This window comes from Theobroma cacao, chromosome 4 (genome assembly GCF_053813885.1).
Source record: "Theobroma cacao isolate CCN51 chromosome 4, ASM5381388v1, whole genome shotgun sequence".
NCBI lineage: Eukaryota > Viridiplantae > Streptophyta > Magnoliopsida > Malvales > Malvaceae > Theobroma > Theobroma cacao.
This window is the reverse complement of record NC_142642.1, coordinates 34,615,561-34,728,699: the sequence shown is the minus strand read 5'-3', so window position 1 is coordinate 34,728,699 and position 113,139 is coordinate 34,615,561. Positions and strand designations below refer to the sequence as shown.

Below are 113,139 nucleotides of genomic sequence, written 5' to 3'. Positions count from 1 at the left end.
ATCTGTATACGTGTTTAAGATTCTGATATGATTAATTAATTATATTATATTTGTATTTACATATATAACTATTAATACCTTAGATACAAAAACACAAATTATGGGATCTAACTGGCAGAAAAGAGATGCCCATGTTTGTACCAAATTGAAGCTCAACAAATTGATGGAAATTCCAAATTTGCAGTTAACAAGAAAGTTTGCTCGAAAATCGAAATTGTTAGCAAACTCAAGATTCTGTTAAATATACACATCGACTTCGTTTAATCAATTTGAATGGTGCACCTCACCTGGCACGGTAAAAATTATAAATGTAATTCAGCATTAAAGGAAATAATTTTTGAAAGAATTTATATAACAAAAATAGAAGTATTGAAAGCAAAACAAAAGAAATGAATGTGAGTTGGCTCCACCTGCCACAAGGAGCAATGGACAATAACTGAGATCACGTTTGGTTGGGGGAATAGTTAAGCCATTCCTTCTCTAATCCTTACAAAATTTTATTCCCTTACTTGGTTTGCATGTGGGGAAGTAATAGCCATTTCAAAAGGAATGGTTATTCTTTAAAATTGGATAAAAGCTTGGAATAGTTAATATCATCTTGCTCCATGGTGTTAGCTATTCCACAACCATGAGAATAAAATTCAAATATTTTGGACTAAAATGTCTTTATTTGTTTTTAAAATTAAAAACTTAAACTTATAAAATTAATATTTTAATTAAAATTAAAAAAATATTAATTTTTTATATTTTAATAATAATATATTTAAATTATAAATAAAAATTAATATTTTAAAATATTATTTTTTAAATTATTAAGTGAAATTGAAATCAAAAAATGAAAAATGCAAATAGAGAAAAATAAATCTTATTACAATAAAAGGTTAATTTATTAATTATATATTATAAAATATTTTAAATTTAAAAATTAATTAAAAATATTAATATTTTAATCATGATAATATTTAAATTATAAATTAAATTACCAATTATTAATATTTTAAATCAATTATAAATTATTAATATTTAAAAAATAAAATAAAAAATAGTCATAATAACATTTAAATTATAGATAAAATAGTAGTATTTTATAATATTAATGATTAAATTATAAATAAAATATTAATACTTAAAATAATCAATTATTAATAAATAAAAATATAAATTATTAATATTTAAAAGATAAAATTAAATAAAAATAAATAATCATAATAAAATTTAAATTATAAATAAAATATTAATATTTAAATGATAAATTATTAATATTATAAATAAAATATAAATTATTAATATTTAAAAAATAAATTAAAATTAAAATAAATAATCATAATAACATTTAATATTAATGATTAAAGTATAAATAAAATATTAATATTTAAACTATCAATTTTTAATATTTTAAAATAAATTATACATTATTAATGTTTAAAAATAAATAATCATAATAATATTTAAATTATGAATAAAATATTAATATTTTTTAATATTAATGATTAGATTATAAATAAAATATTATATATTTTTATCTTTTATTTTCTATTCATTTCTTATTGCAAAGTTATTGTTACTAACCAAATACTGCAATAAATCATAATAATTATTTCTGTCCTATTCCATTTATTATACCAAATTGTGTAATACTTATTTTGTTATATTTCCACGTAATAACTATTCTATTTCATTCTTATTTATTCAGTGAACCAAACGTGCTATTAGTCCCTCAATCATGCCTTTGTTAGGTTTTATTTAGACCCAATTATTATCTAGGCTATAAAAGTAATATAGACCTACCCATAGTACTGAGCATGTAACGCCTGTTTGGTTTAATTTATTCTTTTAAAAAAGAGTTGAAAATATAAATTAATTTGTAGTAATGTTATAATATTTTCAAGATATATTTACATATAAATTTAAAATACTATTTGAAATTGTGTTAAAAAACCAGGAAAAATAAGCCAAGCTCGTGAGATTTAGTTGGATGATTGTGTATGGCAACAAAAATACATTTAAATTTAAATTAGTTAATATTATTTTTTTAAAATGAAAGAAAAGTCATAAGTAAGAATTAGATTATTTTAATACTTTTTGAGTCTACAAGGAGTAATGGACAACAACTTAATCCCTCGATCAGGCCTTTGTTGGGTTTTAATTAGGCCCAATTGTTATTTAGGCCATAAAAGTAATATAGACCTACCCATAGTACTTAACATGTGATGTATTGCCTGTTTGGTTTAATTTATTCTAAAAAAAAGAGAGTTTAAAATATAAATTAATTTGTAGTAATGTTATAATATTTGCAATATATATTTACATATAAATTTAAAATTCTTTTTGAAATTGTGTTAAAAAATCAGGAAAAATAAGCCAAGCTCGTGAGATTTGGTTGGATGATTGTGTATGGCAACAACAACACTTTAAAATTTAAATTAATTAGTATTGTTTTTTTAAAATGAAAGAAAAGTCATAAGTAAGAATTCGATTTTTTTTAATACTTTTTGAGTCACATGCTTAAATATAATATAAAATAAATATGAGTAATAAACAGGTGAATGGTTATCCATTCAGTACTATTCGTTATTTTAAGTTTTACTTGGGGCTAGTTAGCTAGGCGTGCAATTCTCAGGATCCTGCTTCTTTGAAACTAAGGAATGCTTGACTTGGATGGTGAAGTCACTTGTGATTCACTCTATGATTGATGCAATTATGCCAATTAGTTAGTCCCATCGAAGCTGATCATTAAGAAAATATCTGGAAGGGAGGGGAATGAATTAGCGACGTGATCATTAATGGTGGCTTGGAATACAAGAGAGGACAGCAAGAAGCGAGCCCACCTTTTTAGAGAGAGTTTCAGATGGTTAGTAGGCTCAATTTAATCAGCAAAAAATTAGGTTGAGCTGCACAGTTTAACCAACTAACAAACCCCATACCCACTCCATCACAGACTCTGGATGCCTCACCATTTTAATCCTGATGAGTGGATCTTCCCATTTTCCACACCAAAATCATTCTAGCTTCTTCGTAAAGCCAAAAAGCAACCATGATCGATATAACTCACCCCATTCCGATTTCCTTTGTTTTCCATCTTTGTCACAACTCACACCCAACTTTTTGATTAGAATCGAATACACATCCTTATGAAGGAATGAAAGAGCGAATGGAAAGGCTTGTAGGTCTTCCTTTCTCCACCGGCTGTTCTTCTCAGGAGAGCGTTACCGTTGGTAAAAGTCCCCCCAGGAAACCAAAATCAGAATCAAGTCAATATGTAACAAGTATGATCTCTCTCTCTCTCTCTGAGTTTTATCTTAGGTGTCAAATGTCTGATTAGATTGTGTCTGACACCGTCTCTTAAGGTAAACAAGTAGGAAAAGAATGTTCATCCAAGGGAAGAACAAAGAACTCATTTGGTTGGTTGCCTCTGCCAAAGCCCAACATATCCGATGGGATACACAGATTGATAAGGAGTACAGTGAAAAGCTTCTCTCAGTTATTTGGTAAGTTCCTTAATTAATCACGTTTTCCCTCCCAATTATTTGCTTGTGCATGTATTATATACAGGAGCAAATTTTTTTTTCTTTTCATGCATGTTTAAACTTAATTTTCTAACAGTATGAAAATAATTCATCCTATTATTTATCAAATATATGAAGCTTTTCATATTATACATACATATCATTTAAGCTCATGAAGTTACCATATATACTCTCCAAAAGAATCCTAAATTAACTTTGATTTAGTTTGTCCAAAACATTTCGATTGAAAAGTTCATTCGGATCAATTTTTTTCAAGCGTTTTCATAATTCATACGACCTTGAATTCAATTTACTAAGTAGCAGCCCTTTGATATTTCAGCTTACAAAGACATAGAGGAAATAGCAGCAGCAGAGATGGAAATTGGATTTCCAACAGATGTGAAGCATGTTACACACATAGGATTGGATGGTGCAACCACGACCAACCATGTCATGGGTTGGGAAAACTTCAACCCTCCTGATATTATTGCTTTCCCATCAATTTCTTTAAGACAATTCGAACTGGCCATGGCTGCCCAGACTCAAAACGCACCACTCATTGTTTGATCCCTTTGATGCCATGATTTTATCATTAATTTGTATCCTCCTCAAAGAGAGAATTAATTGAGGCAGAATTCATGCTAATCATGAAAACAATGTGTGCGCCTTTTTGTGTATATGTAGAGCGTAAGAGGACAGAGGTGGATGTATGAGTTGAGCGAGTGTGAATTTGAATATTTAATTCACACTCATATCATTGCAATTGAAACAATTGTCTTGAAAATTCAGAACATAATTTTTCATAAAAACTGATCGAAATATATAAAAAAAAATCCTAACATGATGAAAATCAAATAACAATTCGGTCAATTAATTATTGGTTTTCCTCAAAATTGAATTTGTGATTAAATAATTAGATGACTCTTTTAATTGATCTGAAATGCTTTAATTGCTTTAAGTTCACCGACCACGACTTATCTGTACCATCATAGAGGCATAATATTATTGCTGCACTTTGCAATTTTTAAATCATACCTTATATATTGCTATAATCTAAGAATTAAGAAAGAGAAAGTCCAATTAACAAACATGATTGCGTTTTTGTAACCATTTTTGTTACGGAAAACATGTAAGCTACATAATTATTGTTTGTAATATATCAAGCAGAATATAAGTTATGCACACGTTGATTTTATTTTTCCTTTTTTTTAATTAATTTGATAAAATATTACTGATTAATTACTTATATTTTAAGAAAAATATAATGTAACATTTTAATAACTGAATGTTTGCGCACTAATAATTTTCTTTCATTTTTAAAATGGGACATTTCATTGGTAATAACTACTGTCTTTATAAGACGCAGATGCTAGAAATAGGAAATTTGTAATGTTTGATTTTACTGAAATTTTTGAAAAATTAAATAAAACAGTTCGCCTAAATAAAAAAGTCAGATTGATGGCCTGTTGGGTTGAACCGTTTCGTTTGATGGCCCAATTAACGAATACTGGATTTAGCCACTTAGGTTAATGGTCCAATGGATATTGGGTTAAGAAATTAAATTTTAAAAACATAATACTTTAACAAAATTTTAAATTATTCAAAAAAATTCAAAAAAGTTCTTATTTTTTTATTCAGTTCAATTAAATTTTTATATTTTTATTTTAAATTAAATAAGTCTTTATGACTAATGATTGATTAATTCTCATTAGTCAAAATGTTACTTATCATTTTATATCTATATGACACTGATATGACGTTGATAGAAAGGATAAAAAATATTACATAATTATATTATCATATCAAATTGACATATTACATCATCATCAATAGTGATATTTTAGTAATTATCATCATCAATTATCATATATTAACATACCACATCAGCGTCACGCGATATAAAATAACAAATAGTATTTTACTTAAATCAATTATTAGTCATAACGACTTATTTACCTCAAAATAAAAAATAAAAGTGTTTATTTTAGTTGAAATAAAAATGTAAGGATTTGATTGAACACAATAAAAGTATAAAAACTTATTTGAATTTTTTTAAATAATTTAGAAACATTTTTAAGTATTATACTAATTTTAAAATATAAATAATGAATAAAAATAATATTTTAAAATATATTTTTTAACTTCGATTATTTGAACAATTTAATTATTTTAAAATAATAAATAAAAATTAATATAAAAAACTAAATAAATTAAAACACTAAAAAAAGTTATCATAACTAAATAATCAAATCGTTAGAAATTGTATGAATCAATTTAATTGATTTGTCCATTCGAATCCAACTTAGCGGCTGTGTTATGTTAATTCCAGGTTAAGTTAACTAATTAGTCATAAATCGTAAATGACTTGCTCTAAAAGATTACTTTGCTCATTTTGTATAAAATTTTATCCAATGGCTGCTGTACACGTGGATAAATACGTCAGCTATTCCGTTTTGAGAATGAATCGGCTTATGTCGTACGATATAAACCAAACCCCTCCGCCTCTTCTCTGTGTCTTTTCTTGTTAAACAATAGAACAATGGCAGAGTTCTCATCTGCATGGAAACGCAAAAAAGGCTGGAGTTTCTCAGTGATGGAGATGGACGTGGCTCGGCAGCTGCTGCAGCTCTGCAAAGTACGCAATAACATTGGCAACAACAAAGGGACAGAAAGGAAAAAAGAGGAAGAAGAAGAAGAAGAAGAAGGAGAAAGTGAAAGCAATCGGAGCGAAATCACATCTTCAACCGTGACCATAGATCAATATCCATTGGAGGAGGAAGAAGATGAGCATCTCCAGCCAAGGAAAAGGCGGTATAAGTCGATCGATTCTCTTTACAGGTCGACCAAGCCTTTGAGTATTCAGAATGCTAAGAAGATGAAGGTGTAATTAAGTTAAAGTTGTTTATTCTCTTGATGCTTGAAGCTGGTTTGTCAGGCACTCAAGCCATTTTCGCCTCTTGGGCGAAAGGGAATGTTTAGGCTCTTTCCAGGTGCCAGGATTTTTTTTTTTTTTTGAAATTTCATATGTATTGATAGCAAGGGGAACTTTAGTTCACTACTCACAGAAGTTTTGCAAAGCTATGCCCCGATAACAGGGGTATTCCATTACAAAATACTCACATTTTTGGAATCTCCGAACACCCACAGCAATCAATCAACCCCACGACATAACCAACTATCCCTTGCTTAAGCAGAACCTCAATAAACAAGCAACACACAGAGACGTCCAACTCACCTTGAGTTGTCATAAACCTCACTAATCAAAAGTGCAGACCAGCTCAAGCCCACTTTTCATTCTCAGTAATTGCCATACCTCTTATTACTCTTGACTGTTAGGACCATCCACCCAAGTGTTGATCAGATCGATCTCCCTACCTATCCCAGATTTTGCAAGGTTGTCAGCATGGTGGTTAGCTTCCCTTCTTACATGCTTGATTGCCTAGTTTGTTACCCTTCTCTTTAGTGCTTCAATATGGAGCACCCATTTCCTTAACCTCCATGGAGCTGACTTTGGCTCCTGCACCCACTCCACAGAGTTCAGCGAGTCACTTCCACTAACAACATGTGAGAATCACCCCGCTGAGATGCTATAAACATCACAAAAGCTTCCCTGATAGTGAGAACCTCTGCTAGACTAGAGTCCCCCACCCCTATAGACTTTGAGAATATCATTCTAATTTCACCCCTAGAATTTCTTAGTACTCCTCCGATTCCGGCTTCCCCCATACTTCCGTTTGCGGCACCATCCACATTAAACTTCATAGTTCCTTCCATAGGCTTTTCCCACTCAATCTCCGGTCTAGCCTTCTTAGCTTTTTTTAGGACAGCTCCAACGCTTGGTTCTGCAAATGTATTAAGAATTGTCCCATACTCCCTTGGCCACTTAGCTTTAGCCCATGTAGCCACACGGAGTTTAATCAGGTCATACAACTGGTCATGGTCCCAAGGTTTGCCCTTAAATACAACTTCATTTCAAGCGAGCCACATTGACCATACCATAGTGAAAAATGCCATTTTTCCAGATTTGGATTTCTCCTTTCTTAATGACCACCTCATTCCAAGCACTAAACAACGTAGCCATGTCCGTTCGGTAGTACCCAAACACTATTCCATTCTCTACACCATCTAGTCCAAATACACCATGACACAAAGCAATTAATAAAGAGATGATTAATTGTTTCGGGTACTTGATGGCAAAGAGGGCAGAAAGTTGCATTGTTTCTTAACAGTCCCCGTCTCACTAGTTCTTCCTTGACGGCCACTTTCCTTTGGAGAAGTTGCCACACAAACACTTCAATTTTGAATGGAGCACCTAGAGTTCGTGTATTATCTCTAAATTAAATGAGATGTATATCACAATTGTATATATTAACTTTATTATGGGTTTTAATATAAGAAATTTGTAAGATAATTTAGTTTAGATTAAGAAGATTCCATTTGATTGTTGTATGAATATAATTTTTCTTGGAAATAATTGTTAAATTAGTATTCACATTTTTTTCTTATATTTTTATCGAAAGGAAAAATTGACAGAATAATTTTATTTTTTGGAGGCATGGTATAGGATGTTTTTTATTTTTATTTTTGTTTTTTGACAAAGGGAGGAAAAACTATTTGTGATTTAAACACCATTGAAGAGATGCTTTCCTATCTTGTTTGGAAAATCTAAAAGTGTGAAACATGATAAGAAAATAGATTTGACAATTTTATATACGATTTATAACATGAGTTAAAAGAATTTAAGTTTAGAATAATCATGTTTCGTGTTTTAATTATATTGATATGGTTTAGACATAAAAATTTTGTATCTTAAACATATAAATTTGCTTAACTTGTTTAAAATTCATTTAATACTAATTGAGTTAATAGTGTTATCATATATCTATATAATCCATGATCAATTTATTATTCGTTTAAATACTCTTTTAAATGTTGACATGTTTATGACTTGTTTAAACTTTCTATAACTATTTTCTTTTTTTAGGGCTGATGGTGATAGTGGTGGCTTTTATTATACTTTTTTCTATAAGTGGATTGGATTATACTTAAATGATATTATTGTTTTATTATAATTGTTTTTATGATTATTAATTTTAAACTTGAATAATGAAGTTATATTTCATTTTTAATTGTATGTATTTTAATTTAATCATGTCTATAGGGTTTAAAATTTTAATCGTGTTAATCATTTAAAGATATTATAAATTTTTTATCATATAAAATTTAACCTGACTCATTTAATAAACGTGTTAAGTATGTCATGTTGTCTTGTGTTATATGTTTAATAAATGTATTCGTATTCATATTTAAAATTTTAACACATTTAATTAATCGTGTTGTTTACGTGTTTATCGGTATAATTTTTATATGTACATAATACGGTAAGACACGTAAACACAAAATGTTAGTCTTACGAGATGGTGCAATATTATTGGATGGGAGCATTTTTGAAGTGGTGGGAGTGATTTACCTAATTATTTTTTCCAATTCTTCTTTCTACCCCTTCTCATTAAAAAAATCATGATTTTTAAAAAAAAAACCATTTCACCTAAATCAGAAAGTCAGATTGATGGGTATTAGCTTGGACCGTTTCGTTTAATGGCCCAATTAACAGGGATTGGGTTTAGCCAATTAGGTTAAAGGCCAGATTGATATTGGATTAAGAAATTAAATTTTGAAATAGAAATAATGAATAAAATTATTATATTTTAACATCGATTATATGATCGATCGACATGAAAATTTTAATAATAAAAATCAATCATAAAAACTAAATAAATGAAAAACACTAAAAAGATGTTCCTATAGTCAAATCGTTAGAAATGGTATGAATCGATTCAAACGATTTATCCATTCGAATCCAACTTACTCGACTTTTTAAGTTAATTCAAGATTATTAACTAATTAGTTGTAAATCAATAAATGACTTGCTCTAAAAGATTATTTTGCTCATTTTGTATAAAATTTCATCCAATGGCTGATGTACACGTGGAAAAATATGTCAACTACGTCGGCTATTCCGTTTGCAGAATGGAGTCGGCTTATGTTCTATATAAACCAAACCCCCCTGCCTATTCATTGTGTCTTTTCTTGTTAAACAATAGAACAATGGCAAAATTCTCATCTGCATGGAAACGCAAGAAAAGCTGGAGTTTCTCAGAGATGGAGATGGACGTGGCTCGCCAGCTGATGCAGCTCTGCAAAGTACGCAATAACACTGGCAACAACAAAGGGACAGAAAGGAAAAATGAAGAAAAAGAAGAAAATGAAAGCAATCGGAGCGAAATCACATCTTCAACCGTGACGATAGATCAACATCCATTCGAAGAGGAGGAAGATGAGCATCTCCAGCCAAGGAAAAGGCGGTATAAGTCGATCGCTTTTCTTTACAGGTCGACCAAGCCTTTGATTATTCAGAATGCTAAGAAGAAGAAGAAGAAGGTGTAAGTAAGTTAAAACTTCATTTTTTCTTTTTAACCCTTTTTACATAAGATCGAAAGTTGTTTAATCTCTTGAGGCTTGAAGCTGGTTTGTCAAGCACTCAGGCTATTTTCGCCTCTTGTACGAATGGGAATATTAGGCTCTTTCTAGGTGCCAGGATTTGGCTTTGGTTGTGCACCCGCACCCGGAGTTCGTGTATTGCAATTGTACATATTAACTTTATTATGGATTTTAATTTAAGTAATTTGTGAGATACTTAATTTAGTGTAGATTATGAAGATTCCATCTGATTGTTGTATGAATCTATTTTCTTTTGAAATAATTGTTAAATTAGTATTCACATTTATCTAGTTTTTTTTTCATATTTTTATCGGAAGGAAAAGTTAACAGAATAACTTTATTTATTGGGGGCAAGATGAAGCATGGAGGTTTTTTTTTTTAATTTGGTTGTGTTATTTGACAAAAGGAGAAAAAACTATTTGTGATTTTGTGCATATTTGGTCTAGTTTCTTTTTAACTTATCTATTTTTTTTAAAAAAAAAGCCAGGCCAAAGATGTTTTTAAAAAAAAAACAGTTTTTTTTTTAAAAATAAAATTTTAAAAAAAAGAGCTTAAAAAAAAGCTCAAAAGAAGAGCTTTTTCTTCTTTTCTTTTAAAAACACATTAATTTTCAGAAAATACCATTCGCTCAATTAATCTCCATCTCCTCTCATTCTCTCTACAAATTACCATTCTTCAACGTAAATCACGATTTTCCTTTCTCTACCTCTTTCTACAAAAACTAATAAAAAAACAAAAGACCCAACAACAAAATATCAAAATCTAGAATTTTTTTGTTTTTTCAAAGATTAAGAGAAAAAAAAATCTAAAATCCAAAATTACATTTAAATACTATTTAAAGATTTTCTCTCTTTTTCACCAAAAAGGCTTTTAATATTAAATACATCGTTTCTTCTTTTCTCTTTTTTTTTTTTCAAAAATTGAAGCATCATGATCCGATTGCTTGTTAGATCAACAAAAATCTAATACTATTGCTACTATACAAGTATGAAAATTATTTTTTTATTGATTTCTTTGATTTTAACGTATGAAATTATATATAAACTTGAAGCATTATATTATAACTTGTTAAGTAATTGAAGATAGTATGAATACCCTTTATGGTAATTTTAATCGAAATTAGAGCTTTTATAGTATTCATTACAAAATATATCAAAAGTTGAAATGAGAGGAAACATGAAAAATAATAGCAACAAATTATTTAGCAAAAGCAACCGTTTATAGACTTGAGAATTTTATATACCATATATATAACAAGATATGAATATAATACGAATTAAATGAATTCGAGTTTAAGATTATCGAGTTTTGTATTTAATTGTGTTGACATGGTTTAGATAAAAAATTTCATATCTTATACATATAAATTTGCTTAACTTATTTAAAATCTGTTTAAAACTTGTTTAATTAATCGCATTATCTTGTACCTGTGTAATCCATGACCAATTTATTACTCGTTTAATTAATCATGTAAATGTTGACATGTTTATGACTCATTTAAATTTTATATAATTACTTTTTTTTAGGGTTGATGGTGATAGTGGTGGATTTTATTATACTTTATGGATATTATTGTTTTATTATAACTGTTTTTATGATTACTAGTTTTAAATTTGAATAATGAAGTTATATTTTGTTTGTAATTTATATGTATTTTAATTTAATCATGTTTAAATTTTAATTGTGTTAATCGTTTAAACATATTATAATTTTTTTCATGTTATATAAAATTTAACTAAAGCTGTTTAATAAACGTATATGTTAAGTGTGTCATGGTGTTATATGGTCTATAAACATATCCATATTTGTATTTAGGATCTCAATATATTTAATTGATTGTGTTGTTTTCGTGTTTACATGTATAATTATTAATGCTATATATTTATATAACACGGTTAAGACATAAATAAAAATGATTAATTCTCTGAGATAGTGAAATATTATCATATGGGATCATTGTTGAAGTGGTGGGAGTAATCTACCTAATAATTTTTCTAATTTTTCTTAATTTCTACCTCTTTTGATAAAAAAGAAAATCATGATCTTTAAAATTTGTGATAGGCTCACTGTCTCTATGGAACCCCATCATAGAGCGCTTCCACTCTAAGTTGTCAACTTGGAAGGGGCATCATCATTCCAAGGACGGTAGACTTACTCTCAGCAGGTTAGTTCTTGAGAGCTTTCCACTCTTCTATTTATCCATTCTTCAAAATGCCAATAAGTGTCAAAAACAAACTTGAAAAAATTTAAAGAGATTTCCTGTGGTCGAGATGTGATGATAAAAAGAAAACTCATTATGTTCTATGGCCTTTGATGACAAGACTTAAATGTTGTGGGGGTCTTGGTATTACTGATTTGGGTCTGAAAAATCGAGTTTTACTTAATAAATGGCTATAACATTATGCCAACGAGCCCCACAACCTCCAGAGAAATGTCATTTCTACAAAATGTGAACTTGACCCTAGAGTTCTCTTCCCCATTGCTCCATCTTGCAAGGCATCTACCCTTTGGAGAAATATTTCTCTCTCTCTTACGGTTGATGATGCTTTTCATGAGTCGGTGACTGTTAATCTTGGATATCTCATTGGTAATGGACAACCTATTCGTTTTTGGACTGACTCTTGGCTAGGTGATCAATCTCTTTAACTCATGTTCCCAAGGATTTTTGCCTTTACTTCTAACAAAACAAGAGTGGTTGCTGACTATGGTTCATGGGAAGGAAATCTTTGGAAGTGGTCCATTCTCTTTAGGTGTAATTCGTTTAGTTGGGAGCTTGGGCAATGGTCTAATTTCATAGACCTCATCACACCAATCCAACCTCACCATTCTGACCTTGATAAAGCCATATGGAAGAAGTCCACCAGTGGTGATTACATGTTTTCATCTTTTATCAGCCTTTATCAAACGGACAGATGGTTTCCTTAAAATCATTGAAAGTAACTTTGGAAAGGTCTTGCAACCCCAAAAGTTAGAGTTTTTCACTTGGCAAATAATCCTTGGGAGAATTGAAGTGAAGCATGAACTACTCAAAAGGGGTATGATCGATGCTAATGCTGCCCTATGTACAATGTGCAACAAAGAACTTGAGTCCTTTTTCCACCTTTTCTTCACATGTTCGATCGCTCGGAATATTTGGATGCATAATTGTAGCCTTTTAGGACTAAATTGGGTCCACCCGTGTGAAGCTACCTCTTTCTTTGACATGTGGCAAAAAAGCAAGCCTTTAATAGGATTTGCTGAGATTTAGTACATGCTCTTTTTCTATACTTTATGGTCTACATGGCTTTGTAGGAATGAAATTCTTTTTCAAGGTAAACAACTTGACATGAGTCAACTCCAAGACATCATCTTAGTTAGGTTGGCTTACTGGTATACCAGCAAGTGGCCTCTTAATCACATACTTGCTTCTCATTTCCCTTATGAACCTAGCAAAATCAGTTTTAAGAATAGGAAATGCAAAGCCAAACTTGTCACTAAGTGGACGAGGCCACCTTTTGGCTCTTTTAAACTCAATGTGGATGGATCTGCATTTCGTAAACTTGGCCCTGCTGGAATTGATGGTGCTATCAGAGACCATGACGACTTCATCAAAGGAGTTTTCTCCTTTACCATCGGAATTGAAGATTCCAATTTTGTTGAATTCTTTGCTATTAAAGAAAGTCTTTCCTTCTTTCTTTCTTCACCTTGAGCCACTTTGCACCTTTCTAGTTAAAACCAATTCTAAAAACACCATCTCTTGGGCACTTAACCACACCACTGTTCCTTGGCATATGAAGAATCTTTCTAACTACATCAAAGCTTGTAAGTCAACCGACTAAGAAGTTAACTTTTAAACACATAAACATAGAGGCCAATAGCTTAGTCAATAGACTTGCCAAAGTTGGGATTATTAGGTTTGATTGTTTCTCAACTTTGTTCTGTTGACGTGGCGTGCACTCCTTTGTTGAAAATTAAGATTGCTGTGATTATGGTTCTTTGTTATCTCTTCTTCACTTTGGGTACGTTAAATGCTCTTTTTAGCTTTGTAGTTTATTTCTGTTGGTTGAATTTACTGTGTTGGTCGTGCTAGCATGTTATTTCTTTCTTTTGTGGTTAGAATTTTTTTTTGGTTTTCTGTAAGCTTTTCTTCATGGGATTGCCTCTCTCAGTTCTCTCTTGTAATTGCCTTCTACGACTTTGATTTAATATCATTCTTGTCATTCAAAAAAAATATATTATGATAGGATCAATTTTGCAAACTAAAAAAAAGAGAAAGTTTTATTATCTTTGTGATTACAAAATTATTTTATAACTTGAAAATGCAAAATCATATATATATTCTCTACTCATCTAGTTAAAAGATTTACATTTTGAATGCATTAATAAAAAACTAAATCTACTTAGATTCAAAGACCTATTATATAAACTAGGTGATGTAACCAATTTTATTGTTTAATATTTAAAACCCTCGTCTAAATCCTTCTCACACACATGTATATAATTACTAATTTTCACATTTGATGCGTTGCCAAAAAAAAAAATCTCGCATCTGATGAAACATGAAGAACGCAAAGGTTATTGCAGTCATTTCACTAACTTACACCTCGTGAAAGCCAAAAAAAAGCCACCCTGGCCTCATCCAGATGACCGTTGGAGGTTCAAATTTCAAAAGACTATCAGCCTATCTCCTCCTCCAACACTGTTAAAAAAAATTTTCCAGAGTGGGAGAGAAAAAAACAAAAAAAAAAAAAAGGTAAACCAGAGACAAGAAGCCATGAAGCCCCAGCTGAGCGAGTCATCTTCAGTCAAATCGACCACCACCATGGAAGATGACCGTTGCGAAACCAGAGACAGCTGCTACTACCCTGGATGCAGAAAAGATGCCAATTGCAACTGTGAAATTTGTTTGGCCAGCATCAACGCCACTCTTGATCTCATGCCTGTTAGCATCCAGAAGAGTTCCTTCACTAAACTCTCAGCTTCGAAGCCTAAGGTAGAACGCACTCCAATCTCTTTCGACGCTTCGGCTATATCAACACCCAGATCGAGTTCTTGCCGCCTGGTGGAGTCTCCAGCTCTGAAATCAACTGCCAGATTAAGCTTGAAAGAGAAGAAGGGGAAGAAGAAGGAAGAGAAGCGTAGTTTCGACGGTGTATTTTGGAAGTTTTTATTGGGTTTGAGCTTGGTTTTCGGAATGGAGATTGCGTTTTCTTGGGTTTTTTATGGGGTCTTCAGTCCCGCTTTGACAAGGGATATCGTGAGAAGTATTGGGGAGAGATCTATGGTTGTGCAAAATTTGAATGGAAAATTGAGGTTCTTGCAAAATGAGTTGAACGGATTTACTAGTGGGAAGGTTTCAAATTGCAGCAATACGGATTCTATGTGGGAAATTGATCAGGTTCTAAAAATTCTTTGTTTTTACTAATAACTTGTTCTGACAATATAATTTATCTGTGTTGACGTTACTAACACGTGATGAGTTAATTTATGCGCGGATTACAGGGTAGTTTGCTCCTACATTCGCATTGTGTATTGTACAAATCGGCAATGGAAGAGGTCAGGATTTGGGGATGGCCTTTGCAAACAGCAGGATTACTTACAACTGCATTTTCTTCCAGATCATTCACCATCTTATCTGGGAGAGTCACAGAGGTAAATGCTAAGTTATATATCTTAATTATTTTCATAGATTCAAAAAACTTATTTAATCTTTGCTGCTTGCCTTTAATTGCTAAAATAGTATTTGAGTCTTTCGCTTCTGGGAATAAAAAAGCAAAAATTAAGGTTGGATACAAAAGCAAATAACAATCTTGAATCGTTGAAAGTTGAAATTTTAATTTTTGTGAACAGAAAAATGCATGATTTCTTAACTTTCATAGAAAATAATTTTGTTCAAATGTGTGCAATATTTTAGTTAAATAAGAATTTGCTTTTTACTTACCTTTACCTTTTAACAATTTTTGAAGAAACAAAAAGTAAGTAGTAGCAGAAACAACAAACAGATTGAAGCTTAAAAAAGCTATAATAATGGATTCTTGATCATTTTTTGTCTTTCATCTTTTGGGTTTGGCAGTGGTCCAACGGAAAGGTTGGGTTTCTAGCAAGAAAAGCAAATGCTTCATGGGTGCAAAGGAAATGGGGTGCCTCTGTCATACAATTGGATCCTAATACATGGATTATTGAGTACCGACGGAGCTCAGTACTGGAAAATCCAAGATTATTTTCAGCAACATTGGAGCTGTTGAAATATAGGTTGACAAGAATGATAAGGAAGATGAGTGAAGAGTTCTGGCTGTCCTCTGCTTTTGAAAACCAAAACAGTGAATTTGCAGGAAGGGAACAACTTAGGATCCCAACTTGAAGAGGATCTCTGTATATCACTTATTAGTTTCAACATACCTTGTTCTAGCAGATGTCCTATATCCAGTTCTCATTTCTTATGAGAGAGTTTTCTATTGTTTTTGGTTCTTTCCCTTATTGAATTTGATTCTGTCAAGACTTACAAATGATCATTATTTGCTTTATCACATATAATTGAAGAAATTGAAATGAACAAATATGCAAGACTTGCTATCCATTGTTCTGATTTTGTAGAATTGAACTATAAAATGTAAACCAATAATACCATAACTTTCTTTTGCTTTTTTTTTTTTTTAATATTCACCAGTTTATCTTTTTTATTTTGGCAATACTTTTATTTAAGGAAATTTGTTATTTTTTTCCGTCCCTATTTAGAAGAAAAAGATTCGAATTTGACTTTTGTGTAAACAGATTTATGTATTTAGTATTGACGTAAATATAAATGCTCAGGTAATTTTCTTCTTGGTATTGTTAGTGATGTTATCAATTCTTATATAGATAGATATTACGCAATGCTAGCATTGAGGAATTTTATACTAATTGCTCTTAACATATATTTTAGAAATATAGTGGAGCAGCACTTGAAAAATTGGAAATAATTCACCTGAATTTTTTTATTACAATTCTGTAATTACGCAATCATAATGAAAAATTGTGTAAGATCCACCACTTATAAGTGTGGATTTTACATAATATTTTACTAAACCTTGCATAATGCAATAGTTGTAGGTGATATATTATGTTAAAAGCAATGAAGGTGATATTATAAAAGGAAATTTATCGTGCCTATCCTCGTTGAATTCAATTTTCATTCTTTTTTGAATTTGAAAAATATTAAGAGAAGAAGAATATTTGGATTCAAAAAATATTGGCACTAGAGATCAAGATAAATAATTGTTTTTAAAATTTGATCAAACAATTTCATACACAAAAGTTTCGGTCCCTTTGGAATATATTGCTCTTCCTTTTTGGTACGGAAATTGGGAATTAATTATGGAGCAAGAAAATTATGTATTTGTCTCTTAGCAAATCAAATGACAAGCACATTGGTGCCCCATAGCCAAGACGTGTATGACTTGTGGACCCTTTCTGACCATAGCCAATGGGAAATCAGAAGATTTATGACCAGGCTGAGTATTAGCAAGAAATATAATAATCTAAAGTTCCCAAAGAAGAAATCCAACTATAATAAGAATAAACCAAAATCCAAGTAGCTTCGTCGTGTATGTCATTGACAAAAATGCCTTAATCTTGTAAGCTTGGTATAGTATTAAATACGAGATGATGTAATAATCCAATGAACCTACGCGTCTTTGAGCTTTTCCTTCCCACAACCACGCAGTTTCTCTCTCATTACACGCTTCATCTGTGTATTATTATAAAAAAGAAACCTTCTTCGTCTCTCTCTTCTTGTTCATCACACCATGGCGAACCCCTCATCTGCATGCCAATATGCAGGAACGTGGGGTTTTTCAGAATCAGAGATAGACGTGGCTCGCCAGCTCATTAAACTTTGCAGCGACAATGATAGCATTGACGACAGTCGTCTAACGGGGAAGCGAAGGAAGGTTCAGGATGAAGGATTTGGTAAAGCTTCTGCCATGATCGTTGAAGATATATTTGAAGATAATGAAGAGGAGCATTTGAATCGGAGAAAGAGAAAGTCTCGGTCTATTCATTATATCTACAGCTCTACTAAGCCTCTGGTTGTTTTTGATGCTAAGAAGATTTGCTGTAGTTGATTTTATATTTACCATACAATTTCTTGCCCAACTAACTTGAATTGGTATACAAGTGTTCATTGAAGTTATGCTTTCTTTCATCCTTATTTCATTATATAGTTATTACCTTCTTATTTTTCTTGACAAAGGTTTGGTTTTTTTCTTTTTTTTATGTTGAAATGAACATCAAGAAAATAAAAAAATTTTATGTGAAAATTATTTTTATTAATTGGATAATGCTGTTAAATCATATCTTATGTTGGTTGATTGACAATAAAAAAAATCTTGAATTTTTTGTGTTAAATGTGGGTCCTGATCTCGTTTGCTTGGAACAACATGACCAACAATGGGGCCTTGCCAACACAAAGCACAAAGGGCCAATGGGCATAGCCCATTCATGGCCATTGGGCTACCTTGGCACAACCCAACTCTTTTAAATCAATTTTTTTTCTTAATTTTCTCTAAAAAGTATATACACCATTTTTTCAAAATAATTCTCTAAAAAAAAGTTAGTTTATGAAAGTAATTGAATTAAGAGAAAAAAGATCCTCAGTAATACTTTTAAAGGAAAAATATAAAAGATAAAAAAAGAATATGGTTGTTACTCCTTAATGTATATGTAATATTTGTTAATTATATATTAATAGATAAACGAATGATAATGAAATAAACATTTGAAATGTAATTTATATTAAAATAATAATAAACGATTTAATGAAAATTTGGGCCTTCTCTTATTAAAAGAGACTGCTTGAGCCAGCCCATAAAAAGTACGGTCTGTTTCCCGCCAAACTCACACACACTTTCCCGCCTACATATGCTTAGCATCTCACTTTTCGCGCCAAGCCTCCCTTCCATCTCCTGTATTTCTCTCTCACAGTTCGTCACTTAGGGTTTACCAATGGCGGAGTCGAAGGAAATCTCTAAGAAGCGTAAACGATCATCCCTTCCGACAACACATTCCTTAATGGGAATCTTAACTCGCAGCAAATCCCAAATATATCTTCACCGTAACCGATCAGGCCAATCCCGACCGGACTCAACCCGCGGCAGAAACCACCAGGATCTGCAACCCGTCGCCAGAAAACGGAAAAATGGCTCTCCAGATGAAGATTCATCCGTGGGCTGTGATTTATCTTCCGTTTCCATCAAAGATCTCCGCTTAAGACGTGTCTTCTCTCCCTCTTCCACTGACGGGGTAATTCGTAACTGTTTGGATGATGCTGAGAATCTGCGAAAGAGTGAGGTTGCTGGGAATTGTTTGGGTGGAAGTAAAGAAGCGCGTGAAAATGGGGATTTTCAAAAGTTGGATTTGTCGAATGAGGATTTTGTGCAGTCAACCCCACCAGATGCTGAGATCTTTGGTGGTAATCAAGGGGTTGAAAGAAATGGAAGTTACTTTTCAGGTCAAGTCTTAGAGAAGGAGCCAAGTGAAAGCCTGCAGAAACATGATGGATGCACGAGAAAGTGCGTTCACGAGGAGAGAAATGGCATAAATGATTCAATCAAATCAGTAAGATTTTAATGTTGGAACTTTTTTCATTTAATGCCCGTCACCTAATGTAACTTTTGGTTGATACTTTTGCTATTGCTTTTTCATTTCTCCTTTTGGACTTGCCTTCTCAAATGTTATGTTTTTGATACAGACATTTTGAAAAAAAATAATTCCCTTTAGCTACATAAGTAAAAAATGTTTTCTTAGAGAGAAACAATGTATGATTTTAAATTTGTACAGAACAATTATGTTATAATTGATGTTACATTGTAGTCATTTGTTAATTTTCATTAATTTTTTTTGAAATTATGTTCAAGTTGCTGCACAATTTGGATAAAGTAGTTTTATGTTTCACCGTGATGTTTTGTTATTCTATGCAATGCCTATACATTTATTGGTGATTGTTTAGTAATGTCGGTTGCCTGTGTATGTTGGAGTAGGTTTTGAAACCATGTTCTCGTGTCAAGCTTTTCAAAACGCCAGGCTCATTCAGCTACAGAAGATTGCTTCCTTATTTGATGGATATGGGAAAAGATTATTCTCGTAATTCCTCTCTCATTTTCTCTATGCTTTTCTTCTCGTTTTAGACTTTGTTTGCACAACGTGACAAGATGGCAACTGTAATTAAAGCTATGATATTAAATGTTTTTGTATTATGATCTTGACAGGTTCCCCAACAACGGGGCGTTGTCAAAAAACTGAGAAGGGTTTGGAAGAGAAGCAATTCTTGGCTTCAAACTGTCAAGAAACATTGGCAGATAAATCTCAGACAAATGGCTGCACCATGGAGGATCATAACAGTGGTTCTAGTAAGGAGTTGAACACGAAATTAGTTGAGTCCCTCACCTCACTGGACAATGAGTGTTCCTCAACACCATTTGATAATGGGGAGATTCAGAAACTTGAGTTACAAGTTTCTTTTGAAGACCAGAATTTGAATTGCTCAAAACATGATTCAACTTCAACTATAGATGATTCTCCTTTGAACAAGGAAAAGTTAATTGGTGTGGTTTCTAGTGATAAAATGATGGTGGATGACGGTGAGGTTACAAAAACTAATGTTGAATCTCCTTGTGATGCTCAAAGTCTAGATGCTTTGGATCAGACATTGTCTACAGTTAGCAATAAGTGTGAATCTTATGATTATGATGAAGTTAGACAAAATTCTAATGATGACACAAAGCAGTTTGAGGTTGAAGGGATGTCAAAAGCTACCATTTGTCATTCTTTTGAAGCTCAGCACCTGAATTCTGTGAATCCTTTGTCTGAAGTGGGAGGAAACAGAAATTGCAGTTTACAGCAGAGAGTTGACAATGACGGTGAAGTCCTGGAACAAGTTGAAGACTTGAATGGAGAATGTATGTTGATGACACCACCAGATTCTGACATGTCTTTTAAACATGAAACTGATGATAGCAGATGGAACAGATTGGATTGTGTTTCACAAGGCATGAATCATGTTATTGAAAAGTCAGCAAATGAAACCTTACACAGAAATAGCAGTCAAGGTAGGGATAAAAGCCTAGACTCAAGTCCTAAGAACAAGATGGTAAGATGCTATCAACCTTTTAATATTTTCAGTTATGGTAGCTCTTAGTTTGCTGAATTGATAGGTGTATGTGCAAGTTACACTAAATTAATGATGAAAGACATTTCATGCTTATGTAGTTGGGCTTGTGATGTTGAACAGGTTCCAAACCCACGCTTGCATCTGAAGTTATCTAAAATTCCTGGCTCATTCAGTTATAGAAGATTGCTTCCATTTTTGATCGACATGAGAAATGATTTCTCATGTGAGTCCAGCTTTATTTCATAGGCTATCTCCTCCATTCCCCAATCCCACCTGCTTCTTGTTGTCAGAATAATTCTATTGTTTTTGAATTAATTTGGAGCCTTAATATTTGTAACCTTTTTCTTGGATGCTTTACCAGGTGCTTCTGGAAATGATCAGTCACTGAAAGTTGAGAAGAGTTCCAAAGAAAAGGCACATTCACCATTATTTACTTCTGGCAAAGAGATATGCATGGAAACTTTCAATGGCAAAAGTTGTTCTGAAGAGCATTATGCTGGTGATGATAGTATGCTGCTAGTGGCTGCAGCAACTACTCCGAGATGTTCATCTAACCAGAAACTGACACAATCACCTCCTAAACAAGTAGCTGATTCCTCAATGATAACGGATACACAACAGGAACATGGATTACTTGTTAATCATGCTGCATTGGATACAAATCAGAAGTTAGAAACTAGCCCTCAAAATGTGGTTGAGCCACTGAGCTGTCTCAACAATTTTGGATTATTTCCAAGAGACGAAGGTGCTAAATCAGTGTCTCATCAGTTACCTCTTGAAACTGAAGAGGACTGTGTAAAGTCTACTGTGAAATGTGCAACCAATAAAATGCAAAGTGAAGCTATTGTTGAAGCCTCTATTCCTCCTGTAATTCCTGCTGCTGGTTTCAGAAAGGGAATCCTTAAAAGAAATCCACATGGATGCAGAGGTCTTTGTACCTGTCTGAACTGTTCTTCTTTTCGGCTACATGCAGAGAGGTCATATGAATTTTCAAGAAATCAGATGCAAGATGCTGAAGAAGTGGCCTTAGATTTGATTAAAGAATTATCGAACCTACGGAATATGTTGGAAAAATCTGCTAAAGATCAGACAAGTATTTGCATCAATCAGGTGATATTAAATGAATTTTTATCCTTCATACTTTGCTTTGCTTTCAAATATAGTGAGCTGACATAAGAATTTGATCTCCGTTTATGAAATGCTTTATGGTTGGGAGTTTATAGGTTTGCTTGACCCTACTGCATGCTATCTCAATAAAGGCTACTCATTTTATAGGTTCAGTCAACATTTTGTATGCATGGTGAAAGGGAGAACAGAGAAAATGCAAATCTATAGGAATCAAACAAGTTCCGATTTCAACACCTTTTTTTTTTTCTGTTTGTCTCGCATGACTTGGCTAGAATTGTATAGAATCTGGTGGAACTTTTCGTAACTTGGTTCTTCCTTTGACAACTTATTATTAGCTTAGAACTTTCGGATACTTTATTTTATTAACAGGCTTTAAGTCATACTTTGTATGACAAAGAAAGTTTTGTTTATTAATGATTTAGAACCAGTTAAATAAAATCATAGCATCAATGAGTGATCATTCTAGCCTGATAATACTGAATGCTTCCTGTATTTGTAGTTCCACTAGATTAAAAGTACTTTTAACTCAGAAGCCTATTTTTTATGCTGCATGTCAAGGCTTAGTGCTAGACTCGACATGCTTGAAGCTTATGGGGAAGGGTCCTTGCACTCATTCAGAATGGTCATTCTGTAGCAGAATTTTTAGAAGAAAATCAGCAAAGAGTTTCTGATGATAATCATGAATGTCACATACTTATATTTGACTTGATTTATGATGCCTGGTTTCTACAAAACAATCAAAATCGTGTGTCCACCTTAAAAAACCAAAATGGCCTATGATTTGAGATATTCAGTTATGTTGCACTTGCTATTGCATTAATAATATGATTGACTTTATGATATTAGCTTAGACAGTGCTGGTCCAAATGTTGAATCCTGCTTTCAAACATGATGTTTAACGTTCTTACGATTCTGTTTCCATTTCACTACTATCTATGTACTCTATTGACATTACTATAGGAATTAGGCTAAATCTGTAATATGCTCAATTTAGGTTAAAGAAGCTTGCAAGGAAGCCTCTGAAGCTGAAGAACTTGCCAGAACTCGTCTCTGCGAAATGAACAATGATCTAAACATTCACTGCAGAATCCCAGTAAGTATGGTTTGCACTTTGCACTCTGTTACAAGGGCATATCTGAACCATCTGCCATTCCCGCCCCCACCAAAAAAAAAAAAAAACCTCCTGCCAAAATGCCTACAGATTCTCATTTATACTGAACCGGTCTCAGAGAAATGAACTATGATCTAAACATTCACTGCAAAATCCCAGTAAGTGTAGTTTGCACTTTGCACTCCACACAAGAGCATCTCTGAACTATTGACCAAACCCCCCACCACCACCTAAAAAAAAACGAATGAAAACTCATGCGGAAATGCCTACAGATTCTCATTTATACTTTTAAGCATTTTGATTCATGCTTGTCCAGCAATCTTAGTTCATCTTGTTCATGTAGTGTGGGCACCGGCCAAGCGTGAGATTTGCCAATTTTGTTGAAGAACAAGTCATTCCAATAGCCGGCTCATCAAAGAAATAGTTGCGAAGTAAAAGAGGAAAATACTGCAACAGCAGCTGCAGTGCTTTTGTTGTCATTGTTGCTTTGTAGTTAGCTTTGATGACATCCCGTTCCATACTAAGTAGCTGCTGATATCAATATTGGAATCATTGTACACAAACAGCATTAGAACTTGTCCACATTTTGTCCACGTAAGAGAAAATCAAGCATCCTATTTTAATGAGATTGAGAAGCAGGCGAAGAACAATGTTTCAATATCTGTATTTGGGGAAATATAGCTATCACAAAAACTTCTACATTCGCAGGTATTATTGTTAAGGGTTTGCTTCTTTTTCTTTTCTTAAAGCTTGTATAGTTATGTAGCACCGGGTTAGCTTGAGTAAAAGAATGTTCCTTTGTGGCACATCCAATTGTCTAATGGTCATACTGATTAAACTGCAAAATGTAAATGCTGGAAGTTCTGTATAATCATGTTTCTCATATGGGATTACAAGTAGCAAACTAAAAATCAACAATCGTAGACAATTGATTTGATTTGTAGCAAACCAGAAACACAATTTACTGACAGGAATCGATAGCCAATTGAAAACATGTTTCATGAAGAAAGTGGTAAGAGAGCTCAGGGGGGGTGAATGACAGGTCCTTCCCTTGTCCTTTTTAAATTTTCATGGAGTGGTAGGGTTGGCGGCCGAGGTGTGGGAAACGAGGAGAAGATCATGAAGGGGCGAATAATGGGCTTATTTTTGGAGGAATCGAAATGGTCAGTATAGAAATTCGTTGGGAATGATAATAAAAGTAGTGTAGCAAGATATACATACGTGGATCAAGTTCAATTGCCAAGATGATGAGTCGTACTCATACCACACCAGATCTTCACGTGCCCTGATGGTTTTTCCAAGATGAAGTTTGGAGTTTTGCTGCAGCTAACACAGTTTGGCAATGTAAAGTCGCTGAATGCTGATGCGTCCTCTCAGGAAAGCCTTATCCTTATTTCTCTTCTGTAGGCCTAATAAAGTTTATAGTCCGTAATAATGTATTCTTTGGCAGCAGTTCTTCAGTTCCATAAGGTTGCCCATAACTGTACGGCCGACCTGGCTAGGACACTCGGCGTGGCCTCTGAGCTCTGTTTTGTTTCTTCCAATGAGCCAAAACTCGTTTAATTTAATCGTCCAGCACTGGTCACGGGAGATTAACTTGTCCTAGGGGAATTACTTTTGAACCATAGTCAAATATGCTTTAGGTTGAAAAGCTGTTAAATCTTTTCAATTTCGTGAATCTACAAATACTTCTTTGGATACTCCTGCTTTTAATAACGTCCATGGAAAACAAAGCAAGGTAATCTTTGCAGAGCCACGTTAATTTACAAAACTCAACTGGTAATTTTATTAACTGAAACAGAATTTACAACCATCTTCAACCTCACAAGATGATCAAAACCAACAAAACAAGAAACAGAAACAACGAATATAACTTATTTAACCCCTAAGCACCAAGTTGAGTGAAGCTTGAATACATAAGAGGAAGTACTAAAAGAATATGCAACCATTAACTATATTACAAAACCCCCCTCAGACTTGACCACCACAACTTCTCTTTCCAACTCTGTTTCAGAACCTTGGGCGTTTACACTCGGGAGGAACACCTTGAGGGAAACGCTTTAAATCGGTGCAATAGTTGTATATCATGAAATATTTTTGAACCCATCTCAGTCTTCTTCTGCCAGGGGCATCGAGCTCATTGGTCTCCCATACACCATCCGAGACTGAGCTTGTAGAGGCACAGGATGAAGCACCTCCAGACCAAGTACAAGCTTTGGCATTGAAGTTCCTGTAATATGCTGTGAAGGGTGCCTTTGTCCAATCTGTTTTCACCAATCCACCCCTTGTGGCCCAGTCATCAGCATTCCAAAGGCTAGAGTAAATCCTCATGGGTTGGCTCTTGGGGAAGGGCACGCCAACTGATTCAGCATTCTTGAATACTCTAATGGGAATGTTATCCACCAAGAAACTGACAACAGAACCCATAAAATATCTATGTTAGAAGGGGGCCAACGGAAGAAATGTACTAATATTGACAAAATATTGTACAAAGACAACAGACGAGTTAAAAGACATTGTGCCTTGCTCTTACATAATGTGCTGGGGCTTCCAGATGATGGAATAGGTGTGGAAGTTTCTTGTGGGGTCAAACCAGAGAAAAAATTGTTGCTCTCTGTTCCCCTTGCCTTGAGTGTAGACATTGGTGTGCAAAATGTAGGGGTCACCACTAAGATTCCCCAAGAACTCGAAGTCGATCTCATCATGAGTTGGCCCTTGAGAAGACAGCTGCAAAAACAGAGCACAAAAATAGTTAATTACTTGTACGCGCAAGAGCAAAGATTTTGAGGTCGTCATGAAGAATCACTTTTTACATGCATGTGACACAAGTTTTAGCACAAACTACTATTGATTTTCACAATTAAGGAAATTAAATATTGAAAGTCTTCTACAAAGCAAAAAATGGCTTTATATTTTGAAACTTTCAACAGGCAGGACTTGTGTTTCTTTACCCCACATGGTAATCGGCATTTTAGGAGAAATGAAAAGCTGACGGTCGACCATGAAAGTGATACAAGAGAAGGGAATTAAAGCACCGGAAAAAATAAAACATGGAAAACATTAAAAGTTGAGCAGGGTATCCACCCTAAAGTCTATTGCCCCATTAGAAAAGGTCCAAAGATAGGGATGGTTCAAAGCAACATAGTATGACCATGCCACATTTTTGTGACTTTTTTAATGTGGCAGACAATAATAAGTTCAATCTTGTGAAGGAACAGTTTTTATTTTTTTCACTCTTTCCCGTATAAAAATTCCACGCTCTGGAAAGTTGATTAGTACCCTTCAACTTTCATTTCCTTCTCACCGCTAAAGATGTTTCAAGTAGGCCACCACTAGCATTCTTCTAGGCCTAGCCTATCAAAGCTAAAGGCATTTTATTACGAAGTTAAAGAAATAAGAAAAAGTAGTGTTTCTTAACATACATAATACGCAGTTACTGTGCCAGCAGAGTTGCCAGCGACAAGCTTGAGCTGCATATCAATTCTCCCAAACAGATACTCTTTCTTGGACTGAAAACCTGACCCTGAAACCCTGTCCAAAGACAAGGACAGAAGCTTCCCACCATTGAAAATCTTAGCCCTGTGGTCACCCCAAGTTAAGTCGAAATCCTGGTAGAAGTCACCGGCATAGGCTACAACTACCAAAGAGTTTACTACCAAACCAACCAGCACAAGCATGGAAACCCCATTGCAAGAAGAACCCATTTCTTCTTACCTACAGACGCTAAAGACAAAGGGAGAAAGAGAGAAAACGAGAAGTGTTGTTCGTAAGTACTTTGAGTGGGATTAGAGTTTTCCAAAGAGGGCTTTATATATAGCCAAGAAATGCTATTCACAAAGAGATTGGGAAAGAAAGAGGGGAGGGTATGCGGGTGGGGTAACGCGTGAGGCAATAACTGAAGGAGAGCCAAATGGAAAGCTGGTGCCAGCTTAGCATACCATCAAAGCTGGAAGCTTTTGTTTTAGCCTTTGAGGGAGTGATTTTGAACTTTTCTTGGTTTCTAGCAGAAGAAAATAAAAATAAAAACAAAATGGTTTTGGTTTGGTTTTTTGTGAGAGAAACTATGTACAATGATTCTGTCCCCATGGGAATATGGTAGAGGTCCTTCACTATGATTGCTTAAAAACAGGTGGTGGATGACAACTTGATCTGGTATGGGCGAATAAAGGCACAAGTGTTTTAGAAAAGGGACCACCAAATTAGATGTGATTTTAGCCATTCAACCTTTGCCATGTGTCTAAAAAAGGGATACCTCAGTCATAATCTAACTTGGCAATCCTTCTTCAATACATTTGCTTGATTCAGACAACTTGTTATAATTGGTTTTAATGGGTTTCTTTCAAAATGGGGAATAACCTTTGAATAATGAGAGTCACGAGAACGCCAAGGTTTTGTAGTTCATAGGTAATTTACCACACTGTCTTTGACCGTTGCCTATGGTTTTTGTCTTCTAATGTGTAGCATTTCAAACTCTTAAATAAGTTGTGTCATTTCTCTTTCTTTTACCCTCAAAAGCAATTACATTACCAATACCAGCTGAGAGTTAGGAGAAAAAATAATCTTTCATCATTAAGACAATTATTGACTTAAAAAGAGTATGAAGAAATTTGTCAAGTGTTGTAATTAAGTTTCAACAGGGTATAGATTATAATTTTATTGTTCTTACTTGATATGATTGAACGTGATTTTTAGTGGATACATGATTTGATTAATTGGTAGAAAATAACTAATCAAACAATAAGGACAAAATTGGGTTTTGAAATTAACACAAGAGCAAAATAAAATATCTAAGGGCTAGGCAATATTTCTTGAATTCAGTTTTCCTATAACCATGGAGGATATTTTATCTATCTCTAGGCAAGGAACATCTTCAATTTCGGTGCATGGCAGGCTTTGCATGACTTCCACTTGCATATGCACAAAAAGTATAGAGAATTCTAATTAATTTTGGCTACCTGTTTTTCAAATTCTAGTGATTTCTTTTTCACATAGAAAGGGAGATGATCATGCGAAGGGATGTCTTGAATTAAATTTGGAAGTTATGTACATGAAACTAGTAAATGGATCATTACAAGAATTCAAAAGTAGAACACTATGTTGTATGTGGACAAAATTAAATGGCCACCTCTATAAAGCTAATGGGTGTTTTTTTTTTTCTTTTTTATTATTCAAGAAATGATATGTACGAATAGAATTTGTAATTAAAATTAAATAATTGTAAAAATATATGATATATTTATTACCCGGTATTGAACAAATCAATTGAATATATAAATCAATAAATGAACATAAAATTATCTGATCGGATTGAATTCGTATATCTGTACATAAAAAAACTTAAAAATTAATTATGTATCATGAAAACGAGATAGTATATTATTTATTTATTTATCTTAAACAATCAAAAATAATGGGCCAACCTAGGGTACACAAAATAAGATATAGGGCTTTCACATTACTAAACTTAGAAACTTTAACCGCATGATAATGGAATCAATATAGCTGAGGTGTGTGGGTTCGATTTCTCCACAGTTGTAACATAATCTTTGTGAGGTAATGCAGCTATCTGGGAAAGGCTGATTGTCATAAAAAGAGAGAGTAAAGAAACAGTTATTGGTGACCCATTTTCAAAAGTGAGAAAAATTGTTACTATCATTGGAAAGCTGTAGGAGGAAACCCACCTTTCTATCATTACATTGCTTTCATAGCTAAGCAGCGGTGGTCGGCTGCTCATCAGCTCCTATTATTTCTAAACCAAAGCAAAATTCAGCATTTGTAAGTGGAACTACAAATTAACCTTTAAATTTTGAATTCCTCCCCACCGTGAGAACTTATTATTTCTCTAACATATCTTTCTTTTACCATAAAAATTATTCTTTTTGATCTTTCAAATATTAAAACATTTGATAATTAGACTGTCTGATTACTTATAAAAGATAAAAGTCGATAAATGTTCAATTTTAATCGTAATCAGATAATTAGAGCTGCAACCAGAGTATTAAAATGTGATACAAAATATGATTACGTGATGACATGATAGTAAAATTTTCCTTCAAACAAGGAAAACATATGTAGCAATGATGCAGCATAAATGACGAGACCAAAAATTATATAAAGGAAGATGCTGATGAGAGCGGACATGGTGTAGTGCTGGAAGGCAATTAGTGTTGCATAATTACACTCACATTAGCTCCGAAAGATGTATTATTATACCCTTCTAAATCTAATTATTCTTGTGCACAAATAATTAATGACTCTAAAGTAAACTTGTTAGAACGTAAAAAAAGGTGCCTTTTAATTTCTTAAACTCCATTATATTAGTCTCTCTCTCTCTCTCTCTCTCACTTTGTTTCTCCCCCCTTAGATGCCCCGTGCACTAGAATATAAAACAATATATATATAAGAAATGAGGGGTAGTGGAATATTTAACAAGAGCAACCACCACCACCAACAATCTATGCATGCATTTAGAGTAAAAGCTGGAGATCGATTCCCTTTCTCAACGCCATTGTTTTGCACCAAATTATTGGTAAATAAAATAAAAGCATGAGCTAGCTTTTGAGGCATTGATAAAGATGTAGTGTGGTATGCAATTCTTCAAAGTTTAACTATTTTATAATATGGTTAAATCTTAAAGAAGCTACTATCAATCATTATGTGGGCAGGTCATCTCTCATTCTTTAAATAAATTTAGTGTGCCAATTAAAAAAAGAAAAATGTGAAAAATTTGTAGTTCTAGCTAGATTTCACGAGTATTAAATTTTGTGGATAAGGTTAATTAAGAAAGTTAATCTCTCCTTGTGTGTAATACTAATAAATAATTAATAATCAATGGATCAAATGAACTAGTAAATATTCATGATGACAGAATATAGGTAGTTGGGTAATCGCAGTCCATGTACCTTCATGCACGAAGAATGAAGGAAATGTAGAGTGATGCTTCTCTACTTGTATGCACGCAGTTACAGATGAACAAAAAGTTAACTACATTAATTGATTTTTATTTTTTATAGATATATACATGTGAAGCTGGAATATCTAATTCCTTTCAATCAAGGATGAGTTTACACTTATTCTCCGTCAGGATGGTAATTAAATTGAAAAGGGATCAAAACGACTTACTGAATTGAAGACTAGGTAGATCGGTGTATGTTCCAATCTGAATTTCTTTCTTAGTTTATGTAAGAAACTCTATCTAAGTCTTGACTAGTGTGTGAATATACAAATATCCTTTGGAGAATTGGTCGCTTGTATGAATCAATAATTCATAAAGGTATACAGAGCTGGCTCTTGTCTGCTAGTAAAGAGATAAATGCATTAGATTTGATCACTGAATACGCCCACCTTACTGGCATGAATGGTATTGATTGAATTGAAGGTGTACCCCAATTTCAATTTAAGTCAACCAAAACCAAAAGTTTGAACACCTCATCCTTCGGCTCCTACACTTGTCTCTTTATTTCTACGTACCCTCTTTCAACTGGAGGTTTTGGGACCATCCTTTTTCTCATATATATGTATAAATAGGGATTTTAAAAAAATATTATTATTTTTTTTCCAAATTACATGCATGTACACCACTATTTAATATATTTGAAAATTTGCACAAAATCATAACTAATGATTGCATTGGAACTAAAAAACATTTTCAAATTAAAAATATCTCCAAATCCTTTTCTTTTCTTTTTTTTTTTTTTTGAATAAGAATTTGAACTATATAATGAAAAGTAATATATATTTTCATATCTCAAAAATGATACAAAACTTTTAAGAAAAAATATTAATATTTTAACAGTTGAAAGTAGAATCATTCAGATCATACTCAGACAACGGATCGCACCGGGTTCCAAAGGGAAGATGGTGGTATATTTAGTGGTTGGAGGGAAATGCATGGGAGAAGTGTGTTGATGCATGCATATGAAGTGAGTACATGGAGTTCATCACCAACCCAACAAGCAAGCGCGGCGGTGAGACTGTGTGGGGGGCCATTTTATGATTGCTTTCTCATAAAGATTCCAATTGTAAATGAACTGTCACATTAGACACGCGTGATTCCTGTGCTTTTGAATATGAAATGGCAACAATAGCTACGATAGAAACATCATCATCATCATCATTATTATGCCCTTGTTTTTAGGGGAATGACACATACCATATTCTTGGAATTGGAGTTTCTTCATCAACACACGCCACTCTTTGTAGCTAGGGTATCCATATCTCGATCCAATGTTACCACCTACTGTTGGTTTGCCGAGTTATTATTGTCAAAAAACATGGGACCTTCAGTCTCCACAATGTAAAAGTTCCTATTTATTCAATGGCTTTTAAAGAGGGGAAATAACGTGTTGCTTGCTGTTGGCTTATTCGTGGAACCTAGGTCTTAATAAGGCTCCCCACTTTTACGTCCAGACCTGAATCATTAGGTCAAAAAGCCAGTTCAATATAGACTTCGAGGTTTGAGAGGTGTGCACATGATTTTCACAGAGTAAATTTACATGAACTGATTGTGTGTTCCTATCAATACAGTAACAAGTTTGATAAAGATAACAACCCTTTGGGCGAATGGCTTTATTTAGGTTTGTAATTAAAGGCAAAAGCTTTTAGTTTTCCTTTTCTCTCTCTTTCATTTGTATGTCGCAGTCCCAATTTCAGACTTCTTCAAGCAAGTAGTTTGAAACCATCCATGTCTATTGTAGCCAAAGCATTCTCACAACTCTGGCCCCGATACATGGTCCCCTACAATCAAATTGGCTGAGATTATCTATTTATAGTTTATGAAAGGAACTTTCCACTAATGTCATATTCAAAAAAAGCACTGCACTTCAGAGTTGATTAAAGCCTTGCTACTACTCATTTGATAGCAATGGCTGCTAAATGCTGATAAAATAAAACTGATATCAGTGTCAAATGTCCATGATTTTACTATCTTAAATGGTATAATAAATTTGTACTGCCTAACCTTCTGCTTCAAGATCATCAGTAAACGACATTGTTTAAGCCCAAAATGAAGAGTCTAGTCACACAAACCAGTACAATAAAAAAGTTAATTAAAGCAGATGACTGGCAGAGGAGAGGTCCCTCCAAAGACATAAAGTGGTCACACTTTAGTCCAATAGCAGCCGAATTACAAAATGTCTCAAAAGTGACAGCAGCCTTCCCCTACAATTTTGTAGTACTAGTTAAAACTTTGTTTCCTTCACAAATGACCATAAATAAAGCTGTCCAGCTCCAATGATGGGATAGCTGTTTGGAGGAATATATACACATATGCATCTTCCTTTGAACGAGTTGGGTGGTTGGGGATAGATATCTAAAAGAAAAAGGTGGCTTACCTTACCAGCTTGCTGCAATGAGCATAAAAAGATAATCTTAACATTGAATTATTGAGCTTGCAGCAAAGCGTCGGTAAATGTCTTGTAGGGTTCATGCATGGTTTTTTTCCCCCCAAAGAATATGCTTATGCAACCAACCTAACACTTTGGGTATCGGCCGTCGCCACTATCTGCCATTTTAAATAGCTTCAAAGATTTATAAATCGATCAATTTGGGTTGAATTCATTCATTTTATACTTAATTTGATTGAATAAATGAATAAAAGGTTAGGGACCTGATTGATTGAAGAAATAAAAGTAAAATGGCTGATTCAAACTTCAAAGGCTAAATTGAAGATAAAATGAACTTTGTCCTTCTATTTCATTTTGTGTCATAGATACTTCTGCCATGGACAGGAGTCCACTAGAAAGCTGGCAATCCATCATTGGATGTACCTAGGCCAATTCCCCGTTTTCCTCCAAGAAGCTCATAATTTGAACATCCATGTGACAGAAATCTTGTTATGTGAGCCCATTCCACTAATTGTCCCCACTCCAAAAACAGATTTAGCATAAACCAAGTAGAACTGGGGCATGAAAATTCAAAGAGGAAGTGTACACAAATTGTGTAAACTTTGAGGTAGATGTTTTCAATTTGCTGTTTTCTAGCTTTTTATCGTTTCCTAATTGGATGTTTTACTCAAAACACAATATACCCTACAATCTAAGGCCACATTGGCAATTAGGCGTCTCTACGCGTGTTCACTTTTTCTTTCCTAAGCATCTTGAACTTTCAGCAGATTCAAACCTACAATCTACAAGACTGAGCCGTAGCACAAATTTTAAATTTTACTTCTCTGAAACAAGATCAGAAATGAATTAATCAGGGAAAAAGCACTGAACATCCAGGTTTGTCCTCACAGCTGAAGAAGGCCAGCATAGTCACTACTCCTGACAGACCATCTGCATAGTCGTCGTATAAATGAAAATCAAATCTCCAAAGAAACAAGGTGCAAGCATAGAAAGTTAGTCTGGCCTAATATGTCTCACCCACTCATGCAGTTGCCTATTGTTGTTGAGTGGGATCAGTTGGGACTTCAAAACCGGGAGGAATGAAAACAACATCATCCCACATTGACGTTGAACCATCCTGCAAATTTTCATTGTTTTTTCAGCCTTACAGTTAAAAACAATCAACCTTTCTTCTCCCTAAAGCTCCATTTTTCTACTCTATCAAACAAAATGTCAAAGAGAAATTATTAAAAGAAGCCACTTACTTTCATCCCCTTTATTATTTCCTCAAAAACAGCAACCTGTGAATTTTGTAGTACACAGTGTAAAGAAAGTTAAATCTTCAAGAGAATTAGATCAAGTGTACCTAAGTGTACATATACATACATGTGAGTAATGAGATCATTTTTATTAAACAAATGGACAACATACAGTCCTAAGCATTGTTTTCGAGAAAACGGCAGTATACCTGAATGTCCCCCGGTCTAAAAGCAGGCTTCAATTGATTCTGTGGGCAGGAAGCTCTCAGAAGGGATTGCTCTAAATCCTCCTAAAACAACTTCAAAGTGTAAGAAGATCAGAAATAACAGCATGAAGACTAAGCATAAATACTGTAGGTATAGGAAGGCTGTCTATTTACCCACCTTTCTAAAGAAAACTGGTCGATAGCTCTTATTCTGACTTCTTAATATCAAGCACCTAGACTGACAGCCAAATATTTCAACAATTCCAAATGTTAGCCTAGAAATTCATACAAGTATCAAGTCAAGGTGATGCTCAGGTGCAAATGTAACAAATCAAACTGCAGGAGGACAGCCATTCTCTCCTATGTTATGATGTTTACAGCAGATGCAGCTAAATCGTAACACATCTCCAGGCTCTATGGCCCAGTAAAGCAAAGGATCAAATTCCAAAACAATTGACCCAGACAGAAAATGGATACAATTGTTAAGGCCACCTCAGATTAATTTTAAAGCACATGAAATTCCACAACATATGGCAACAAAAATGTTATTTTAATTAATTATGCAGAAACCCAGAGCTTTCAATCGATGATTTAACAAGATTATGATGGAAGAGTAGGAAGGACCAGAAAAGTGTTGAGCAACAGATATTGCAGGCACAAATGCATAAAGAATTTATAAATGCATGTTCTCTAGGCAATGCTAATGCTAATGCTCTATCTCACTAAACACAACAACCACATGAATTCACGTGCACCAAGATTAATTCAGTTCCGTTTTTAACTAGAGAATGATCGTAACTACTATAAGCTACCACATAATTTCGTATATTATTTGATGTTTTCTGTTTCCAAATAACTAAAGCACACAAGCAAATACACATGCTGCATATGATTAAACACAGCCAGACCTCGAAAACTGGGATGCCAGGGAAGCCATCATCAGAGAAACCAGCCCTTTCCCTTTCCTATTAAAGGAAAAAATAATAAAAATCATTTTCTTGTATCAGTAAGCAAATTGGTAAAACATAAACACTATCAATCTCAACAAGCGCATGCAGAGAACATGGATTATTTTGAGACTGAAACGTACCATAATATCTTGCCATGTCAGATAAAGGAGTGTTAAGTTAGCAGAAAATGCTATTTGGTTAGCAAGCTTTTTACCCTTCTAGAGTTTGGCCAAAATGAGCCAGCCATTGTTCCTGTCGACACAGATTATGACTATACAGAATTCTATATGTGCAATCTAATGAAATCAGGAAATCTTTGAAAGCACACAGTTAAACTAGCCGAGGCCAAACTTGACCGCAAACATCCTTCTTGTTGTATCTCCGGTCCCAAGACCATGGAACGTCTTCAGAGGAGTATGGCTGCTTGTGCACAGACACGCACACATCAAAAAGAAGAAAACTAAATTGAATGAAGAACTATAACATTATTTAGCCTTTGTTGCTGAGAGAAGAAGAGAGTGACATCATAAATGTTATGACCATAGCTGGTACTGCAGCAACTGTGCAAAATCTCCCAAAAAAACACATTATTGTGAGGTCTTTCAACATACTTCTGAACCAAAAGTCGAGTTCTCCGATATGCTAAGTTCTTTACTTCATATTTATAGGTTCATAGAGATCCTCCAAATCTCTAGGAACTTAAAATGTTCTCTAAAATTATATACGTAAAGGATTTTATTTTTAAGTAATGCACCAGCTCTTTTAGAGCACAATTGTTAATCAAAAACAGAAACTACTGACACTTTGGCTACTTATAAGGGCTTCATTCAGTTTGCACTAGAAACCCACCAATTAGAGTTAAGAAAAATTGCAGATATAAATTAAGTGAAGCCCAATGAAGAAGTAATTGTCATTGAGCTCTGCTATTTTAACAGAGATATCCCAGCCAACAATTACAAAGGTTCTACAGGAGAACAAGGATCTTGAAAGTGATAATTTTACATGCAGACACTGAAGAAGATTAAGCTCCAAAAGATAATTCTCTTCCCAGAAAAATGCGAGCATGTAAATTTGTTTTACACTAAAAAATATTCATAAGATAGTCTCTTTTGCATATACCAGTCAAACCTCTGGTCAGGTGGTAAAAGGCTTAAGATTATTGGTAGCTCAAGTCCTCATTTCGGGCATTTGCCTTAGTGTGGGTTATAGGATTAAAACATATCACGTGTTACGTGAAACAAAGAAGACAGAATATAGCATTCATCTATTTACAGATCAAAATAATGCCGAGCTTTAACACAACACGCATATTCAGTTGAATTGATCTAATGGCCACCATGCAGTGCAGACAGTCCCATTAATCTTGAAACTTAGAAAAACCCAAAAAAGAAAGCATAAAACTCACTTTATCCACATACTACAAGAAGAAAAATAGTTGAGAAATTTGCTCATTCTATAAGCAACCACTCACTCTAAGTGCATTTTTTATCTGAGCCGACTCTGGTATCAACCTTAATGCCACGCCGTCAACCTTCATCTGGAAAACCTGCAAAACCCGGATTCATGTTTGACTCCTCCAAGGATTATTAAAAGCAACAATGAAACAGAGCATTAGCTTCTTAATGGACTCCGTACACCTTTCTAAATTTTCTATACAAATTCAATCAATTAAAAGCATTTAAAAAAGAAAAAATAGACAAAAAAGAAAGAAAGAAAGAAAATGACCTTGTTGAGAGCAACTGCAACCACTTTAGAACCTCTTCTCATGCGAGGATCCATACTCTTCATCTGTTCCAAAAGAGCCTCAGCATCCTCCTTCTTGAAACAAAACAACCCGAGTGACGTTTTAGTCGAAACACCCGAAACCAACACGAATTTCTCCTCCGAATTATTCAAAGCATAAACCGGAACCCCAGCCATACTCTCTTCTATTGCCTCAGCCGACATGGCAACCCCTGATTTTTCACTCAAAACAATCTTAGTCTTACTAGAATCAGCAATTCGAGTAAAAACTGGGCCTTTTGGAGAAAGGGAAGGTGGATTAAAGTGAGAAAAAGTGCAGTCAAAAGCGCCCTTCAAGTGATGATGAGTTTGTTGGACGAGAGAAGAGCAGTGGGTTTGGAGGTCAGAGAACGCTTGCTGGAGGTTTAGGAGAGGAGGGGGTTGTTTGAATGGTGAGAAAATTTTTGGGGTTTTGGAGTCAGTAGCGGAGTTCATTTTCTCGGGAAAATTTTGTGGAAGGAGAGGAGTAACCAGTATAGAGTGAGGTTTTGGGCTTTGATTGAACAAGATACGACACACACGTAGAGAGGGAAACAGAAAGTGCGTTTTCTGGTAGGGGAGGGTTTTTGTTGGGTGGTTCCGATAGCACTGGAACTAGATTTTTCCGCCAAATGGAAAATGTATAGCATGTTTGGTTGGGGGAATGACTTTATTCCCAAGGAATTTTTGTTCCTTTATTTGGTTGAAAAATGATCCAAGAAATAGCTATTCAATAGGAATGATTATTCTTCAAAATCTTTCAAAACCAAGGAATAGCTAATACCACCCTCCCCCATAGTATTAACTATTCCATGGTTGAGGAATAAATTTAAAAATTTATAAAGACAAAAATACCCTTTATAAGTTTGAAAATTTACAACTTTATTAATATAAAATATTATTTTCTCTCTCTCCTCTTTCTCTCACTTGATTCCAACTTTTAATAAAATATTAATATTAAATTATAAATAAAATATTAATATTTAAGTTATCAATTATTAATAAAATAAATTATAAATTATTCCTATTTAAAAACAAAATAAATTAAAAATAAATAAATATAATATCATTTAAATTAGATAAACAATATTAATAATTAAATCATCAATTATTAATATTTAAATAAATTACCAATTATTAATATTTAAAAAATAAAATAAAAAATTAATCATAATAAAATTTAAATTAAATTAAATATTAATATTTAAATTATCTATTATTAATATTTTAAATAAATAATCAATTATTAATTTTCAAAAATAAAATAAAATAAAATAATTGATCATCATAATATTTAAATTAAATAAAATATTAATATTTTAAAATATAAATAAATATTACTATTGAAATTATCAATTATTAATATTTTAAATAAATTATCAATTATTAATATTTTTAAAATAAAATAAAATAAAAATTAATCATAATAATATTTAAATTAAATAAATGTTAATATTTAAATGATTAATTATTAATATTTTAATTAAATTCTAGATTATTAATATTTAAAAAATCTAATAAAAATAAAATGTCATATAAATAATAAATGGTGTTTTTGTCTTTTTATTTTCTATTCTTTTCTTATTCTAAAATTATTGTTACCAACCAAACACTACAATAAGTCATAATAATTATTCCTGTCATATTCCCTTTGTCATACCAAACTAAGTAATAACTATTCTATTCTATTCCCACCTCATTCTATTCTCACATAATAACTATTCTATTCCATTCCTATCTATTCCGCCAACCAAACGTACCAGTAGAGTTTTCTCTATGAAATATAGAATTTTGAAACAAACTAGTAAAGTACTTTTGGGAATTTTGGAGTTTATTTTTGCAAAATATTTTTTTTATTGTTACAGGTGTCAAAGTCTGTTATGTTTAGTTGATATAATTAGAAGTAATCATTTCTCATTTAAAGTTGAAAAGTTTTTTGAATAATTAAAATAAAAAACTTTCATAAATATAAAATATTTTATGAATTAATGAACAAAATTAAATTAATTAGCGTAAAATATTAATTCAAAAAGAGCGTAAAACATTTTTTATCTATCTTCTCATCTATCTGAAGTAGATAATATTATCTTTTTAATTTTTTGTGATACTGATCTCATAAAACTTTTTAAGAAATTTCTTTTAATTTGTTGGATTACATAAGATAAGCAAAGTGTACTCCATTTTTCTAGTTTGGTTTAATTGAATATTAGTTTTAAACTTAGTTAGCTTATAATTAACTTTTATTGAGAATTACTTGCTATCAATTTTTTGTAAAAACATGCAAATAGTGAGATAATTATTGAAAACAGTTTACGGAATATTGCCCTACTTTTTGAAGTAAAGCACACACCCTAGTCTCCTTTGGGAAATCGATTGAGCTCATATTCTCACCTGTGCTCGAGGGAGAGGGGTCTGTACCATTAACAGGACCACCATCAATCTGTGCTTCATTCACATGAATGGTCTTACTCATGGGTTAGTGTGTAACCCACGCCAAGTCGGTGTGTTGATCATTCTAAATTAATGTTAATTAATCATCGTAATTATATTTAGAAATTATAATTAATATAATATAATTTTTAAAATTTTGTTGTTGTCCTTATCTACGATCCTTGCCATTTATTGACATCAAAATCATTTTGGCTGTCACCAAACACAAAAAAAAAAAAAAAAAAAGTAAAAAAATATGACAGTTACCTTTGTCATTCAATTAGATTCTGAATTACTCTAATAATTTAGAGGAGATTAAAAACCCATTATGTCTTAATCATTATATATGGTTTTTCAACAGAGAAAAGGCCTACAGTGGGATCGGATAGCATAGAAATTAATTACAAGCGTGAGACACATGAATATTTCCTATTTCCTATGAGAGAAAAGGGCGTATTTGGCTTTTAGGGGTGTGCTCACAGCACAAGGTAGCATTATACACTAAGCAGCACATCTCTGTCGCATTGGTTAGGTCAAAGTGGGTGTCGTTTGTAGTATAACGGTAACTTCCTCCACAAAACAAACAAGGCGTAAAGAGGAGCGAAGATTGCGACGTTTGTGGGAAACGTATCTGTGTAACAGCGGCTACTGATTGGGCAAAGTTGTTACAATTGGACTCTGTCTGGTGGCTGGGGTTTATTTACGTTACATTTGATTTAGCTGTTTAGTCAAGATTACGTTGCCGTTGTCCGTTGGAAATAAATGTCTCACAGACATGTGAGTAGAGTTTCCCAAGAATTGAAAGATCTTTCTCCCTTCTTTTAATATACTGAATTAAAATTGGCCAAAAGTACAAAACAAATTAAAGAAATTTGAACTCTGACTAGGTAAAATTTAATGTCAAATATTAAGTACATATATTTATTTCTTTCCCATTTTTCTCTATAAAAATGATTGGCTGATTGGGTTTTAACATAGTAGGTTTAACTCTAATTTCTTAACTCAATTCATTGTAGTACATCATAAGATTTGAATACTAAACATTACAAAGAAAATTGATTAGTTTATGGAATGAGTAACATTAACTCTTTTTCTCATTCTGTTTTGCACCAATTGCATGCCTATACATGGAACTCTAAACTTCTTTGGACAATTATCACCAAATAATATGGCCATCGATACTTCCTTTTAAAGGGAGAAACAAACATTTCCATAAATTCATCGAGTACAGAATTCGCTTAGGTACAACCCTTCACTATCAACCTCTTAAAACTCTCATTCATGTATATATGTATCTTCTTTTGAACGAGTTGGGTGGTGGGGAATAAATATCTAAAAGAAAAAGGTTCTTGTAGCAATGAGCATAAAATGGTAATCTTAGCATTGCACTATTGAGCTTGCAGCAAAGCGTAGATAAATATCTTGTAGGGTTCATGAATGGTTTTTTTCCCCCTAAGAATATGCTTATGCAGCCAACCTAACTCAAGGGGTATCGGCCGTCGCCACTATCTGCCATTTTTAATAGCTTCAAAGATTCATAAATCGATCAATTTGGGTTGAATTCATTCATTTTATACTTAATTTGATTGAATAAATGAATAAAAGTTTAGGGACTCGATTGATTGAAGAAATAAAAGTAAAATGGCAGATTTAGCATCAACCAAAGTAGAACTGGCGCATGAAAATTCCAAGAGGAAGTGTACACAAATTATGCAAACTTTGGGATGGATGTTTTAAATTTGCTGTTTTCTAACTTTTTATCATTTCCTAATTGGGTGTATTACTCAAAACCCAATATACCATGCGATCTAAGGCCACATTGGCAATTAGTCGTCTCTATGCGTGTTCACTTTTTCTTTCCCAAGCATCTTGAACGTTAAACAGATTCAAACCTACAAATCTACAAAGCCTGAGCTGCAGCACAATTTACTTCTCTGAAACAAGATCAGAAATGAACTAATCAGGGAAAGAGCACTGAGCACCCAGGCTTGTCTCCACAGCTGAAGAAGGCCAGCATAGTCACTACTCCTGGCAGACCATCTGCATAGTCGTCGTATAAATGAAAATCAAATCTCTATAGAAACAGGGTGCAAGCATAGAAAGTTAGTCGCCCTAATATGTCTTACCCAGTCATGCAGTTACCTATTGTTGTTGAGTGGGATCAGTTGAAACATCAAAACCGGGAGGGATGAAAACAACATCATCCCACTTTGACGTTGAACCATCCTGCAAATTTTCATTGTTTTTTCAGCTTTACAGTTAAAAACAATCAACCTTTCTTCTCCCTAAAGCTCCATTTTTCTACACTATCAAACAAAATGTCAAAGAGAAATTATTAAAAGAAGCCACTTACTTTCATCCCCTTAATTATTTCCTCAAAAACAGCAACCTGTGAATTTTGTAATATACAGTGTAAAGAAAGTTAAATCTTCAAGAGAAATTAGATCAAGTATACCTAAGTGTATACATACATACATGCGAGTAATGAAATCATTTTTATTAAACAAATGGACAACACACAGTCCCAAGCATTCTTATCGAGAAATTGGCAACATACCTGAATGTCCCCCGGTCTAAAAGCAGGATTCAATTGATTCTGCTGGCGGGAAGCTCTCAGAAGGGATTGCTCTAAATCCTCCTAAAACAGCTTCAAAGTGTAAGAAGATCTGAAATTACAGCATGAAGACTAAGCATGAATACTGTACGTATAAGAAGGCTATCTATTTACCCACCTTTCTAAAGAAAACTGGTCGATAGCTCTTATTCTGACTTCTTAATAACAAGCTCCTAGACTGACAGCCAAATATTTCAACAATTCCAAATGTTAGCCTAGAAATTCATACAAGTATCAAGTCAAGGTGATGCTCAGGTGCAAATGTAACTAATCAAACTGCAGGAGGACAGCCATTCTCTCCTAAGTTACAATGTTTACAGCAGATGCAGCTAAATAGTAACACATCTCCAGGCTCTATGGCCCAGCAAAGCAAAGGATCAAATTCCAAAACAATTGACCAAGACAGAAAATGGATACAATTGTAAAGGCCACCTAAGATTAATTTTAAAGTGCATGAAATTCCACAACATGTGGCAACAAAAATGTTATTTTAATTAATTATGCAGAAACCCAGAGCTTTCAATCGATTATTTAACAAGATTATGATGGAAGGGCAGGAAGGACAAGAAAAGCATTGAGCAGCAGACGTTGAAGGCACAAATGCACAAAGAATTTACAAATTCATGTTCTCTAGGCATTGCTAATGCTAATGCTCCCTCTCACTAATAAAACACAACAACCACATGAACTCATGTGCACCAAGATTAATTCAGTTCCTTTTTTAACTAGAGAATGATCATAACTACTATAAGCTACCACATAATTTCGTATGTTATTTGATGTTTTCTGTTCCCAAATAACTAAAGTGCACAAGCAAATACACATGCTGCATATGATTAAACCCTGCCAGACCTGGAAAACTGGAACGCCAGGGAAGCCATCATCAGAGAAACCAGCCCTTTCCCTTTCCTATTAAAGGAAAAAATAACAAAATAATATTGCACAGTTGAGAAATTTGTATAAAACTTAGCATACTACAAGAAGAAAAATAGTTGAGAAATTTGCTCATTCTATAAGTAACCACTCACTCTAAGTGCATTTTTTAACTGAGCCGACTCTGGTATCAACCTTAATGCCACGCCGTCAACCTTCAGCTGGAAAACCTGCAAAACCCGGATCCATGTTTGACTTCTCCAAGGATTATCAAAAGCAACAATGAAACAGAGCATTAGCTTCTTAGTGGACTCCATACGCCTTTCTAAATTTTCTATTCAAATTCAATCAATTAAAAAGCATTTAAAAAGAAAGAAAGAAAATGACCTTGTTGAGAGCTACAGCAACCACTTTAGAACCACCTTTTCTCATGCCGGGATCCATACTCTTCATCTGTTCCAAAAGAGCCTCAGCATCCTCCTTCTTGAAACACAACAACCCGAGTGACTTTTTAGTCGAAACACCCGAAACCAACACGAATTCCTCCTCCGAATTACTCAAAGCATAAACCGGAACCCCAGCCAATCTCTCTTCTATTGCCTCAGCCGACATGGCAACCCCTGATTTTTTACTCAAATCAATCTGGGTCTTGCTAGAATCAACAATTCGAGCAAAAACTGGGCCTTTTGGAGAAAAAGAAGGTGGATTAAAGTGAGCAAAAGTGGAGTCAAAAGCGCCCTTCAAGTGATGATGAGTTTGTTGGAAGAGAGAAGAGCAGTGGGTTTGGAGGTTAGAGAACGCTTGCTGGAGGTTTAGGAGATGAGAGGGTTGCTTGAATGGTGAGAAAAATTTTGGGGTTATGGAGTCGGTAGCCGAGTTCATTTTCTCGGGAAAATTTTATGGAAGGAGAGGAGTAAACAGTATAGAGTGAGGTTTTGGGCTTTGAGAGAACAAAAAATGACAAAGACGTAGAGACTAGAGGGGGAAATAGAAAGTGTGTTTTCTGGTAGGGGAGGGTTTTGTTGGGTGGTTCCGATAGCACTGGCACTAGATTATTCGGCCAAATGGAAAATGTAGATTTTTTTCTATGAAATATAGAATTTTGAAACACAACCAGTAAAGTACTTTTGGGATTTTTGGAGTTTATGTTTGCAAAATATATTTTTAAAATGTTTTAGGTGTCAAAGTCTGTTATGTTTAGTCTATATAATTAGAAGTGATCATTTCTCATTTCAAGTTTCGTAAAGTTTAAATGTTTTTTTGATAATCAAAATAATGAAAGCTTTCATAAAAATAAAATATTTTACAAAGATATGAAAAAAAATTAGATTGATTAGCGTAAAATATTAATTCAAGAAGGACATAAAACTTTTTTCATCTATCTTCCCTTGGATCTCAAGCAAATAATATCATCTTCTCATTTTTTGTGATGTTGATCTCACATCCATTTTTTTGTCTCTTTTTTATTATTATTTTTCTTAATAACACATCAATAACTATTTGTATTCAATTATTTCATAGCGATTATATCATTATAATTATTTTTACTAAGATATTATAATTTTTAACATAATTCAAATAATTAAAATTAATTTAAAAAAATTATATAATAGAGAAAATAAAATTTTCACACATGAAAATCTATCATTTCTTTTAATTGCTAATTTCTAATTGATTCATTTAATAAACTAAACAGTATAATAATATAATGAGAAATAAATAAATAAATAAAAAGAGTTGAATATTATTTATATATATAATATTTTTGATATTGAAAAAATATTTTAAAAGATAAATGTTGATATTTTTATGATGTTATGGTAAAAATTATTGAAAATGTAATTTTTCAATTATGAAACGGAGTCTAAGAAATTCTTTTTTTTTTTTAAATTCAAACCAAAGCTCTTCAAGATAAATTTTAAGAAATTGCTTTTAACTTTTTGGATTACATAAGATAAGCAAATTGTACTCTATTTTGCTGGTTTGGTTTAATTGAATATTAGTTTTAAAATAAGTTAGCTAATAATTAACTTTTATTGAGAATTAGTTGTTATCAATTTTTTGTAAAAACATGCAAATAGTGGGATAATTATTGAAAACCCAACTTTTTGAGGTAAAGCACACACCCTACTCCACTTTGGGAAATCGACTGAGCTCAAAGTAGAGGGTCTGTACCATTGACAGGATCACCATCAATCACATGAATGGTCTTGTTCATGGGCCAGTGGGTGACCCACGGCATGTCGTAATGTTAATCGATCATAGTAATTATATTTGTTAATTGAATGATAACTCAAAAAGAATCGTTTTTAAATCTATGAATGCATATTTGCAGTTAATCAAGCCACAATTAATTTCATATATCACTATTGAACTTTCATATATAATAAATAATAAAATATCCATCTAAAACATCATATTATTAATCATTTTGAACTTTAATATTAAAAAAATTATAAGATTACCCATGAATTACTATAAAACTTAACTACAGGTCCTTAATTGTAGTTTCCAAAACCAAATGAGAAGAATTTGTTGCTAACTAAAGCAGTGGAATACAATTTAAACGTAAGTTAACAACAGGCGACAGTGCGGAAATATTCTATTCCTTTCTTCTTTCTTTCTTTCTCCGCTCTGGAGTTATCCAGATTCTTCCTTCTTCTTTTCTAGCCTTTTTTTTCCATAGATGGATCTTAAGGCCATCCAAGCTAGGTTGGGTACACTAGAAGGTCTTCAAGATGGTTTGGGGCAGTAGGGTGACGATGGGTGGTGATGGACCTCATGATGGTGGTAAGATGATGATTCAATTTTTATTTACTTAATAATATAAATATATATAATTTGAAATATTTTATATAATTATTTGTAATCACTTTTTATGTAAAATTTTAAAATGATTACTAATGTTGAATATTTAAAGACGATAATTGGTATAACATTTTTTTTTCAGATTTTGTTGTTGTCCCTGTCCTCAATCCTTGCCGTTTATTGACATCAAAATCATTTTGGTCTTCACCAAACACAAAAAATAATAATAAAAGAATAAGTAAAAAAAAATGTGACAGTTACCTTTGTCATTCAATTAGATTCTGAATTACTCTAATAATTTAGAGGAGATTAAAAAACCCATTATGTCTCAATCATTATATATACTTTTTCAACGGTAAAAAAGACCTATAGTGGGAAGGGATAGCATAAGGTGTAATGGAAATTAATTACAAGCATGAGACACATGAATATTTGCTATTCCCTATGAGATAAAAAGCCGTATTTGGCTTTTAGGTGTCTGCTCAGGGTACAACGTAGCATTACACACTAAGCAGCACATTCCCTGTCGCATTGGTTAGTTCAAAGTGGGTGTAGTTTGTAGTATAACGGCAACTTCCTCTACAAAACGAAAAAGGCGTAAAGGGGAGCGAAGATTGCGTCGTTTGTGGGAAAGGCATCTGTGTAACAGCGGCACCTGATTGGGCAAAGTTGTTACAATTGGCTGGGGTTTATTTACATTACATTTGATTTAGCTGTTCAGTCAAGATTACGTTTCCGTTGTCTGTTGGAGATAAATGTCTCACAGCTCTGTAGGTTTATAGTTTCCCAAGGATTGAAGGATCTGATTTTGGCAGAGCGGTGCACGTTAGTCATGGGTGCCTCCATGTGCAACCAAGGTGTCAATCACCTGCAACTGGCTGTAGTTTATTTATATATGTTTTTGATTTAAACATGAACTCTAACTAGGTTAATATTTAATGTCAAATACTAAGTACATATATTTATTTCATTTTTCTGTATAAAAATGATTGGCTGATTGGGCTATAACATAATAGCTTCAACTCTCTAATTTATTAACTCAGTTCATTGTAGTACATCATAATATTTGGATACTAAACATTACAAAGATAATTGATTAGTTTATGGAATGAGTAGCATTAACTCTTTTTCTCATTCTGTTTTACACCAATTGCACGCCTATACATGGAACTCTAAACTTCTTTAGACAATAATCACCAGATAATATGGCCATCGATACTTCCTTTGAAAGGGAGAAACAAACATTTCAATAAATTCATCGAGGACAGAATTCGCTTAGGTACAACCCTTCACTATCAACCTCTTAAGACTCTCATTCATGGAGTGGTTAGAACTAGCAGATAATAATTTAAAAAAAGGGCAGAGGCAGTTGATAACATGCTCACATGGGGTACAGGATAAGCCGTTATCACCAAAGAGACCTATCACTGTTCCGTACACTCCCATTTTAGGAGTTAAGAGCCCACCTGCACAAAAGAAAAAGAAAAAGAAAAAGAAAAAGGCTTTTTCTTTTTCTGGCCTTTTCACTATTATTACTTTCTATTCACTCGCTTCACAAAAGTCAGTCTTCCTTTATTGGTTTTGATTTTCTTTGTGGAAAAATCCTTCCTTTGGTTTGGGTTTAGTCTCTTCTCCTTCCTTTCTCTCCAGTTTCTTATCTCGAAACGCTCTCTAAAACTCAAAACTTTGTTTCTTCTTGTTCTTAATCGTTTTAGTCATGGACAGCCAAGATCAGGGGAAAAATCATTCCTCAGGTTTTTCTTTTTCCTCTCTTTTTTGTGCATGATTTGGTTTTATTTCCATGGCTTTATCATCATTTTGGGTACTAGAAGTTGTTTGCCTTTTCCTCTTTTTATTGGTTACGTATTTGCTAGTATGAAAAACTATTACTGGGTTTTCTTGTTTCTTGAAAAAACTGCAACTTTGCTCTTCCTTCTGCCATTAATTTTGTTTTCCTTTTTTTTCTCAAGAACTATTTTTTTTATATGGGTTTCTTCTTGTTTCTAAAAGTAACCATTGTTCTTTTCATTGTTTTCTGATTTTCTCTTGTGGTTCTAATTTTACGCTTTCTAAATTTTGCTTATTTCTTCATATATTTATATATATGTCCTGGTTTACTGTTTTTCTTCATTTTCATATTTAAAACTGGTTAATTTGATTTCCTTGATTTTGCAGGGCATGAGAGCCATGGAGTTCATTTGTGTCACAAATGTGGGTGGCCTTTTCCAAACCAACATCCTAGTGCAAGACACAGGCGTGCTCACAAGAAGATCTGTGGAAACATTGAAGGTTACAAGCTAGTTGACTCAGGGGATATTACCTTTTCAACTGCTTCTGATGATGAAGCACTTTCTGATGAGGATCACCAATCCCCAAGTAAGTACACATGTCTCATTTCCTAATTCTATGCGTTTCCGCTTTTATCATAATTATGGTCTCTTTCTATGTAGGTGGAGAAGGTAAATTTTGTATTTGATATAAATAAATGGGCTAGTTGGATCGTTCAAGAAAAAAAAAATGGGCTAGTTGGGTTAATTTGTTGAATTTTAAAGGGATTGGGGGGAAGCATGAGAGTATTAGTTGAACTAATTATCTAATGTGTTAATTTTGGTGAATCTAGTTGCTCAAGTTCCAAAAGTTCTGGAAAGCGACAGTCTGAAGAAAAGTATCAGTGGAATTGGAGCAATGTCGAATAGATCTGAAGATGAAGTCTTTTCAGATGCTGCAATGGAATTTCATGACGGTGGTAAGGGAAGGCAGGACAGTTTGGATAATGCTAGCAAAGCAGACAAGATAGCTGAGAAGGATCTTACTGCCACCATTTCTTTTAAAGACTGTGAAGATACTGGTAAGTTTTAGATGAGACTTGATAATAAATTGATGTCGGCAATTTGGGGTGTGGACATGTGTTGCGTGTTAGGTGACCAAATAAATGGTTTCTCTGAGAAATTTAATTATGTCAGTTGCTTGTGGATTTAATGGCATATCTAATTTGCATATATGCAAGGCTCTGTGGTAGTTTGTCTCCATTCCTGTAGTTTCTGGCTATTATATCAAAGAATAGACTTGATTTTACAAATAGATGTGACATTAAATAAAGAGAAACTTATGTTATTTTATTACTAGCCTGCTGCATACTCATACACGTGAGCGTATGAGAATAAAGTATTCAAAATAGGATTAGAAGAGCGAAAGGAGGGGGGAACCAGAAAAGAGTAACTTGAATTTGTATGTTTTATTGTTGTTTTGTTTAAAGAGAGAGCAGTAGTAGGTGAGTATGATAAAATTCAATTGGACTATATGACTAATCTGCCCAAACTTGATGTAATTTTTTACTTGTTTGATTGGTTGTTTTGTAAATTCAAAACTGAGTTGGCCTCTACCAATTTGAAGATTAATTGGACTATCCCTGTATATAAATGATGGAGGTAATTGCCATTTTGGTGATTATGACTTCAGGATGACTGACTGAAATTTTTCAAAAATGATAGTACTGGTTTTGAAGTTCCATTTTTCTGGAAACGACACTATGTCTTATGTTATAGATAGCAAGTCATGGGGTTTAGTGCTTGTTTCAAAGTTTGTGGCAGATGCTTGCACCGTAAGTTAGCTTCTTCTGTTGATTTACTAACTGCTAGAATTTGAAACATGACACACGTGACACCAATCACATGGTTGCATTATGCTCCTGAATTCACTGTGTTGCTACAAAATATTCATAAATTTTAAAATTTAAGGTATAAAATACTTAATATGTATCATGTTACGAACTGTGCTTCAGTTTTATTCTGCTTTTTGAAGCTCCTGAACCAACCTAAAGGGGAATTTTTATCTATCCATTTATTTAGTTATTATTATTGATTTGAACCTGATCCAATCCTATGCTACAGAGACCCAAACAACACCTTAGGATGTAACACAAGACTAAGACTAAAGTTTTGTATTGGATTAGAGATTTACTGCTTTGAGTGCTTCAAGGATATTATATCAATTTCCAGCCTGTATCTGACATCTAGTGTGTATAATAGGCTAAGTTTGCCAAACCGTAGCACATAAGGTTACATGCAAATCACCATTCTTGTCATTTAGGTTCAGAATAAAAGAAATGAAACTCTCACTAAATTCACAGTGCTTTATGGGTGGACAACATCGATTGAGGTGTCAATTGGTATATGTTCTAGCATAAGTGTTGATCTAACTTTAAAAATTTGGTTTCATTTACCCATGCAGATATTCTTCAACCACCACAGAATCCAGCTGACACAAGCCAAAATCTGAATGCTGTTCTGGAAAATATTCCTATTATGCCGAGTGGCACACCGGAGCACCAAGACATTGGCTTGAGCTATAGTAAAGATTCTGATGATAGGAATGGTTCTGCATGTGATGTGGTCCTCACAAAACCAGAAACAATAACAGGTGTCTCAGAAGAGAGCAGGAAAGTCAGTGCTGTGGATAGAGTGGCAGAATGCTCTATTGAGCGAGAGACTGATGCAATTGAAAATGAAAAGGGCAAGTTAAACAAAAACCTAGCGGGTGGCTCTGTTCTGCCTAGTCAACATTGTGGCGAATTATCTGAATCAGTATCTGTGTCTGAAAGGAGACTGGAGGGAACTTCAGATACAGTTCTGACTGATGATATTGTTCAATCAAAGGAAGAGTTTAGCGACAGGTTGGCTTCTAAGATCGTAATGAGTGAAAATGGCGAGGAAGAGACTGATGGAAAGGGACACCCAAGAAAGAGAAACCTAATGGATGTTGTGGCATCAAACTGTGAATATGCCACTATAACATCTGAAAAGAGAGAGGATATAACTTCAGAGAGTGGGCTGGCTGACAAAATTGTTGAATTAGAGGAGAATACTGATAAATTGGCTCTCAACAAGGTCATAGATAATCTTTCTCTTAAAGATGAACCTACTAAGCTAATGGATGTGTCTGCAGATACCTTTCAAATGAAGACTGATCCAGCACAAGCTACAGACTCTGCCACATCTGTCAATTCAAATGAGGTCTATGAAAAAGAGGAAAAGGAAAATGAAAGTGTTTATGTGCTTTCAGTCCCTGATGATATTCCTATTGTCGACAATGCTGAAATCAAGCTTGAGGGTTTTAAAGATCATAAGGGAGTCAAATTACCCCTATTGGAGGCCTTGGCTTCTGAAGAAATAATCATTGATACGGAAGATGAAGTCAGAGACCATGTTTCGCAGGAGATATCAGATACTTTCCGGTCAAATCAGTTGGATGAAAACATTAAGGTAGATAGTTCACAAATGCATGATGTTGAAGTTAGCCATAAACTTGGTGGGGATAATGAGGCTATGGTTAAAGAAGTGCTTGTTGAGGGGAAAGCTGATGTGCTTCAGATCAATAAAGGGTCTGATGCATTAGGGTCTCCTGTTGATGCTGATACAAGTGAGAATGAGAAGGACCACAAAGTCTGTTCTCTTGAAGAACAGCAGCCTGTTTATGTTTCTGATGATTTACATCAGACAGGTTTCTCAGGAAGCATGATAAATGTTTTACCTGATGTGAATCCTATGGTTGCTCCTGCAGATTCTGAGGCCAGAAAGTTAAGTAATGTAGTTGGCAGTGATGATATGGGTATTCCTGAAAGCACTAGAATTGGGGCAATTGATGTAGCAGGGAGCAACGAGGACAGAAGAATTGATGATGGGAATTATGTGGAAAACACTGAAACATTATGTGAATCTACTAATAATTCTTCTCTCCCCCAAACTAATCCAGCATCCAACTTACTTGAAGTTGACAATTCTGATGATATTGGGACAAGAAAAGCAGAAAAATATGATATTGATGTAGTTGAAAGTGGGGAAGGATTGGAAGAGGGATACATTTCAATGAAGACCAACTCTGCATTTGAATCCAGTAGCGCTCATCATCAATCCCCAGTTGTCACAGAAGAAGTGAATAATGAATATGTGAGAACCTTATCTGAGACTGAAGGCCCGCAGTTGGATAGAGTTTCAAACAGTCAAGTTGACATAAAGGAATGCGAAATAAATAGGGATAACAAGGTACAAGGAGATTGTGCTGGTAAAGATCTTATGGCATCTGCATTAGATCACAGTGGAGGAAATGAATTTGGGAGAACTTCAGAGGACCAACTAAAGAAAGAGTTGAATCATTTGCCTTCAGATGCCGAGCCAACCAGTCAAAGTTCTGGTGCTGTTGATGATAGCCATACCAGAGGGTCTAGAGTGGATGCTTCTGGGATTAGCACTGTAACTTTGCCAGGAGAGGCTGATAACGGCCATGTTAAACATCAACTTGATACAACTGTAGTTGATGTTTCAGTTGAATCAAGTAGTCAAACTGATAGTTTGGAAGGCCACTGGGGATCTGTTTCAGGTACATCATCATCTTCTTTCTCAATAAATATGTGGTGAGAACTTTTGTGGTATAAACTTATCCTAGAATGATGAAGAATATCTAATCTAACTTATACTAACCATTTATAAACTTATATGAAGTTTAGAACCAGTTTGATCTGAAGTAGGCTACTTTAGGTTGTAGGATTCTCAATCATGAATTATGTATGTAGTAAAGTGTATGGTTGTGTGTTTGTGTGTGCATATTTCTAGGAATAGTCTTGACTTAGATGGCTGAGATTTAAGTCCGTTTGTTGTTTTTCTGCATGGAACAGTTCTTTCAACTCAATCAGATTACCCAGCTGTCATCGACACTGAAACTTTACCATCAACTGGTTCACATGCATTGGTGGAAGCAGAGGAAGACAACATAAAGAAGTCAAAAGTTGCATCCGAAGGACAACATTTTGATAAATCAGATGAATTTGAGCCACCATCTTTCATGACATTGGTTGAGCCTAGAGGCGGTGACCAAAAAGATGCTGCTTCTGAAGTCCAGACAGCACAAAACGAACAACACCCCAGAGCCGCACCTCTGCAAGCTGGCTGGTTTCCTTCTCTTGCTCATGTGGCAAATGAGTCTCAAGGAAGAAAGAAGAATGAAGAGATCATAGCGAAGGTAACTAACTGGAATGCAAAGCAGCACACGCCTCTGAAGAACCTACTGGGTGAAGCCCATAGTGAAACCAAACCGAAGTCGCCTAACGCAAAAGAAAACCCAGCTGTTGTACTTCCAAGAGAGGAAAAAGTAGGTAAAGATAATGGAGTATTGGGTACCAAAGTCAGCTCAGTTCTGGGCCCTGAAGCACCTGTAGCTGAGCCAACCAATATGGAAGCAGGGAAAGAATGGAACTCTCCTGCAAGGTATCCAGCTGATATTAGGCGAGAGAAAAGGAAAGTGAAGGGTAGGCCCCTATGGGTACAGTTTGTATGCTGCTCATCTGTAAATTAGTATTAAGAAGTTCTCCAGGACTGAATTAAGAGACGTTACTGAGTGGGTGTGCCTTGTCACTGCAGCATTACTTATAGCCAAGCCTTGAATTTTGTTCAGTGTTGAAAATTACCACCCGCATCCAGTGTGTGTTGTAATTTTGTGCCTGCCCATAAGTGAACTATTAGGTTGAGGGATTGAACAAATTTTAGTAATACTAAGCATATCTCGTGTTCTTTGTATGTCTCTTGTCAAACCTGCTCGTCTTGTTTGTATTTGTAAGGTATTCCATATCCCCTTTCCACTTGAATGCACTACGAATAAATAAACTTATTTTTTTTTAAACAGTCCTCGACTACATGGTTTGAAATTAAATTTATATAATTTTTTCAATTGCAATGGACATTTAGATTGACGATAGAATATCTATGATCTTTGCCCAACTAATAGCCAATATTTCTTCTATATAACAACTGAAATAGTTAAAAGGGTATTTGTATTTATAAAATAGAATTTATAAATTAAAATAACAATATTTCTTCTAAAATTTTGATCAGTTGCTTTCTCGTAACCAGATGAGGATTGTTCATCATCGAAATTAATCAAAGCAAGAAAATTCAACATGATCTGAAAGACTGGATCTGCTTTTAATGATTACCCACTCTGGCCTCCATCTGTAATCTAACCAATATCTGCTACAACTATCCAATTTGGACAATTAATTAAAATTTTGTTTATGTGATGATATAATGATCTAGCACAGAGCTGTTACTATAAGCCAAAAGAAGTCTCGAGCAAATGGCTTAGAGACTTCGGGTGTCATAAAGATCCGAGTGCTAGTAAACTCGCTTTTTTTTGTTTTTTAAAATGTCTATATTGTAGATCCAATTGGATCAATACTGAATGAGTTCATTGCACCTGCTATACTGGTTTTGTTGATATGTCTTTCATTATTGTGGTTCGCTTTTTTCCTTGTGATTGCAATTCCTCTACGACGCCACCCGAGGAAGGATTTTTCCAAATATGGGAAAGTTATAAATTTTAATATGTTTCTTGCTTTAGCAGAGGTCAAGAATCCTAAAAAATCTGGCTGCTTCTTTTTGAATCCACGTCCGAGTGCAAGACGCAGGCAGGTACATGACAAAAAACCAACTATATCTGGCAGATGAAAGAACAGCTGCGAATTCAACTTCTGTTCCTGGGGCTGTAGAATGAAAGAACATGATTGGAGCTGGAGATCATGGAGTAGGAAATAGTGCAGAAGGTGACGAAATACCTGGACGTCGTAGCATTGAAAGAGCCATAGAGGAGCGCCTGGCCATGAATATAAAAGGAAATACTGTAGCTGAGAGCAGGGCTTTTGAATTTAAAGTTGTTGCAAGGCATGGGTTGGATGATTCTATCAGGAAGTTGGAACATGGTAAAACGACACAACTAAAAGAATTATTAAATTCGAATAACGTTGGATTAGATTCAATGGCGACAGAAGGAGAATTGAAAGTAGCAAATGAGCAGCGGAAGGATCCTCAGGGAGGAGAAGAAGAGCTTGAAATCAATATTCACGAGGGATATCATGTAGATTGCGTTGGTGAAACCGGTGAAGGTGCTGATTCAGTGGCTGGAAACAGGGTTCAAATATTACAGAAGAGTCCAGAATATCGGACACCGAGAGACCTGAAGGTTTTACAAAATTATGATGCTTATGAAACTTCCGTTCAAAGTGCCACCGCTGTTGATAACAATCATGTGAGGAACTTCTGTTTGGATGGAACTGCCCACCGGCCTTCAACGGAAGAAGGTATTCGTTCATAAATTTTTTGTTTACAAGCAATTGGTATCTGTTTCGCGTGCATTAGCTTTAAACTGAGATTACTAAATGCAGATCTTTTATTCATCCCAAGGAATCATAAACAAAAAAGGTGGATTCCGTGTTACATACCCTTTAACCGCTAAAGAAGCGGCCATTAGTGCCTGTTCATTTCCATTGGCTTACAGCATCAATCAATTCCCCTTTCAAATACCATTATCATGATTATGGCCAGTAAAAGTTGAAATATGAAAAATTTTCAATGTTACTTAATTAAAAAACATGGAACTAGCTTTCTCAAAGATAATAGAAATCAGAGGATATATTACGTGTTAATTATGAAGGACTTGCCTCCGCACCGGAAATCCTTGCAACTGCAAGGTTTCTTTTATATAAACTCTTCGGTTATCTGTCAAAATCCCCGCTGGGTGGTTGCAACTCCTGCAGTTAATTGCTTGAGGATAAGTTTTTGAATATTACAAGAGATTGTAACATTGAGAATGTAGTTTGTTGGATTGTTCTGTTGAAGCATATGATTATTCTCCTGTAAGTTGTTATAATTTGACGGTTTGAATATTTGACATTCTAGCAACTACACTAGCAGCAGAGAAACTGAATTTGGAGAAGCAGGACACTGAACTGGAGGCTTACATTTTAGACAAATTGAGCGCGCTTCAGCCATCTTTCAGGACATTGCTTGAACCAAGTGTTGTAGGGACCAGTTCCACCGTTGGCTCTTCACAAAATTATAAGACAGGACAGGAAGCTGGAAAGTCAAAATGGAAAAAGAAAATTGAGGACATTGTTGCCAAAGTAAAAAAAAATTCGGGTTCCAAGAAACATCTGCAATCTCCTCTGGAAAACGTTCTGTACGAGGCAGATGTCAAAGGCATACTGAAAGTGAGATGGGAAGAAGAGAGGAGAAAGAGTCAAGTGAAGCAGAGAACAAGATGGCCAAGAGCATGCATTTGCTGCCTGCAAAGGAACAGCACTGGAAGAAACATGGAGGAATGGAAATTTCAGCTGGAGGAGTACAGCTCCGATTGGTAAGAAAAAAACTAACCCACCAATTTCATTACGTTGTCTTGCAAGTATTGTCTTATGAAGGAGATGATTCTTGTTTCAATATGCTAGTTAGAGGGTTTTATTTCTTTTTTTGAAAGTTGGTATTTTGTAGATGAGTAAAGCTAGAATGCCATGTAGATTCTTAAACTTTAATGGTAAAAAACTCCTTTTGGCATAGAAGCTAGCTTTGAAAACTGCCTGAACTGCACATTTGCAAAAGAAAACAAGCTGCTCAAAAAGCTATTGGCAGCATCCTCAGAAAGAAACAGCCCCTAAACAAAAATTTAGTTTTGGCTATACCGTATCAAAGTGTAAAGAGAAGATAAAAAAACAAACAGCAACAGGAACAAGATGATCTTCCTTAGCGGAACTGAAGAGATTAACCACTCCAGCCTATGCGATTTGCAGAAGCCTCAAAAGCCAGAAGAGAAGACTAAATAGAATCTCTTGCTGAAGCCTCCTTATATCAGTCATCACTCTTGAAGCTAATCAAACGCAATCACCCAAAAACACAACTATTGTTTCAAAAGCTGCAACAAACCATTGTTACCCAGCACAAGTAGCCCATCATCCATTGTGTTTCAAAAACTTCAACCTTAACAAACATCCCTCTGCATCTCCCCTCTGCTACATCCATCCCTTCACCACACCATAGCCCAAAAAGTTTATCAACCGCATCAAAGGACCAGCATTGTCAACAGCCAATCCTTTCACCAGAAAGCAAGCATAGAACGCAAAGCCACATCCACCAAAGCCCAAGGGATTGGTGGAAGACTAAACAACACTAAATTGAAGAACCAGGATAAAAATGAATTAATATATTTATTGGTATTGTATTTTTTTTTTCCGTTAGAGGTTGATATAATTGAAGGAAAAAAGGGAGGAATAATAAAATTCTTTACTTTGAACATTTTAGAAAAGTTCAGATCGATGAATAAGAAAGTAATAAAATTATTTCTTCTTCAAAAGTTTTAGAGGACGAACAAAGCATATATAAAAGAAAATGATAATATATATAGAGGCTATTAGACGAAAATGATTTTAAAATTTCATCTCTAGTTTCAGATAACTGTTCTATGTCAAGATATTTATATATATATATATTAAACGGATGCATGACGATATAAATGCCCTCTTTTAATCACAAAATCATCTTTTCTTCTCTGTTTCTCTCCCATTCCTTCCTTAACAAATAGGACAAAATATTTCTATGTTGGATTTATTTGAAAGGTTTGACAGTTGTTTGATGACTTTGGTTGCTGTTTCTGGATATTCATCTAGATGCTCCTTTTGAACAAAAATGCAAAATGAGAAACCTATCTATTTGCTTAGAAAAGATATCAAAACTTTGTTTTGATCGAAAAATGGTAGGGGTTAGTTCGCCCAGCTTTATCAAGAGGTTTAAGTCAAAATCAAACCTTCTTATGCAAGAGACGACTAAGTCATGCCTTAGCTGATATGCTTTTTCGATAAACAGACATTTTCAGGAAGAGTTGAAGTCAATAAAGTCATGATATGGAAATATTATTGTACCGGATTCAGCAGAAATTGCCTGAAAGAATTAGCACATGATTAATTATTATATGTTAAATTATATTCCCTCAAACAGTAAGTAGAAAGTCATATCCAGGATTTTCTGATTAAGACTTTTGTCAAGTCTATCTTCAAGCTGTATTTTTCCCAGCTATTCATACGCGGCCTTTGCCTGAATATGTCATCTTTTTATCTACCTATGTTTTTACTCTTTATTATTCATTTACCTATTTATGCTTTTGTCTTTTCTATGAAATTGAACACCATTCCTTCGGCCTCAAATCCAAATTTATACAACTATAAATGTATGAAATATCAATTAGATAATTTTTTTTATATTATTTTTTTTGAAAAGTAATTTTATTAACCTCAACGATTCATATATCATTTCAAGTCTTTTGCTTATTGTAATACACTTTTTACGACACATTGACATGATCTGGATATTGGATACCTGTACACTTACAAAAGAGACCACACAAAAAGCCATTGACGCTGAATATCATGAATCCTAAACTCCTAACCTAAATCACAAGAAGAGTTTTAGAGCTGCTTGCCCTAAGCAAAAAGACGAGCATAGCAGCGTTACAAAAAGAATGACTTGATCAAAAAATAAGGCACATCCCTGATCGGAATGAGAACACAGATCCTACTGATGAAACAACATAATAACCAAGAACCGTATATTTTATTCTACTTATATAAATGCAAGTAAAGCTTAGAGGATTTGTAGTATTTTGTTTTTTTCTCAAAAGGTTGTTATTAATTATTAGAGGTATAATATGATGTTAGACATAATAATTTGATTTAATGGTACCCTAAACAAAAGAATTTCACTAGGTACGTAATTATTTGATAACTATTTTGTGAAAGTATAGATTATAAATATTTAAAAAAAGAGTTTAGTCTGCCAAGATATTACATTTTAAATGCAATGATGAACTCATATTTTAAGAGCCAAACATGCAATCTATTTATAACACTATATCTATACTGTTGATGTTTATTACGTCGATGAAACCAGGATTTTTGCACTTGGTTCCAAAATTAAGTACAAATTATGAATAATGATATAAATGATTCGTAAACTTAGTTTTAATAGCACTAACAATGAGAACAAATGGATATATAGATTAATTTGATTAGGAGGTGTGAGTGTAAAATACATTATTTAATTTAATTGATGCCCAAGTACGTATGGTGACATTTGTTAACGGACTTCACATTTATATTAACTGAAAACAATGAATGATGAGTTTTGTTCATTCAAAAAAATCATAATAAAATATCATTATACTTATCTAATATTTTATTTTATTTTTTTATAGAAGTAAGAGTTCAACTTTAACAAATACTAGTTAATTTTTGTTTCCCTCAATAATGTCCAGGTTGGACCTCCGCACCGCCAATAATTGTTGTATTTGGCAAATAGTAAAATTAAAGGAAATCTGCACCAAAGCCAGAGCTTTGACCTTGCAAAAAGCAATCTAGAAATGATTGAAAATGGTTTTCAAAGCAAGCATTCCCCTCTATCGTCTACGCAATACGACTTTCGTATCAACAAAGCATTTTCACTTTTCAACCTTCTTTGCTTTTTGTTTTTTGATTTTCACTGTTCCCTTCTCATTTTTATGGCAGACTTTGGCTCGGTCTTACGAAAAAGTTCTCCTTCGACTTATCCAATAAAGACATTACTCCATTACCTTCTCTTAATTTGTTTCCGGGAATCATCATCCATCTAAAGTAATTTAGAGATTGTGGCATGAAGTAAAAATATTATTTTAAGGTGGAAAAAGCTTTGGGTGAGTTCCCATGGAGGTTTTACGCCTTCCATGCCATTTGGAATCCCATAGAGGCCAAATTGTTATCTTGGAATAAGTTGGCTTTTGAGGATATGGCAAAGGCCAGTAGAAATGTTGTACAATGGCTTGAAATATTGGCTAGTTCCCTGCAAGATATGGCGTGCTTAACGCGTTTGCACAAGGCAAGCTAGCGATCTGTTGGGGTTACATGAACAGCTGGACTAAGGATATTGTCATTTCCATCTACCCACCCACTGTTTTCTAACGAAGCCCTTAACAAATATGTTTAACGTGCAAAGATTTGTTACTTTTCATCTGCAATTCATTTGTCAATTAAATTATTTCTTTATGACGGATGAGATGAGTCACTTAACTCGATTCTATTCACATGCCTTCTCCGAAAACAACCATTGGATCTCTAGTAGTCGATGACACCGGTCTAGAAAAACTAGAAGAAAGTCATGAGTTAGAGATTTTCACATGCCACTAAGTCTGGTAATTTTATTTTGATTGCGTCAAACCCAATGGCATCATTGCTTTCCTAGGGAAATGAATGACGTAGACCAACAAGTTTTATTGACTACAACGGCTTTTCGAGGCTTACACGCGCTAGAAGAAACTTCAAATTTGAATGCGTGCATTTGGCGGCTCAAAGCATTGCTGTAAGGTACATCTATAAATAGGACAACTCTTGATCAACTCTGCACAAAATTATCAGTTTCACAAATAAACTCGTGTCGAAAATCAGTTTCACAAATGAAGTCTCTTCTCTTTTCAATGTCTCCATTTCAAGCAGCAATTTATTGTTCAAGAAAATATGGTCTCCAAATTAGAATTTGTAGTGATGGTCATGATTTTGAAGGTCTTTCTTATATCTCTGAACTTTCGTATATCATAGTTGATTTGGTTAACTTTCGATCAATTGATGTTGATGTCGAAAATAAAGTGGCATGGGTTCAATCAGGTGCAATTACTGGAGAATTGCATTACAGAATTGCTGAAAAGAGCAAAAGTCTTGCCTTTCCAGGTGCTCTCGGCCACACTCTGTTAATTGGATGATATTGTAGCGGAGGAGGTTACGGCTTATTGTTTCGAAAATACGGTCTTGCAGCAGATAATATAATTGATGCACAATTTGTTGATGCTAATGGGAGAGTTCTTGACAGAAAATCGATGGGAGAAGATTTGTTTTGGGCCATTCGAGGAGGTGGAGGGGGTAGCTTCGGTATAGTCCTTGCATGGAAAGTAAAGTTGGTTCCTGTTCCAACAACTGTGACTGTATTCTCAATCAGCAAGACCTAGGAACAAAATGCGACCCAGCTTCTTTATCGTTGGCAATATGTTGCACCCAAGCTTCCGTATGATATATACTCTGTCGTTACAGAAGTGAGGGTGAATTCTAGTCAAGAAGGGAAGCAGACGATTCTAGCTTCCTTTAATTCCTTGTTTCTTGGTGGTGTAAATGAGCTCATCCCATTGATGCAAGAGAGATTTCCTGAGCTTGGACTTGTTGAAGAAGACTGCACCGAAATGAGTTGGATTGAGTCTCTTCTCTATCTTGGCCAACTTCCAAATGAAACCATAGATATTTTAGTTGACAGGAGTTACAGGAGTCCTCTTCTTAGTACTTCCTTCAAATCTAAATCTGATTATGTGAAAAAAACCTATTCCTGAAATTGCTTTCAAGGGGATATGGTCCCAACTTTTCGAGGAAGAAGCACAAGATGCTGGTTTAAGTTTTATTGCTTATGGAGGCAAAATGGATGAATTTCCAGAGACTGCGACACCATTCCCGCATAGAGCTGGCAACTTGTACAAAATCGTATATAACGTTGGCTGGCAAGAAGAAGACAACATAAATTCTCAAAGGTATGTAAGCTGGATAAGGAAACTTTACAGGTACATGAGCTCCTTTGTTTCGAAATCTCCACGAGAAGCGTATGTTAATTATAGAGATCTTGACATCGGAATGAATAATAAAAGTAACACAAGTTATGCACAAGCAAGAGTTTGGGGCCGTAAATATTTCAAAAATAACTTTGACAAGTTAGTATCTGTTAAGACAATGATTGATCCAGTGAACTTCTTCAGACATGAACAAAGCATCCCTCCGTTTTTTTGATTGCAGAAGATCACGTCATGAGTGGAACATGTAGCCTAATAAATTATGTACCATCAATTCACTTTGCTTTATAATTATAAGTGTTATCTGGAATAAAATTTTAGCCTTTGTTCCTCCAAATTTCTATTCAATAAAAGGAGACCTTTTATATTATTTTGCTATATAATATCTTCTCATTCGGAATTAATTACCTTTTAAGACCTTAACCTCAACAGCTGTTTGACCACACCGATTAGGTTGAAAGACCAAATTCCATAAAGGAACCTTAAAGGGTTTTCCTCTCTGTTTTTTTTTTTTTTTGAAAAATTGATGTATTATTCACAAATAAAACGGGGAAGACACAATCCCATATCGTAAAAACCATCACAATACAGACACGATCCCAACACACCAAGGAGGGGAAAAAACGCAAACAAGACAACCAAAAACTCAAACACAACTCCAGCTCTCTGCTTTTAATTGGCTAAGTGATTTTAAGTGAATCTTGAAATCTTTTCTTGATAATAAGGAAAGCAACCTGCCCACAGCCGAACCAAGCTTCCTTATTATGATTGGAAACGACATGTATTGGCCTCGCTAGCTAGTAAGTGAATTCAAATCCCGTATATCTCATCTCTTTCTTTATTTACTCGTGCAATCGCTTTTTTATCCTCCTTTTGTCAGATTTCTTTTTTAAGTGCAAAGCGCTACTTCAGTTTCCTTTTACATTAATCCATTACGAATATATGGCTAGTAACATCCCTAGGCAAAATTCCTGGTAATCTCAACTGTCTCATTAACTTTCTCTGTTTTTGTTTGTTTTTTGCGTCTTCTTTTTTTCTTTGCATATGATTCATTGTATTATTTAACAAAAAAAAAAAAAAGAATCATTGTCTTGTCTTTTTCTTTATTGGTACAAATGAAAGGGTGAGCAAATTGTGACAAAAAGTTGATCTGATAAGTTCATTTAAAAAATAATCTTTAATATAAAGTTAATTGTTTTTATCAAACTTTTATCATAACTTAATAAAAATATTCTTAAAACTATTTTAGACAAATTAAATGTTTTCAATTTTTATCTCCCACCATTCATCTGTTGCACTCTCTATTTTTTCTTTCACTATTTAGCTCTCTAATTTTACCATTATCACCTTCTTTCTCTGACTATTTTTTGTCATCTCGTCATATTGTTGTCGATTTACATACCAAAGAATATGAGATGGTAGGTAACAACATGTTATTAAGTTTATTGGTTTAGATTCACAAAACCCTCTCTCTATGTATCTCTCGTCATCTCGCCATCATTGATCTACAAACCAAGAAGCATGACATGGTGAGCAACAACATGTTCTTGGGTTTATTGATATTGAGTTTTTAGTTATTCAAGTTTTGTAGAGCATGCCTTGATGTGTAACAAAGTGATTTATATTTTGGCATATAACATTAAGCTTTAACATGTAATATCTAGTGTTGAAACTTTGGCCTTGACATGTAACATTTGGTATTGAAGTTTTAGCCTTAACGTGTAACATTTGCTGTTGAAGTTTTAGTGTGTAACATTTTCTGTTGAAGTGTGTGATATCTGCTTAGGCTTGTAATGTCCTTTTGTTTTTCTTTTCTATTATTTTTAACTATTATAAATACATCTACAAATTAGCAGTTTTTGATATTTTGTAGTTATATATATCTAAAAAAATTTGAATAAATGTGAGAGAAAGTTTTTTCCTCCAAAGTTGTTAATCTCTTACTCTGTTCATCTTCTTCTTTTTCTAGAAAGTTTTCAAAATTCTTTTTTTTTGTAAATTTTTTTTGAAAAATTAACAATGGGTTTACATTCACAAAATCCAAAAGTTGATAGTTGAACTTATAAGTGACTTAGTAAATTAGAACATTGTCCAGAGTTGTTAGACGAATATAACATGGCATGTAACAACATGCTTTTATACATGTAACAACATTATTTTTAAAATAGCATAAAACAAAGTTTTTTTGAACATAACATGTAACAATAACATTTTTAAACATGACGTGTGACTTGCTCCTTTGTATTTCACTACAACATATACTCTTGGAATTAAAGCCTGTAGAAACTTTATTTTTTTCAATTGTAACAATATTTTTTTAACATGACTTGTAATAATAATATTTTTTAATAACTTGATCTCTATTTTTGTATTTCACTAGTGTTTTTTTAACATGGCATGTAACTCTAAACTCTTGGACTTAAACACTATAAAAATTAAGTTTAAAATTAAAAATAAATTTGACATAGAAAGAAAGATATATTGAAAAATTATTCAACGTCAATGTTACTATTGCGATGAAATGATTGGGATAAAATGGATTTGAAGAAAAAATATATTAACTGTCTTATAATCATAAAAAAAATGGCATGTAAAACATTTTTTTCAACAGGTGCATTTGAATATAAAGATTGAGGGTAATTTTATCCAAAAATCTTTTCTCTTGATTAAAAACAGTTGAAATTAAAAAAAAATTTTAAAAACACTTTATCATTGAGAGCTTAAAAATTGTCCTTGAAAAGGTTCGATAGAAATTTGAACCTTTGCTCTTGTTTTTAGGAAGAGCAACATAGCCTTGACTGTTTCAATGAACATTTAATTGGATTTTAGTAATCATCAATTAAATTTGTTTGTTTGGTTGAAAATCTAGCAGTTACGCAAATTTTCTTACACTAAGTCAATTATAGATTTTATTTTTTTTTCTAAAAAAAGAAAGAACAGCAAAATTTACTCTTAAGAGTAAGAGACCTTGTCCAATAAACAGAAAAACACTAAGACAAAATCAAAATACATCAAAACAATAATAACCTTTCCAAAACATCCGAATATTTAGTTCATTAATTGGTGCATAATCTCTCTTTCAAAAAAAGTAAAATTTGAATTTCCTTTTCCATATATATATATATAACCTTATCAAATATTTAACACTAGGCAGAAAGCAATTCTAATCAATCCACTCCCAATCTTTAGAGTAATCATTCTTATCCAATGCATCTGCTTTATCTACTTCCCAAACTCCTTAAAAGATAACCAACAATCAAAAACTTGAACAAAAAAAAAAAACAGATCTTCTTAAGCTTCTTTAACACAAATTCTAGAAAAAAAAAAGGCCGTCATTCAGCAAAAAAAACAAAAAATCTGTCAACCCTATTTTTCTTTGAACCACTGTGCCATACCAGACAAAGGAGGATCTACGTACTCACACTATCAAATGAAATTTTTAAACTCCGAAACACCCATACCATCCGATAAAAACCAGTTTAGGATTGCTCCTAATGGAGATTAATCAAAGCAAGAAATTTAACATGATCTAAAACTGGATATACTTTTTAATAAATATCAGTTGTGGCCTCAATCTATTCAAGGATTTGTAAGCTGCCCATTATCCGTTACAACATTCCCATTTGGACTATTAACTGAAATTTTGTATATATGATAATGTAATGTAGTTATGGTAGATCCAGTTGGATCAATACTGAATGAGTTCATTGTACCTGCTATACTGGTTTTGTTGATGGGTCTTTTATTTTTGTGATCGGCGTTTCTCCTTCTGATTGCAATTCCTCTACAATGTTTATGCTAGGAAGGATTTTTCCAAATATACGGAAAGTTTTAAATTTTAATATTTTTCTTGCTTTAGCAGAAGTCAAGAATCCCTTTTTGAATCGACAACTGAGTGTAAGATGCAGGCAATTACATAAAAAAAAGAAACCAACTTTATAAGGCAGATGAAAGACCAGATGTGAATTCAAGTTCGGTTCTTGTGGCTATAGAATGAATGAACATGACTGGAGCTGCTGATCATGGAGTAGAGAATATTGCAAAAGGTGATAAAATACCTGGACGCCGAGCAATGAAAGAGTTATAGAGGAGCGCCTGGCAATGAAAATGAAAGGAATTACTTTAGCTAAATGCAGGCTTCTGAATTTAAAGCTGTTACAGGGGATGGAATGGACGATTCTATGAGGAAGTCGGAACACGGTTAAACAACATAGCTAAAAGTATTACTAAATTCAACTAAAGTAGGATTAAATTCAATGGCGACAGGAGGAGATTTCAAAGTAGAAAATGACCAGCAGAACGATCCCCAAGGAAGCCAGGAAGAGCTTGAAATCAATACTCACAAGGGACATCATGTAGATTGCGTTGGTGAAACCAATAAAGGCGCGGATTCAGTTGCTGAAAAATGAAGAATGTTCCTTCTTAGTTCACTTTATCGGCCAAAATGCTTGCCTAGGTCATTGTACAATTCTTTATATATATATACACACACACAGCCACATATATATATTAAAAATAAAATAATTTATTATATCATGTTAGGCCAAACAACTCTTATAACATCAGCTAATAAATATGTAAAGAAAGGTAATTGTAGACATGGCATTTTATCACTTCTCTTTCTTTTTATTGCATTTGTTTTAATTATTTTATTTTTTTCTACCTAAATAATTTCATTCTTTTAAGCGAGTTATTTAAGGCCTGTTTTGTCTCTTATTTGGGCCCAAGTTAGATTAACTCTGGTTTTCAAATTGGGTTTTGGATCCAATTCAATTTTCTTTTCTTTGAATTTTTATTTTATTTTGTTAAAATTTTAAAGTAAAAAAAATTATAAAATTATATAAAAAAAAGGGAGAGGAGAAACAGGGGATGTGGGTGCCTTGGGCAGCCGCCTACAAGTGGCTCCTACAGCCAACGGTACCTGCATTTAGCAATTTTTTTTTTTGAAAGGTGGATTTTATTAGTCATGCAACTAATATGTCATTCCCAAGCTATAGCCGCAATTATCTGAACTTCATTCACGATTTTTGATCAAATTCTTAGTCCGACAAATTTATGGTAACGAAGCAAAAGAAATCGTGATGCAATTAAAATATCTTTCATGGATTTATTATACCACCATATCTAGAGAAAACAAAGAAGAAACGATCACATATATTGTACTATCAAATTGCAATGCTTTAGTATGTTTTTTCCAACTAAAATAATGGTTTTCTTTGTTTCCCTTTTGGGTGTTAATCTGAAAACAGTTTTTAGACATGTGATATTTGCAACTATATATAATGTAGGCCAAACTGTTTTCGTGGAATAAGTTGGTTTCTCAGGGCGGCAGCACTGTTGGTCAATACAGTCGGTCTTTGAAAAATGAGGGAGAGCTCTGGCAAGCCTACCTAATTTCACACTTTGGCGTCCGCAACAGATCCAAGATTATTCAACCTACACTTCTCATCATCGACAGATTTTAATTCTTCACCTGGAATTGCTGAAGACATTCCACACTTCAAAATGAACACACAAAATGGATGGAGGGGAAAGAAAATGATATTAATCCTATTATGTTGTCATTATAAGTTTTAAAAATATATAAATATTGATGAGATGAGACCTTATCTCTGTAGTAAAAAGAAGGTTCTGAATCCCTTAAGTATCATACTCATGTCCTAGTACTACTGCATGTGAGTCTGATCAAACTTCATGTTAATTTCCGTACGCTGTTTTGCTTGCCCCTTTCACCATCCCACTTTTGTTTTAGCAAACCCAAGTATTATGATTAATGATCTCAACAGTCAAGCATACAAGGACTGAAAAATCGAGATACGTATTTAAGATGTTCAAAGATTTGTTATTTTCCATCTATATATACATTGTCAATTATAACAGCTGAGAATAAAGAGTTTTCTTCTTTGAAAGCTCGAGAGGAAATCATTAATAATTTTATTAATTTTTATAATATGATGGAATGAAAGGACTAATGCTAATTAGTTAAAGATAAAAACCCATTCACGTGATGACACCGCAGCGGTCAAGAGGAACTAACAAAGCTAGAGACTAGTTGAATTTAAAAGAAGTTAGCAATTAGAGATGTTCTTAGGAAATTTTGGAGTGAAATATATGACGCACTGCAACATATAATATATATTAACTACAACACCTAGCGTTTAGAATCAAACTTATACCGCGCAAAGAAGAATTCAATATTATTCACCTGGCGGCTTAAAGCATTACGTACCCTCCGTGATATATTCCTTTAAATAAGGGGAACTCTGATAAACTTAGCACAAAATCATAATTTTCAAACATAAGCAAACTCATAGCACAAAATCAGTTTCTAAAATGAAGTCTCTTCAGTACTCAATGTTTACATTACTTTTTGTTGTTCTCTTCTCATTGTCATGGGCAACTTCAGCTCAAACCCATGAGAATTTTCTTCATTGCCTTTCTTCACTTCGTTCTCAAGACTCATCTTCCATTTCTAAAGTTATCTACACACAAAGCAATTCATCATATTCCTCTATTTTGGAGTCCACAATTCATAATCTTAGATTCTCAACGCCAACTACACCTAAACCTTTGGTTATTGTAACACCTTTGCATGCTTCTCATATTCAAGCAGTAATTTATTGTTCAAGAAAATACGAGTTCCAAATTAGAACTTGATGGGGTGGTCATGATTTTGAAGGTCTTTCTTATGTTTATGAAGTTCCGTATGTCATCATTGATTAATTTGGTTAACTTTCGGTCAATTGATGTTGATGAAGAAAATAAAGTGGCATGGGTTCAATCAGGTGCAATTATTGGAGAATTGTATTATAGAATTGCTGAAAAGAGCAAAAGTCTTGCCTTTCTAGGTGCTCTTTGTCACACTATGGGGATTGGGGGATACTTTAGCGGAGGAGGTTATGGCTTATTGTTTCGAAAATACGGTCTTGCAGCTGATAATATGATTGATGCACAACTTATTGATGTTAATGGGAGAGTTCTGGACAGAAAATCCATGGGAGAAGATTTATTTTGGGCCATTCGAGGAGGTGGAGGGGGTAGCTTCGGTATTGTCCTTGCGTGGAAAGTAAAGTTGGTTCCCGTTCCAACCACTGTGACTGTATTCTCAATCAGCAGGACCTTGGAACAAAATGCCACCCAACTTCTTCATCGTTGGCAATCCATTGCACACAAGCTTCCATACAATATATATTCTGTCGTTTCAGTGACAAGGGTGAATTCTAGTCAAGAGGGGAAGATGACTATTCAAGCTTCCTTTAGTTCCTTGTTTCTTGGTGGTGTAAATGAGCTCATTTCATTAATGTAAGAGAGATTCCCTGCGCTTGGACTTGTTAAGGAAGACTGCACTGAAATGAGCTGGATTGAATCTATTCTTTATCTCGGCCAACTTCCAAATGAAACTTTAGATATTTTACTTGACAGGAGTTACAGGAGTCCTCTTCTTAGTCCTTCCTTCAAATCAAAATCTGATTATGTGAAGAAACCTATTCCTGAATATGTATTCGAGGGGATATGGTCCCAACTTCTCGAGGAAGAAGCACAATTTGCAAGTTTAAATTTTATTGCTTACGGAGGCAAAATGGACGAAATTCCGGAGACTGCAACACCATTCCCACATAGAGTTGGCAATTTGTACAAAATCGTATATAGAGTCGGCTGGCAAGAAGAGGACAATATAAATTCTCAAAGGTATATAAGTTGGATGAGGAAACTTTACAGGTACACGAGCTCCTTTGTTTCGAAATCTCCACGAGAAGCGTATATTAATTATAGAGATTTTGATATCGGAATGAATAATAAAGATAACACAAGTTATGCACAAGCTAGAGTTTGGGGTTGTAAATATTTTAAGAATAATTTTGATACGTTGGTATATGTTAAGACGAAAATTGATCCAGAAAATTTCTTTAAGCATGAACAAAGTATTCCTCTTTTATTTTCCTAATCCTGAAGATCATATCATAAATTGAATATGTATTCTAATAAATTATGTACCATGAATTCGTTTTGGTTTATAATTATAGGTTTTGTCTAAAATAAAATTTTAGCATTTATCTGCCAAATTTTTACTCAATATTGTGATGTGCAATGAATAGGATATTCTTTTCTTTATATTTAAGGAGATCTTTAGATTTTTTATTGTTATATAATGCAACTGATCTTAATGCTCTTTATAATTTGATCATATAAATCTCACCTTTTTATAAAAGTCTTAATTTTTGTCCGATCATGTGTTTAAGGGAGATTTGAAATATATAATATGTACTCTCTTAAGTTCTTATTTTATGTTTTTGAAATGAACCCAAAAGGATTTGTTCAGATTAAATACCAACAAGCTGCGCCAAAGATGTGAATAAAGTATCTACTAAATTATGTGACAAGCTGGATATATAAAAAAGATTAAATTATACAATTAATTTCTATCCTTTATAAAAAAAATGTGAATTCAATCTCTATACAATAATTTGTATAAATTAAATTTTTATATTTTTCTAATTTATTAATTTTTTAAGAATTAATTGTATAATTGAACTAAAAAAATTATATAAATTACAATTATCTCTAAATAAATACACCTTTTATAAATAGTCTAGAGAAATTATTCTTTTTATTGTTTTGTAAAGAAACACATCTACATAAACATACTTCCTTACATACACACACACACTATATACATATATATCTATATAATACTGTTTTTTTAAGTCATTGTTAAATATACGAACAATCAAATATAAACCTAATTGAAACAAAATCAAAATTCAATCTCAAACAAGATATCCACACGGCTGTAATAGCAACTAGCAAGGTTAATCATGTCTTACCGCCACCTGTTTTGGCTAAACTTTGGATCCTCTCGGGACAAAAGATTCATTGATGCCCACCCGTCTTTTCTTTTTGGGTCCTCAAAGATTTGATAGAATCTAATGGGGTAATAATATCATTGCTTACAATACCTATTGCATTAACTTTTTCTGATGAATTATTTAGAGCAACAAGTTTCTCAAAAGTATTCCTGTTTTGGCGGTGAAGTAAAGAAAAAAAAAAAAACAAAGAAGAAATTAATTTATTTGGGTGAACAAGTTATATACTCTATAACAGTTGTCATATTTTATTTGAAAGTCAAATAAAATCTTATAGGTGAATCAGTAAATCATTAATTAGAATTATCGACAATCAACATTTATTAAATGAGTTTACCCAAAAACACGTTTCCTTATTTTCATACAACACGATAAATATATTTGGAATATTTGAAATCAAAATGTTTGTTTATTATTATATTTACGGCCACTTTCTCTTGTCTTGTCCGCTAGAATTGTCCATTTTGGTTCAATTAACCGATAAAAAACACGTTTCAAATTTGGAGATTGAAATTTGCTGGATCTAGATGCTCGAGCTAAAGCTAGATATATACTTTTTTAAATATTAAATGCGTCACTCGATTTAGATGATACGGTCAAAATCTCATGGATATGACTCATCTAGATTTTGAGGCTTCGCTTATGGTCTTATCCAAAGTCCAAGTCGGCCAAAATTTTCGAGGAAAATTAATGGGCTTCCTTAATATGCTTTGCCTAATAGTCTTCAGACTTTTCAAAGCACCCTGGAGCCAAGAGGTTCACATCCTCAAAGCCGTGTGCAAGCATTGCTCTCTCTACTATAAATAAGGGAAATCCTGATAAACAGATATGCATAAAATCAAGTTCAGAAAACAAACCTTCTCACTTTTCAATGTCTCCATTTCTTTTGCTTGTTCTCGTCTCATTGTCATGGGCAATTTCAGCGAATGCGCATGAGAATGATTTTCTTCATTGCCTTTCTTCTTTTCATTCCAAGGACACATCTCCCATCTCTAAAGTCATCTACACGCCAAATAATTCTTCATATTCATCTGTTTTGGAGTCTTCTATTCAAAATCTTAGGTTCTCTGAACCAACTACCCCTAAACCTTTGATCATTATAACACCAAAGCATACTTCCCATATTCAAGCATCAATTCATTGCTCAAGAAAATATGGGTTTCAAATTAGAATTCGAAGTGGTGGCCATGATTTTGAAGGTCTTTCTTATGTCTCTCATGTTCCATTTATCATCGTTGATTTGGTCAACTTTCGATCAGTTGACATTGATGACAAGAATAAAGTTGCATGGATTCAATCTGGTGCAATTCTTGGTGAATTTTACTATGGAATTGCCCAAAAAAGTAGAACTCTTGCCTTTCCAGCTGGTGTTTGTCATACTGTGGGTATTGGTGGGTACTTCAGCGGAGGAGGTTATGGTTTATTATTTCGAAAATATGGTCTTGCCGTGGATAATATAATCGATGCTCTATTTATCGATGTTAATGGAAGAATTCTTGACAGAGAATCCATGGGGGAAGATCTGTTTTGGGCTATTCGAGGAGGTGGAGGGGGTAGCTTCGGAATTGTCCTCGCATGGAAAGTAAAGTTGGTTTCTGTTCCGGCGACTGTGACGGTATTCAGGATTAGCAGGACCTTGGAACAAAATGCAACTAAACTTGTTCACCGTTGGCAATACGTTGCGCACAAACTTCCTGATGATATGTTCTCTGCTGTTACAATGAGAAGGGTAAATTCTAGTCAAGATGGCAAAAGAACAATTCTGGCTTCCTTTAGCTCCTTTTTTCTTGGTGGCATTGATGAGCTCATTCCATTGATGCAAGAGAGATTTCCTGAGCTTGGGTTAGTGAAGGAAGATTGCACTGAAATGAGTTGGATCGAATCTATTCTCTACTTTGGCCAAATTCAAAATAAATCGTTGGATATTTTACTCGACAGGAGTTACAAGACTACTCTTAATGGTCCATCTTTCAAAACAAAATCTGATTATGTGAAAAAACCTATTCCTGAGACTGCACTCGAAGAGATATGGTCAAAACTTTATGAAGAAGATGCAGAATCTGCTGTTATAGGTTTTATTGCTTATGGGGGAAAAATGGATGAGATTACAGAGTCTGCAACTCCATTTCCACACAGAGCTGGCAACTTATACAAAATTGTATACACTGTGGGCTGGCAACAAGAAGACAACATAAAATCTAGAAGGTACATAACTTGGATCAGAAAACTTTACAGTTTCATGAACTCTTTTGTCTCTAAATCTCCACGACAGGCATACATTAATTACAGAGACAATGACATCGGAGTTAACAACAAAGGCAACACAAGTTATGTTCAAGCACGTATTTGGGGCCGTAAATATTTTAAGAATAATTTTGATAAATTAGTACAAGTTAAAACAATAATTGATCCTGAAAATTTCTTTAAACATGAACAAAGCATTCCTCCTCTTTTATCTTGATAAAAGAAAAGAGGTCATTATTGTAACCCTTGGCGTCGAGAATAAATAATAAAAAAGATCTTGATTTGAGTGTCTTGATCAAAATTTTTTATCTTGTGAGTTGGATGCCTAGTTGTCAATTTTACATTTTACTCATTACCTTTACTTTTGTAATCACATTTATTATTATTATTATTATTATTTGTACATCTTACTATTGTGTGACATGGAAGGTATGGTCTTTCCTTAAAAAGAAAGAAATAGGGTGAGAGGTGGTCTTCTCTTGGAAAAAAAGGGCAGACTTCGTTTTTTTTTTAAATGCTGTTTGTTGGCCAAAGTGCCATTCCAAGTCTCTTTCATTTAAAAAAAACTTTGCATAGCATTCAGACTTGATTTGGGTAAAAGAGAACTATACAATTGTCAAAAGAGTTAATCGCACACAACCTATAGGCGGTAGGGGTCATAAACCCCTTAAATCTATCATAGTATATACAATCACCTCATTTCCTCGAAACAGTAAAAAGAGGCATAGAATCAGGTCCACAAGGCTAGACGGACACAACACTACAAGAATGAAAACTGCATAATGAATCATTCATCCTAAAGCACAAACCACCCCCTATTTCTCAAAAACAACCAACAAGGGCTTTGAAGAAAGCCTACCGGCTTCCTAACAGCATGATCACAGGAAGCCATCCCGAAGCAGAGTCCCTGCATCCCACGGAACAGATGGGGGGACACAGATCCCTGTGAACTGGAAACCAAGTCAACAGCACCACTCAGCCGTAACCCAAAGCAGCAAGCAGCGCACACAACCAGAAAAAGAAGTCATCACAAAGAAAAAGTCACTGCATCCAAAGGGCATGCAAGAAACGCAGGGTACATAACACAGGAAAAGAACCACACGAACATGACCCAAAGAAGATCACCATCACAGAGGTCCAATCAATCCACTACAACCACAGAGCACAGAACCCAGAAAGCAAAATCACACACCGAAAGCTCCACGGAAAACCAACCCATAAAAGAACACCATCAAACAGCTCCAAAAAACCAGCAGCCATCACACAGCACCATTAATGGATCAGAAAATTCCCTTAGCCTTTCAAAACCTGAAGCAGATTTCGTTTTTTTATTCTGAAATTAATTGACGTTAGAAGTTGGTGGGTTGAGTAATGATGGAAACAGGAGGCCAAAAGAAAAGTTAGCCTAGGGTAAATATTGTATTTATAGTTATAATAAAATCTTTGGATTACTACAATTTAAATGTGAAGTATCCATATTTGTCAGTTTCTTTTGTTTCATGTAATTTGATCTAAAAAAGTATAAATTAGAATTTTAGAGAATGAAAAGATTTAGATGGAGAATGCAGTGACCCTAAATATACACTGGAAAATTACACTGAGATGGCAATCCCTCAACAAGAAAACAAGAAGATTTTCGCCAGAACCTAAGTCCAAAAGCAACCTGGCCTTTTCTTGTTGCTCGCTGTCGTTATTGATGTCTTTATTAAAGCTTGAATTTTTTTCCCTAAATTTGGCAGTTAGTTTTCAAGGACATAATGATTCAACATGATACATTCTTTGAACCTGTTGAAATGGCTCTCTGTTTTTCTGGGACAAAAAGATTGAAAATCGGGGAAAATTAGGCTGAACAGGAAACAGAGTTAAAACATTTGTACTGCGAGGACTAAACTTAGCAGTTAGAAACGGTTTTTGGGAAATATGAGAAAACGCTGTGTTTGGTAGGAGGGAAAAAGAAAAAAAAAAAAAAGGAGTGAAAGGAATAATTACTTTCTTTCATCATTTTATTTGTTTGGTAAGAAGGAAATTGGAGGAAGGCAGGAAGGAAAATGAGTGAATTTGTAATTTTCACTACTCTCAAATCCAATCCTTGGAAAAGAGGAAGGAAAATATCCGTTCAACTTAAATTAATGATTTTATTCATAATTTTGCACATGATCTCTTTCTTTTCCTCTATTTTCCACCCTTCGGATCAAATTCAGGGAAACAAAATGATTTTCCTATCTCTCCTCCTTTTTCCTTTCCTCACCTAATTCCTTTCTCTCCATTTTCCTTCCTCCCTACCAAACATTGCTTAAATAAATTGACACCGCCTGAATATATACTTGTCTAATTGCTTGAACTTGTTGATGGTTTGGAGGTTGAAGGTTGGGCTTCCTCCTTGATGGTTTATAGTTACGTTTCTTTTGTTCAATGAACTATCAGCTTTTTAAAAAAAAAAAAATTGCTTAAACTTGTGTTTTTTTTTTCAGAAAAATAATCAACTAAAAAAAGAAGACAACACTTTTGTCTTCCTCCCCTTTCGGTACCATGCAAAACAAACATATATAACTCAAATATAAAAATGTAAGCCACGAATGAAAAGTAAGAGAATTATATCATAACACCAAGATAATATCAATTTCCAAGCTACAACTTACAATGTTGTTAGCTACTTGGAAAGCTATAATACTATGTACATGGTTTTACCTTAAAATCTTTGTGATCAGTGGGTTTCATTATGCTGGTTTCAAACTTTATACAATCTCAAAATAATTGATCCTCTGCTTCATAATCTATCAGGTTGGGAATACGTGAAGAAAAAGTTATTCTGATCTTCTCTGTACTTGATATCAAGAAGATATATAATATAGATTACAAGCTTACAAACTTCTCATGCACGCTTGCATGAAAATCTAACAGGTCTTACAGTCATACCCTAATATATATATATATATATATCATATAAGAATCCCTAATTTAGCATTTAACCAAACAAAGAACTATAAGAACTTCTACATATCTTCAAGGATATGCAATTACACTTTACTACTAGAGTTTTGTTTGCATGCAATATGTATTAGTGTCGACCACCAGCAGCAGCAACGAATCCACCTTTGGCAAATACACCATTAAATCTGACTCTTTTATTAACTCCACCAGCAACACTTAATTCTCCTCCACCCTAAGCACCACCATTGACACTGCCTCCTAGGCCTCCTCCACCACCCCCAAACCCACCACCTACTCCTACACCTTTGGCAAATCCACCATTAACACTGATTCCTTTATTGACTCCACTAGCAACACCAAATTCTCCTCCACTCTTAACACCACCATTGACACCGCCTCCTAAGCCTCCTTGACCGCCTCCACCACCCCCAAGCCCACCACCTATTCCGACACCTTTGGCAAATCCACCATTAACACTAATTCCTTTATTGACTCCACTAGCAACACCAACTTCTCCTCCACCATTAACACCACCATTAAAACTACCTCCTAAGCCTCCTCCACCAACCCAATGCCCATCACCGACTCCTACACCTTTGGCAAATCCACCATTAACATTGATTCCTTTATTGACTCCACCAACAACACCAACTTCTCCTCCACCCTTAGAACCACCATTAACACTGCCCACGAAGCCTCCTCCACCAGCCCCTAGCCCTCCACCTACTCCTACACCTTTGGCAAATCCACCATTAACACTGATTCCTTTATTGACTCCATTAGCAACACCAAATTCTCCTCCACTCTTAACACCACCATTGACACCGCTTCCTAAGCCTCCTTGACCGCCTCCACCACCCCCAAGCCCACCACCTATTCCGACACCTTTGGCAAATCCACCATTAACACTAATTCCTTTATTGACTCCACTAGCAACACCAACTTCTCCTCCACCATTAACACCACCATTAACACTACCTCCTAAGCCTCCTCCACCAACCCAATGCCCATCACCGACTCCTACACCTTTGGCAAATCCACCATTAACATTGATTCCTTTATTGGCTCCACCAACTTCGCCTCCACCCTCAGATCCACCATTAACACTGCCCACGAAGCCTCCTCCACTAGCCCCTAGCCCTGCACCTACTCCTACACCTTTGGCAAATCCACCATTAACACTGATTCCTTTATTGACTCCATCAGCAACACCAAATTCTCCTCCACCCTTAACACCACCATTGACACCACCTCCACCACCTACTCCTTCTCCTTTGGCAAATCCACCATTAGCTCTGACTCCTTCATTAACTCCATCAGCAACACCAAGTTCTCCTCCACCCTTAGCACCACCATTGGCACTACCGCTTACACTACCTCCTAATCCTCCTCCACCACTTGCATCATGCCCTCTTACTACTCTAGCGTTACCTCCGAGACTACCTCTAGCACTAGCTCCATTAGCAGTAGCAATGTCGCCACCTCCACTAAGCCCACCACCTAATTTACCTCTTGCACCTCCATCAAGTTTGTGGCCATGTCCATGACCACCATGATGTCCTCCGCCTATATCATGGCCACCACCTAACTGCCCTCCTACTCCACCACCAAGGCTGCTAGCACCACTTAATCCACCTTTAGCTCCACCATCAACGACACCAACACCACCCATTCCAGTTCTTTGTCCACCACCAAGTCCACCACTACCACTTAGGCCTCCCCCACTACCCAACCCTCCACCAACACCAGCCCCAAGACTGCCACCACCAAGTCCACCTCCTGCTATTGCACCAAGCTTGTGGCCACCATTTATGCCACCAAATAGTCCTCCACCTTGACTATGGCCACCACTTAGCTTCCATTCTGCTTCACCATTAAGGTTGCCAACACCCCTACCAATACCTTTTCTTCCACTAAAATCACCTGTGACACCCCCACCTCCGCCAAAATCACCACCTAAATCCCTATTTTTTTCATGTAAAAAACGACCTCCATTGGTCTCAAACAAAGATGAACGATGAAGCAAACCCTTGTCAACTCCATTAACTTGAGGATAATTAGCAATCACAACACTATCTACAAGAAGAACACACAAGAAAGCAACCACAAAGCAATGAGAAAAAACAACCATTATTGGCTAAAACCTTGAGCAAAAATTAGCTTACAAGAGTTGTTTTGTGACAAAATAACTATATCCTTTTCTCACTAACGAACTATGGATATTGTTTCAATCTCCTGGAGATTTCCTATCTTATTTTTTTTTTGTTGGTTACTTTTACTTATGAAGAAAGGGAATATTTATATAGAGGAGGGGAGAGGGGGGAAGGGGGGACTGAATTTACTCAGAGCCTAATTAAAAGGCCAAGCTTAAAGCAAGGGAGTAAAAATCGTTCCACCAGCCCCTAAAACTAGAAATCCAATTGCAAACCATTCAACTCATCAACAGAATTTTTTCCATTTTTTATTTTTTCAACTAGCCATCGAACAGACAAGTCCACTTTCTTTTCCATTATTTCCATTTTTTACTTTTTTTTTAAAGGGATTTCCAATTTTGATTTTCTCATGATAATAATAAAAAAAAACATTTATTTTGCATGATAAAACAATGCATACATGGTTTAGCTAGTTACAACAAACCAAAACCACATCAGCAATGGCAACATTAAAGGTCCAAACATATGCTCCTTCGCCACTTTAGGCAATAAAATTTGCCTGTCAGACATAAAGCGGACAAGTTATAATCTTACCTAAGGACAATGATTTTGACATCTCTGGTGACCTATAACACCAAAATGACCCTATCAATTACATTGTTCCATCTTATGCCACTAATACTTGATAGCCAACCAGGGTTAGCGCCTTCTTCAGACTCCAAACTTGAGCGTGAATAAGGCACATATTAATTTGTTGGAATAAACCAAGGATTTTCATAGGAGCTTATGTGTGGTGATTTCAGTGGTAGTTTTTTTCTTTCTCAGTTTATTTTTAGTATTACTTGTAAATTAGTTTGGTGCGAGTGGTTATATGCTATAACAAGTATAAAATGTTTAGTATGCTGTCAATTTTTTTTTTAATTCGAGAGGGAGATTGGAATTTAACTATTTTAACAGGGTATATATATATATATATATACACCATTAAACTAAATATTCAAGCATATGCGTCCTCATTTATGTTTTGAAGGGTTTATACTAAAACTTTGTTATTACCAACATCTGTCAAAGTGGTTGTGGGTAGTGACTTAGTTAAAGTTTGGTGTAAGATTTTCAGTGTGACTTAAAGAATGTCTATGGAATTCAATTTGGGTAAAAGAAAATTGTGTGTCTATGATATAGCTTTTTTTTTTGTCAATTTAGAGTTAGTGAGCCAATAAATTTTTTTATTTTATGGTACTTTGATTTTTTTTCTATAATCTTGTTTCTGTTGCACGATTAAAAGGAATAGCTCAGAATTTTATGATTCCATATCTCGATTTGCTTCAGACTCATGGCATATAATTTCAGGCGAATAGGGGAAGGGTAGGGTGGTGGCAACGGGCTTAGAATGTGGTAGAAACTAGGTACAAGGATGTCTGTAACGAAGTCAGTAGATATCACAAGTCCATTTTGTTACGCAGACGAGATTTTGATCATAATCGTTGGTTGTTTAAGTAGGAAGAAAGGTACGCAATTGGAAATGCGTTTTGGCAAGAGGATGATGAGAATCAATATAGAACAAATGGTGGAGACACAATGTTGGATTTGATACACAAGCCATGAGAGCCACTCATTATAGGAAGGTTAAAGCTCTTGCTGGCATTCTTAATCCTTTCAGGAGCACAAATTGGACATGTAGGTATATACACATTCAGAAACTTTAATAAAAGATTTTATTGACTGATAAGTCGTATTGGTAACATCTTGTTAGTAATATGCTAATTACTAACATAATTTAAGGGAAGGAGGAGATGTGGAGAAGAGAGAGCATCAAGGAAGCCAATGTGCTTTGGGAATGAATTGTCATCTTCAGCAAAATTAACCTCGACACTAATGTGTCATTTCAAATCTTGAGTTTATTATGCAAAAGACTCTCATGACATAAACGGTTAGTGAGGGAGTGAAGCTGGTACATTTACAAAAGAATCATGCTACTCAATCAGATATTGATAGCATCATTTGATCTAGGATCTACCTACCTATACCAAACGCTAAGGGCAGTAGTACACAAACAATCCTTAACGTTCTACACAGAAATTTATCCGTTACATACACAAAACAGAAAGGCGCCATCAGCGTGAAACAGAAAGAGAATACCCTAACACTCTCATAGAAGCTGGGAACAACAGCCAACGTATCAGCCAACAAACCCTTCGCATCCTCAAGCGACGAGCCACTTTATTAGTGTGTTTCTATTTTAGTTCCTGGTGCTCTTACATCACAATTCACGACGAAGAAAGGCCTAATGCAAGGGTATCCACTTTCTTCTTTCTGTTCAATCTTGTTGTTGAATATCTAAGTATTCTATAGGCCAATTTTATCGAAATTTTTGTGAGCTCCAAATTGATAGCATCTTTTTGACAATTTCTCATCTTAATTTAGTACTGATGATATCATTCTTTTTTGTATATATGACCCGCACCAACTCAAGAGCATCAATAGAATTTTGAATGGCTTTTCAAGTTATTTCTGGCCTTAAAATAAACTTCTTTGTTTGATGGGTGTCAATGTGGAACAGCAAGCTTTTGAAGCTTAGGTAGCCTCTATAAAATGCAAACTTGGAAAACTTCCCACTAAATATCTCGGCTACGGCCTTCCTCTTGCTGCTAGTTCTAACTCCCTTTCTACTTAGGTAGCTTTTTTTTTTTTTTGATAAGTCAGCAGATTTATTAATGCATCAAACTGATACATAAACCTTGGAAAACCGAACACAGAAGTTCAACCTTCTATTTACAGGTAAAAGCCTTCCAAAAAAGTTTCCTTCACCAACACATTAGTCATTAATCACCCATGTATCCCTTTACATAGTAAGACAACATAAAGGGTCGCACCTAGTACTGCCTATGACAATCTACGGACTTGACCCCAATCCATTCTAGTTGCGCTTGCTTGCCCTCCAAAATTGGAAACACAAACTCAACATAGCATCTGTTTCGACACCCATAAATCACCAATAACCCCATACCAATCTTATTAAATCACAAGCAGCCTCAAAAATACAAAAGTCTCCAACACTTTCCAATCCAAAATAATCAATCACCTACTGTCTTGATGTCTCCGCTCTTTTTGCAATCATACCTCAACAATATTTTTCCACGGTTTTCCCCTTGTGAGGGTTCCATGCTATCTCTCAATTTCATATAGCAGCCACCAGCTTGAAAACATCCCAGGTCAATCCACCATTATGTTCCAGCTCCTCCATCCCTCTTTCCTCCATAAATAAACAAGCAATTTTGCATAGTTATGCCCCAGATCTAAATAGATAGTATATCCATGCAAAATCGCCAAATTCAAGTTTTCCATTGATGCCACTATACCTTACCAAAGCCCTAAACATACCTTGTACCCTCCTGAACTGTCTCTAAGCACACCTCCATTCACATTGAATTTAAGATAATTCGTTTTTGGGGCCGCCATGCAATCTCCTTGCTGCGAGTGATCTCTGTTGTGGTACTGCCCACACTTACGTAATAGCTGTCCACCCCTGAGCCTCCTCAATGTTTGTACTCCACTCAAGGGCTTTCAACTAATGTAAAGATTTCATTTTATTCCTCACGTTTGTGATTATTTCCCCACCCTACAGTGTCAAGCTTTCGAATTACACTGCATTTCCAATTGCACTGTTAACCATTTCAACCTGATATCATGCAGTTATGTTAACTAATGGCCTCTCATTTTCCCTTAATATTCAACATTTACAGCACCTCCAACCCTCAATATATATCCCGCGGCCTTGAGTTCATCACTCCACATCAGTCTCACATTTAATTTCAAGCATTTACAGTTCCATTCCCCTTTGGCATCAATTGCTTAGTCATAACTTCATAAGGGTTTCATTAAATTGTCAAATTCAATACTTGCATACTAAATGCCCACAGCCACCATAATGGTTTCAAACTTCAAAGCGCAAGTATCCAAACGCATAAAAGTGTCAAGTGTACAATCAAGCTACAAATGGCATGATCTATTGGCGAAGAAGACTTTAACTATGTTGAATTCATGGCAATAAAGGAAGGTTTTTTTATTTTTCACTTCATAACCTTGAGCTACTTCCCATTTGTTCATTATCGAAAGTGACTCTAGCAATGCAATTCTTTGAGTTAACGATCATTCTACTGTTTCTTGACTGATGAAACATATTATGAATCATATTGAGAGTTATAAATGTACAAATTTAGGTCTATCATTCAAGCATATTCTTTTTTTTAAATGTGAATTTATTCAACCTTAATACCGGTATATCATTTCAAGTCTCTAACCTGTTACGTCAAAGACTTCCATGGCCCTAGAAACCCGGTATAGGTGTAAAACAGTGATTAAATTACACAAAGTGAGCCAGCCAATACAAACTAGATGGCTGCTCCGCAGCACAAAAACAACCATGCAGAAAAGCCCTGTGACCATGAGAAAGGCATCAGAAAGGCAAAAACATCTTCGCCAGAAAGAGAGTCCACAATCCTAACCCCCACAACCACCCCGAGCCATCAGAAGCGACAGAGACAGAGGTTCACCAGCGAAAAGCACAAAGAAGCCATCTTCTTCAATCAGTAAAACAATGAGACGTAAAAGATGAACCAGAGCTAGCAGAAAGACATGAGAAAGCCATGCCAAGAGATCCATCACTTCATCAAACCGTTCCACGAGCAAAAAAGCTCAATGACTCACCATGCACATAGATCACGTCAATTCAATTGCAGAAAGAAAAGATGACACCCCTGCATCTAGAGAAGACAGAGACCAAACCTATGAACCTACTACCTAAAGTTGGTGTGATAGTATTCATCTGAAGTAAAAGGCCAAAGGTTCCCGTTCCTAGAACTTTACAAGCGTGGAATAAAATAGAAACCAAAGTCCCCTAACAACAAGACACTACACTCTCCTAGGTGGACACAAATTGCACACCCCCTCTCCCCACACCAAAAACACAACTCCAGTGAGTCTCTCAAGACTCCCGCAACCTCAAACTCCCACCCAAAACACATCCAAAGGGCAAAATGGTCAAGAACCCACCCTCCCCCCACAGCCAAAAAAGACCCCAATGAAAGAAAGCCTTGTGAAAAAAGAAGGCATCATGAGCCTCTCCATCAAAGAAAAGAAATAAAAGAAAAGTCAAAACAGTTCAAAATGAATCAGCCATCAGAAAATGTCTATACAAGCATACAAAATGGTGGATTCAGGCCATCCCCTTTTCCTTTTTATTCCAATTTTTTCCTTTTTCTTTTTCCTTTCTTTTTTTTACTATTTTTTTCTATCTTTCTCTTCTTCTCCTTTTTTTACTACTACAAATGGGTTGGCAAAAGTAAAGATTTTTCCTATAAGACATTCTTTTGCCTTTTTGTAATTTTTGTATTTGGGGCGTTTCTTTATCTTTTTTTCTTCTTAGGCTCGAGGAAGCTAAACTTTTCTAAGATTCTAATAAAATTCCATTGCCTTTTAAAAAAACTAACATAATCTAATATAAAGGCTAATTAATAATGCAATTTTGAGAATATACCTAAATATTTTTTATTTGAAACCAAAAAAAAAAAGGTCTAGAAACAATGGCAAAGCACTTGTACATGACCAATAGAATTCCCTACCTCCAAAAAAAAGTCTAAATGAACGAACATGTATACGATAAACCTTTTTTGCTTGAAGGTATATCAGAATCAGATAGATTTTTGCTTACTCTTTTTTTAAGAATGTTAGCTCTTGAATAACATCGAATTAATTTCACTATATGGGTTTATTTATATATGCAGATCGAGCAATGTTTATTCTCTGTCACATTGAAATCACGTCAACGTACTACTATAGGTATTTATAATTATAATAATTATGAAAGTAAGGAAAATTGCATGGAACATAAATTTCAACCTATATCGAGGTCCGAAACTGTAACACAACCCATGTGTTTGCTCTTCAATTTAATTAGGTTCTCTTTTTCTTTATATTTTGAACAACTTAAAGTAAGTTGTTCAAAATTAATTTAAAATATTATTTTAATTAAATAATAAAATAAAAAAAATAATTATGTTCATTTAAAAAATTCGCACCATGCATATAATAAAATTTGTTTTTTGGACTTGGAGGGCTAAAAATAGATTATTATTAATTAATAGCTTGAAGATGTTCAATGTAGAAAAATTAACTAAACACACTTCACACCACTTCCGAGCTCCCCTTCTTTCGTGCCAAAAAAAAAAACGTAGTTGAATATTAAAAGATTATTATTATACATTCTATGCATTGTTGGCTGTGTTTTTAAATTTTTAAAAAATAGATTAACATACATGTGATGTGTTCATGTAAATAAATATGTCAACTTAGTAATTATTATTATTTACAATTTACATAGACTCCTGATGCATTTAATTTCGTTTGTGAAATTCATAAGTTTTCGGTGTATAGGATAATAAACTATATACAGAAATGAAAGCAACTTGTGATGCAATTAAAGGAAATGGAACAACACAAATTATTAAAGGCAACATGTCATTTTATATATGTAAATTTCATTTTTTTAGTTAAATCAAAGAAATTTATTAAGCAATGAAGAGATTACGTAGCAAGAAAAAAATAAAAAAGCAGAAAACAAATACTAAAGTAGCTACAACACCCCTTAAAATCCATATAAGTTACAACAAAACTCCAAAATACTCAAACCAAAATAACCATATAACCATCAGAGTACAGAAGAAACCATTTATCCATTACAAGGGGGGCATCTACACGCTGGAAATATATATGTCTTTTAGATTATATTTGTTACGAAGACATTTTTATATATGTAATATATGATCTAAAACAGATTCTTAAAAGAAAAGGAGAACACAGTTTTATCTTTAAAAAAAAAATGAAAAGGAGAGCAACAGTGTCCATGAAGAAATGGGCATGACTTTTTCATTTCTTTTTTTTTTTTTTTCAAAGCGACTTAGCAAATGCTCATAATTAAATCAACCAAAATTAACTTTCAAGCAACAAGGACTTCAAGCCAGATATGCTTCATAGTTTGCACATGCACGAATGTCTGAGTGCCCTGGTTTTATACTAAAAGGGGTAACATTAGACGAAAACCTAGTTTCTTGGGGGAAAGATGGTGAGATTAAACAAGTGAGATTTTTACAAGCAAAATTAGCTTAACTAGGTAAAGCAATGAACGAAGGAAGTAAAAAAGAAAAGAAAGAGGTTTTGGAATGTAGAGAGGAGAAGCATGAGGAGGGAAAGGGAAAGATTTTGGAAGAAAAGAAAGAGATATAGAAAGATAGAGGGGAGATAGATGTTTTCCAATGAATTGGAATTTAAAAAGTGTTTCTACATTTTCCATATTTCCATATAGTCATCGATCTATGCATTAATTTTCATATGGCTCTTGTAGGGATTGATAACTAACTTGAAAAATTAACCTACCAAAGGCTACATTCCCAAATGATAGGTATTGGGAAGATAAATGCTCCAATTTACTAGTATTACATTATCTTAAGATTCTATTCAAACTATTGCAAGGTTAGGTTTTTGCTCTAATTAGCACATTTAATTTTCAAAAAATATTTGATAACAAGGAAGAAAAATTCAAAAGATGGAAAAAAAAAAGGGTGAGTAAAGGAAAAGAAAAAAAAAGAAAGATATTTTTCATTCTTAGTGTTCAATATAAAAAGTGAAAAATAGAAAGAAAAAAATAATTGATATTCTTTTAATGTAGAGAGAAAGAGAGATTGTAAGATGTAAGAGTGCCAATTTCTTAATTAAAACAAAGAAATATAAAAGGTATTAAATTTTTTATGAGCTATAAAATAAAAAATACATCTAAATCTTAAAGTCCAAATACTATAACAAATTCTTTAGATGCAAATATAAAAGTGCAGCTAAAATAGGGTTATTAAAACCAATTTATGTTGTAGCGAAATTTTATAGTTACATGAGCTCATTTGTTTCAAATTCTTTAGATCTTGACATTAGACTTAATAACAAAGGTAACACAAGTTTTGTCTAAGCAAGTAAGTATTTGAGATCATAAATATTTCAAGAAAAATTTTGATAGATTAATCCATGTAAAAACAATTATTGATCTAAGGAACTTATTCAAGTATAAACAAAGCATCCCTCATCTTTTCCTTTGATTAAAATTTGGAATCTAAGTCGGTTGAATAATATATATTTCATTTGGTGGTTCAAAAAATAATTTACATGACATTTTCTTACAAATGCTTGTATTATAATTATTTGAAGTGGCTTAATTAATTTGCTCTAGTTTTCTTGGAAAGTCACGCACGTTATATGTGTTTTAATTTTCCAATATCATGCGGCTACTTGTTTGGCAAGTAATATCGTTGGAAGATCACACAAGAGAAATTAGTGAAATTCGTACATCTTAAAGTGGCATATCACCAACAACTCCTTATATCATGATTAAATAAAGAAGAAACAATTATCTCCGTTACTAAATTCACACTAGCTTGAAGTTTTTTTGTAAGAATAGTCAACTGAAGAAAGATTATTTTTTTTTTTTGACCAGCAACTAATTAAGGAAAGTTCACCCCAACCACTTTCTGTCCTTTTAATTGCCGTGTAAAGGAATCTTCATATATGAACTTAAGAGTCACATGTGATCAGTCAAAAAGATAATGTAGAGAAATCAACTTTGGAGAAAATGTCACAACACCGTTGAGGGCAACAACATTTAATACTTTTATATACGAAAAACAACGACTTCTTGACTTTTGCTTATTGGCTAACCCAATGTTCAAACTTTCAAACAACCGGCAACTTAATTTAAATATGCTCGATAGTCTTCAAACACTAGGAAATTTTCCATGTATGCAAGCACTGCTCCCTGTACTACTATAAGTAAAGGCACTCTTAAGAACTCATATACACACAAAACAAACTTCATAAATGAAACCTCCTTACATTACAATGTTTTCGATTCTTGTTCTTGTTCTCTTATCCTTGTCATGGACAACTTCAGCTCAAAGCCATGAGAATTTCCTTCATTGCCTTTCCTCTCTTCATTCCGATGACTCTTCTTCCATTTCCAAAGTTATTTATACGCGAAATAATTCATCATATTCCTCCATTTTAGAGTCCTCTATTCAAAATCTTAGATTCTCTGAGCCAACTACCCCTAAACCTTTAGTCATTGTGACACCATTGCATGCTTCCCATATTCAAACTACAATATATTGTTCAAGGAAACATGAGCTTCAAATTAGAACTCGAAGTGGTGGTCATGATTTTGAAGGTCTTTCTTATGTCTCCAAAGTTCCATTTGTTATCGTTGATTTAGTTAATCTTCGAGCAGTCGATGTTGACATAGAAAGTAAAGTGGCATGGGTTCAATCTGGTGCAACTCTTGGGGAACTATATTATGGAATTGCTGAAAAAAGTAAAACTCTTGCTTTCCCTGCTGGTAATTGTCACACTGTGGGAGTTGGGGGGCACTTCAGCGGCGGGGCTTATGGTTTATTATTTCGAAAATATGGTCTTGCTGTTGATAATATAATTGATGCTCAATTTATCGATGTTAATGGGAGAATTCTCAACAGAAAATCCATGGGAGAAGATTTGTTTTGGGCAATTAGAGGAGGTGGAGGAGGTAGCTTTGGAATTGTCCTCGCATGGAAAGTAAAGTTGGTTCACGTCCCAGAAACTGTAACGGTATTCGCAATCAACAAGACCTTGGAGCAAAATGCGATCAAACTTGTTCATCGCTGGCAATATGTTGCACCCAAGCTTCCTCATGACATGTTCTCTAATGTTGTCCTAACAAAGGTGAACTCTAGTCAAGATGGGAAAAGGACAACTCTAGCTGTCTTTAGTTCCTTTTATCTTGGTGGGGTTGATGAGCTCATACCATTGATGCAAGAGAGATTTCCTGAGCTTGGATTAAGAAAGGAAGATTGTACTGAAATGAGTTGGATTGAATCTGTTATCTACTTTGGCCAAATTCAAAATGGAACTGTGGATATTTTACTTGACAGGAGTTACAAGACTACTCTTGTTAGTCCTTCATTCAAAGCAAAATCTGATTATGTGAAGGAACCTATTCCTGAAATTGCATTCACAGGAATATTGTCAAAACTTTATGAGGTAGAAGCAGAATCTGCTGGTATCGGTTTTGTTGCTTATGGAGGAAAAATGGATGAGATTCCAGAGACTGCAACTCCATTCCCACATAGAGCTGGCAACTTATACAAGATCATATATAGCGTGGGTTGGAACGAAGAAGACAACGTAAAATCCCAAAAGTACCTAAGTTGGATTAGAGATTTTTATAGCTACATGAGCTCATTTGTTTCAAAATCTCCACGAGAAGCTTATGTTAATTATAGAGATCTTGACATCGGAGTTAACAACAAAGGCAACACAAGTTTTGCGCAAGCAAGTATTTGGGGTCGTAAATATTTCAAGAAAAACTTTGACAGGTTGGTATATGTGAAGACAATGATTGATCCCAAAAATTACTTCAAGCATGAACAAAGCATCCCTCCTCTTTTCTCTTGATTAGCAAAAGCATGTTGATCGAGTATCTTGACAATAAAACTCTGTTAGACAATAAAACTTTGTTAAGAAAGTGATTTGGATGGAAGATTATATTAAATAAAAGAAAGTTCAGTGAGTTTTTTTATTACTATTTGTTTGTCACGATGATTTGAATACATGACGTAACCATAAATTATAATTTATATACCATTAGTAGATGCATAATTTTGCAATTATACAACTTTATTATTACTTTGTATTTTATGAACCATTTTTTGTACTTTTATCTAAAGTTTTATATGATTGGTGTGGGCTTAACTCCAGGATATGTGTCAAGATTCTGAAGTTAAACCCAATAAAGTTAGGATATTTAAGACACTTTTACATAGACGGTGGACCCGCAGTAGGGTCCTGAAATTCTTATGGAATTTCAGTTAAATTATATATGATGGCTGATGGTTTTGCTTCAGCAATCACCCAGTAAAAGTAGTAAAATTAATCATGTCAACCCTTCTGATCCGTTGCTTCCACCCACCTTCGACTCTCTCAATCGAAAGGGAGGACAAAACAAAATTCATGAAAGAATCCAATCAAATGATTATCACATGTTAGCAGATAGTTCTTTGCTCGAATTATAGCATCCTATGCTTTTCTTTATTTTTCTTGGAAGACAAAGTCAGACTATATTTGTAAACATATACAAACAATGTGCTTATTCCATTAAAATAAATATAGTTACATCCTTAATTAGCGCAGTATAAATTAAAAAATAAAGTTTAAGAGCTAGCGAAACACAAACAACGCGGTTAATCAATGTGTGTTATTAAACCTCGTTTAAGGGGTCATTAATTATTTCTACACATCATTTTTTTGTGAATCCTTTTTTGAAAAAATATATATTATTATCACTAATAATATTCCTTCCTACACTGTACTAGAACTATTAGTCAAAAAATTTAAGTGAAGTGGCTTAATTAATGTACTTGAGTTTCTCCGGAAAGCCAAGCGCTTAGATCAGTCGTTTCTATGTTTTCAAAATCCAAGCACTTTGCATCACGTGGCTACTTGTTTGACAAGCAAATAGAGCTCGATAGGCAGCACAAGAGAATTTTCTACATCTTGCGTTCAAATGTGTCTTGTTCATAGTAAACAACTAGGCTTTAAATTCCTTGCTTAAACAAATTGTATTCTTGTTAGCTAGGACCAGGTGCATCCATTTAATTTCTTGCTAAACTTGTAAACGTTTAATCTTATCTGGATGATATTGTAAAGAAGAAACAACTATATGTCCATTAAGAAATTGACACCGGTAGCTAGAATATTTGAAAGAGACTTAACATTGCTTGAATATTTCTTCTTGTAAGAATAGTCAACTAAAGCAAGCTCACTCCCACTCATATTCTCTCCTTGTAATTACGTGCAAAATGATAATGTTGACTAATTAATTTGAAATAAATGTAACAACACTGTTCAGGGAAAGAATATTTTCTTTTTTTCTGTATGGAAAACGACTTCTTGACCTTTGCTTTGCTGATTGGCTTCACCCTTAATGTTCAAACTTTCAAACAACGGTAAGGCTTAATTTCAATATGCTCGATAGTCTTTAAACAATAGGAAAATTCCAAGTATGCAAGCATTGATTCCTGTACTACTATAAATGAAGGCACTCCAAACGAAGTGATACGCACAAAACCAACTTCAGATATGAACTCTTGTTACTTTTCAATGTTTCCTATTCTTTTCCTTGTTCTCTTATCATCGTCATGGGCAACTTTAGCTCAAAGCCACAACAAATTCCTTCATTGCCTTTCTTCTTTTCATTCTGAGGACTCCTCTTCCATTTCTAAAGTCATTTATACACCATATAATTCATCATATTCTTCTATTTTGGAGTCTTCTATTCGAAATCTTAGATTCTCTGAACCAGATACTCCTAAACCTTTAGTCATAGTGGCACCATTGCATGCTTCCCACATTCAAATTACAATATATTGTTCAAGAAAACACGAGCTTCAAATTAGGATTCGAAGTGGTGGTCATGATTATGAAGGTCTTTCTTATACTTCCGAAGTTCCATTTGTCATCATTGATTTGGTTAATTTTCGAGCAATCGATGTTGATGTAGAAAATAAAGTGGCATGGGTTCAATCTGGTGCTACTCTCGGGGAACTATATTATGGAATTGCTGAAAGAAGTAGAACTCTTACCTTCCCTGCTGGTGTTTGCCACACTGTGGGAGTTGGGGGGTACTTCAGCGGCGGAGGTTATGGTTTATTATTTCGGAAATACGGTCTAGCTGTTGATAATATAATTGATGCTCAATTTGTCGATACTAATGGGAGAATTCTCAATAGAAAATCCATGGGAGAAGATTTGTTTTGGGCAATTCGAGGAGGTGGAGGAGGTAGCTTTGGAATTGTCCTCGCGTGGAAAGTAAAGTTGGTTCATGTTCCAGCAACTGTTACAGTATTCACAGTGAGCAAGACCTTGGAACAGAATGCAACCAAACTTGTTCATCTCTGGCAATATGTTGCACCCAAGCTTCCTCATGACATATTCTCTAGTATTTCCTTTAGAAAGGTGAACTCTAGTCAAGATGGGCAAAGGACAATTCTAGCTTCCTTTCATTCCTTGTATCTTGGTGAGGTTGATGAGCTCATTCCATTGATGCAAGAGAGATTTCCTGAGCTTGGACTAAGGAAGGAAGATTGTACTGAAATGAGTTGGATTGAATCTATTCTCTACTTTCGCCAAATTCAAAATGGAACCATGGATATATTACTTGACAGGAGCTACAAGACTACTCTTGTTGGTCCTTCATTCAAAATGAAATCTGACTATGTGAAGGAACCTATTCCTGAAACTTCATTTACAGGAATATGGTCAAAACTTTATGATGTAGACGCAGAATTTGTCGGTATCAGTTTTGTTGCTTATGGAGGAAAAATGGATGAGATTCCAGAGACCGCAACTCCATTCCCACATAGAGCTGGCAACTTGTACAAGATCATATATAATGTGGGTTGGAAAGAAAAAGACAACATAAAATCTCAAAAGTACTTGAGTTGGATTAGAAATTTTTATGGTTACATGAGCTCATTTGTTTCAAAACATCCACGAGAAGCTTATGTTAACTATAGAGATCTCGACATCGGACTTAATAACAAAGGTAACACAAGTTTTGAGCAAGCAAGTATTTGGGGTCATAAGTATTTCAAGAAGAACTTTGATAGGTTGGTACATGTGAAGACAATGATTGACCCAAAGAATTTTTTCAAGCATGAACAAAGCATCCCTCCTCTTTTCTCTTGATTAAAGAAAAGATGCCTTGAAAGTAACCTTGACAATAAAAATTTGTTAAAAAAGTGATTTGGATGGAAAATTATGTTAAATAAATAAAAGCTGTGTGAGTTTTTTTCTTACTTTTTTTGCCGCGAAAAGCCTAATTAATAAATTATGTACCATTTGCAGATGCATAATTTTGTAATCATACAGTTTTACTATTACTTTGTATTTTAAGGACTAATTTTTATATTTTTGGTTTAATGTTTATTCACGTGCAATAATTATATAACTGGTAAGGGCTTAATTATTGTAAGATACATGGCAAGATTCTAAAGTTAAAAGCAAATAATTGAGATGATTAAGAGATTTTTGGTTTGATTAGCTCAAAGCGGGATGTTTAAGAAACATTATTTCTTAACACTTCTTCGAGAATTGGGTTCTTCTCATGTGACATCGTTTGATGCATGGTATCTTGAACTTTATTGTGTACTGTCACCTTCTCATTGAATCATGTAACATCTCTACCATTTAAAGTACCAGCCTCTCCTGCTAATTGAAAGACCCTTTCAAGAAATGAACGTTTACTCTATTCAGAGCTTCCCTCTCCAGTCTTACCTTATCACCCCCCTCATCCCCACTTTTTTTTTTTTAAGCCAAAGACTTCATTAATGGTAAGAAGCCTAATTTTTACAAAGTAAGGCAAAGCCTAGTTAGTACATTCCTTCATGTAGTCAAATCTCTACCTTCGAACAACCTTTACAACTCTTTCATGCATATCCCTTCCCCTCTTGCAATTGTCCCTATTGTTACATAATTCTTTTTTTTTTTTTGAAAAATATGGGATTTTGTTGTTTCGAAAAAGAGTCCAGAGTACCAAAGGAAGTCTTTAGCCATGTGTTAATTGGCAACCGACTTCACTTTGCATTACAAACTCTATTCTTAGGTCCTACTTGGACTTCATCCCAATAAAAACAAAGACTACTTGGAGACTGGCCTTCACTCAATCCCACTTGCAGCTCAAATCACAATGACTTCTACACGTGATTCTCCTCCCCGTTTCGACAAACATGTCGGCTGCATAAGTTCAGCACATAGCCAATGACACACTTCCATGCGACTTCACACCAAAACATAAACACAGAGCCTCAAAATCTACCAAATTCAGCATCAACAACTATTCATAACCCCTAATCATTATTGGTCAAAGTACCCAATTGGTTCTTATATCCAATCGTTTTCGTTAATTTAGCCTCTTTATTAAAAAATTAACTAATTTAGTATTGGTTCCTATATCCAATCGTTTTCTTTAATTTAGCCTTTTTATTAAAAAATTAACTAATTTAGTTTCCTAATTTTAAAAACTTATGCAATTTAATTCCTTATCGTAACGCATTTAATTTTCGTAATAATAACGTGTCAAACTAAAAAATATTATGTGAATTCTTTTCTTTTTTTCTTTTCTTCTTTAAGTAAAATTATGTCGTTTTGTTGTTATTGTTTTAAATATATTTATTCTTTTTCTCATTTTTCCTTCTTTCCTTGTCTCTCTAACTCTATCGTATCTCTACCCTTCGCTTCTCTACTCAAGGCTGGCCCCCAAACCTAGATTCTAATCGTCGAATAAAAAATACCAAAAAAACTTATTTTTTTCGTTCTCTTTTCGATAGTTTATGACTTTAGATTTAGGAAAATCAAGATAAATTTAAAAAAAACTATCCCGATTAAAGGAAAGAAGGAAAAAAATAACTTTTTTTATATTTTTTATTCAATTTTTTTATTATCAGAGATCGGTGATTGACAATCAATAGTTGACGTCCTCAACCAACGATCGAAATCTAGGTTTGGAGACAGGCCTTGAGTAGAGAAAGGAAGGGTAAAGCAAGATGGAAAGAAGAAAAAATGAAAAAAAAATAAATGTGTTTTAAATAGTAATAATAAAACGACATAGTTTTGCATAAAAGAGAAAAAAAAAATTTATGTGGTATTTTTTGTTTGACACGTCATCACCATGTCAATCTCATCTGACATGTCATCGTCATGTAAATATTGTCTAATATGTCAACTCTACGTTAGCAACAATAACAATTAAATTGGATTGCATTAGAAAGGGACTAATTAAATTGTACAAATTTCTAAAATTGAGAAACTAAATTAATCAGTTTTTAAGTAAAGGGATTAAATTAACAAAAATACTTGAGTATAGAGATCAAGTGGTACTTTGATCATTTAATTTTGTAATAGTAATAACCCTCTAATTAAACACTAACACTACTTTGTTTGTACATTTAATATTGAATTACGATTTATACGATAGACAATAACTCTCTCTCGTCATATAAATTTTATTATTCTCGTTTCAAGATTCAAACTGAAACTTCATAAAAAAAATCTTAAAATTCTTAAATTTTAACTACTAATTAAATATTCTGACTAAGCAATAACCCCATTACCTAAGTTAATTTTTTTTTTGAAAAATTATATTGACAAATTTACTTCTTTTGGCGATCATTTTGTAACAGAGTCATGAGAAAGCCATATAGTGTTTAACTTAGTTAAATGAATATTGACAAAATTATAAGTATGTTTCCCTCTTTAATTATCAGCCTTAATAGCACTTAAAAGGCTAAGTTACTAAGAAAAAAAAAATTACGCTAGGATAAGAATCATTGAAAAAACCGCAAAAAACACCCTTTGAACATTCATGGCGAGTACAAATGAAGTACTTAAAAGGTTTATCTATTTATCTGAGCGTTGGAAACATGGAGGTTTGGAGCAAGAAAATTAAAAGAGTTCAGTATAACTTCGGATTTTAGAGATGGAGAATGCACTAACCCTGAATTTACGCTGCAAAATTACATTGAGATGGCAGTCCACCTACGATAACAAGAAGAAGATGAAGATTTTCTGCGGAACCCAATTCCCAAAAGCAACCAGGCATTGTTGTCTATCCTCTATCCGCCCATCACCGCCAGGGCCGGATGGCTCTTCTTGCAAAAACCATACCGCGCTTCTCGTTGAGACCTATCATCACCACCGGCGGCTCAAGGCCTTACTTGAGAGGCTGGAGAAGGACGACTCTTGCCCTTTGCAAATGCTTCGAGATGACGGAGATTGGACCAAGGACATCTTTTGGGTTGTCATTAGGTTTCTCAGACGTGCCTCCAGATCCAATGAAATTCTCCAGGTGCCTTTCTTTGCTCTTTCTCTGTTTTCTAATTATGTAATCCTTAAAGTTCAGGTTTTTACTAAATTTGGCCGTTAGGTTTTAAGGATGTAGTAATTTATTATGATGCTTTCTTTGAACTAAATGAAATTTCACTTTGATTGGCCTCTGAGAAATGAGATGGAAAAGGCTTGGGTTTTGAAAATGGGTGGGAAAATACAGTGAAGACTGCAGAACATGGGATGTTTTCAGTTTCCAAGCTCCATGATCTTTTTTCATCATTGAATGAGCCCTTTGAAATTTTAATACTTATGCATTTGTGGGCAGGTTTTTCATATGTGGAAGAATATAGAGAAATCAAGAATCAATGAATTGAACTATGAAAAGATTATAGGATTGTTAGGTGAAGAGGGAAGGGTGGGACAAGCAGTCCAGGCACTACGAGAAATGGGGGGATATGGTCTTAAACCTTCTTTGGAGGTTTACAATTCAATTATTCATGCTTATGCCAGGAATGGAAAGTTTGATGATGCTTTGTCTTTCCTCAATGAGATGAAAGAAATTGGTTTGGCACCGGAAACGGACACGTATGATGGGCTAATTGAAGCATATGGAAAATATAAAATGTATGATGAAATTGGTACATGCTTGAAGACGATGGAATTGGACAGGTGCCGACCTGACCATTTTACCTATAACTTGCTTATCCGTGAGTTTTCACGTGGTGGCTTGCTCCAAAGAATGGAACAAGTTTATCAAATCCTTCTCTCAAAACAGATGAATTTGCAGTCTTCTTCTTTGGTTGCAATGCTTGAGGCTTATGCAAACTTTGGGATTCTAGATAAGATGGAGAAGGTTTATAGAAAGGTTGTGAATTCGATGACTTTAAAGGAGGATACAATTAGAATATTAGCCAGTGTTTATATCAAGAACTACATGTTTTCAAGATTAGATGATTTGGGTATTGACCTTTCTTCAAGAACTGGTAGAAATGATCTTGTTTGGTGTTTGCGCCTCCTTTCTCATGCCTGTCTTTTGAGCCGAAAAGGGATGGATTCTGTTATCCTGGAGATGTGTGAAGCAAAAGCTTCATGGAATGTAACAATCTCAAATATTATCTTGCTAGCTTATATGAAGATGAAAGATTTCAAGCGCTTGAGAATTTTACTTTCTCAATTACCAAGCCATCAAGTAAGACCTGATATAATCACTATTGGAATTTTATCGGATGCTATCGAGATTGGATTTGATGGGGCTGAAGCTTTAGAGACTTGGAGAAAAATGGGCCTTCTTTACAGAACTGTAGAAATGAACACTGATCCTCTGGTTCTCATTGCATTTGGAAAGGGGCATTTTCTTAGAGATTGTGAGGAGATATATACCTCCCTTGAACCTAAAGCCAGGAAAGAGAAAAGATGGACCTATCACCACCTTATTGATTTAGTAATTAAACACAAAGCAAAGCAGCCATAGCGCAAGACAGTCTGTCAAAGTCTGGGTAAACTAACCTAAAGTGCATACAGATTTCCAAATTGTCAATAGTTGTTATACCTCGATGGAAGCATCACACTTTCTATAATGAAAACCGATAAATCTTCTCATTACTGACCAGAATTGTGGACTATGACTAGAAACATCAAGGAAACCTAATCTGAGGAGTATTCTTCATGGGATAGCCTCTATTTGTTTCTACATAACTACTGTTGCCATCTGTATCTTATGTAAAAGCAAACCTGCTGCCTTCATAATGAACAGATATGATTCAATGCCCTTGTTCACATCGTTTATGTAGAAAAAATAGTTTCCATAAGCGGATATTAATCTCCGTGCTTGTCGGCATAGTCTCTATCTCTCTCATTAATTCATCATCCATATCATGCTTAAGCTGTCCTTACTGGTATTTCAGGTGTGCTTTAGTTACTTTTTCTAAGTGCTTCTATGTTTTCTTTGAATCTTGTCGTATAAATTTCAAATAAGTTAGCTCTTGCTTTAGCCAGGCAGGTAGTAATCCTTGTTCCAGTTTCATATTACTCAATTGACATCCCCTGACAGCTGTTATTGTTACAAGTGTAGGGAACACTACTAATCCACAGTCTGCACACGGATTGTATGCTCTAGATTCATGTAAATTGCTTTTTTCTCATTGTTTCTGTCTAAAACCAGTTAAATGTAAACTTGAGGGCCTGCAAGCATGTGACATCAGTATTAATCTCCACAGCACATTGCTGTTAGGAACAGTGATGCTTAAATTCCATTAGTGGATTTGCTGAACAGTTGTAGCAGTAGCATAGCATAGGCATTGGCATTATAGTGACATTGACCTTAACAAATGTAGCAACATTCTAAGATACAAGCCATTGTATTAGGAAACATTAGTTCTGCACAATTACATTTAAAAGGAGAAACAAAATGATGTTTTTCTTTATATCCCGTGGACACTGTCATAAGGGGTAAATACAAGGATTAGGCATAATGTGCCTGTAATATGCAGAGGTGAGATGCCAATTGTGTAGATCCTGGTAATCTTGCAGAGTTGAGTGCACTGGTGAGGCTACTTCACCAGAACAAACCACCTCAAGCCATAGACTCATTATTCTTCCCATGATAAATTGTTTCCTACTCTTGAGTATCAAGTTCAAGTCCAACTGCAGTTCATTGGCAAGCAAGCCAAGGTAATGACATTCAGAGTTGCAGTAGGCGGTTGATGGACTGGAAAAGAGTTATTAGCGCAAAGATCCACCCAATTTGATTTCTAAGCTATTTCAGTTGTTGAAGTGTAGTGAACTAGTAACTTGTAAATATAAGCAGAACTTTGATTTTCCTACATTATACACACCAATGTTGAAGACAATACTACTTTTATATTTCCTTTTGGTATTTCTCTAGGGTGCTTATCCTTCAAAAGCACTCAGCTATGTTAGCTATTAGTACCTCAGATAAGAGGCCCAAAAAATATTTACATCCAAGGAAGACTGTTGACTTTGTTAAAGCTCAGCTATTACCTTCTACTGTTGAAGTGCTGAAAAACATTTCTATTTCTTCAAACAGTCTTTTGTTCCCAGAATTGGCGTCTGAAGATGACTGAGACATCATCAAGTGAATGAGATACTCACAAACTTCTCCCAAATCATCTGATGAGGAGACAATCTTCTGAACATGCTTGTCCATGAGATGTTCTTCAGTGTTGTTGTACATACGTTTTCTGCATGCCTGCAACATGAAAAGAACGTAAACATAGTATCAGGTTGTCGGGTCTTGACCAGCCAAAGCAATATACATAAAACCTGGTATTGGACAGTGTAACAATTAATGTTCTTTTTACTTCCCCAAAAAACATCGTTTTGTTTCATTTTTATTCTAGTATAGAGTGACACCAACAGTTGTGATGATCAAAAGAAAGGAGAACAGAAACTATATATAATTAGTGTTACCTGGAGCGCATGATTAAGACTGGCTATGTGCTCTGCCTTCAAGAATCCAGAATTCAGGAGAGCTCGAAATAAAAGCACCATCTCAGGGCTGACGTCCATTTTAAGGTTATCAATTATACAAGATATGGAAAGGTCATCAAACACAGTTCTCATCCACCCCGGAACCTTCTGAAGTTTTAGCAATGCAACAGTTACATGAACGGCTGGCTTGTGATAATTAATGAATGATGTTGATGCTAAGCATGGAACTGCCATAGTCATTACCATTTCCTCCACAATTAGCCTGTACCAATTACTTCTCGCAATTCCTGATTCCTGCATGTCCAGCTCTTCCCACCCTAAAATTATTGATAAGCAGAGGCAACAGTTCATTGCCACCCTAATGTCATCATAAAATACCAGACCTTCTAAGACAGTCATTATGGACATTAGTTGACCCATGAAGCATTGTAACTCCTCATGTTTCCTTTTTTTCTGATATGATATTCCGGAAAAAAGCTCTAGCAGGCAAGATGAAGCAACAAGCTTGACCATTGGAGACCCGAAATGCATCAGCCTGCACAAATCGTGCCAGTGAATGTTGATTGTAGAAAGAGGCTGCATCATATTTGGTGAATTGAGGAAAGTTTGCCAGTCCAGAACCTCTGGTAGAACAGCACGTAAGCTGACAACAAAGAAGTTAGTTTTCACAGCATGGATTTATACAGGATCATTATAAGAAGGTGCTTACCATCTTAAAGAGAAGTAGTATAACAAAAGCAAAAATATTAGATTTTCCCCAGAGCTTGTTCCTTCATCATACTCGATTAGAGCAGGCCCCCTCCCAGAGACAGCCTGGACTGTGCTGTTGATTGTAGAGATCAAGGAAGCATTACAAATTATGCTTTTTGAAGCTTCAATGAGTACTTTGTTGGAAGAATGATGCAAAATCAAGGAGAGAATGCCCACTAACAGCAAACCTTCCTGATTCCAGCCATGCTTTTTAACTGCAGGAATTAAGCTGTCTATCAACTACAAAGAGTAAAAGACCCATTAATTTCCTGAAACTGGGAGTACTCATATACAAGAAAACTTTTGACACGGTACCTTTGTAGACAATGCAAGCCAAGATTCGCCATCAGAAAGTTTTTCAGGGTGCACTGAACTTAAAATATTACATATCAGAAGTAAGATGGCCACAAGAAACTCTGAGGAAGAAGAATGTCTTGAATTATAATAAACTACCGTTAGGATTGCATTGCCTATGCCATGCAAGCATAGTTGGTCTGAGGCAGCTGGAAAGATGTTAATGACTGTTGCTATAAGATTTACTACTGCTACTATGTCATGCTTTTGGGCTCCTTCCTCAGAAAGCTGTACCAATAAACACATCAATAGTTTTGCAGCATAGTTATCTCCTGTCACAACCAACTCTGCAATTACTTGTACATCCATAATATGACTTTTATCCCCATGGATGATAATTTGGTTCCCATCTGAGCAATTTCTTCTGCAGAATTTTAGAAGTTGGTAAGATAATGGCTTGCAGATTTTCTCTTGCTGAAACAACCATCTCACTGCCACTGGGTGAATCATTGCAGAAGGCAAATCCCATTCACTTTCAGTCAGTATATGGAACAAGATCCTCTCAGCTTCCGGGCTGTGAGAGACTTCGTAGTTCACTTTTGCAAGACCTCTACATAGGCCATAAAGATTCAACACTTGCATCATTGTCAATGAATCAATGCCCCCAGAGAAGATATCTCCACTGTTAACAAGAATATATTGCTCCAGAGAAGCTAAAATCGACCGCTCACCTGCAAGCCTGTGGAAGATAGTGAGAACAGTAGGAAATGTAGGTAAAGTACAAATGTTAGTACTCCAACACTGAGATGAAACCAGGCTGCTCATTTACCTGTCATCATGTAGGCAACTGACATGTAGAAGCAGCAAAATTGCAGCTTGACAAGAAGACAAATCTAAATCATGGGAGTTCTTCTGCCCAAGTAGAAATAGCAAGTCAATAGGATCAGATGGAAGAAATAAAGCAGCATTTCTAACAGGTTGTCCGGCTTGATTTCCCAAAAGAATATCCACAAGGGAACTGAGCATTAGATATACTCTCCACTTCATCTTTTCGGTGGGAAATAGTCCTAGACACCCGAATGAGAAACTGAACCAAGAGGATGAAAATAGGACTTTGGCAAGTTCTGTTGCTTCGGTGTCAGGATTCTGAAGCAGTATAAAATGGAATGTTTCTAATACCCCCAGGACAGTGTCCTCATCAATTTCATTAATAGCCATGGCAAACCAAGGTAATATATGTGATGTACATAAGTCCACAGTATAATTTCGCAGTTCCAAGTGGCTAGACTTGTTTGCAGTGAACTCTTCATTAGTGTATGAATATGCTTCTTTAAGAAGGTATAAAGAATGCAAGAGTTGACCTGGATCTTTCTCAAGACTAGTTAAAACAGCATGTTTTAATGATTCCTGAAGTAATGCTGCCAGACTTGAAGCCCCTTGAGAAGATGGGATTCTCAAAAGAACTACAAAAATAGAACAAACCAATAGGAATGTCTCTGGGTTCATGCCAATTTCTCCACCTCTATGCCTTTCAAGCATCCTTGACAAAATAAGAGCTAATTCTTCAATGTTAGAGGTTGATGCTATTCCAGGGCAATCAGAGACACAGTTCTGTATGAGCTTTAGTGTGTGAGTTTGAGCAGGGTGGAAAGGAACTTCAGCCACAAAACGGAGCACTGGAATCAGAGTTGGAAAACCAATAACAAGCCTTTGTCTGAAGGCCTGCTCAGTACTTGGAAAGAGATTTAGAACCTTCAGACAAGAGTAGACCACTGGATCCTTACATTCTGTTCAACACGAATAGAAGTTCGTTACTGCAAAAGACTCTCAGCATGATATACTTATCATACATATGAACATAAATATGCATGCACATGTGTATGTCTGTGTACAAACATAAGCACCATCCACACATAATAAATGCATGTAAAATTTCATGATGAGCACTCATTAACTAAGTTAATAGATAATATTAGAGTTTGAAAAAAAAAAGAAAATGAAAAACTGCTGTCATAATGATTTTCCTGAACAGAATTAGATCATAGAAATTTTTAGGTGATTTAAAACAGAATGTTACAAGAAGCTTCAAAAACTAAAACTACTGATCTTAATTTGTATGGAGGAGCTTATGAAAGCAGCATTTTGTTCTGACTCTGAGGAAAGTTGAATATCTTTCACCTATTTAGATTTTGTTAACTTGCCTGATAATCTTAATATCTCAAACAAATAATCCACAATATTTTCTTCTACCAAAATCTGAATCTGTTTGGCAGAAGCATCCCCACATGACAGGTAGTGGAAAATGAGGAGCAGTGTGCTGATTTGCACTTGGCTGTCTGATGAAAGCAGGGGGCCTTTGATGGCCTCAGCAAACAATAAACTCAATGGGGGTTCATCTAGTCCATCTTCTGTTGTTTGAATGAAGTTGTCTGCTTCATCGGACCTCATACTGCTTATTTCATTACCATGTCCATTTCCAAACAATCCATTTTGTGCTAAGAGCATTAAAAAAGCTACAAAAGTAAGATTGCAAATTGTTAGTCTGAGAAGATATATTATGATGATGACCATGATGAAGTGCAGCTGCTTGGATGAAAACGGCCTTACTTGGCAGTATGAGTGCTCAGTACATGAGCTCACGCACACACCCAGTACATTTTTTATAAAGACCTCAATGGAAACCATGATACGCACAATGAAACAATAAACTAGACTGGAGGCAATCATCATTGAATTACGTCAACTAGATTTACATAAAAGACTTGCCTATCATGGAATGTGACAAAATTTATACTTCCATGTTGCTTCCTGTGGGCTAAGCTTTGTGCAAAAAATATCGGTTTTTCTTGACATGAAATTTTGAAAAAATTAAATGAATCAGTAAACTAAAGTAGATTACAAACCTACACCATTCAATCGTACATCATCTCTTTGGGTTTTCAGAAGGGCTTCCATTGACAGACGCAACAGACTAGGACAAAAAGCCTGAAGAACATCTGCTCCTACACAATCTTTAGATGTATATGCATGAAGGGATAGCTGGTACAGAACAAAAAGAATCTCCCCTCGGATTTCATCACTGTAGTACGAAACAACCATGTAAAGAACCACTATCCAGATTAGAAACATAAAACTGTTATATCCAGTCTGCTTTGTTTGTTACCTTGGCAATTGAAGACCTGCCACCAAATTGGATACTAAAGCGACTTTGTCTCTGATGTGCATACAGGGTTCAGCTGCTTGACAGTTCAAGAGAACCCCTAAGCAGTGAAGCTGGAATTTAAGATAACCAGACACGGTGATCAATCAGTTGTTTACCTACAGGAAAACCTTTACACCTCACATTCTATATTACCTTTCATTTTCTCAACCATGCATTAAGATTAGGCTCAAAATACTACCCAAAATCATCCTAAAAGAGCCTACTACAACTTCATACCCCAGTTCAATTTGCATTGTTCTCATTCATTTCAACATTATCAAAATCTTACGCTCCATTTCTAGCAAAAATTAAGAAGTATATCACCGCATTAAATCACAAAAAAGAGGTAAATTTCTAGCTATTCTTGCTTAGGCTTCATTTTCCTTATCATTCAAACCGAGCGACAACGGAAACAACCATCAAAATGTACACTTACCAGATAAAGCTGCCTCCGGCTCCACGCCAACGTGCCAGAAGATAGTTGTTCGGCCACTTGCGTGACGAAATCGGCAGTCACAGAGGCATTAGCAGACGCGCAAAGGGCGGTGATTATATCGATGAGTTGTTGAGCGATGGGATCGTCGTCGAAGGAAGAGAGGGCGTGGAGGAGAGGGGAGATAAGGAAGTGAGGATGGAAGGAAAGGAGGGAGTTGAGAAAAAGAGGTTGGGAGAGAGCGTGGGAGAGTTGGGAGAGAGCGTAGGAGACGTGGAGGGTAGGAGCGCATGGGTTGGAGATGAGGTTGGAGAAGCAGAGGAGGCAGATTGAGCCGCCTTGTTGGGTCCGGAGACAGAGCGTGGTTCTGTGGCCTTGCGAACATTGGATTACCGCTGGTTCTTGATCCACACAGAATGAGACGTCTGGTTCTTGTGAATCTTCCAACATCATTGCGCAGGGAGGAAGAGAGCAGCTGATTTTGAATTTGAGCGGGAATGGGAATTTTTTTCATATTTATATATATATATATATATATATATATATATATAGATATATTCTAAAATTCTTTTTATTGCTCCTTTTTCTTTTTATTATTTTCCTCTTATTTTGGGGTTTGTGGGCTAGCATAAATCTAGCCATGCCATGCCCGCATTCGATCGTCAATGCGAAAAAAAGAACAATTTTCTTTTTTCTTTATATCTTAAATTTACAAAAAGAACTCAAAATTAAGAAAACTGAAAGAAAATTTTGTCAGGCAAATTGCGAACAAATGATTGAGTAATTTAAATTTGGGAATGGTTTTTCAATAATATGATTCTGCTAATAATTATAAAGGATCTGGTTAAGAAAACGTAAATAACTTACTGATCACATACCGTTCAAGAATTAATCACATCTAAAAGTCCTTGCGTTCATCGCAGCTAAAACAGGGCTGCGGCGTTTCACTCTTCATTGGCTTTTTCTCTTCGGTTTCTTCGTTTTCCTTCTACTCGACGGATGCCTCGTTCAGCAGCTCTGCTCCTTGACCAATTCTATTTTGGTGGCATCTTGGTGCTTGAATTTCAGCATTTAATTGCGACTAAATATGAACACTTGTTTGCAATGGATGTAAGCCTTGATTCCTTCCTTTTCTTTCATATTATTTCTTGGGTTTTTTTTTTCTCCCTTCTTTTCTCTTCTGGGTTTCTCAATTCAAATACATAGAATACAAATAAATAGTACTAATATAGTACCTACATTACCAACATTATGCCTGTTTCTTAATTCACTTTGTCATTTGGTTTGTTACCACCACCATGTAGAAAGCGACGAACATTGCAAATGAATTAAAATAAACCTAAATAGAAACATGATCAAACACAAGTCCTGATTTGATTTCATCGGCTTCTGGCTTTACCAAACCAACAAGAGTTTGAGGGGAAATTTAGAATCACATGACTAACAAAAACAAATTAAAGCTAAGTCGGATAAATTAGAACACTTTGAATTTTCAAGTGTGGGCTGAAACAAACAAAACAAAATGACCCATATTCATCAACTTCTCAACCTAAGTGTCTTAACCCCAATGACTATATGACCTGAAATTCAGTACACAAGCACATGACCTGTGACCTCAGTGAAATAAAAAAGAGAACTTTCTGTCAAATATATTCCTAACTGGCCCCGCTACTGAAACAGGGATCCTCCAACTTACATTCTCATCATACCTTCCTTTCCCTATAAATGTAAAAACTCAACTGACCTCTTGTTGCGTCCCTTATTCTTTCAAGGAAGCAAAATACCTCCCAGGCAACCCCCCCGCACCCCCCAAAGAATGATATGTGCTATCCTTATTTCTCAAATATTGTGGGGTCCGACCTCTCATTCATAAAATTGATGGAAAGAAAGGAAAATAACCGAATGGAATTGAGGATGTATGACAGGATACAGAACTCACACTGAGGGAATTCCCCATACCAAAAACCCATGTCTTTCAACCATTTTCTACAATCAAGATTGCACAGCCAACCTCTGAAGATGCTCAAAGAAGACTTGTAAGCTTACATCATCTGTAAAGATCACATCTGATCCAGCAGCTATATCGTTTGCATTATTGTATGTTGCTGAAGGGTTCAACTTTGCCAATAAAAATCGTGCCTGCAAAAGGAATAAAAAATAAGCCCCTTGGTAAAATAACAATTCAAGAGTACCACTTTAAGCCTCTAAAGTAAAACCGCTTTGGGAAGTAACAGAAGGGGGCTGGAGAGAGGGGGTGTTGTGTCACCGAATACCAGAAGCTCCAGTCATGGACCCAGAAGTGGCAAAACCACAAGCATGGCACCCCCTCCTTTATTGTGGATTTGATTTTCCACGAGTGCCTCTTAAGTACACCAAAAAAGGCAATATTCTAACTGAAGGACAGGGATAGCTCAAGCCAGCCTTGCCTTTCAAAATCATTATCATGTAGAATAAATTTGCATAATGATATTTCAAACTTGAAAACACAATCCATAGGCCAAAGAAAAAACAAACAGTTCATAAGGTACCTAATCTACTGCTAACCTATTCAAACTTCACAATAAATATGAAACAGCAATAAAATAAGGATATATTAACATGATCATATGCTGATATAAAACTGTAATATCGGACTAAAGAAAAAGGTAGAGATGAACATCAAACTAGATTAACAGAAGAATATAATGATGGTATCATATCAGTGGGAAGTAAATGATATCAAAGCTAAATCCGCAGAATGTACTATGAACCAGAGATGCTGAATTATCGAGCTAAATCGATGTAGCAATAAAACAAATCTGCACTGGCAACATTCGGTAACATTTATCAAGCTTTTGAGAATTTGGTGCAAAGAGTTCACAGCAAAGACAAACTAGATGCAACTGCACCCTGGGTTTAAAATTAAATTGGGAGGACTGGGAATTCAACTTTGAACACACATTCGGTGGTGTGGCCTATTGCCTCAGCCATAGACCTACAAGCACCCTAATCTTATATCAGACAGAGAGACACAATTCCACATAACTACTCAATTTTAACTACAACAATTGGTTAGTTTCATCATTAAATAATACTACAATTTTCTACTTTTCCAGTAATTTCCAGAATTTAACAAATTACTGTTTGGTAGGTTTAGTATCATTTTATTTATTTGCTTATTCATTTTGCATGTTATTCATACTAATTGATCCAAAACACATCTAAAAACTCTACTCAATTTTCTTATAAATTGTGTTGCAAAATTTAATAATAATTCACTTACTGAAGCAATAAATTATACTAGCAACTATTTAAAATTGATGAAATGTAATTCAAAGGTAAATCAAGGACACATTTTTATATCTCCAAAAAAATATGTAAAAGAATTCGGTCTTAATGAAATATACTAACCTGGGATCCATGCTGATCACATACAACCAATCTCGGGACAGGGAAGCGTTCCCGAATAATCACTAGGGCATCATCCTGGGGTGCTTGCAAAAGCTGTGCAAATGCCTATTGAAAAAAATCAAGCTTTAAACAACAGAATCATTAACTGTATGAACATAGAAATGGGGTAGTAAACACTGGAATTTAAGCAGCATTAGAAACTCCATTGAGGAACGGGCAAATTCCCAACAATCCAAGAAAATACTGCAATTTGGAGCTCAACATATAATGGACGTTGCAAAACAAACATGCCATTACCATATATCTCACCCTAGGAAAAAGGCGCCATGTTCCTCAATAAGACAGATTGTCAGTCTCCAGAATAAAAGAAGTGAGTAAGAAGAAGAGGCACATCACATAGAAGAAAGTTAAAGTTCAAAACCAGCTACTAGGTTATAACTTATAAGCCAAAACATGAGATCGGAAAAAGCCAAAGCAAATAGAAATATGATCAATGGAAAGTTCTTAAGCCAGTCGCTCAGGCTTTTAGAAGAATAAGGAGACCAATTAAACAAGGTTAAATAAAGCCAATAGCCTAGTAAACAACATATCTTATTGGCATCCCCTTCCTATAGCTTATTAGAGTAAGCTTTGCCAAATAAACATAAAATAGCAATTATTTAGCTTTTAAAAATGCAGAAGCATTATAAAGTATGCATAAAACACTTCACTAATCCTATAAACTGGTCCAATATATGATGCCAGGAATCATTTCAACAAGCACAACAATGCACCAGCCTTCCCCAGAGCATACTCAATTATAGGAATCAGAGAGGTAGCAGATTATTATGATTAACGTCCATGGGGCATGCTTAATCCAAGTCACTTGCGCACATTACAAATACATAACCATTTTAAATAAATCTTTACATCAAAACTCTAGATTAAGATATTATGAACAAAATGAACATACCTGGTGTTCAGGCTGATTCTGGTAACCCATGTTCCGCCACTGTGCTATTGTCATACCATGGAAAACAACAATACTAAAATATGAATCCAGCAAGAGAATACGATCAGCTGAAATGGAAGCCACATCCAATAACGCTGGTTGGGGCAGCGAATTGAATGAATATGATATTAATGATGGTTGGATCATAACAGCTGCATTTGTAATATTTTCCCTGTTTAATAACATGCGGAAATAGGCAGTTTCATCTGGACTGTTATTAAAAACCTGTCATAAAAAAGGAAAGAAAGAAAAGCCATGTATGAACATAGGTCAATTAGTTAAATATTTTTAAAAAAGCAGGAAATTAGAAAAAAGAAACAGTTACCTGTACAAATTGTGACCGCCGCAGATTAAACATAAACTGAGGAAACAATGAAAAACAAGGATTTAATGTAAAAGATGATGGATCATCCTTCCGATAGTCACCAAATTTGGAACAAAGTCGAATGAGATTCCGATCTAACCACCGTGTAGCATCAAAGCCCTCCTAAATGAAACAAAAATCCATAATTAGGCGAGGGGTTAAGCAATTAATAAAAAAGTGATTACTTGCAAGAGTTAAAACGTGGTATTCTATTGGCAAGGAGCCAGCAATTAATAGATAGAAAATATAAGAAGGGGGGAAGGTTGAGCTAGGAGAAAAGCAAGGAGAGAGAACTGCTAACCAGTAGGCAAAGTATTAAGAGTTCTTATGCGTAATATGAATAGAGAACGAGAGTAGAAATTATTAGATAAGCAATAGCATAGTGACCTAAGCAGCAGGTATTAGCTGAATAAATTATAGGTTAACAGTGTAGTGTCATCCAAACAAGATATACAACAAATGGTAGACAATTGAATGGAAGACTTTTTCAATTACCTCTGTCTCCATTTTCAGGGAAGTTATTCTTGCCATTACAACAGCTGCAGTCTCTTGATCAAAACCTTGTACTAGTTCCTGCAACGGTACAAAGTTCGTATAAATAATTCCAACAAACACAATCAATCATATGACTATTAGAGGATCCAGACCAAGACACACTTGGCAGTGACATTTATACACATCACCTAACCTGCCACGTTGGGGAAAAAACTCCTCTTAAATACAACCAAATGAGACATTTCACAAAACACAAAATGGGATGAGATCCAGAAATGAAAATGATAGCTTAGCTGTTATTTCGACAATTACAAACAACCAAAAGTACAAAAATGATCAAATATAAACTAACCTCTGCACTAACAGCACTGTCTACCCATCTTCTTGTTACAGTTGTAACTCGAAGCATTGTTTTACCTTCAGGGTTTTGATAACTGCAATTACATAAACATCACAATCAAATTAGCAAAAAAACAAAGTAAAGAAACAAATCAAACATTATTTCCAGGTAATAAAGAGGACCCTTTTGATTAGTTCATGTCACAAACCTTGTCAGAAACTGCAAATAGAGCTGTGGATTTGCAGCTCCTGGAACATTTGATCGCTCAGTTGATGAAAGATCAAATAAAACCGTCAAGCAAGTACTCTTGTCAAGGCCACACATTTTCCACACTGTAGTGTTTCCCTCCCCAATGACTGTGTCGGCAACATTAGGTCCTTTCTGCAACAATCACAGTAATCAGCTTAAACCCCCATAAATTCAAGTTAACTAAGTGTACAGTTTAGAGTGAGAGGTGTTATTAAATTGTTAAATAGTCCAACCTTCTCCAAAGATGTGCAAGGTCCAATGACCCCCTGAATCTTGATGTCTTTTGAACAGTTGATCTCGAGCATGCCACTAGAAAGAAAGATAAAAAATGAGCTTAAAATGAGTTTGAAATTGATACTACAGCCTAAAATAGTTGATATTTCAGGGTGCTCCAAACTATGCCATAGCCAATCATAAGTAACAGATAATGCATGTGGAGTTGTGGACACAAAAACTTAACCCAAAGCAAAACCAAATAAATTATTTCATGGGTACCCCATGTTATGGAGAGAAGTCATTTATGCCACATGGTAATGCTTACACCACTGTCAATAACACAAGCACTCACATTTGCAACACTTAGAAAAACCTATAAAACCAACAGAGTAATGCCAACACAGAAATACTAGTGTTTAATCATTTTCATAGATACAGCTTGTGCAATTTGATAAATTTGTCCTCTGCTTTCAGCAGTAAAGCAAGGGCAGCAAACTTTTATGTCAAAAATTTACTTTCTCTAACAGCAGCACTACCTAGTGCAGAATGATATCCCAACTAAGTTAAAGGTGAACCGGGTGGTTGGTGCATCCAGAACTTAAGCAAATAACACAAGGACAACTAGAACTGGAATAAAAATGAAAGTTTACCAATTAATGATGCAACTAAATACTTATTTATCAACGCTCAAGGATAAGAGAAGAAAAACGTAAACTTAAAAAGTTGAACAAGAACAAAAACATTGGTATGGTAACAAGAACTAACTTAAAACATAGGCCAAGAGACTGTTCCCCATCCTCAAACACACGCTTGAAAGAGTCTTTGAATACAGAATGACCAAAACTTTCAGCTAGAACAACAAGGCCACCTGTTCTTTCAACTGCAACTTTCATTTCAGCAACCCCAACCTGAGAACACATGAAAACCCATAACATGATTACGTACAGTTTACATTGTGAAGATTATTAATGTCTGAAATTATTAGCATTAAAATAAAATGTTTACAACACTGGTTAATGGAATAACCATTAGCATCCACAGTTGTTTATAACATAAAACATCTACACACAAGCCACCAATCAAATAAACAGTGAATTTTATATGCAAGTGAGAAAGAGAGAGATGGTCTATAAAGTAAGAATTACATATTGGGTTGTTCAATTTTCCAAATATAATTTACGGCCCTTATATCTAATCAGCTTCAGCAGTGTCATCAATGCTTTAGTTTAATCCATGGGACTAATTAGAAGCCATAAAAGAACCAAAAATTTGTCAATTAAATCAATGTCCTTATTAAGAGAGTGATACAACTTCTAACTAGTTCGGACAGAACATGAAAGCAGACACATTATAGTTATCACTTGAGCATATAGAAGCAAACCAACCAAGATCTGTCATAGAAACAGATTTCTGAACAACAAAAAGAGTTTAAATATCATTAGAGAACCTAAAAGGTTGCCAAGACAAACCTGATCAAGTGCAGATGCAAAAAGGTCTAGTACATGACCCTGGCTAACCAGCTGTTTCGCAAGACTATCATAAAATTTGACTGCTTTCTTAAAATATGGGGAAGCATCTTTGTCAAGATCTTTATGGGAACGTACAGGATCTGACAAGTCTTTCGATACAATCTGCAAAAATCATATAATTAATTATCATCTTGATGACAACCAAGAATGTCAATACAAATTTAACAAGAAGCATTTCTCAAATTAAAGTTGTTTACTTAATCTCTATTTTCTCAGTTAAATCATTGTTGCACTTGCATTATTCCTACCAGTAAAAAGTATTCAAGGACACACATCTCACACAAACAAACAGTAAAGATTAAGGCAATTAGCAGTACAATGTCCATCTTCTATGACACACTACAAATTACATGAAATTTTGCCAAGAACTCTGGAGACAGAATGAAGGCACTTATCAGGAATAATGTTTATGAAATAGGGTTTCTCCTAGTAACATAAATGCACCGACATTTAATGCTAATCAAACAAAAACCTAAACATGGCCCCATTTCCTATTAAAACGAGCTCCAGTCATTGTTTCTCATGTGCTTCGGTTTAATTTGCCTCCAATTCTTATCAAATACCATCCCCAAAGAAACATGGGGCATAATGTAATATAATATTTTCAAAAAAAGGTTGTAACCACAGAGAAAAGTAAAATGGACGGACATTAGTGATGTAACAGTGAATAGAACTTTCAGGGTTGCAGCAAAAATAAAGGTCATACTGATAGTAACAAACCATATCCATCTCAGCCATGACATATTATCCATATGCAACATCCATACCTATACTTCACATGACAACACGAATGATAAATGCCTTACTATTGGCTATTTAAATTTGGTATGTATCATATAATTGTGGAATAGGTAAGAATTCAAAAGCCAAACAAAGAATTTAATGGCAATACCGTGCCCGGTCCTTCAGTACATGGACCACCAACCAAAGCAACAATCCTAGCACCAGTACCAGGCAAGCAAGCTCCAAGCAATCCTGCTGCAACACTCAAGGCCACTCCAGTGCACCTGGACGCCCTGTGCCCTGGTTGTACAGGCCATTGATCCGTTTGCAACTCATCCAACAACTACAATCAAATCAACCAACGACTTAATAGAAAAATTCAAACATATAGCAAATGAATTCCCACGACAAATAAATCAAAACGCACCGAATTGAGCGTGTATTCGCAATCTGACGCGGGCAATAAAAACCGGTTAACGCCGGTATTTGTGTACCCATTTTGCAGGCCTTTTGGATACCCAGGGGTTGGCCGCCGCCCAGCAACACCGAGGCCCAACTGCTCTAAAACCTGCTCCTTGGAAATCTCCTTGCTACCCCTGAAAACATAGACCTTCGACATATCCTGGAAACCCAATTCGTGGACCTGCGCCTGAGTGCCAAACGAAACAAACCCGACAAGCGCGTGTTCCGGCAACAACCCAATCGCCTGATTCATCGCCGATTTAACAAACGCCAGCTCTTCCTCGATCATGCACGTGTCCAACACGAACACAAAAACCGGCGGCAATTGAGGTGCACCGGAAGGGTTGTGTGGATCGGGATTCGCTTGGAGCGTGTATTGCACGGTGGTATATTGCGGGTAGAGTTCGCAAGGGAGGTTGGTTTCGGAGATCATGGCGTAGTGAGGCGGAAAATGGTTACGCTGGTAACAGAACGGGCAGATCCAGATCTTGGCCGTGAAGTCAACGCGGGCGAAGGCGTTAAGCGCGGCGGAACAGGTCTTGCATCGTAGCGGAGCGTAAGGGAGGGTGGGGATGTCCGGGTTAGGGCGGATCGGAGCGATTGAAGCAGCCAACGGAATCACGCACTTGCTGGCTTCGACTTTGGTGCGTGGCCAAACGTTCCACGTCATCCGTACGGCGTCTACCCCTTCGGGATCCGTGTTCGCCATTTCCGACATGTTTGCAATTTATTTGAAAAAATTAAAACTTGTTTTTTTTTTGTTTTTGTTTTTTTTTTTTGGGATAGATTTGATTAGTAATTTAGGAATTGAATGAGAATTCTGGGTTTTTTTTCCCTTTTTTTGTTTTTTTTTTTCTGATTTTTGGGCGACCCCCAGGAGAAACTGGAGCGAAAGGGGTCACCGAGAGACAAGAGAACGGAGGAGTTGGTTTTTTTTTTTTTTTCCAAAGGAAAATTGAGAAAAGGGTTTGAGCTAAAATATGGGTATTTAAGGGGAAGAGGCCGAGGCCCTCGATGAAAGATTTGCTACAACGGGAGGCTATATGCGCTTTCTATTCACATGTACCGATGCCATTGGACTTCCTGTTGTTTAATTTTAGTACCCAACACAAAAAACCTCTCTCTCACTTTGTGCTTCAAGATTCAACAATCATTCTTGTCATTGAATAGTTGCTTAAGTTTAGCATTTTTTTTCTTTTGCATTTTGTCATTATATACAAACAGATTAATAAGTCAACATATAATTTTCACCAAAACTTAATTGATAGCTCTGCAAGACATCGGTATAGGCAAAGGAATGAGCAAGTTACCCTAGCTTTAGTCGGAATGATTGTAGAAAAAGATGGGTGGTCAAAATTCATGGAGAATGATTTGGACATATAAAGAGGAGACATTCGATTGGATTTGTTAAGGCTATGTGATTTAACGGAGAATGTCTTGTCTCTAGCTGGTTGAGACACTCGCCATGAAAGCAAAAGTCCAAGCTGCTCCATGCTTTGTTATGACTTACTGCAATATGATTAGCAAGAGCTGGGTAGAAAAATATCCAGTGGGAGGATTTGGCTCAGAGCAAGGATGCAGAATGTATGGGATTCCCATAAACAAAATAATTCAACACAACTCTATGACAAAGAAAGGAGATGGGGGGGTCTTTGCTGTCAAACCTTGTGCAGCCCAGCCAAGACCAATGGCAAACCCCCCAACCCCCAATAACTACATACACTTTAAAAAATAAAATACTGATACTTGTTTTATTTATGGAACCGCCAAAAGCTGGTTGGAGAATGGTTCTGGTTTGCAGACTCGACACCCAAGCTTCGTGGTTTGGGCCCTCTAAGGTTTGTTGTGTAGTTCTATTTTTGAAGAAGAGGCCTTGGTTCTACTCAAAAAGAGTTCAGTTGGCATTGCATGACTTAAAAAGATGACAATCAGAAAATTCCTTGGAAAGGTTGACCCTTTACTTAAGGCTACAAGCATTTTGAGTAATCTTTAATGCTTCTTCTACGTTCAATCGCATAATTAATCAAAGCCAGCAAAGTTTTAGCACTTTCAGGTTGGAGAGATACAAGAGAA

General features: G+C 34.8%; 13 protein-coding genes and 3 pseudogenes across 19 annotated transcripts; 11 read left to right on the top strand and 5 right to left on the bottom strand.

Moving 5' to 3' along the window:
* Positions 1-2,899: 2,899 nt before the first annotated feature.
* Positions 2,900-4,270, top strand: LOC18507251 (CRIB domain-containing protein RIC4-like). 3 transcript variants are annotated; one of them, XM_018119257.2, is made up of 3 exons: positions 2,900-3,266; positions 3,360-3,488; positions 3,847-4,270. In XM_018119257.2, the coding sequence occupies exons 1-3, from the start codon at positions 3,140-3,142 to the stop codon at positions 4,071-4,073; spliced, it is 483 nt and encodes a 160-aa protein (XP_017974746.1). In that variant the 5' UTR covers positions 2,900-3,139; the 3' UTR covers positions 4,074-4,270. The 3 variants fall into 3 exon arrangements, with proteins under 3 accessions (XP_017974746.1, XP_017974745.1, XP_007099700.2); XM_018119256.2 differs by having other exon boundaries at positions 3,357-3,488; XM_007099638.3 differs by having other exon boundaries at positions 3,348-3,488.
* A 10,371-nt stretch (positions 4,271-14,641) lies between these two features.
* Positions 14,642-16,501, top strand: LOC18602620 (C-8 sterol isomerase). The gene is made up of 3 exons (XM_007034123.3): positions 14,642-15,384; positions 15,489-15,638; positions 16,060-16,501. The coding sequence occupies exons 1-3, from the start codon at positions 14,761-14,763 to the stop codon at positions 16,345-16,347; spliced, it is 1,062 nt and encodes a 353-aa protein (XP_007034185.2). The 5' UTR covers positions 14,642-14,760; the 3' UTR covers positions 16,348-16,501.
* Positions 16,502-18,914: 2,413 nt separating this feature from the next.
* Positions 18,915-24,184, top strand: LOC18602618 (uncharacterized). Its single transcript, XM_018119783.2, has 7 exons — positions 18,915-19,580; positions 20,003-20,105; positions 20,231-21,111; positions 21,253-21,355; positions 21,494-22,242; positions 23,255-23,353; positions 23,715-24,184. Exons 1-7 carry the CDS (start codon positions 18,969-18,971, stop codon positions 23,793-23,795), a joined length of 2,628 nt encoding a protein of 875 aa, XP_017975272.1. The 5' UTR covers positions 18,915-18,968; the 3' UTR covers positions 23,796-24,184.
* Positions 24,185-25,133: 949 nt separating this feature from the next.
* LOC18602617 (xyloglucan endotransglucosylase/hydrolase 2) lies at positions 25,134-27,171 on the bottom strand. The gene is made up of 3 exons (XM_007034118.3): positions 26,794-27,171; positions 25,905-26,098; positions 25,134-25,781 (listed from the first exon to the last, which is right to left on the bottom strand). The coding sequence occupies exons 1-3, from the start codon at positions 27,073-27,075 to the stop codon at positions 25,382-25,384; spliced, it is 876 nt and encodes a 291-aa protein (XP_007034180.2). The 5' UTR covers positions 27,076-27,171; the 3' UTR covers positions 25,134-25,381.
* Positions 27,172-33,283: 6,112 nt separating this feature from the next.
* On the bottom strand, positions 33,284-37,434 carry LOC18602616 (protein TIC 22-like, chloroplastic). Of its 2 annotated transcripts, XM_007034116.3 has the most exons (8): positions 36,835-37,428; positions 36,581-36,655; positions 35,068-35,124; positions 34,338-34,397; positions 34,163-34,243; positions 33,960-33,995; positions 33,733-33,832; positions 33,284-33,645 (listed from the first exon to the last, which is right to left on the bottom strand). In XM_007034116.3, exons 1-7 carry the CDS (start codon positions 37,324-37,326, stop codon positions 33,749-33,751), a joined length of 885 nt encoding a protein of 294 aa, XP_007034178.2. In that variant the 5' UTR covers positions 37,327-37,428; the 3' UTR covers positions 33,284-33,645; positions 33,733-33,748. The 2 variants fall into 2 exon arrangements, 1 of the variants encoding a protein (XP_007034178.2); XR_016025956.1 differs by lacking the exon at positions 33,284-33,645 and having other exon boundaries at positions 33,813-33,832; positions 33,960-34,060; positions 36,835-37,434.
* A 3,488-nt stretch (positions 37,435-40,922) lies between these two features.
* LOC18602615 (protein TIC 22-like, chloroplastic) lies at positions 40,923-43,788 on the bottom strand. Of its 3 annotated transcripts, none has more exons than XM_018118665.2 (8): positions 43,175-43,782; positions 42,943-43,017; positions 42,767-42,823; positions 42,033-42,092; positions 41,858-41,938; positions 41,654-41,689; positions 41,443-41,526; positions 40,923-41,340 (listed from the first exon to the last, which is right to left on the bottom strand). In XM_018118665.2, the coding sequence occupies exons 1-7, from the start codon at positions 43,667-43,669 to the stop codon at positions 41,443-41,445; spliced, it is 888 nt and encodes a 295-aa protein (XP_017974154.1). In that variant the 5' UTR covers positions 43,670-43,782; the 3' UTR covers positions 40,923-41,340. The 3 variants fall into 3 exon arrangements, with proteins under 3 accessions (XP_017974154.1, XP_007034175.2, XP_088661332.1); XM_007034113.3 differs by having other exon boundaries at positions 41,427-41,526; positions 43,175-43,780; XM_088805206.1 differs by lacking the exons at positions 40,923-41,340; positions 41,443-41,526; positions 42,033-42,092 and having other exon boundaries at positions 41,661-41,689; positions 41,858-41,966; positions 43,175-43,788.
* A 3,314-nt stretch (positions 43,789-47,102) lies between these two features.
* On the top strand, positions 47,103-53,163 carry LOC18602614 (Pentatricopeptide repeat (PPR) superfamily protein). The gene is made up of 5 exons (XM_007034112.3): positions 47,103-47,349; positions 47,771-47,971; positions 48,216-48,443; positions 49,826-51,970; positions 52,266-53,163. The coding sequence occupies exons 1-5, from the start codon at positions 47,313-47,315 to the stop codon at positions 52,940-52,942; spliced, it is 3,288 nt and encodes a 1,095-aa protein (XP_007034174.2). The 5' UTR covers positions 47,103-47,312; the 3' UTR covers positions 52,943-53,163.
* Positions 53,164-53,834: 671 nt separating this feature from the next.
* LOC148763336 (uncharacterized) lies at positions 53,835-57,359 on the top strand. 2 transcript variants are annotated; one of them, XM_088805729.1, is made up of 3 exons: positions 53,835-54,719; positions 55,318-55,774; positions 57,271-57,359. In XM_088805729.1, coding segments are annotated over exons 1-3 (1,035 nt in total). In that variant the 5' UTR covers positions 53,835-54,142; the 3' UTR covers positions 57,272-57,359. The 2 variants fall into 2 exon arrangements, with proteins under 2 accessions (XP_088661855.1, XP_088661854.1); XM_088805728.1 differs by lacking the exon at positions 57,271-57,359 and having other exon boundaries at positions 55,318-55,890.
* A 2,488-nt stretch (positions 57,360-59,847) lies between these two features.
* Positions 59,848-61,403, top strand: LOC108661625 (berberine bridge enzyme-like 24 pseudogene; annotated as a pseudogene).
* A 5,963-nt stretch (positions 61,404-67,366) lies between these two features.
* On the top strand, positions 67,367-68,980 carry LOC108661681 (tetrahydroberberine oxidase pseudogene; annotated as a pseudogene).
* A 1,738-nt stretch (positions 68,981-70,718) lies between these two features.
* Positions 70,719-72,449, top strand: LOC18602612 (berberine bridge enzyme-like 18). Its single transcript, XM_007034110.3, has one exon. The coding sequence runs from the start codon at positions 70,769-70,771 to the stop codon at positions 72,356-72,358; it is 1,590 nt and encodes a 529-aa protein (XP_007034172.2). The 5' UTR covers positions 70,719-70,768; the 3' UTR covers positions 72,359-72,449.
* Positions 72,450-86,116: 13,667 nt separating this feature from the next.
* On the top strand, positions 86,117-87,876 carry LOC18602609 (tetrahydroberberine oxidase-like). The gene has a single exon (XM_007034107.3). It carries the CDS (start codon positions 86,142-86,144, stop codon positions 87,747-87,749), a length of 1,608 nt encoding a protein of 535 aa, XP_007034169.2. The 5' UTR covers positions 86,117-86,141; the 3' UTR covers positions 87,750-87,876.
* Positions 87,877-89,422: 1,546 nt separating this feature from the next.
* Positions 89,423-91,150, top strand: LOC108661528 (berberine bridge enzyme-like 18 pseudogene; annotated as a pseudogene).
* Positions 91,151-93,735: 2,585 nt separating this feature from the next.
* Positions 93,736-95,954, top strand: LOC18602608 (Pentatricopeptide repeat (PPR) superfamily protein). The gene is made up of 2 exons (XM_007034106.3): positions 93,736-94,197; positions 94,504-95,954. The coding sequence occupies exons 1-2, from the start codon at positions 93,829-93,831 to the stop codon at positions 95,647-95,649; spliced, it is 1,515 nt and encodes a 504-aa protein (XP_007034168.2). The 5' UTR covers positions 93,736-93,828; the 3' UTR covers positions 95,650-95,954.
* A 551-nt stretch (positions 95,955-96,505) lies between these two features.
* On the bottom strand, positions 96,506-102,760 carry PRD1 (putative recombination initiation defect 1). Its single transcript, XM_007034105.3, has 9 exons — positions 102,311-102,760; positions 101,836-101,945; positions 101,576-101,751; positions 100,874-101,185; positions 99,502-100,459; positions 98,694-99,411; positions 98,338-98,618; positions 97,608-98,271; positions 96,506-97,386 (listed from the first exon to the last, which is right to left on the bottom strand). The coding sequence occupies exons 1-9, from the start codon at positions 102,758-102,760 to the stop codon at positions 97,168-97,170; spliced, it is 3,888 nt and encodes a 1,295-aa protein (XP_007034167.2). The 3' UTR covers positions 96,506-97,167.
* An 899-nt stretch (positions 102,761-103,659) lies between these two features.
* Positions 103,660-112,207, bottom strand: LOC18602606 (Sec23/Sec24 protein transport family protein). Its single transcript, XM_007034104.3, has 12 exons — positions 111,032-112,207; positions 110,774-110,947; positions 109,822-109,983; positions 109,118-109,260; positions 108,370-108,445; positions 108,096-108,268; positions 107,900-107,981; positions 107,548-107,625; positions 107,014-107,175; positions 106,650-106,913; positions 105,698-105,802; positions 103,660-104,446 (listed from the first exon to the last, which is right to left on the bottom strand). The coding sequence occupies exons 1-12, from the start codon at positions 111,782-111,784 to the stop codon at positions 104,300-104,302; spliced, it is 2,319 nt and encodes a 772-aa protein (XP_007034166.1). The 5' UTR covers positions 111,785-112,207; the 3' UTR covers positions 103,660-104,299.
* Between the last annotated feature and the right edge of the window lie 932 nt (positions 112,208-113,139).

Coding starts and splice junctions, on each gene's coding strand:
- LOC18507251 (XM_007099638.3), top strand. CDS start 3,140: ATGAAAGAGCGAATGGAAAGGCTTGTAGGTCTTCCTTTCTCCACCGGC. Junction 3,267..3,347: donor ATCAAGTCAATATGTAACAA/GTATGATCTCTC, acceptor CCGTCTCTTAAG/GTAAACAAGTAGGAAAAGAA. Junction 3,489..3,846: donor AAGCTTCTCTCAGTTATTTG/GTAAGTTCCTTA, acceptor TTGATATTTCAG/CTTACAAAGACATAGAGGAA.
- LOC18602620 (XM_007034123.3), top strand. CDS start 14,761: ATGAAGCCCCAGCTGAGCGAGTCATCTTCAGTCAAATCGACCACCACC. Junction 15,385..15,488: donor CTATGTGGGAAATTGATCAG/GTTCTAAAAATT, acceptor CGCGGATTACAG/GGTAGTTTGCTCCTACATTC. Junction 15,639..16,059: donor TATCTGGGAGAGTCACAGAG/GTAAATGCTAAG, acceptor TGGGTTTGGCAG/TGGTCCAACGGAAAGGTTGG.
- LOC18602618 (XM_018119783.2), top strand. CDS start 18,969: ATGGCGGAGTCGAAGGAAATCTCTAAGAAGCGTAAACGATCATCCCTT. Junction 21,356..21,493: donor CATGAGAAATGATTTCTCAT/GTGAGTCCAGCT, acceptor ATGCTTTACCAG/GTGCTTCTGGAAATGATCAG. Junction 22,243..23,254: donor CAAGTATTTGCATCAATCAG/GTGATATTAAAT, acceptor TGCTCAATTTAG/GTTAAAGAAGCTTGCAAGGA.
- LOC18602617 (XM_007034118.3), bottom strand. CDS start 27,075: ATGGGTTCTTCTTGCAATGGGGTTTCCATGCTTGTGCTGGTTGGTTTG. Junction 26,099..26,793: donor GCACAGTAACTGCGTATTAT/GTATGTTAAGAA, acceptor CTGTTTTTGCAG/CTGTCTTCTCAAGGGCCAAC. Junction 25,782..25,904: donor TGGAAGCCCCAGCACATTAT/GTAAGAGCAAGG, acceptor TTCTGTTGTCAG/TTTCTTGGTGGATAACATTC.
- LOC18602616 (XM_007034116.3), bottom strand. CDS start 37,326: ATGAACTCCGCTACTGACTCCAAAACCCCAAAAATTTTCTCACCATTC. Junction 36,656..36,834: donor TTGCAGTTGCTCTCAACAAG/GTCATTTTCTTT, acceptor CGGGTTTTGCAG/GTTTTCCAGATGAAGGTTGA. Junction 34,244..34,337: donor GACCAGTTTTCTTTAGAAAG/GTGGGTAAATAG, acceptor AAGTTGTTTTAG/GAGGATTTAGAGCAATCCCT.
- LOC18602615 (XM_018118665.2), bottom strand. CDS start 43,669: ATGAACTCGGCTACCGACTCCATAACCCCAAAATTTTTCTCACCATTC. Junction 43,018..43,174: donor TTGCTGTAGCTCTCAACAAG/GTCATTTTCTTT, acceptor CGGGTTTTGCAG/GTTTTCCAGCTGAAGGTTGA. Junction 41,690..41,857: donor TTAGACCGGGGGACATTCAG/GTATGTTGCCAA, acceptor CAAAATTCACAG/GTTGCTGTTTTTGAGGAAAT.
- LOC18602614 (XM_007034112.3), top strand. CDS start 47,313: ATGGACAGCCAAGATCAGGGGAAAAATCATTCCTCAG. Junction 47,350..47,770: donor GGGGAAAAATCATTCCTCAG/GTTTTTCTTTTT, acceptor TTGATTTTGCAG/GGCATGAGAGCCATGGAGTT. Junction 51,971..52,265: donor CCACTGGGGATCTGTTTCAG/GTACATCATCAT, acceptor TGCATGGAACAG/TTCTTTCAACTCAATCAGAT.
- LOC148763336 (XM_088805728.1), top strand. CDS start 54,143: ATGATTGGAGCTGGAGATCATGGAGTAGGAAATAGTGCAGAAGGTGAC. Junction 54,720..55,317: donor CCGGCCTTCAACGGAAGAAG/GTATTCGTTCAT, acceptor TTGACATTCTAG/CAACTACACTAGCAGCAGAG.
- LOC18602612 (XM_007034110.3), top strand. CDS start 70,769: ATGTCTCCATTTCTTTTGCTTGTTCTCGTCTCATTGTCATGGGCAATT.
- LOC18602609 (XM_007034107.3), top strand. CDS start 86,142: ATGAAACCTCCTTACATTACAATGTTTTCGATTCTTGTTCTTGTTCTC.
- LOC18602608 (XM_007034106.3), top strand. CDS start 93,829: ATGGAGAATGCACTAACCCTGAATTTACGCTGCAAAATTACATTGAGA. Junction 94,198..94,503: donor GATCCAATGAAATTCTCCAG/GTGCCTTTCTTT, acceptor ATTTGTGGGCAG/GTTTTTCATATGTGGAAGAA.
- PRD1 (XM_007034105.3), bottom strand. CDS start 102,760: ATGATGTTGGAAGATTCACAAGAACCAGACGTCTCATTCTGTGTGGAT. Junction 101,946..102,310: donor GCCGGAGGCAGCTTTATCTG/GTAAGTGTACAT, acceptor CTTAAATTCCAG/CTTCACTGCTTAGGGGTTCT. Junction 99,412..99,501: donor AGTTGCCTACATGATGACAG/GTAAATGAGCAG, acceptor TATCTTCCACAG/GCTTGCAGGTGAGCGGTCGA.
- LOC18602606 (XM_007034104.3), bottom strand. CDS start 111,784: ATGTCGGAAATGGCGAACACGGATCCCGAAGGGGTAGACGCCGTACGG. Junction 107,626..107,899: donor ACAGTGCTGTTAGTGCAGAG/GTTAGTTTATAT, acceptor GTACCGTTGCAG/GAACTAGTACAAGGTTTTGA. Junction 106,914..107,013: donor GGCGGTCACAATTTGTACAG/GTAACTGTTTCT, acceptor TTTTTATGACAG/GTTTTTAATAACAGTCCAGA.